This window comes from Phodopus roborovskii, unplaced genomic scaffold, assembly GCF_943737965.1.
Source record: "Phodopus roborovskii unplaced genomic scaffold, PHOROB, whole genome shotgun sequence".
Classification (NCBI taxonomy): Eukaryota; Metazoa; Chordata; class Mammalia; order Rodentia; family Cricetidae; genus Phodopus; species Phodopus roborovskii.
Genome location: NW_026126459.1, coordinates 22,365,635 through 22,509,159, shown reverse-complemented (window position 1 = coordinate 22,509,159; position 143,525 = coordinate 22,365,635). Strand labels below are relative to the sequence as shown.

Below are 143,525 nucleotides of genomic sequence, written 5' to 3'. Positions count from 1 at the left end.
GTTTATTTGGATTTGGATTATAGGTCCATCTTCAAGGGAAATCAGGGCAGGAGCTCAAAAGAAGAAACCTGGAGGCAGAAACTGAAACAGGAGCCATGGAAGGGTGCCGCTTACTGGCTTGCTCCCCATGGCTTGCTTAACCTGCTTTCTTATACAAGTCATGACCACCTGTGTAGGTATGGCACCATCCACAGTGGACTGGGTCCTCCTAAATCAATCGTCAATCAAGAAAATGCCTTACAGACTTGCTTATTGGCCAATCTGATGGGAAATGTTCTCAGTTGAGTTTCTTCTTCCCAAATGACTAGTGACACATCTCACTTTAATGGGGATAATATAATTCATTTTTTACTAAGTATAATTATGAACTTTGGACTGTGTGTGTAAATTTCTTTCTTGAGTTGTTTTGGTTTTGCTTTTGTTTCGAGACAGGATTTCATAACAGTCCTGGCTGTCCTGGAACTCACTCTGTAGACCAGGCTGGCCTCAAACTCACAGAAATGCACCTGCCTCTGCCTCCTGGGTGCTGGGATGAAAGGTACGTACCACCACATCCAGCTGAGTGTGGAAATTTAGTCATGTTGGAAAAAAAATTAACTATGGGGGCAGTGAGATGGCTCAGTGGGTAAAGGCTAAATTCAATCCCAAACCTATCTAGTGGAAGAAGGGAATTAATTCCCACAAGCTGTGTTCTGATATCCACATATTTGTCATGACACATGTACATCCATACACATCCACCCCCTCACAGAAAGAGGGGGGGAGGGAGAGAGAGAGAGAGGAAGAGAGAGAGAAACAAATCTTTAAAAAATAAAATCAAATGCCAGGTATGGTGGTGCTTTCCTTTAGTCCCGGCACTCAGGAGGCAGAGGCAGGTGGATCTCTGTGAATCTGAGGCCAACCTGGGCTACACAGCAAGCTCCGAGATAGCCTGGACTATATAGATAGGCCTTGTCTCAAATAAATAAATAAATAAATAAATAAACAAACAAATAAATAAATAAAGCAAGCAAGCCAACAGTTTGATTCCAGATCCTGAGTTCTAATTTCTCAGGAGCCTGGAGTCTTGAGCCAAGATCCAGAAGCACCAGTGTAAACCACATCAATTCCAGGGAAAGACTGACAGCCTATTCTCCATCCTAACTAAGCTGGATGGCTGATGTCACTGCTGGCTTTTCTCTCCATCTGTGCCCTCTGTATCTTTGTGAGCTCCACTCCTCTGCTTCATCTTGAACGTTGGAAGGTCCCTGCACTAGTCTCAGCCCTTCCTCATTCCCCACCTCGACTCTTCCAGGCATTCACGCCCCGCACCTCCTGATAATGACTCTTCTAGGCATTCACGCCCGCATCTCCTGATAATGACTTCCTGTGCGCATCTCTCAGGCCTCTTTCCCAACCAAACTCATTTGTCTGCCTGGTAAACTCAATATCGCCACCAAGACACCTTGCAGGTACCCAAAACTGAACCCATTTAACTCAGAGCTCCTTGTTTCTGCCTCCCACAGACTCTTCCTGTGTAGTAACTAAAGATAATTGCTCAACAAATATAAGACCCAAACAACTGCCCTCAGAGCCAAACAGCTGGGCAGGGTAAGGAGGACAGAGGATGGCGTTTAAATTCTTAGAAAGGTGTCTGAAAGCATAGGGGATTGTTCAGTGTTAAGAGCCAGGCTGTTGTAAGGCTTTCCCTGGTTCCTGCTGTATAGAGAAATATCCTTGTCAAAATCCAGGAACATACTTGCCAAAGCCAGGGCCTTGGGAGCTTTCCCCTAAGGTCCTAATGTATGGAAAAGGAACAGTAGTTCCTTGTCTAAAACTAGAAATACGCTTGGCAAAGCCAGTAACTGAAGAATGACCTACTAGTACAGGACCCCATTTGTATTCATCATGCATACACCCCCTGTTCCAGTAATGCATTTGGCAGCCAAGTTCCTTCACCTGCATGTATTGAGCACACGTGCCTCCCTCAAACAATGGACCCACCCACCTCAGAATTCCTTCAATCCTCTGTGTGCATCAGGTTATGAGTACTCTCATCTTTGAATAATAGTTTAAGGTTCCTGCCCCTTAAGCTTATGCATAATTGAGTGTGTATATGATTAAAATCAGATGCATTATGGGAGGGACATGTATTATAGGAAAACAATACATGATTTAATCTATCAATTAAGATGGAGAAACACTCTAACTACTCTTCTTAGTAACTACCCCTTCCTTTTAGATCCAATAGAAAGAGACCTCAGACTGTAGCTTAGGGCCCTTCAGTGCTGTCTCCTCATGTGGCCTGATGTCAATATTGACAGTATGTCCCCCATAATCTGTGCTATTGCTTTGCTCTGAATAAAGTTATTCTGCTCCTTTTGCAAATCTGCCTGAGCCCTTCCTTTCCATTCTTTGGACAAGAAGCCCAGAAGCCCAAGCACTGGAAACAGAAGGAGAGGGGATGAGGCCAGATAGGTGCAGCTCTCTTCCCAGAAGAGCGGGGGTTTCAAACAGTGGTCAGATCTAAGCAGAAGTCCATTGGGATAGGAGCGCCCTGGCTGTGAGTTAACGGGAGGAAGAGCAGTGGGGAGAGTGCTGGAAGGCAGGACAGGGAGGGTAGAACCTAGGGACTTGGAGCAAGAGATGGTTGGAAGGCTGGCAAGGTGGCTTTAGATGTGGGGTGTGTTCCGTTTCTTTTTTCTTAACAGGGTTTTGCTCTGCAGTGCAGGCTGGCCTCAAACATGTGATTCCCCTGCTTCAGTGTCGAAGTAGCTGCAATTTCAGGTAATTTCAGGTGTGGGTCATAGCCACCCAGTTTCTTAGTCTGTCTGTGTCTCATTTAATATTCCCCTTTCTTTCCTAGTGTTAATCCCAAAGGAAAAAACCAAGGTTTTTTTTTTTTTGTTTTGTTTTTTGTTTTTTGTTTTTTTTTTTTTTAGACAGGGTTTCTCTGTAACCCTGGCTGTCCTGGAACTCTGTAGACCAGGTTGGTCTCAAACTCAGAAATCCTCCTGCCTCTGCCTCCCAAATGCTGAACTAATGGCATGTGCTAACCACAGACAGCAAAGCAAGGTTTTTAAATCTGAGTACACAGGCTACTTCCCCCTAAGGTGGGGATCAAAAGGTCAGCCTTGGACATGGTGAAGATAAGGTTTTTATAGGGTAGGAGGTTTCCAAATGGAGGATTTGACAGGCAACTAGATATGTTAATCATAATAACCTTTTGAATCAGACATGACTGCAAGGCAGTCATAAGATAGTCATAACAGCAAGTGGTCATAATAACCTTTTGAAATAGTTGCCATTTCCTGGAGCAGGCAGTACAGAACCATTTGTAGCTTACAGGTGGGTTATAGCCCAATCCTTGAAAAACTGAAGTTTAGTCACACACAGGAAGAACCTGGTTTGTCTTTATTATAAGATGGCTTTCAGCCTAGGATAGAGGCAGGCTGGTTCATCACTAGCTGTATCACTCCCTTATGAGGTCCTGTGGTCCCATCTATAAAATATGTCAGTAAGTTTTCACTTTCCAGCCACACTAAGCCCCCTGAGCTCACCCCCTTAGCTCACCTCTCACCTGAACTGATGCCCATTGCTGAGCTGCTTCTTCTGGCCCTAAGGTGTGCTCTTCACAAGGCAGTAAAGATTGCTTTAAACATGGAATCACATGGTAGGATGTTCTTACTTGTAATCATTATGGGCTTAATATGTCAAGAATAAGAAGCAAAATCCACAGTCAGGCATGGTGGAATACACCGTTGGTTTCAATGCTATTAGGGAGGCACAGGCAGATGGATCTTTGTGGGTTTGAGGCCTGCCTGGTCTACAGAGTGAGTTCCAGAACAGCCAGAGCTACATAGTAAGGCCCGTCTCAGGGTGGGATTGGGGAAGAGAGCCAAAATGCACACTGTGAATTAGAAGGTGACTAGAGCTTCCCGGACAGACACTGCTCTGCTCCCATCTCCTTCGTTCTCATGACCACACTGCTCCGGCCACACTAGGATCCTTGCCCTTCAAATTCATCAGATGCCTTCCTGCTCCAGAGCCACACCATCCCTTCTGACTGGGAGTGATGGTCAACCCCCATCGCTAATCTGATGGGATTCCGAGTCACCTAGGAGACACAGGTCTGGTATTTCTATGAAGGCATTTCCAGGAAGGTTTGACTGAGGTGGGAAGGCCCACCCTGAATATGGGCAGCACTGTTCTACGAGCCAGAGCTCCAAAGTAAATAAAAAGAAGGAGCATGTCAGCTCTGTCTGCTTACTGACCAGCTGCCTCAAACTGCTGCAAAGATGGCTTCCCTACCATGTAAAATGCACCCCTTCCCTTAAACTGCTTTTGTGAGAACAACAATAAAAGAAATGAACACAGAAACACAAACACGGTGCTGAGGATGGGGTACCTCATGGTACGTAGGCCTCTGGAACCGATTTTGGGTTGGGGAGCAGAGGAGTTAGGCAAGAGGAGTCCTACAATGCTCTAAGCCACTAAGGTGTGAGTTTGGAAGAGCAGAACACTAAGGACAGGAAGGCAGTAAATGCTGTGCTCCTGGGTTCTTGCCAGGAGCTGGCAGCACCATTCTTGTTACATTATGCCAAACAACCTGGCTGCACTCTGCTCATGCCCTGAGAACTTGAGTGATGCTGATCTTAAAAAGTAACGGGCTAATTTGGGGGTGTAGGAAATACCATGACAACATAGTGTTCAGGCTATATTCATGGTTCCTGCTCAAATCATCTTATCCAACTTACCAGTAAGAGAGAGTAGGGCAATAGGGAAGGTGCCCTACAGGCAATACCCCATCCACTGAGACACCAACCTGTGAAGATTCAAATTTTAAAGAGTCTGAATTGAGAATAGTACTGAAAATATTCACTGTTTGAAAACAGCAACTAGTAAGACACTGTTTCCCCAGGTGTTCAGGTGTGGTAATAGTGTGCACAGAAGCTACTACATACAACTCTTACACAAAGGGGACAGACTTCATCTTGAAGCAACAGTAGAACTTGATGCACCCACATAGTATTAGTTTTATCAGTGTTACAGGACATTTGATCACACTGTGAACCCAAGATTGTGTTATTTATTGGAAAAACCTGTTTCTAGTTATGCTGTGGCTCAGCCCTAGAACACACACCTTTAATCCAAGAACTTTCTACTTATTGTAATCAGGATTTAAAAAGTCAACAATAGGTTAAGAGGTAGAGCAAGCAACCAGTTGACAGGAAAAAACCGTAGAGAGTAAGAGGGAGTCGGGATGAGGATAGAGAAATGCACAGGAAGTAGAAGGGAGGGACATTCAGCTTGAGAGTTTTGTTTGAGATACCCACAGGAGAAAGCTCTCTGGGATGTCAGTGAAGGAAGAGGGCCAGTTGGTGTTTTCTCTGCCTCTCTGAACTAGCAGGCTTTCACCTCAGCGTCTGCCTCCCAAGTATTTATGGGTAAAATTGAAAGATTGAGATTTAGTCAAAAACATTTGGCACTCCAACATGTTCCACAACCACACAGTGAAATCACAACAGCTGTAGACAGACAAAAAAGAGATCAGATTTGGTTAGACACCTGGGAAGTCCTCAAGGAGAGAGTTAAATATTATTAAAAGGAAAAACCTTTTCCAGGTTAAGGATGGGAATATCACAACACAGGGTGTTAGGACCCTGTACAATGCTACTTTAGATGACTTGAAAATAGAAGTAGAAAATAAAAAGATAAATGACAACTTAGATTGATATCAATTATAATTACTACCAGTCTGGTAACTCATATTTTATCCTTAATAATTTTTGTGCCAAATATGAAAAGTGGATAGATAAGATACAAGCCTTAAAAAGACTTATAAATGAAAATAAGAAAAATACTCAGAAACAGGAATTTAGACAAGAACCTACCATGCTGCATGCTGAAACTAAAGACAGGCGGTCCAAAGTTACTAGAAAATCAACCTTAGCTTATCTAGTTACTATGCAAGAATGACCAGGAGACGATAGACACAAAGGTTACATAGAAGTGGAATCCTATAGAAATATCAGAATTGAAGTGATTTAAGGAAGCGATCATTTCATATGGTATGCATCACCCTATGGGAAACAGATATTAAATTCATGGGCAACTCGGGACAGAATTATCCCCCAAGACTGAAAAGATTTGGCAGCAGTAGTTTTGGGAGCTGGTCCTCAGTTACAATGGCAAACATGATGGAAAGAGGAAGCTAGGGCCATAGAACAATGAAATAGGGCTAAAGGTATTGATATTCCCCAAGATCACTTTCTAGATGAAGGTCAATATGTTGAGATACAAGGGCAGCATGAATTTGATGATCACACCTTGGCACTATGACATTTTCAGCTTTAAATGCTTGGGGCAAAGTTGCATAATCAGGAAAGAGGTCTGAGTCATTTACTAAAATTATAAAGGCACAAAATAAACCACTGGTTTGTTTGTTTGTTTGTTTAGATTGACTTCAGCTGTAAATAGAATAGTAACAAATCCAGAAGTCAAACAAATATTAATAGACTATTTGACTTTTAGAAATGCTAATTCAGAATGCAAAAAGATGATTAAGCCTTTAAAGGCAAGATTAGCACCAACAGAAAAATGGATTAGAAATAAGACTGATAATTGGATCTCACAATTATGATGCTAATCTGATAGAAGAAATTTTAAAAGTTTTAAGAAAATCAAAATGTCAGATGTTTTAATTGTGGTAAAGGAAGGTAATTTGCAAAGGGACTGTAGGCAAGACATTCCTAGAAACAATGTTTTTCTAGAGATAATCCAAAAAGAAGGCCTCAGTGAGCATGGCATTGGTGGTGCATGCCTTTAATCCCAGCACTCAGGAAGCAGAGACAAGTAGATCCCTGTGAGTTTGAGGCCAGCCTGGTCTACAGAGCTAGTTCCAGGACAGGCTCCAAAACAATACAGAGAAACCCTGTCTCAAAGAAGAAGAAGGAAGGAAGGAAGGAAGGAAGGAAGGAAGGAAGGAAGGAAGGCCCCAGTTTTCTGGAGTGTGCAAAAGGTGTGACAATGGCTATCATTCAACTACTGAATGCAGATCAACAAGGAACAGGCAAGGTAACTCTTTATAGCAAACTGCTATAAATGGTCAGAGACCAAAGCTAAAAATACAAATAAATGGCACTGCAATTGAAGGTTTAGTAGCCACAGGGGGAGATGTAACATTTTTTTTTCCACCAAAATCTTGGCATCCAGATTGAACTCTTCAGGAGGCAAATATTCAGCTTCTAGGGATTGGAACTTTATCTCAGGTAAAACAAAGTACAAGATGGGACAAGTGTATAGGGCCAAAAGGACAAATAGGAAAATTAAAGCAATATGTGGTAATATAGCCATGAATTTATGGAGGTGTGGTTTATTGTATCAATGGAGAACAAAGGTTAATATTCTTTCAAAGCTATTCTCAAGAACAGTCATGGACTGTTCAGGTTGTACATAAGTAGGACACCACAACAGCTGTTTTTTTTTTTTTTTTTTTGAGACAGGGTTTCTCTGTGTAGCTTTGGAGCCTGTCCTGGAACTAGATCTATAGACCAGGCTGGCCTCGAACTCACAGATATCCACCTGCCTCTGCCTCCTAAGTGCTGGGACTAAAGGCATGCACCACCAACACCCCAGCCAGCTGTTGGTTTTTCAAAGATACCAACCTCCATACCTTTAAAATAGTTAAATGACAGGCTGGAGAGATAGCTCAGAGGTTAAGAGCACTGACTGGTCTTCCAGAAACCTGAGTTCAATTCCCAGCAACTACATGGTGGCTCACAACCATTTATAATTTGATCTGGTGCCCCTTTTGGACATGTAGGCAGAACACTGCATACACAGTAAATAAATAAATCTTTTAAAAAATAGTTCACTGACAAACCTATGTGGGTAGAACAATAGCTTTTGCCATCAGACGAATTACAGGCACTAGGGCAGCTGGTGCAGAGCAGCTAAGTGCTCAGCATGTGGGAGAGCTGACTAGCCCTTGCAATCTTCCTATACTTGTCATCAAAAAGCAATCTGGAAAATGGAGAATGTTAAAAGATTTAAGAGTCATAAATAGCCAGGTGGTGGTGGTGCATGCCTTTAATCCCAGCAATAGGGAGGCAGAGGCAGGAGGACCTCTGTGAGTTCCAAGCCAGCCTGGTCTTCAGAGCAAATTCCAGGACAGCTAGAGCTACACAGAGGAAAAAAACCAAAAAATAAAAATAAACAAGAGCATAAATAAGGTAAAGCAGCCAATGGGATCTTTACAGCTTGGAATTCCCGAAGGGATGGTCTATTATAGTGATTGATTTAAAAGACTGCTTTCTTACTATACCTTTTCAAGAACAGGATAAATAAAAATTTGCCTTCACGGGCCTACTTATAATTGAAAGATTTTAGTTTGCAGAGCAAGGATGTAGGAAAGGGGCAGGAGAATAATGCTTGCAAGCAGAATATAAAAAATCACAAAGAATGGATGTGGATATGGGTGGAAAAATCAGGAATTAAAAGAACAAGAAAGGTTACTATGGTGATGGGGCTAATGGTTATATGCTAGGCTGATATTGTTAAATAGGGCTAGTTACTGAATCATCAAACCTTTGTGGAATAACTGAAGGCTCTAAATGTACAGCCAAGAGAAAGCCAGAGTATGAAAGAAGTCTCTCACAGGTCTTGGCCCACAAGGAAATAGGCCCAACCCTGGGACAAATGGTCCCAGATGAACAGCCCTGTCAGGGTCATACCTGGCCAACAGAACAGTCTGGGGACTTTCCAAGTCATTCTATGGAAAATGTTAAAAGATTTAAGAGTCATAAATAGTCAGGCAGTGGTGGCACATGCCTTTAATCCCAGCAATAGGGAGGCAGAGGCAGGCAGATCTCTGAGAGTTTGAGGCCAGCCTGGCCTACAGAGTGAGTTTCAGGATAGGATCCAAAGCTACATAGAAACCCTGTCTCTAAAAAAAAAAAAAAAAAAAAAAAAAAAGATAGGTTTACAGAAAGTACAAATTGAGGGAGATTAATTACAAATTCTTAATGCTTTTTAAAAGTTGCTGGGAGATATTACTTGGCTATGGACCAAAATTGCATCAACTACTCAAGAGCTAAGTAATTTATTTCAAACCTTACACGGTGATAAGGGCTTAAATAGTCCAAGGAAATTATCATCTGAGGCTGAGAGAGACTTGGCTCTGGTGGAAAATACAGGATGATCATGTGGATAACTTAGATCCAAAGTTTGTTATTTTTGTTATTTTGTCTTCACCTCATTCTCCCACAGGAATTCTTATGCAGAGAGAAGATAATATCTTAGAATGGATATTTTTAGCATACAGAGTAAAAAATTAAAGATTGATGTAGAAAAGTTTTCTGAATTGATTCTGAAAGGAAAAAAAAATGAAACTTCATCAATTAGCAGGAATAGACCTAGCAAAAATTGTGGTACCTTTTACTAATGCTGAAATTGTCTATTATGGGCAGAAAATTAACACTGGCAAAGAGCTTGTAGTAATTTTTTTGGGAAAAAATAACTATAAATATGGCAAAAGCAAGAGAACAGTTTATTAAAAAGAATTCATTGGATTCTCCTTCATATAGTAAAAGAGACACCAGTTTCTGGAGCCTCTACATTCTATACTGATGCAAATAAATCAGGAAAGGCAGGTTAAAAGTCAGGAAAAATAAGTAAAGCAGCTCAAAGTCCTTATGATTCTGTTAAAAAAAAAATCAGAGCTATATGCCATTTTTATAGTATTATTAGATTTTCCAGAACTTCTTAATATAGCTACTGACTCTCACTATGCAGAAAGAGTTGTTTTACATATTGAAACTACTGAACTTATTCCAGTTAATTCAGAATTAACTTTGCTATTTATTCAACTACAACAAGTAATCAGAATAGAAATCACCCATTATATACATAATACATATCAGATCCCATATGTATCTACCCGGCCCCCTAGCACAATGTAATGATGAAATTGATCATCTTTTAATAGGAAATATGCTAGACGCCTCAGAATATCATAAGAAACACCATGTTAATAACAAAGCCTTGAAGAAAGAGTTTTCTATCACTTAGCCAAGGATATTATAAAATGTTCTACTTGTTCTTCATATAACCAAACTCCACTACCTACAGGAAATAACCCAAAAGGTACCCAAAGATAATGAAATTTGACAGATGGATGTGTTTCATTTTGTGGAGTTTGGAAAATCAAAATATGTGCACCATAAATACATATTCAGGATTTAAATGGGAAACTACTTTAAGTTTTAAAAAGGCTGATTCTGTAATTACACATCTATTAGATGTTATGGCCATTATGAGGATACCTGTAGAAATTAAGACTGATAATACTCCAGCATATGTCTGTAGTAAAATGGAACAGGTTTTTGCATATTACAACATAAAGCACAATGCAGGTATACCACAAAATCCTACAGGACAAGCAGTTATAGAAGGAGCTAACTGCACTTTAAAAGATATACTTAATAAACAGAAAGGGGTAATAAAAACCTCCAGAGATAGATTACATAATACTTTATTAACTTTAAAATTTTAAATGCTAATGATAGGAATAACAGCTACTAAGAGACATTGGATAGTAGAAAAAAACTGCTAAATTAAATCATCCTGTGTATTTTAAAGATGTGTTGACCTCAGAATGGAACCTGGGATATGTGTTACATTGGGAAAGAGGATTTGCCATTGTTTCCACAGGGAAAGAAAAGCTATAGATAGCATCAAGATTGAAAAAGATATGAACAGGAGAGACCTCCTGAATAAGGAGAGGTGATAATTCATCAGACAGGTTGGTTATTCAGTCCAAACTAACTTATAAAGACTAGCAACTGTGTTTCATTTGATCAGGCACGAAAAAATAAAAATAAATAATAATAATAATTTTGGATGATAACTTACCAAAGTCACACTTGCCTTACTGGCATGAAATGAAAAATAGGCTTTCTTAAACCACATTTCTTAATTCCATGCTAAAATGTTAGTCTATAGATTGCCATTTGGACATCAGCTTTTGAGTTTTCTTAAGTAAAAAGAATATTTTGTTGTTTGATATTAAAACCCAGTTAAGTGCATGGTAGTTGTGGTGCATGCCTTTAATCCCAGCACTCAGGAGGCAGAGTCAGGTGAATCTCTGTGAGTTCCAGACCAGCCTGGTCTACAGAGTGAGTTCCAGTAAGGCCAAGGCTACACAGAGAAACCCTAGGGGTAGGCAGGGGTGGGGGTGGGGGAATTAGGGGTGGGGAGGAGCCCATTTAAGAGATTTCAAATGTTTTAAGTAAATTCAAAGGGTTACTACAATTCAAACTTGTTTTCTAACTCTCTTAAGAGTTGGAGTGATTTGGAGCTTAGATAAAATATTTGATCAGGGCATTGGTAGCCCATGCCTTCAATCCCAACAGAGACAGGTGGGTCCCTGAAAATTAGCTGTTTTCTAAATTCTGAGTTACAGTGAACAAGGTAGCAGTGGCACAAGCCTTTAATCCCAGCACCCAGAGACAAAACTCAGATACAGCTCCTAACTGGTATTGAAAGACCCGCAGAGCGTGGACCTTCACTCTCTGACTCAGGAAAGGAGACACCCCAAATCACTCATGAGAAGTGGTCTTGATGCAAACTGCATGAGGAATTTTTATTCCAAGTGCACTGGGGTCCACAGTCATATGCCACACAGCTTTTATAGGGTTACAACAAAGCCTGCACATCGTAAACCAATCATCTCATAGCATCAAGAGCCCTCAAGGTGCAGGCCAATCAATTTAAATCATTTTATAGTTTTTAGACCAATCATTTAAAATCATCCAAGCCTGCTCTTTATAGACCAATCAGTTTTCTATAGCCCCAGAGGTCTGCATTTGTGCAGGCTCCTAGGTGGGGTGACAAATGGCAGTTAGGTTAGGTCACTGGGGCAGGGGTTTCACAAACAGTCTATGAAGTCAGATAAGCGGCAAAGAGCATGACCTTTCGCCTATTTACTGGCAGAAGACAAAGTCTGGAATTCGAGGTTTTTAGGGCTTTTTAGACAGTTTTTCTAAACTTTTAGCTTCCTGGGGTCATTGGAGAGTTAGGCTGTGTTTTCCATCCTTCAGTATGTTTGTACACTACAGAAATCATATGCCATATTCACAGGTTATTAAAAAAAAACCCTCTACAAGGTTACAAGAAAAGCAGCTAATCTCCAAAGGAACAGGAACAAAGAGCAGCCTTTGGGACTGCCTGTAAACTCTCTCCATGCATGCAACCCTAACCAATACTGAACCTGATTATGGCCTAATTATGGATATCATATTTATAGGTAAATTGAAAACTGGAGACTCTTGATAAAAGAAAAAGGAGTCCATCAACATCTGCCTATTGGCTTTTTTGTTTTGTTGTTTTGTTTTTTTGAGACAGGGTTTCTCTGTCCTGGAATTCATTCTACAGAACAAGCTAGCCTCAAACTCACAGAGATCTGCCTGCCTCTGCCTCCTAAGTGCTGGGATTAAAGGCATGCACTACCACCACCCAGCAATGCCTGTTGGCTTCTATTGAAAATGCTTTCTGTATATGGAGGATAAATATTTTATCTTTTGAGAAACAAATCTACACATTTTATGAAGCACAAGAACCTTATACTCAGTCATTGCTGTGGTCATAATGGTGCCCTTACAATGATGGACTAAATCCATTCAAAGGCAGAGTCCCTAGCAGGTTTATCCATGTAAGGAAAGGTATTACAGTGGAACTGGTACTTATCTGAATTCCTTCATGACCAGGATGTGGTAGCAAAGGGGTGTGTGCCTTCCCACACTGATGAAATAGCTCAGTTGTCTAAACTGCTCACCCCTCCTGCAAGAGAGGCACCTATTGAACTGTGGGGACCAAGGGAATGGTCACAACATTTGGCTAACACAAGGTTTACTGACACTTCATCAACCACTGATGGAGCCAAAGCTAATGGGAAGCAACAGCCCATACACTGGGGATGGAATGGCCGATACTGAGGAAGAAACCACAAAATCAGCACAGCTGTAAGACAAACAACTAGGAAAGCAAAAGGAAAATATCTTCTCTAATTCATGAAGCACATGCAACAGTATAGCTATATGGTCATCAAAATAGAAAACCACTAACTGGCAGATAAATGCAAAGATATCTGGTCATGGGAGGCATGAGAAATGGCAAAACTTAGCAAAGACATCAAATTTTATGACAGACAAGACTTCTGAGAATAATGAAATAGTATACAATACTGGACTAAAATATTAAAATTTGCCAGGGAACAACTTCAGAATAAAACCAGTAAGAATAATAGATTACACATTCAAAAAACTTGAAAGTTTATCCCTACCACTAAAAGAAAAGGGGGGGGGATGAGGAACCAAATTAAACCAGGACAACTATAACATCATTAACTCCAGCACATGGGGTGCAGAGGCAGGCACATAAGAATTACAATGATTTAAATTTAATAGGCACTTGCAAAATGCAGGCTGAAATTCCAAATGAATGTCCTTTGTGATCTAAAAATAAATACACTTAAACACTTAAACCTTGAATGTATATATAAAGGGAAAGGTGAATGTAGGCATATTTATCCACACACATAGTAAGGTATATATAGTTGTTTTGTTTTCAAGACAGGTTTTCTCTGTGCTTTGCAAACCAGGCTGTCCTCAAACTCACAAAGACCTGCCTACCTCCCAAGTGCTGGGATTAATGGCATATGCCACCACCACCCAGCTGAAAGATAATACTTTTTCTGTTGCCAAAAACATTTAGTCCTAGGGAATATATAACCTGCCAAAAAAGGACCCCTCTCCCCCAGAGTTAGGACTGGAGCAGGCTTTGCTTTTCCTCTTTCCAGGAGAATAAAAGCATCCAACTAAGGAATCCAGAGACCACTCGACAAGTGAAATGTCTGAAGAAAAAGAATGTATCATCAAGAACAAATGTCCCAAGAAAAAGGATAAATTGTCTGAGTGGTTTCTCCACCTCCAGGTGACTGGCCTGAAATCCTGCCTCAGAACCCCCAGACCAGCATGGCACCCATGGCACCATCTTGCCTGAGCAGCTGCCCCTTCCTGCCAGATAACCACCTGATATTCTACACAAACGGTGGGCACCTTTGGGTTGATTGCAATGTTCTACCTAGCCAGGATTAGCCACTAAGTTGACAAGCACCACCCAAAGATCAGCTTCAGACTATAAACTGTTCAGGGCATTGAAATTGCTGAGTTCATATAGGCACGAACACATCACAGAACCTTGAACTCAGAAATACTTAATCCTAAGACTACCAAATACAACCAAGCTGGACATTGTGGAAGGCTTGGCTGAAATAGCTTCACTATTTTAAATAGTTTTACTGTGTTAGAGCAAAACCCATCTCTTTTTATTTAGACAAAAAGGGGGGGAAGTTGCAGGATATTTGATCACACTGTGAACCTCGAACTGTTTCTAGTCATGGTGTGGTTCAGCCCTAGCACACACCTTTAATCCAAGAGTTCCTGCTTATTGTAAACAGGATTAAGTAAAGCCAACCATAGGTCAAGTTGGCAGGAAAAAACAAAAAACAAAAAAACATAGCAAGAGGGAGGGAGTCTGGAGGACAAACAGCAAATAGAGGGGAGGGGCATTCATTCTGAGAGTTTTGTTTGAAACTGCATAGGAGAGGGCTCTCTTTCTGGGACTTCGGTGGAAGAGGAAGGTCAGCTGGCTGCTTTCTCTGCCTCTCTAAACTACCAGCTCTTCACCTCGGCATCTGGCTCCCAAGTCTTTATTGGTAAAATTGAACGATTGAGATTTAGTAAAAAACAACATATAAGTATGCATAATGCGGGGCTGGAGAGATGGCTCAGAGAGAAAAGCACTGAGTCCTCTTCCAGAGGTCCTGAGTTCAATTCCCAGCAACCACATGGTGGTTCACAACCATCTGTAATGAGACCTGGTGCCCTCTTCTGGTGTGCAAGCATAGGCAGACTACTATATAAATAATAAATACACACACACACACACACACACACACACACACAAAAAGTATGCATAATGCAAGAGTTATGGAGCCACAGAAGCTTACAGCAAGGTTACAGGAAGTCTTTAAGGCCAGGCAAGGTATGGCAGGGTCAGGTTCCCTAGACATAGGTCTTGAGAATCCACTGCAGGATGATGTGAAAGGATTACCTTGCTGGGTTTCAGTCAGTCTGACACAGCAAGCACTTATCCAGCCATTGGCCACTGGCCTGATCTTCCTTACATCTCAAGCACTCTCTTATGGAATGGAAATATTTACTCTATGATGTTATATGTTGTTAAGTAACTTGTATTTTGTTTTACAGAGGCTCATAGTTAAAAGATTGCCTGAGTCTCATAAGAACTCTGAGGCATTTACATTTTGAATGATCTCAAAACTGTTAAGACTTTGGGGGTTTTTTTAAAGATGAACTGACTTCATTTTGCATCAAGAAATGAACATGATGGCTGGGAGGTGGTGAGTTCAATGTCAACCTTGTCTACCAAGTAAGTTATAGAACAGCCAGGGCTAGGTAGACTCTGTCTCCACAAACAAATAAGCAAACAGGAAGAAAGGAAAGAAGGAAGGAAGGAAAAGAAATGAATATGATTGCAGCCATTTGAGCTGACAGGTCCCTTCTTCATGAAGGCCTATGTGCAATGGCTGCAAACAGCAGCCTTCTTGATAGCACATTTAACCTGCTGCCTATATGAGTTGCTCCAGGACACAGTGGCCAGGGTTCACATTGGTCAGGTCATCTTGTCCATCTGCACTAAGTTTCAGAATAAGAAACATGTAATTAAGGCCCTGCATAGAGCCAAATTCAAGTTCCCTGAGCTCTAGAAGATGCACATCTCAATGATGTGGGGCTTTACCAAGTTTAATGAAAATAAATTTGAAGGCATGATAGTTGAGAACCAGCTCATCCCTGATGGCTATGGGGTCAAATACAGCATCCCCAGTCATGGTCTCCTGGACAAGTGGCAGACCTTGCAGTCCTGATGACTTCCACTTTACTCTTCTACACCCCACTAAATCATATTCAGTAATTAATCTCACATCCAGTCAAAAAAAATGAGCATTAGACTTTAGAGAATGTTACAATTTATTTATATTCATGTGTGAGGGGGTTCGAGACAGGGTTTCTCTATATAACAGATCAGGCTGTCCTAAAACTCGATCAGAACGAACTGAAACTCACAGAGATCGCCCGGCCTCTGCCTCCTGACTGTTGAGATTAAATGTGTGGGCCACTACCACCAACCTGGTCTACCTAGTGAATTCTAGAACAGCCAGGGCTACATAGAGAAAGTCTGCCTCAAGATAAATAAATAACAAAACAAAATAAAAACAAAAACATCCAGGCAGTGGTGGTGTATGCCTTTAATTTTAGCACTTGGGAGGCAGAGGCAGGTGGATCTCTGTGAGTTCGAGGCCAGCCTGGTCTACAGAGTTCCAGGACAAGCTCAAAGTCTACATAGAGAAACCCTGTCTCAAAAAAACACAAAACAAAACAAAAACAAAAACAAAAACCAGGGCTGGAGAGATGGCTCAGAGGTTATGAGCACCAGTGGCCTTCTAGTGGACCAGGACCTGAGTTCAATTCCCAGCAATCACATAGTGTAATGAGATCTGGTGCCCCCTTCTGGCCTGCAAGGATACATGCAGACAAAACACTGTATACAAAATAAATACATTAAAAAAAAAAACAAACAACAAACAAAACCAACGAGATAAGCTTAGGTGTCAGAAGTGGACTAGTGATAGCTAATTTTGTCATCTTAGCCTCAGTTAGAGTCACCTAGAAGATGACACTCTGGGTGTGTCTGTGAGGCAGTTTCTGGAGGTTTAACTGAGAGAGAAAGACCTTCCCTATATGCAGGTGACATCCTTCCCTGGGCACTTCCAAACTGTGGGACACAACACGAGCACTCACACTCCTGCCACCACACCTTCCCTGCCCCCACAAAACTGTAAGCTAAAATAACACCCCCTTCCATAAGTTGCTTTTCCCAGGGATTTTGTCACAATAAGGAGAAAAACAACTAACAAACACTGGACCTACCAATCTGGCTCTTCACCAGACTGATCTTTTGCTAGGAGTGGTGTAGTGGCTTGGTGGAACAGGGCTTGTGTGGTATGCACCAAGTGTTAGAGTCCTGGTTTAAAAAGAAAACAGCCCCTTTAGAGAAGAGTACCCAATTAATTCTCATCTAGTATAGGTACACTAAATTTACCACAGTCCACCAGGCTTCCTATTGCCAAGACTAAAACATTACTACTAAAAGCACCTTACGATTTTCATGTCACACTCCATTACCGAGGAAAACCAGGGCAGGGACCTCAAGGCAGGCACTGAAACAGAAGCCCGGGGCGAACGGGGTGGGGGTGGGGGGCTAACACGACAGACACTTTACTGGCAGGCTCTCCTTAGCTTGCTCACCCTGCTTTCATTTACAAAACAAGACCACCTGCCCACACTGGCTGAGCCCTCCCACATCTATCCAGTCAAGAAAATGTCCCACAGTCCTGCCTGCTGGAGACATTTTTCTCAATCGAGGTTCCCTCTCCTCTGAGGACTCTACCTAATTTCAAGTTGGCAAAACTCTAACTAGAACACTGTACCAGAAAACTTAATGGTTCTGGGAGATAAAACAGGTACATACTCATTCAATAAATCAGTCCCAATAAATTAAATGGGGACTTGAAGCTGAGAATTAACCATAAAACTGTCATGGGCAATGGGCAAGTCGTCCATCTGACACCTGAATTCAGGACGTCAGACGCGTTGCTTAAACGCTCTTCCAAGGAGCTTCGCCTGCCACAGCGTAAGCTTTCGTGACCCCTAGAGGGCACGAAACAAACGGAACCATCATATTCCGGTTTCCCTAGATTTCCCAGGCATCTCTCACAACCCTTAGTTCTTCCCAATAGTTCTCTCTCAGGAACACTGTCCTCAGATAGTGCTTCGGTTGGTTTCCTGGCTCCCACGACTGCCCTCAACTGTCTAGGTGGATGGAGTCCATCTGATGTAACCGACTGGCACAGCCCCTTCTCTCGGGGCGTTTCCTTGGAAACTCGGCCACCATCCTGCATATCCTCCTTAGACATGCATCTTCCTGATCTTCTTGTACGTCATATCTCCTCTGCTACAGCAAGTCTTGTGCTTACCAAAGGGCCTGACAGAATACTTTATCTAAAAACAATGGCCGATCAAACAATACCAAATTCGGTCCTGGGAGACTCTGCAAGCTTAGTGCTCATTACGGAGCTCAAATTCATACAGCGGTACCAAGGCTCTCAGCGTCCCCTGGACTAGGTCTCACTGCAAGCCCCGTCCTCCCCGATACTCTTTGAACTGGGAAACTTCTCAGGTTCCTACTATGCCTAATGCCTCCCTCCGTGCCTTTTCCAATCCGGAAAGTCTCACTTCCGGCTTCCGGCAAGATGGTTTCGACTAGGCCGCCCAGCCACGCCCCTTTCGCTCACGTTTCCAGGACGAACCGGAAAAGGTCGCGCAGGCCTCTCGTTAGCAACCCGGAAGTAGATGTACCTCACGGAAGCCGGCTTTGGCCCTGCGGCTCCTCCTGTCGCCGCGGAGAAATTGTTGGAGCTGGCAGCCTAGGAATGGTGAGACCTCGCGGTTCGTCTCCTTGTGTTCTGAGTAGAGATGGGGGTGAAATGGAGTTTCACAATGTGCCGCGGGGCACAACCCCCCTCCCCAACCAACGAGTCTCAGGGCCCCGCCCCGGTTTCGCCCCGAAAAGTCTGCGCATGCGTGAGTCGGACAGGGCTGGAATCTGGCCTGCGGCGTTACGCATGCGCAAAGATGGCATGCTTAAGGTGGGGTGAGCATTGCTGGGAGTTGGTCTTGGTTCACTGTCACCAGCCCCTGGGGCTCAGAGCCAGACTGCGAGCGCATCGTGGTTTATCGGTGCAATGCTAGGAGTTGCAGAGCTGACTAAATTACCACTCCTTCCCAGAGTCCCCGAAACAGACGTGGACTGATCCCTCGCCTTGGGTGGGCTGTGGCGGGAGGAGGGGTGTAAGGACAGGAAGGTAGGCAGAGACTCGGCTTCAGTTGCTTGTGGGACTGGGCACCTTCACCCTCTCCGGTGGTGCCCGCCTTTCCCAGCCGTAGCCTACGGAGCAAGGCGAGGAGCGGCCTCGGACGCAGAACCGGAACTTGGCCCTGGGAGACCCCCGAGTCCGAAGGGGCGGGGTCTGCAGACACAGTCCTCCAGGAAGTCTGTACACCTGTGTACAGTGGGTTACAAGCGGGTCTCCCAAGGTGGTGGGTATTCACACAGTTCCCAAACCACTGTTTTTGATCTTCAGAAGGTACCACCCACTTACGTAAAAACCGCAAATAGAAGGGGGAAAGGTGTAGTGAGACACTGGGTTTCTCTCTACTCTGCCTGGCTGCGGCCTGGGAGAAGGGTTAGTGCTGGTGATGTGAGTGGGCAGCTGAAAAAAGTAATGAGCCAAGAACCCCTTGGTTCTTCCTGCTTGACCGTCAAGATGCTTCGTGTGGGACTTGCTGGTAAAACTAGCGGGGTCTCTGAACCTAGTATGTCTTTTGTCTACACCATTTGTCATACTCTCCAAAGTCTCAGAGACTTCCACATAGCTACTTATACTTTTGTTTTCATTATTTGAAGCAGGGTCTCACTACATAGTCTTGGCTTGCTGGCTAGGCCAAAGTGGCCTCAAACTCGACAGGGATCCACCTGCCTCTGCCTCCCGGTACTGGGATTAAAGGTAGGAGCCATCACATCAGGTAGTAGCTACTGATTATTCAGTGTAACTGAGAGTGGCGCTTTATGCCTCTTTCCACTACGTATGTCCTCCCTACCTTAGGAGATGGGGGAAATGATCAGACTAAGGAGGTGGGAAGTAGGTTTGGCCTGTTAGATCTGAGCCTGAGGGAGCTCTGTTCTCCTTTTCAGACTCTCTTCTCGGCATTTAAGCTCACTTGGTCAGAAACCTTGGATGAGCCCGTGGGACCCTTCCTCCTAGCCCTGTGGTTTGGATCCAGTGGCTTTGGGACCGTGAGAGGATGGACAAAGGTAGTATGAGGCCAGGTCCGCTCCCGAGATGCACCAAGCATCTGCTGATTCTACCCCAGGCTTTGTACAAGTGTCTTTTCGGTCCTCCTGGCTGGGCATTGGCACGTCCCCCTGGGCCGGCACCATCCATGCACCTTTCGGCAGAAGCACAGTTGACTGACTTGCTATTGAGCTGTTGCTCTTGGCACACTGCATTTTGGTGACAGAGGGAGCAGTTATGCCCAGAGCCTGGTGTGTTGGCATCACCAGTCTGACCTGAGCACATGTGCTGCGTGGTATGACACGTGGCACCGGGAGAACTGCCCATTGTGGAAGGTCTGGGCCAGATCTGAGTCCAGATGAGATCTGGAAGGCCAAGGAACTCCCACCTTAAAAACCTCAAGCCTCAAGGAGGCAGAGAAAGGGCTGAAGGCACTGGCAAAGAGGAGGCTGGAAAGGGGGGTCCTGTGTGCAGAGGGCACTTGGGGAGCCTGAGTTCATCGTTTCTCTTTTTCTAGATTCTCAGGGGTTGCTAGATTCATCCCTGATGGCATCAGGCACTGCTAGCCGTTCAGAGGATGAAGAGTCACTGGCAGGACAAAAGCGAGCTTCGTCCCAGGCCCTGGGTACTATCCCTAAACGCAGAAGCTCATCCAGGTAATCTGGTTTCAGAGGGACTGGGAAGGGGTAGTCTCGTGGGATGAGGTACCACATGCCTTAACCTCTGTTGGAAATGACTGGGGTTCAAACAGCCTGAGTTTTTCCTTTCCTTTCCCTACTGATCCCTCCTCATGACAGTTTCAGTCTCTGGCCTGTCATCTCAGGACTAGCATTTGGTTATTTCCCGTCCACTGAGCCAGGCACTGGTGGAAAGTAAAGACAACTGGGCAGTTAGCTCCCACTGGGAGCCTGCTCTTTGAGGTTGGCTGGGGTACCAGTGACTAATAGTGAAGGACCTCCTACAGGTTCATCAAACGAAAAAAATTTGATGATGAGCTGGTAGAGAGCAGCCTGGCCAAATCCTCTACCCGGGTGAAGGGGGCCAGCGGAGTGGAATCAGGCCGCTGTTCAGGGAGCGAGCCCTCCTCTAGTGAGAAGAAGAAGGTAAGGAACTGGTACATCTTGGGGCCAGAGTGTGCTGGGCTGTGTGTTTCCCCGATGGATAGGCTGCCCTGCCCCCACTCTAGACCCCTCCCTCCTATCTTTTCCTCCTCCCTTTCTTGCTGCACTCCTCGCTCAGCAGTGCATCCTGTATCACATTCGGTGTGGGAGGCAGGGAGCATGTATCTATTCTGGGAGCAGACAGCTTGTTCCCAGCATTGCAGGGTGTAAAAATAACCCCCAGGTGGCATTGCTCTGGCCCCAGACAGTGCACAGCAAGAGTAGTTCCCTGGTATCCTCCCCACCCACCCTCCATTCTCAACTCGAGGGTACCACAAGCAGAGAGAAGACCCCATCTGGTCAAGAATTATGTAGAAGTAATTTGGTGGGGGTGGGTATTGGAAAGCTAAGCTCTCAGCTTGGCTCCCTGGTGTTGCCTGAGCTTGCAGCTGTCACGGTATGTGAGGCAGTAGGTTTGAAGCCTCAGCTTTTCTGATACCAGCTTTGAGTTCATGGTGATCCTGTCCTGTACCCAGGTGTCCAAGGCTCCTAGTACTCCTGTTCCACCCAGTCCTGCCCCAACCCCTGGACTCACTAAGCGTGTGAAGAAAAGCAAACAGCCACTTCAGGTGACAAAGGATCTGGGCCGATGGAAGCCTGCAGATGACCTCCTACTCATCAATGCTGTGTTGCAGGTAGTTCACCCACCATGGGACTGGGGCTTCCATCTCCCCTACCCTCCAAATCCCAACCCCCATACTAGCTTAGTAGAACTCTATGGCTTCCAAGGGAAGGATTCTTCCTATTGCTGAGGCTGCAGCAAACCAATCTGGGTCTTGCAGACCAATGACCTGACATCTGTCCACCTGGGTGTGAAGTTCAGCTGCCGCTTCACCCTTCGGGAGGTTCAAGAGCGTTGGTATGCCCTGCTCTACGACCCTGTCATCTCCAAGTGAGTGGGCTGGCTCCGGGGTGGGGGTGAGGGGTTGCTGAGGGCCACCCAAATTTGGAACTAGGTATAGGAGAGCCAAATTCTTCCAGAGCCCAAAGAAAGGGCTTGGGAGGCAGGGCTGGGTGTCTTGCGTCCTCTGGGATAATTGGGGACCTGCCAGGTTTTACAAAGAAGCTCTTTCCTCTAGTTCCTTCTAATCCCAGATAGAGGGAGGGAAGCAGCAGAGTCTGAAGGTAGAGAAGAAGGCAGCATAGGATACAAATGCCTACAAGTGCCAGGGACCCCAGGCCCACCACTGTCACCTCCCAGCTTTCCACACTAGCCTCTCAGAGGCAGGCAGATCTCTTGAGTTCAAGGCCAGCCTGGTCTACAGAGTAAGTGCCAGGACAGCCAGGGCTATACAGAGAAACCCTGCCTTGAGAAAAACAGAAAGAGAGAGAGAGAGAGAGAGAGAGAGAGAACTGAAACAAAAGAGCCCCAAGACTTGTTTAGTTTTAGCAGAGTTTGAAATAAGCTTATGTACATAGGCAGTATACTCCTCCTCAGTCACTTAATTCAGTGTCCTCAATGCTTGGTTTGATGCTGAACGCCACCTTCTACTCCTACACAGCCCTGCCATCCTCCCACTTGAGCTGTAGCCATAGCCCAAAGACACCAGAAAACAAGCTGGCCTCCTCCTGGGAAAAGGAGGCAATAGGCAGTGGTTAATGAGTGGCAGCTTTGGCTGGGTACTGAGGAAGGACTAGAAAGAGAGTCACAGCTGGTTCCGGGAGGTATCTCGGATCCAGGCCTCTCTCCAACCCCCCAACGCCTTTCTTGTTCTCTTGTTTTGAGCCCAGGTTTTACAATGTATACCTGGCTGATTTGGAGCTTACTGTATAGCCCAGACTGGCCTTGAACTTTGGGCCCTTGTGCCTCCATCTCCTGCAGGCTGGAGCTCCAGGCATGTGCCACCATACTTGGGTCTTCAGACTCCATCTAGTGAATTGCCTCTTCTTCATTCATTGGAACATGTCCTGGTGCTATGCTAAGCCTCAGGTTATTTCTACCAAGGACCTATAGGCTTGGGATCTCTAAGTTCCAAAGGCTTATAGTTTTAGGGGGAGTAGGAATCCCAGATTACTGGACTCCTTTCAGCTCTGCTCTTCATTCCTTTCCATGCTCAGGCTGGCTTGCCAGGCCATGAGGCAGTTGCACCCAGAAGCCATTGCAGCCATTCAGAGCAAGGCCCTTTTCAGCAAGGCTGAGGAGCAGCTGCTGAGCAAAGTAGGATCGGTAAGGTTGAGGACTGGGACAGGGCACAGGCTGGACTACTCAGAAAACCACCAGTGTGGGGAGTCCGCCTGCCCCGTCTATGGTCTGCACATTGATGTCTGGCCCCTTGGGTGACGTTTGCTTCTCCCAGGTCCTTAGGAGGGCTTGGGGACAGAGTCGGGTGGGAATGAGAAAGCCCTGGCATGAAGAGCATATTTCATGTTCCCAGACCAGCCAGCCCACCTTGGAAACCTTCCAGGACTTGCTGCACAGACACCCTGATGCCTTCTACCTGACCCGTACTGCCAAGGCTTTGCAGGCCCACTGGCAGCTCATGAGACAGTATTACCTACTCGAGGACCAGACAGGTAACACCCCAGGGGCTCCATGGTGAGCAGCCAGGTGTTGCGGTGTGAGAGCGTGTGTGAAGTGCTGCAAACACTGCTGCCTACCTGTGCCCTGTAATAGAGTCTTCAGCAGCCCTCAGTTTGCAAAGAAACAGCAGCAACAAAACTTGCTTCCTCGTAGAGCTGTCAGGGCCTTTGGCATTGTGGGAAGGGAAGCCAGCTTGCCCGGTATCCTGGGCCAAAGGTCCTAACAGCAGTTAATCCTACTTCTTGTTTCAGGGTCTTTTGTTTTATTTCTTGGCATAGTTTGCTGTCATATAAACAATACATTAGTATATTATTTATAGGTAGCATTAAAACTGGAGCAAACTGGACATGTCCATCTTTAGTCACTCTTCCCCATGTTTCTCACCCCAGAGATAATGGCTACCTTTAAAGTTGCCCTGTCACCATTCTTATCCTCCTCATTCGTGGACCAGGGAGTCTGTGTTGTCAGGTAGCTTAGGCCCAGGACGCCCCAGGAGACTTCATACCTAGGCCCCCATCTGTTTTCTTTCACGAGGGCTGGAATGCCTTCTGCCACCCCCTCATCGAGCTCCCCTTCTCTGGAGGACAAGTGCTGGGAAAGCCATCTGGTTAGGCTTCAGGAAACCTGTAGGAGGACTGGTGACCCAGGTTCTGGTGTCAGAGGTTTAGGCACACTCTTCATGCCTGAATCCACTGCCTGCTGCATGGTGCACCACACCACCGTATCTCTTCATACTCTGAAAGTAAGGTCCTTTGCTGCATTAGTGTGTCCCTGCAGCTCTCGTTCCAAAAGATCGCCTCCTGCAGGAGGATTGTAGGAAATCTGTCCTATAGATTAGTGGTCCAGGGGCTTGATGCCTTGCCTATCACTAAATCGCCCCAAAGAACATTTGCTAGGTGACATTTATTTTTACTGTTTTAAAGCCAGCTTGTCTTTTTTTGGTGGTGGTGGTGGTGGGGTCAAGAAAGGGTTTTTGTGTGTAGCCCTGGCTGTACTGGAACTCACTCTGTAGATCAGGTTGGCCTCAAACTCAGAGATCCATCTTCCCAGTGCTGGGATTAAAGGCGTACCCCACCACCTGGCTTTTGTGAGTCTTGGTTTTCTACAGCCCAGGCTGACCTCCTTCCTGCCTCCATCTCCCAAGAACTGGAATTCTGGGGTTGTACCACCAGATCCTGCTTCTTTGTCATTTTAGAAGTCGATCTGTTCACTGAAAGCCTTATCTTAAAGGTTATATAAATTTTTTCCTCCAAGAGTCTCTGTGTGGGAATTTGTTTCTCGTTGCTTAGAGCCGGGTATCCCAAGGATCAGCCGGTTTCCTTGGCTTAGTTTCCAGCAGGTTAGTCACATATTTAGAGTCATGGATTTCAAGCAGACCTGATGGAAGGCAGCTTGGTGGCAGTGACCAGAGAGCCCACTCCTCTGTCTCCACAGTCTCTTGCCTCCTGTGCAGCCCTCCCACCCCACAAGTTGCCCTGCTATAGAGCACCACTGGTCAGAAATCCCAAATTCTAACATCCTGGACACATTGGTTTCTTTCATTCTCAACAGAAATAGTTGAAACTTCAGAATATACTTGGTGGGTTCTAATATTAATTACCCTGCTCCATTTCATCTTTTAAAAGCATAAAGTTAGTCTCGTGTCCCATAAGGAGGTTCTTCCCCACAGACTGCGGTAAAGCCGCTCTTGGCCCGTGCTTTTCTGGCGCATGCCTCTCAGGGAGCCCAAAGGCTGGGGAGTGGCTTGGCTCCTGGCTGTGCCTAACGAGGGTCAGAGGTTCGTCTGCCCTCTGGTGTCTGTTCCCTCACATGTACAGGGAACTGAGCAGTCCCCCCTGCTTAGTTTGAGGCCTTAGGAATAAGCCTGCCGTATGCCAGCAGCCCATGCAGGGCACCTATAGTTCCCTGGTCCTGAACCAACTCTGTCCCAAGTTAAGTGGCAGGGTGCATTATGTCAAGTCAGAGTGCCACCGACTTGGGACTGTGCTGTCTGTGGCTCTGGCTCCAGAAGTTTCTGTCCTTGCAGCCTGGCCACTCAGCTCACCTGGCTGCTGGGCACTGGGACTGGGACGGAATCGGACATTGACACTTCCTCTGTTGTTTGTTCAGTGCAGCCACTGCCCAAGGGGGACCAAGTGCTAAACTTCTCTGATGCAGAGGACCTGATTGACGACAGTAAGCTCAAGTGAGTTCCCGGAGAGGGTCGACTCCTATTTGTTGGGCACCCCAGGCTGCCCAGCAGACACAGCTTCAGGTGTGGCTGCTGGGCCTAGCCACCCTGCTGCACCCTCTCCTATGGGGGCCACTTAAGCTCACTGCCTTCCCCTTCTCCCCACCCCAGTCCCAGGGCTAGGCCAGGGCTTAGACAACTTCCTGAGCCCCTTGGCTGAAGAGCCTGGGGCGCCCTAGTGGGCCAGGTAGCCGAGCCTGATAGTGGGCCTGATTCATCCTTTTCACCACTCAGGGACATGCGAGATGAAGTCCTGGAGCATGGTAAGTCTACCCTGCTGGGGAGAGTGGAAAAGGGAGCTCTTGCTGAAATGGAGGGGGCCAGTGGAAGGTGCTAGTGGCATCAAAGTGTCCCTTCTTACCACTTAACCTCGCCTCAGAGCTGACGGTGGCCGACCGGCGCCAGAAACGAGAGATCCGGCAGCTGGAACAGGAATTGCATAAATGGCAGGTGCTGGTGGACAGTATCACAGGTGAGGGGGCTCAGGGAGTGAACTCTGGCACCCATTGCCCCATTGGGCCTCTCCTTTGCCTATTTGGGTGTGCTGTTTGCTAGACCTCTCCCTGTCTCCCTGCCCCAGCTCAGTTGTACGTTGCTGACCCTCCTCCTCCTCTCAGGCATGAGCTCTCCAGACTTTGACAACCAGACCCTGGCAGTGTTGCGGGGCCGCATGGTGCGATACCTAATGCGTTCTCGTGAGGTAAGACAGGCAGGCACAGTTCCCACCCTGCCTAGGCACATTCCTCTATTGTCCCTTTCTCTGCCCCTTTCTTGTTTTCTCGTCTTTCCCTGGCCTGTATGAGGCTCTTTTCCCTCATTCCCTATCTGAGCCCTCGCATCCCCCATTTTCCCAGATCACCCTGGGCAGAGCAACCAAGGACAACCAGATTGATGTGGACCTGTCTCTAGAAGGTCCAGCCTGGAAGATCTCCCGAAAGCAAGGTATACCTTCCTGCCACTCTAGCAGGAAACAGTGTGGGACACCCTCCCAATCCTCTCACTAGCCCTTCCAGCCCGGGCTCTGTGCCTACGGACCCCTCGTGAATTAGTGAGGCAGGCCAAACGAGCTGGTACTTTGAGAGCTCCACCCAGGGGTTCTCAGGCACCTTCAAGCCTTTCATCCCCAGGAAGCAGAAAGTCACTTAGCTTTCTCTGGGTTGTCTCCATGTTGTCGTCCCTTTTCCTTTCTTCCTCTACAGGTGTCATCAAGCTGAAAAACAATGGTGACTTCTTCATTGCCAATGAGGGCCGGCGGCCCATCTATATCGATGGCCGGCCTGTGCTATGTGGCTCCAAATGGCGGCTTAGCAACAACTCTGTGGTGGAGGTGAGTTGGGGGTGGAGAATGCTAGGGCATGTAGTGTGAAGTTTTACTCTGTGGCCTTTTTGAGGGCCTGCCACCCAGCTCCCAAATAAATCATACTTGGGGGCTTATCTTAGTTATGAATGCCTGGCCTTAGCTTGGCTTATATCTAGCCAGCGTTTCTTAAATTAACCTGTCTATGTTTTCCCTCTGGGCTTTTATCTTCTGTCTGTATAACTTACTTTCCTTTTATTCTGTGGCTGCCTGTGTGTCTGGGCGGCTGGGCCCCGGCCCCCGATGTGCTTTCCTTGTTCTCTTGCTGCTCCTCCTCTTTCTCATTTCTCCTATTTATCCTCTCTGCCTGCCAGCCCCGCCTGTCCCTGGTCCTGCCTCACTATTGGCCATTTAGCTCTTTGTTAGGATCAACTGGTGTTTTAGACAGGCAAAGTAACACAGCTTCACAGAGTTAAACAAATGCAACATAAACAAAAGTCACACACCTTAAAATATTCTACCACAAGGGTGTGTGTCACCTAGTGCATGACAGACTAGTTCATGGATGTCCTGTCCTACCTGTTCACTGAGACATCTTTCTCTCCTGCTCAGATCGCCAGCCTGCGATTCGTCTTCCTCATCAACCAGGACCTCATTGCCCTCATCCGGGCTGAGGCTGCCAAGATCACACCACAGTGAGGCGGGTAGCAGAAACCAGGGCATTCTTTGGCCTCGGTTTCCCCTGTCATTCCAGCTCCCTTGAGCTGGGAACTCAGGCTCCTGGAAAACTCTTCTGCCCAGGGTGGGTAGTGGAGGCCCAACTGCTGGCCCATTGGTTTGAGCCTCTGAAGCAAGGTGGGATCACCACGGGGAAGCCAGGAGAGGCTGGGACCCCTGTGCCTCCCCAGAGCCAGAGCCCCACCATTGCCACATCACTCCTGTGTCTCCAGGGGATCAGCTTTAGTCTCCTCCCTTTTTGTTTTTCTTTTTGTAAATAAAAAGCACCGAGTTCCAAAGTAGTTTCCTTTATTTTTTATGTTTTTTAATATAAAAAACATGAGGACAGGTGGAGATGGGCACATGCAAGGAATGGCAGAACCCCTCCTTGTCCTCAGGCCTCTGCCCCCATCTGGTGGAGGGGAGACAAGCAGATCAGTGGAGCAGAACCTGTGGACCCCTAGTCTGGGGCCTGCCTGAGGCTCCAACCCACCCTCTGAAGCTAGGCTAAGCCTCTTCCTTTCCCAGGCTCCCTGGGCTGAGCCAGCGGGCAGTGCACAGCTGTGAGCCTAGGCAGAGCAGCAGGTGGTGGAAGTTTGCAGTACTGACCTCAAGCCAGCAGTCAGACCCCTGTGCCTTCTTCCTGGGTCCACTGAACTGTGCCAGGACCGTGGCAGCCAATGAGCACCATCTCTAGGCTGTGGGGATCCCATGGCAAGGCCCGGCTCCCTGACCCTGGAGGGGGCTCTCCAGTACTGGTAGCCTCAGCCTGGCTCACAGGTGCTGGGGTCCCAGTCCTAGCCCCTTCCTCACAAGGAGGGGGTGATGCTGGGGTGCTTGGCTCAGAGCAGAGGTCTCCAGAGCCAGGGGGCTCCGAATCTGAGGTGGAAGTCCATAAAGCTGTGGCTCGAGGCCAAGGGGAGCTCTGAGATGCTGGGGGACCCCAGGGCCAGGGTGCCATGAGGGGAGGGGGATGCCCTGGACGAGGGTGAGGCCAGGTCCCACTCAAAACAGAACTTGCTGGGGGCTGCAGGCAGAAGGAGGATGCCCCAGTGTCCACACGCAGCGGCTGTAGGAGCCCAGAGGCAGTCGCTGGGCATGGCCCCTCTCCTGATACCCGGGGACACTGGCCTTCCCCTTGGGGCACCAGGACGAGTTGCACAGCCTGGCGAAGTGACTGAAGTCCCTCTCGCATCTGCAGCACCTGTTCAGACAGCTCCATCACCTTTGGGGGTGGAGGGTGGGGGTCACAAGGTCAATGGGCCAGCCGGCCATCTCAGCAGGGCCTGCTTTTCCCTCCCTGCTCCCATCCACCCACCGCCTGCCGCAGCTTGTCCAGGGTGTCTGTGCTCCTGGCTTCACTGGGCCCCAAGGGGACGGTGAGCAGGCCACTCTCTGGAAAGGATGGAGTTATCAGCCAGAGCTGCTAAAAGAGATAGTTTAGGATCCAGGCCCAGCCTCTTAGAACACTGGCCGGGTTTGCCTAGCAACCCTTCTGGCCTTGGTCAAGTTGTTCAATTTTGCCTAAATTGTCAGCAGCCCTGAGTAACACTGTCCCATGCTCTCCTCCCTGGAGGAAGTTGTCCCTCCATGGGACAGATGATGAGACAGAGCCTCATAGCCCATGGTGCTCCCAAATCTACTGAATAGCCAAGGCTGTTCTTGACCTATTGCCTGCACCTCCTTAGTGCTGGCATTATAAGCATATGCCACCATGTCTGGCTGGAAGTTGTTCTTTGCATCTGTCCCTCATTCTGTCCTAGAGTGTGTGCTGTTACTTTTCACTCTCCAGGCTGCCTGTCTTTCCGATCCTCTCTCTTCCCAGTCAGGAAGACACTGCACAACAACCCATTTTATACACAGGAAGCTGGACCAAGACTCTGCAACTTACACTGTTAGAGCCAACAGGGCAGGCATCCAAGTCTGCATTCCAGTCATCACCAGCCTGAGAGGGCATCCAGGCTGGCTGCCCCTGCCAGTTCCTCTAGACACCACAGGGATTGAGGTCTGGGAGGAGAATGGGGTGCCCACCAACACTCTGCCCCCCAGCCCAGTACCTGGTCCTGGAGAAGGGCTGCTGCTGCACTCTGGGCCAGACTGACCCACTCGGAAAGAGAACTTGTGCTGGTCAGAGCCACAGCCATCCTCAATGCCATCTACAACCCTGTGTACCCAACAGATAAAACAAATCAGATGATGGGCAGCCACTGTGCCTGTTCCAGTGTTCACCTGTGTCAGCTGCAGAAGTTCAGGGCTACGTGGGGGACCTGGACATCCTAAGAAGCTATCACACAATCCCCTCTTCTAGAAACCTGGTTTTACCTGGAGTAACAAAACAGCAAGAGTTCAGGGTCAGCCTCCTACTAATTGGTAGTGAGACTTCAGAAATCAGGAAAGACTTCTTGGAGGAGGCAGGTTTGGACCATGAAGGCTGGATGGATTAAGATGGAAGTATGGGGGCTGGAGATGACTCTGAAGTTAAAAGCCTCTTTCATTCTTGTAGACAACTCACATAGAACAGGAGCTGCAGGACCCAATGCCCTCTTCTGGCCTCTATGGGTACCTGTGCCCAGTCCTCTGCCCCCTTCCATTAAAAATAAAGTCTTTTTTAAAAAGACACGAAGCCAGGCATGGTGCACACATACCATCTCAGCACTCAGGAGGCAGAGGCAGGAGGACCACGTGGAGGGCAACCTGGTTACACAGACTCAAAAAAGCCTGACACTCAAGATGGGGTATGTCTAGCTGTGCCTCTGTCCTATCACCACAGTCCTGCCACGAAGTCCAGGGCCTGCTCACCTGGGACTCAGGTCCGGGGGTACATTCCATGGCATTGGGGGCAGCCTCAGCCCGTCTAGGGTCCTTGGGTGAGCAGAGGTGCCAGCCTCAGGCTTCAAAACTCCTGCCCTACTTGGCCGCCCTCTGCCACCTAGACGTGGCCGGGGTGCAGTTCGATGTGGGGACAGTAGTTTGGCAGCTGAGGAGGAGGAGGTGCAACCGGGTGACAGCAGGGGACTGGAGGGCTCATCTGCTGGGGCTGGTGAGACTGTGTGTCCCTGCTCCCCGTCTGTCTCCTTCTCCTCCAGTGTGGACATGAGGGTGTTGTCACCACTCAAGGAGCTGGTATCCACCTGGGGACAGAGGGGAACGGATTCAGCATAGATGACCACTGCTGTGTATCACTCACCTCCTCTACCAAGGCACAGGAAAGACAACCCCGGAAGAGGAAAACGCCCTGGGGGGTGCGACCTGCTGCACCACTGCCAGATGAAATCACCCCCAAATTCCACTCAGATGTGGATATAACCACCCCTCTACGTGGTCCTTCAGACTAACAGGACTACACAGTGTGGGCTAGTGATAATCAGGGGGACCCCAAGATCTCTGTGGTGGTTCAAATGAATTGTGCCGCGTCCCCTCCCCTCACCACAGGCTCTGGCATTCGAACCGTTCGTTGGTCCCCAGTTGATGGATGGCACTTCTGGTGAGGTTTAGGAGGTGTGGCTTTGCTGGATGAAGGTAGGTAGGCTCTGACAGAAAAGTCTCTACCCATTCCACTTCACTCTCTCCACTTCCTGCCTGTGGTAGACTGAGCCCTCAGCTTCCGGCTCCTACCATCATGCCTGATGCCAACTCATCCCTCTGCAACCCTGAGTCTTCTTTCTGGAAGTTGCCCTGGTCATGTTCTAGCAACAGGAAAGTAACTAACAAACCCTCAGAACATGCTATTTAACGATGAAGAGGCAAGGCCCTCTAGTCTCTGACCAGCCCTCCATCTGCCGATCACCTGATCACCTTAGCCATTGCATGTGGCTCCCTTCACAGTAGATTTGGTTTTGGTCAGAGCCCAGGGTGTCAGGGAGGACTAAGCAGGACTGGCTTGGGTTTTTTTTTTTTTTTTTTTTTTTTTTTTTTATTTATTTAAGACAGGGCTTCTTTATTGTGTAGCTCTGGCTGTCCTGGAACTCACTATATAGACCTGGTTGGCCTTGATCCCACAAAGACTCGCCTGTCTCTGACTTCTGAGTACTGGAATTAAAGAAGTGTGCCACTATGCCCTCCTGGCTTGGACTGATATGATATGAAAGGGCTGAGTGTGGACTCCTGCTCTGAGGTGGTATGTGTGTGTGCTGTGCACTTGCTCTCGAGTGCAGCTTTCACACAACACCACACTTCCCTCTTTACTCCCCCAACGTTGTTCACTTCATCTGCTCCCCGCTACCCCAGCCCCTCCATGCACATATCCAGCACCCTCACCTCTGTAGAGACTCCCCCAGCCCCCAGGTTGTAGCTGAGCTCCCCTCGGAGGCCACGGCTAAACCGTGGGGCAAACTCGGGGTACAGGGCGAGGCTCTCATGCAGCCCAGCCAGCTGCAGACACTGTAGGACGCAGTATGTCAGCCCCTTCACGTCCGCATTGGCCTTCACTACTTGCTCACGTTGGGGCAGCTCACAGCCGATCAGATCACCCTTTCCTGAGGAGAGGAAGCCAAGGTTAGCAAGCCACTAGGGGAGGGGAGATGGGCTGTAGACTGAACAGATAGAGGGAAGCACAAGAGTCTGGCTGTGGCATCACACATGCACGCACACACACACACATGCGCACAATGAAGAACAGTGGGACCCAGGCTCTCAAGCATTCCAAGGGCTGAAACCTCTGCATCTAATGGGGTGTCATCAATTCCTGTGATTCCAAGACAGACTGTTAATTAGACTCCCCTGGGGAAATTAAACCAATCAGACTTTCAGGCCCTGGCCAAACCTTTATTTTCCAACCTGATTTTCTTAAAGGCCCACAGGTGATTTAGATGCGGCTTGTTCATGAACCAGAATTTGGCAGTAACCATTCAGTGCCCTGCGTGGCATGGTGAAAATGTCAGGTGGCTATGCTATCACTATCCCTGGTCTGAACTGCCTCCTTCACACAGAGGGGTGTGGAGGGGAGCACCTTGACCTCACCACAGGGGTCTAGGCTGAGACTACCACCTGGCTGACAATAACTATAAAAGGATGTCATGTCCGGCAGCCTCAGGGATGTTAGATGGGGGAGGGTCCGTGGCCCTGATGAGGCTCTTGATAGAGCCAACCATAACTTCATTGTTTTTCTCTCCCGTGTTTGTTTTACTCATCCTCAACCTGGGCATCGGCCACGGCAGCTCCTCCGCCCCTGTCAGAGCATCCAGGTGATTAGAAAGATTAGAAAGGGCAGTCAAGGCCTTAGGACCAGAGGCCTCTAATTGTCTTTGGAGCTTTGCTCAAAGCTGAGTGCAGGATGCACCTTATGTAAGTTTCTGTTCTTGCTTTGCGGCTACCTGGGTCCTTCAAGAGGTGTCTGAATTACAACGAGATATTTTAAGGAAGGAGCTGTCTTTTGCATCATCTGAAATAAGATAGGTGTCATTTTGTCCTCATCAAAGAAGAGATGCAAAAATGAGAAGCAGGAGGAAGGACAAAGTCAACAGCAACCAATGACCCGCCACTGGCATGCAGGCTACGGCCTCCAGGCTCAGCTCATCCATTTGCCACCCTTTATCACAAGTCTTGGAGCACTTGTCTGAATCAGTTCACAAACAAGTTGGGCCAGAACCACTACCATAGACTACAGGGCCAGACTCATCTTGCTAGGAGCCAGCTGGATGCACCTGAATGCCCAGCTGAAGAGGCAGGTGGAAGGCTGGGAAGAAAGCAAAGCAGAACCAGGTCACAGCTGGGCACATGTACTCCTAGCCCTCAGAAGCTAAAATAGCAGCAAGTTGAGGGCTAGACTGAACTACACAGAACAAAGCAGTCAGTTCTCCAAGAGGACCAGGGCCAGGTACTCATTTGGACATTCAGAACTATCAAGTGACCAACTCGACAGTCCTGCCCTGACCAGTCTGCGGCTGCCACACTTTGTCTTTCCACCGCCTAATTTCTCCAGTGGAGCTCCTCAAGTGTTCCCAGCCACACCTGTGTGGTATAAGTCTTATCTTTTTTCCTTATTTATTTACTTATTTTGTTTCCCTTCTGCTTTTTGAAACAGGGTTTCATTTATCCCAGACTATCCTCAAGCTCACTATGTCGTCTAGGGTGACCTTGACCTCCCAAGTGCTGGGATGACCAGCATGTACCTCCACACCTGGGTTTTTGTAACAATGGGTGTTGAATCCAGGGTCTTGTGCTTGCTAGGCTAACCCTGCGCTCACTAAGCCTGTCTGCCTGCCTTCCTCTCTTCCTCTTTCCTTCACTCCTCCCCTCCCTGCTTTTCCTTTCCCTCCCCACTCCATCTTTCTTTCAGATGGTCTTGTTATGTTGCCTAGACCGGCTACAACTCCTGGGCTCAACTGATTTTGCCCCAGTGCTCTGCCTGGCTTGGGCTCTAGGCATATGCCATGATATCTGGCCACAACTCCACTTTCTCAGTTCCAGTATAAACCACGTGTAAGCTCAGAAGCTGTGCTTGTGGAAGATGAGAAAAACAAGTTTGTTAACAGTCTGTCATGTTGGTTGGGCTCTGAGCCCCCTGGCAGCATTTCTTTTATCTAATGCCATTGGAGGGCCCTCCTCAAGGAATGAGAATGAACAGCCAGTAGCTGTGGGATGTCCAACATCACACCACCACCTTCTGGGCTCTGCTGTGCCCTAGTCTTCATTGTGGCCCACACCTCTGGGTTCTAGCTGTCCCCACAGCAAGGACTTGGCTGTCATTTGGCCATCACCTTCCTTCCATGTGACCCTGCCTGGATTATTCAGGCTGGTCTCAGTTCCTTGCCCTCCAATGTTATCACCAAGAGTCTCCCACAGCCGGCTGCACAGCGCAGCTCCTTAACTGGCTTTTCGTAAGTGCAGGCCTGTGCTTCCCAGAGCACCTGGACCTGTGTACACACCTGGCCCTCCTGAAATGCTTCCCTCATGTGGTCATCGCTCTCCCAAGGCACCTGGTAGACCATGTAACACTTGTGAGACTGAGTCAGACAGCTGGGTTCCAGCCTCACTGGCCAATCCCTCATTCTGTCACTTTTCTGTGCTCAGTTCCCTTCCGTGAGTTTTTCAAAGTCTTGGCATGGAAGAGCTGGGCAGACGTCCACTGCGAGGCACTGTGCTTAGCACTAGCCCTTCTATAGAGATGATCTCTTGTCCTCTTCCCCTCTCTCTTCTGCTCTTCATCTGAGTGAGTCCACCCTGTCATGCAGAGGCTGGGTCCCGCTGTCACACATCTGGGCTTTGGTGTCCAGCTTCCTTTCCACCGTACTAGAGAAATGTCCTCTGCACTTTCCTCTACTGCTTCTCCATCCTGTCATGCACTGGCTCCCCTTAAAAGCTAGGCTCCTCATTGGCCTCATCTTAGGAAGAACCTCAAGGTTGCCATCTCCTCCTGTGAGACCCTGTGGTCACCGGCTCATCTTTGCACTTTGTGTAGGGCTCTGGTTCCTGACCAATCTATCGATTTCTCCCCTCCATGGCTTTGTGTGTACCCCCGTCTCTGATTTCTTTCTGCAGAATGGTCATGAGTTCCCTAGACACATGAGCCCCACCCCCCACCCCCAAATCAAGCACCCTTTCTCCCCTCACACAAACCTAGAATGGCGAGCACGGTGCCACCTTTGAGGACCTCCATGGAACCTGAGCAGACAAAATAGAGGGCCTGGAGGGCATCGCCTTGGTGAATGAGGTACTCGCCAGGTGTGCAGAAGGCGGGCCTCAGTGCCAGCGACAGCGCCCGCAGGCAGCCACGGCTTGCGGCCTCAAACAATGGCAGCTGCAGGACCTCCTTGTGCAGGTGCATGGCGATGTCTGCTCGAAGCTCATCCGGGAGGCTCTGCAGCAGCTGGAAGCAGGCAGTAGGGGAGAGTTATGGTAGCAGGGGAGGAGGCCCCCTCCAACCAGCTCTTCTCCACCATTTCCAACCTCAGGAGAAAGAGGGGGGAAATGAAAGGAGGCCTGGGCCTCCTGAATAGCACTCAGGTGTGCAGGGAGCAGTCAATGGAAGAAAGCTCTTTGCAGCCCCCTCCCTGCCCCTTTCCTCCTCCTGGCTTCAGACTCTGACATCAGTGAGCACAGGACCCACAGACCCAGTGAGGGTTCTGCTCTGCCTCACGTGTGGGTGCTGTCCCTGCAAGAGAACCAGGAAAAACCAAACTTCTGCATTCCCCACCCACCCACACCTCCACTCCTGATTGTTGAGGCCAAGCACAAACCCCTTGAGGAAGCAAAAGTCTAGAAGGAGCAGCCCAGGAGGCCACCACACCTCAGTGGTGTCGATGCCATTGTTCACAGCCCAGGTGGCTTGAAAGTACTCAAGCATGCGCTGCTTGAGGGGCTTGGGGATTCGGTGGATTCGGATGTAGTCTCGCAGGTCACGGGTGCGGCTGTGGTACAGAAAGCGGCGAGCATACATGCGCTGGATAATGGCTGTCACATTTCCAAACACCACTGCATGCATCAAGGCTGGGGAAGAGTGGAGAGGAAGGGTCACCTGCAGGGCTGGCTACAGAACCTGTCCTCTGCTCTCTGCCTGTCCCCGTGTTCCTCGGCGGGCTTCGCGGGCATCCCTCCCAGCCCTGGTCTGGCGGACCACCAAAGGTAGAAGAATTCCTAGCTCTGGGGACCCTGAGAGAGGTAGGCATGAAGGGGCCCAGAAAGCCACGGCCCAGCCTCACCTCCAATCAGCATGGTGCAGATGGAGAAGATCTTCTCCGTGTCTGTGTTAGCCGACACATTGCCAAAGCCCACACTGGTGAGACTGCTGAGCGCGAAGTACAGGGACGTGATGTAGGCGCTGCGTAGGGATGGGCCACCCAGAAGCTCCAGCCCAGTCCCGTTGACTTCGCTGCTGCTCCTGCTGCAGTTTTCATTCTGGCCAGAGCTGTTCTGTCCATCTGAAGTCCGGCTCACCAGGTAATAGGGGGTCTCCAGCCTTCGTGCCAGCTCCTGCAGCCAGCCTGGGGGAAGGGAGGGGCGACTGAGAGAGCAGGGCACTTCTGCTACTCTGAAGACATAGCTGCCACCCTGAAAGTGGGGAGCATGGAAAAGCAGGCTCACCGCTGTGGCTTCTGGCACCTTATCTCTTCTCTGCTAACCCGGCACATCCTTATCTATCCCTTCAACTCTCAGCGGGACAGCATGGGTGAAAGGCTGCCGAGCTCCACAGCCAGATCCTGTCGGTGCCACTGACAGAGTAAGGAGAATCACACCCATTTCTCCAAGGCTGCTGTCAGTCTCACAGAATGCAGCCAATAGGAGGAGGGGGTGGCCAGGCAAAGAGGCTGGGGGTGGGGGGCATCTCACTGCATTTAGCCTCAGCCTAGTCCCCAAGTTTGGATGGCTGAGGCCACCTCCTCTGCCCTGTCCACTCACATGATTTTTTTCTTTGTCCAAGCCATCTGCTACTGAAAACCCTGCCCATCCAGCCATACCCTGCCCCTTAACCTCACAAACTACCCCATCTCACATATGCTGTCACCAACATGCCCACATGGATGTATGCACCCACATGCCCCACACAGGGAGAGAGGCAAGGACACACATGTAAAAACCCTGCAGATGCCCAGCCACAACAATGCCCACTTGCACTAAAAAGGCCTTTATATGCTAATGATCACACTCACACACAGGCAGGGGAGGGGACACACTTGCACACAGATGAGTCTATATATACTTGCACACTCACACAGACATGTGCGCTCACACGGCCAGGATGGACTATTGGGCAGAGACTGAACTTACCCAATCTCCCCTGGGCACTGAATTAGAGAGCAAGTTCACAAGGCCAACACACAGGCCCTGGGCCACACTCCCCCAGCTCTTTGTTTGTTTTGTTTTGTTTTTTGCACGGTATTGGAGGTCCTCAAACCGCTCCTCTCATCCACACCCATTCCCTCAGTAGCTGATTGTACAAGGTGGCAGGGCTTCTGCAGAGGGACAGAGGTTGTATTGGATCTATACCAGGGGGGCGGCTTAAACCTAAGGGTTACTGGGTAGGGGCTCAACAGCTCCCTGGGAGAAGAGATATGTGTACTTAACCTTAAAAGATAGGGAGGGTATTTTTTTTTTAAAGCCTGCCTGCTTTCTCCCTTTTCTTCCTTCCTTCCATCCTTCCTTCTGTCCTTCCTTCCGTGTGTGCACATGCCATGGTGTGCATGTGGAGACCAGAGGACAACTTGTGGAAGTCAGTTCTTTCCTTCTACCATGTTGGCCTGCCAGGCTTGGCAGCAAACACCTTCACTCACTGAGCCATCTTGTATGGGCTCAAGATCAAGGGTGTCTGGATCAGTTGCAAAGAATGGGGTTCACTGAGAATTTGGTATTTCAGGGCCACTTGGAGGTGACAGGGTTGGGGTGGTTGCTGACCCAGCCTGCCTGAACTATAGACTCCCCTGGGAAAGGCAAGTGCCAAGGAGCTGGAGTGTTCCTGTTTCCACATGCTCAGCAACTAGAGGACTCAGGGGAGCTGCCAAGTGGCTCCTCTGGGCATACACTGTCTCCATGCACCCAGCAAGGAGAAGGTTCGCAGGAACCTCGGCATCTCAGGGGAACCCATCAGAGCAAGTTCTAAGACTGACTGGTGACCCCACTGAGGTCACTGGACATGAGAGATTATCCAAGCAGCTGGAAACTCAACAAATTTCAGTTACCAAGAAGCTGACAGAGGGCTGGAGGCATGGAAGAAAGGCATGCTCAGTTTGGGATGCACCAGCTGTTACACTGGCTGGAATGGGATGGCTAAATGGGAAGAGTTGTGATGTCCTTATGGGTGACACCATGGGCTGTCACCCATAAGCAGGGAGGAGAGATGCAAATAAAATCTGTCCGGAAGCTGGGCAACGGTGGCTCATGTCTTTAATCAATCCTAGCACTCAGGAGGCAGAGGTAGTTGGAGGCCAGCCTGGTCTACAGAGTGAATTCCAGGACAGCCAGAGCTACACAGAAAACCCTGTCTTGAAAACAAACAAGCAAAACCTCTCTGGAGTCTGTGGGACTTGGAGGTGCTGGGAAGATGGACTCAGCCTGGGGCCACACCTCACACAGCAGGAGTGTGGCTGGCAGTAAGGGACTATAGCTTACTGGGGTTCAGGCCTAGAAAATCACAACCTTGTGGGAGACACGGAGAGTGAGGGTGGAAAGGCACAGCAGGAGTTAAAACTGAGTGGGTGTTTAGTGGAAGGGGGAGCAGAAGCGGTGGAGGTGAAATGAAGGAGGGCGGTGCTGGGATAAAAAGGCTGTTTTTTAGGCTTGGGGGGGGGCATGGAGTCAGGTGCATAGGAAAGACAGACAAGCTGGAGGTGGCAAAAGTCATGCGATGGCCTGGAGAACCTGTGGGGACAAGCTTCAAAGAAGGTGGCATTGAAGGGAAAGCACGAGGCCAGCAGGGCCTTACCTGGCCTTCTACAGCTGGGCAAGAGCTTGAGAAATGTGACCTAGGTCTGGTCATCAGGAGGATACTATGGGTTACTGAGACTCCCCAGGTAGTCACTGGGCTGTCCCCACATGGTGGTGGCCATCACATACATGCACACCGTTTCTCTGACATTCCCACATGCAGATGATCATATCCGGGCACCTGCCATCCTTCCTCTGGCATGCATGCAACCCTCCTCTCAGCCTGCTGTACCGATCTCAGGCAGCTCGGATTCGCTGCTCTCAATCTCCTGTTGGCCGATGTAGAACCAGATGCAGGCCACCCAGTGGGCGAGCAGAGCGAACACGGCCATGAGCAAGGTGAGCACAACGGCGCTGTACTGGGAGTACCGGTCCAGTCTTGGCAGCAGGCGCAGCAGGCGCAGCAGCCTCACAGTCTTCAGCAGGTGAGCCCCAACGTACTAAGATCGGGGAAGGGGAGTCATCCCAGGCAACTCTAGCCCTGCCAGTACCAGTCCAAAGCTCTCCACCCAGCCCAGCCAACTGACCACGTTGACCTTGAAGGCGTGTAGTAAGTCAAAGGGCAGCGCTGCTATGACATCCAACAGGAACCAGGTGGTGACGTAGTGGAGGCAAATAGACTTTGGGGCAAATACCACCTGGCCTGACTTGGACACAAATGTGGTACGAAAATTCAGCACAATATCTGTTTGGAAAGGGGCACACATCAGTAGGGTACAGCTCTTTATCACTGGGTACCTACATGTTCAATGCTTGGTCCTGCCCCAGGCCCTTCACATCGGTGACCTGACTAAGCTTGTGGAGCACTAAAAGCCAAGCAAGGAATGATCCCTACAAAAGCCTAAGGGGGCATGGGGCTGGCTCTGAGTGGAGCAGCAGGCACACGTTACACATACCAAGGATGAAGAGAACCTCTACGGCCAAGTCACAGACACTAGGTGGGCCACGTGCAGCACTGGGCTCCCGCGCTGTGCTCACACACACGCTGTATGGCACAGTGACAGCCACATAGAGTGTGGCAAGCAGGATGAAGCCATCCCAGGTGGCTCTCAGAGCACCGCAGTGCAGCAAGATGAAGGGTGACTTCCGGATGGCAGCAACTTTATACTCAGGCAAATTTGGTTTCTCTCCAAACACTCCCTGAGTGAGGAGGGGCAGGTCCAGGTACAGAAGAAAGGATAGGACAGGGGTTAACTCAGGAGCATGGCCAGGGGAGCATTCATCTCCTTTCTCTCTCTGCACTCTCAACATATCCCTGACATGGGCCAGAGAGCTGAGGACAGGGTTAGCCAACTTAGCCAAGGCCAAAAATTTGCTTAGGAGTAGAGCCAGGATTGAACCCAGGCCCATGTGACTCCAAAGCCAAGGAGTTCCTTAGAACCTCGGATGGGTCAGATAAGACCCATAAAGGGCTCGTGGGACCTGAGTAGCTTTGGAGACTTCACCCTGAGGCGGCTTAGTTACCCTCCCGGCTCTCCTGAGCTAGTCAGACCCTGCCCCCACACCACACACACACACACACACACACACACACACACACACACACACACACACAGGTGCTCGATCCACCTTATTGAGCTTGTGCTTGCCCTTAGGCTGCTTCTGTAGGTGGCCAGAGAGGTGGTAGAGAACAGCTCGGCTCCGCCGCCGATTGGCATTAAAGCCTTTGGATCCTGCCCGACCATATCGTCGCCGGCCACCACCTGCAGAGAAAGAGGGTCCTGTGATGGTAATAGAATCCTGCGTATAGGACAGTAGCTGTTAGTCTGTGGACTGATCTGTCTATTCAAGAGTGAGGGGTTGCACATTCCTCACATCACTGGGTCACGTGTCAATCAGAGCTGTGCAGTCCCAGGGGCATTCAAAAAGTACACTAGCTCCAGGATCAGCTGCTGCTCTGGATCCAGCAAGACAATAAAAGGAGTCAATGGAGAAAGGCCCTGGAGAGGAAGTTCCTAAGAAGGTCTCAAGATGCAGAGCCAGTGGGATGCTTCCAGCAGAGCCTAGGTGATTAAATCAACAGGGCAGGGCACCCACCTCTCTCCTTCCAGTTGTCAGGGCCTCCTCGGTTCTTGGTATCACTGATGTCTTTGTGAGAGACCAAGAAGAGGGCCACCTCCCCTTTCTCATTTTTTATAGGTATCACATCCAGGAGACACCAGAATGGAAGCCCTAGGAAAAGAGACTTGGCTACCTCCCATTCTCTGCCCCACCTAAGGTAACAACAGAAGCAAGCTGAAACGCTTCCTGGGGAGGGAGCAGCAGTGTGGGTTCATTTAGGACAGGGTGTAGGAGAGGGAGCAAAGGGGAGGAGACATGACTGCCAGACACACTGAGATGGGTGCTGTTCCCCCTTCTGAATAGGAGAAACTCAAGATTGGAAATAAGTGGTGGCTGAGACTAGAGCGAGGGTGTAGGGCAGGACAAGAGGTACAGGCAGAAAAAGGGATTGAAGAGTGGATGGGTTCATATGAAGATGGTAAAAGGAAGGAAGAAAGGCCGTGGGAGTGGATGCCCAGGTCACCAGGGTGACACTGAAGGCAAGGTGAATTGGTACCATGGTGCCTTACCGCTCTTCCGGTACAGGATCAGTTCTGCCTTGAATTCTTTGTGCTCATCCAGGGCCTTGCGGATCTGTTGACGGACCAGCTCACTGGTATCTGGCCCATAGAGGAAGGAACAGGCACAGCCCCGCTGCATGACCTCGGCCCTGGAGAAGCCCGTGAGGTCACAGAAGCCATCAGAGCAGTAGACTACAGGGAAGAGCCCTGCCACCTGGGCGTTGCCCAGCACGAAGTTACTGTCTGCAAGAGAACACCCCTCAGAGGAAAGCATGAACTGAAGGGCACCTTCACCTACCAGCCCTGCTTTCCACAATACCGGAAAAACCCACCCAGAGGGGCTGTGTGTGCTGGCCAGGACCAGTTCATGAATGAAGCATCAATATCTCCAAGGATCAACTCCTGGTTGAATGTGTATGGGTGTGTTTGAGGATCAGCACATGTCAATGTAGAGTCTTAAATGCAGTCTTGTGTGACATTGTGCCCTGGGGAGCAGTTTGAATTAGGGGTTTCCCAAAGACTGCACCTGCTCTAGGCCTGCCTGTGCTTCTGCCAGGCTCACCCACCAATTGGATAGCTAGGTTGGCTGTATGGTTCCTCCCACGGAGACCCACTTGGCCTGAGAAGCAACCCAGGCCACTGTCCATCCTGTGCTGTGTTTGCACCCTCGCTGCACGCCCTGGCTCAGGGACCAGTGAATGCTATCAAGAAGGGGGTGTATGGATAGTGACTGAACAGAGCCAGGAGCCAAGCATGTTTTGGGGGAATGAGGGGTGCTGAATCAGCAGGCTTCAAGCCCAAAGCAGATGGAGAAGTCTGGGGTGGGGGGAGGGAGAGCTCAGTGATGAGTTCTACGGGCTGTCTACACCAGGAGGGAGGGTGCTAGTTAGAACTGGGGAGCCCCGCTGGGAGTGAGAGGGGGAGGGTCCCTGTTTTTATGTTTCCCTATGTTCAGAGCCAGGAACCCAGAATCTGGGAGCTCAAGTTGCCTTTTCCAAACTTGCCCAGTCCCAATGGGAGTCCCCAAGCTCATCTTTGGGGCTGGGTAGGCATTCCAAGTGATGTGTTTAGGCTGTGCGATGGGCTTGCACACACAGTATCTGCTGAATCCCGCCTACTCTATCTTCCTTTGCAAATCTTATTTCTAAATCTGGGTTTTGAGCCCTCTGCGCTGTCCACCGGCCCCGATCCCGGGCTTCATCGGATGGATTCAGCCCTTGCAACAGCGCCTGGTCTGAGAAGGGTAATGGGTTCATCCCAGACCCCCGGCGCCTAGGGACATCTGCTAGCAGTGTTGACCCTGAAAACCTCTGGGAAACCTGAAGTGACTAGAAGGAGAGAATGGGCCCAGCTTCAAGAGGGGTGAGGAAGAGGGGAGACCGGTGGGCGCCAAGCAGCAGGTGGTAGTTCGGACAGCGAACTGCTCCCCTGAAGCTAGGGGGCTAAAGCCTGACTCACGCGTCCCGTCGAAGCGCGTGGCGATGGTGTCCAGGAAGGTGTTCTGCGGCGCTAGGAGCCCCCGCATGGCCGGCATCTTAGGCGGCGGTGGACGCCCGCCCCATCCCTCCGGGGCGCGGGGACTCAGCGCCCGGGGAGGGCGCCTGGCTCGGCTGCCCCCCGCCGGGCCCCGCGCCCCCTAGAGTAGCCGTCGGGGGGCAATGCCCGGCCCAGGCTCGCAGGCCCCACCAGCGGCCGGCGCGCAAGGGGGCGTCCGCGCCGTCGGGGCTGGGCGCATGGCGTGCGACCCCTCGCCGCCCACGGATTCCTGGCTGCAGGCCCCGCAGCCACCACGCACTCGGCACCTTCCGTCCACCCGCCCGCGGCTCCCGTTTCGGCTGGTGTGGTGGCTCCCGCTTAGGCTCGGCACAGCTCGGCTCGGCGCCGGGTCCCCGCAGCTCCCTCCGTCTGTCGGGGAGAAGCGGCAGCCTACCTCCCGCACCGCCGCCGCCTGCACCGGGGTAACCATGGAGACGGGGCACACCCAGTCAGGGCCGCCTCCTTAAAGGGACAGGCCTCCCGCGGAGGGATCCCCCTCCCCTAGGGACCTTGGTGGGGGGGCAGGGAAAGCTGTCGCCCCCTAGCGCTGTCACGCTCCCCGAGTGCAGAACTACTGCCGGGTGGGCTCAGACTGACAGTCTCGGGAGCAGCCCGGGGCGCTCCTTCTTCTCCAGAGGGACCAAGAGGAGGACTTGGGGACATGTGCGTGCGCGTGTATGTGTGTGTTGTAGATGTGCTTCGGAACGAGAAATTGTCGTGAGAAAGGGAACTGGCGACCAGGCAGCGGGGTAAGGTCCAGTAGTTGGAGATTTGGGCCCCTTGAAGCATTCTAACTGCGTAGAGTACTCCGAAAGGGGGAGCTTCTGAACCCGGTTTCGAGCAGCCAAGCTTCCCTGCGACTCTGCTTGACCCCTGAAAAGTACAGGCAGATGCCGAGGAAACCCAAGGGTGGGGTGCCCCAGGAGTGAAGTCCAGACACCTTAAGTGAGACCCCGGAGCGCAGAGAGCGCGCTGGACACGCGAACCCCAAGCCCTCCGTCTCGCCCCTCGCATCCTCTCAAGTTTCTAGACTGCACGAGGGTCGAAGACTGCTCGAGGCCGAAAACTAGCAAAAACTCCCCACCCCTGTGTGTGTGCTCGCCTTTGCCCCCAGCCCCGCTTCAGTCGCAGAGCTCGGTTCTCCCGGGAGTCCGCACCTCCAGCGAGGGGGCGGAGAGCAGGGGCGGACGGCCGTCTCCTGTCCCCGCGCGCCACGACCGTCCCCGCGGCCTCTCCTGCCAGCGCCGCTCCTCCTCCCTCCTACGGTTTGCCAGTGAGCGCGGCTGCCGCCCGCGCCAGAAGAGCCACCGGGGCCAAAACTGCAATTTGATCTCCAATGGGTGAAACCGGAGCTCAGCACTGCTCCCCTGGAGGAGACACACCCACTGCCACCAGCGTCGGAAAGAGGAGTGTACCCTGCTCCTACGACGACCCATCAGCTGTTAGCAAAGGCTAAGCTCAAGGCAGCTGTATTTAAACGAGCAGGCGCTTTGGGAAGAAAGGGAGGAATGGTCCCCTCCCCACCAGTCTGCTGCACCCTGGAATCCGACTCCCAAGAGTGGTGGCGAGCCTAACAAAGTCCGCAGAACATGTCCCCCACTCCTGTTGGGCCCAGGGCTAAAGAATAACCAGGGGCTAGTCAGCATCCCACTACGCAGGGAACATTTTTTAGTTCACTTTAATCCACAGTGAGGCTGTTGTTGAAACCACCCCCCTCCGCCCCCAAATCTGGGGAAATAGACAGCCAGCTTTAAGTACTCTCTGCCGCTTGCTGCCCAGAGATTTTTTAAAAAGGCAGATTTACTAACACTTCTGTGATTCAGTGCTCTTATCTGTGAAATGGGAATGACAATAACTACCTCTGGGGGTTCTGAGGAAGAAATAAGGGGACATATAAAAGATCCAAGGGCAGTGTGTGATGTCCCTTCATGCAAATGTTTATTGTCTGATTTGGGGTCTCAGAGGGACCCTGAGAACAGCCAGGGTAGTCATTTCACAAAGGGAGAAGGGGGAGGAAGGAAAGGAAGACAAGGCCAATTTCTATCCCTGACGCTGCCCGCCCCCCCCCCCAGGTCCAGATCCTGTCTCCAGAATAGCTGAGGCTATGTGTACATGAGAGCACCCCGGTCCACAGATCCAACTGGTCCAAGTCATTCCTGTGAGGTCAAAAGGTGTTCACTCTCAGACTCCCAGCTCACTGACCTGACTGGGTTGGCTTGGGGCGGCAGGTGAAGCCAGAGACATTGGATTAGAATGAGTGGGGTAGATGGGATAGGAATTACAGAGGGTCGCATTTATTCCCCCATTAATCCTAATACTCAGAAGCAGTCCTATTTGCAGCTGCCAGTGTGCAGATGGAAACCCTGCAGCAATTAGGTTACTGACTTTGTCTAAGGTGCACTGCCTACATTAGCACCATGCCTGGCCCCAATTCCAGGAGATATGTACTGGACATGTTACAACCACTTTTTGTTGTTTTGTTTTTGTTTTTCAAGTTACAGTTTCTCTGTGTAGCTTTGGAACCTGTCCTGGAACTAGCTCTTGTAGACTAGGTCGGTCTCAAACTCACATAGATCTGCCTGACTCTGCTTCCCGTTGGGACTAAAGGCGTGTACCACCACCACCTGGCTGACTGCTTGTTTGTTTTTTGTGGCAGTTTTTTTTTTTTTTTGTGTGTGTGTTTTTGGAGACAGTTTTTTGTTTTTGTTTGTTTTTGGAGACAGGGTTTCTCTGTGTAACAGCTCTAGCTGTTCTGGAATTCACTCTGTAGACCAGGCTGGCCTGGAACTCACAGAGATCTGCCAGTGCTGGGATTAAAGGTGTGTGCCACCACTGCCCTGTTGACCACTCTTATTCCAGAATGAAATTGCAGTCTGATGTGCCTTGCATTCCTTCAACCCACCACCTCTCAACATATCTCCATGGAAGAGGTGGACGGATCCTTCCCTCAGCCTGGCCTTTCTGTTTAAAGGATGCATTTAATAGATCTGACAGGGCTTCTTTCCACCTATCCAGCCTCTCAGATCTGCTCAGATCTAGCATTTGTTTGTTTACATAGGTTTCCTCGGCATTCCCGAACACTCCTTCCACCATCCCGAAGACACACTTACACTGAAGGAAGGGCCAGGGACCGCTGGTTAGGAGTCAGCAAGGGGGAGGCTGCAGTGTATAAAATGGATGAGAACATCAGGTCAAAGCACTGTTTTCCCCATCCTCTTCCCAAGCCTGGACTCATTCTGGGCCCTGCTTGGAAGGTTTGGGGAGGGGTGAGGCTGAGGGGGAGCCCTACTCAGAGACAGCTCAAAACCTTTGTCAACAAGAAGAAACTCAGGAGGCTGCATTTTGGAGCTGCTGTGGGAGGCCCGTGGGAGTATTATCTACAAAAAGGAACAAGAGAGAGCAAAGAAGAGCAGAGCAGGGGAAAAAACTGTTCAAGACACAAAAGATGGAGAAAGCCCTCCTCCCAACCCCAGAGAGCAGGCGGAGTCAGACACTATGTGCAGGGGGTGGGAACAGGTGGCTATCGAGGAACAGGGCCCCAGGGCTCCTCCCATCTTCCCACTCCCTTAGGGAGGTCCCCAGACCTGATGGATCCTGGCTACCTGCCAATGCATCCAGTACTGCTCCTGCTCCTGAGGTTGTACAATGGGAAGGTCTGGGTTCAAACTCGAGTTCTGGCATGAACCAGCAGGACCTGGGGTGGGGGAATTGAACCTGTGTGTGTGTGTGTCCTTGTAACATGATACTTATAAAGAATGTTGTAAGGGGGGGCTAAATAGGTAGAGGACTTGCTATGCACCCATGAAGGCCTGGATTCTATCCCCAGTACCACATATACTGGATATGGTGGCACATGCCTATAATCCTAGCACTTGGGGAGACAGGAAAATCAAGTTCCAGGTCACCCTCCCATACATAGAGTATTTGAGGACAACCTGAGCTACATGAGACCCTGTCTCAAAAAAAGTAAAGTCTAGTTATACAGGTTCTTTACATGTGGTGCTGAGACCATGGACGTGAACTCAGGCTAAGGCCTGGTAGGATCCTCACTGAAGCAGACACTGGAGTTCTTGGCCACCTTTTGGCTGTTTTTATAGAACAAGCATCCTTCTCTTAAATGGAGGATCTAGCTAGAGTAGTCAACAAGGAATCATAGAAAGTCCATGATTTAGTTAGAGAAACCTAATATAGATCATAGGCAGAGGAGCCAGATCAGATAAAGATTTGGCAGGCTGATAACAGTTTGCTCCTGCCATGCTCCCCGAGTGCCTTTCAGTAAACAACCTAGGAAAGGGAGGAAAGTTACTCATTTCGATGGGTAGTCTGACGGTAACCTATAGAATGCCCCAGGAAGACAGCCCTTGACTGCAGCTCCCCAGGGAGGAGGACCAGACCTCTGAGGAACCTCATTTCCCCAAACCCCGTTTCTGGAAGCATCTGTCACAAGGTCTCTTTAAAACCTGATTAAAGGGAAAGCCTAAGTCAGGTTAAGATGAAGAGACCTAGAAGGAGACCTGAAGTTCCCTTGAGGAGTAGGGAGTGGGAGGCATTTGTTCCTGCTGTTTTGACGGCAACGAAGGGATGGGTGGGCAGAGCCGGTGTGCTGATGATGGTGGGTGAGTTTCCCCATCCAGAAACATCTTTGGATAGGCTTTCCTCATTATTATAAAATTCCCTCATCACCCATATGGAAATAACATTCCTTGGGGAGTCCTTCTGACCTAAGAGTCATTCCTGCCAGCTGCGGTGACTGTCCCCTGAGCTCAGATCTGCACCCGCCTGTCCCACCCACACAACCCTGAAGATGGGCCAGAGCATGCTGTCCTGGCAAATAGGGCAGAGCCCACACTATTGGAGACAATGGACAGCACTGTTTTTGATGTCTTCCTTTTCACAGGTGTAGGGCAGGGGAACGAGAAGCTGAGGATCTTGTAAGTGGGTATTCTCCTCGTCACAGATGAGCTGAGACACCCAGGGTGCTGTTCTGTAGCACCTGGCTCATGCCTAAAGTACTCACACCTGTGTCCACACCACTACAGGAGAGCTTAGGAGTTGGTTTATTATGGTGTTCTATGGGCAGCTGCCATGCTAGGAAACAGAGTAAGAACCAAGTACATAATCTCTCTACTTAACCCCATTGGCTGCCAGGCAGGGTTTTGCTGATTGAGGGGAAGGGTGAAGCCATTTTCATTGCCTTAGAACTCAGTGGGATGCCTAGGACACAGTAGGTATCCAACATGCCACAAGTGGCTTCAGCCAGAACCTTGGTATTTCATAACCTGCTACCAGCATTGTTAGCTCCCTGAACTTACTGGCTCAATGGTGTAGGCCCTGCTTTAGAAACACATTCTTTTTAGGAAGCATGCTGCCACAAAGACACAGTAGTACTCACTGAGACTGACCTCTACAAACCAGACAAATCAAGCCTTCACTTTTGGTAGGCCAGGTGAATTCCCACAAATCACTGCTCTACCAACCCTTTCCAAGAATACACAGGTTGGCTGGCAGGTTGATGACCGTGCATCTCAGATATTCTAAGTCACATCTAAGTTCAAAATGGTTTTACCCTACCCCCTTACATTTTTACAAGACTGTCCTTACCTGAGAACATATACCAGTTTAACTGTAGCCCGGGGGGTAGGGGTGGGGGAGGGTACGACAACCCAGAGCTTCTGGCAGTATTTCCTCTCACCTTACACACAGCGATATCATGGCCTTCATCCATCACTTGCCCCGCATTGTATCTCAGCTGCCTCCCATCCTCCTCTCCGGCACTGAGCCTCAACTCCAGCCCCTTAGTCAGTTTACCAGTCAGTGATTAGAGAGACAAAACTGTTTCTTCTGGTTTTTTTTTTTTTTTTTTTTTTTTTTTTGTGTGTGTGTGTGTGTATATTTATGTTGATGTTTTGGAAATTGCACATATATGTGGAGGCCACAGGTTAGCCTCAGTCATCATTCCTCAGGTTCCTTGGTTTCTGAGACAAGGTCTCTCACTGGCCTGGAACTTGCCAAGTAGACGTGGTTGGCTGACCAGTGAGCCCCAGGAGTCTGCCTGTGTGTCTCTTACATAGGTTCTGGGGATTAAAATCAGGCAAGCACTTCACTGACTGAGCTATGGCCCTAGCCCTGCAAGCATTTGTTTTGTTTAAAGAAATGCCTGAATAATTCAGAAATGTGATGGAAAGTAAGCTACTTTGCACTGTTGGCTTCTTCGGAGGAGGCATCCTGAGGTTTCTAGTAAACTCCTCTACAGATCTTCTCTGTTAAAAACAAGGATATCGTAAGAATGCAAGCCTGGATACCTTACTCCATGCCAGTATTTATGAGCCCAACTAAACATCTTGTTCTTCCTATGGCTACACAATATTCCGCCATATGAATCTGATGTAATGTGGTGAACCAGTTCCTGGTAATGGTTTCCAGAGTTTGTACAGGTTGCTTGCTTTCTATTTATAATCATTGCTACATTGCAATGAACCCTCAATAACATAGGAATCATTTCTCACTTGTGAGGACACATCTGAAGGACAGAAGACTAGAAATAGAACTGCTGGAGCACATAGTTCTTGACAGGGTTCTCTCGAGACAACTTACTGTTCCATAGCCGATGCTGACATCAAACCTGCCATCCTCCTGCTTGAGCTTCCTGAGTGTTGGGACCATGGGTGTGTGCCACTGTGTCCAGGTGATTCCTCTACTAGTGATAGTGGTCTAGATACACACCCTCACCACTTATGTGTGAGTGCCTGCACAGCTAAGGATAGACAGGCTGTGTGGAGGCAGTTTTACTGCCAACACTCAGGAGGCAGAGGCAGGCAGAACTCTACAAATTCAAAGCCATTGGGTTTACATATGGAGCTCAGAGCTCAGTTACACTGAGAGACCTTGTCTCAAAAACTGAGGAACACCCAAGGCTGACCTCTGGCCTTTATGTGTATGTAAACATGAGTACACACACAAATTTAGCCCCCAAACACCTACACGTTTTAATTTTTCATTTTAAATGCTGTTTTTGAGACAGGTCTCATTACAAAGCCCAGGCTAGTCTTGAGGTGGTCTTTTGAGGGGGTGGGTGGAAGCTATATAGTCTTCTGTAGCCTTAGACCCAGTACCTCACTAAGTAGCGGAGGCCCTCCTTCCTGCACCTCCTACATACTGGCATTTTCAGTAATATGCTAGCAGACTCCATTTAAGGTTTTTCTCCTCCCCCTCTTCTTCCTCCCCACCCCTTAGTGAGACAAGGTCTCACTAAGTAGATCTGCCTGTCCTGGAACTCACAAGAGATCCACCTGCCTTGATTTCAAGTGATGGGATTAAAGGCATACATCAACATACCAAGCTTTTATGCTTTTCCTTAAAAACAAAATAGTTAAAAAGCAAAGATTATAAAAATGTATAAATGATGCATATTATAAGTAATATAAAAAATAGTTATTTCATGTTTGTTCTTTAAAAAGTTCTAGAATGGACAGGCAATGGTAGTGCCATGCCTTTAATCCCAGAACTCAGGAAGCAGAGAGGCAGGTGAATCTCTGGGAGTTCAAGGCCAGCCTGTCTACAAAGAGAGCTCCAGAACAGCCAGGGCTATATAGAGAAACCTTGTCTGAGGAAGGGGGTGGGGGATGGGGAGATAAAAGTTCTAGAATGGCTCAAGAGATAGCTTGGTCATTAAATACAAGGACTTGAGTTTGATCCCCTGAACTCAAGTGAAAAATAGAGACATGGTAGCTCACACTTGAAATACCAGTAATGTGAAGGTAAGAATCAGGTGGATCCCTGGGCCTCACTGGATGGCTCTCTTAGCCTAAATAGCTCCAGGCCAGTGAGAGACCCTCTTTCAAAACAATAAGCTGGGGGACTACAGAGATGGCTCAGAGGTTAAGAGTGCTTGCTGATCTTGCAGTGGACTAGAGTGGGGTTTCTAGCACTCACACTGGTTAACAACTGTAACTTGAGCTCCAGGTGAGGGTGAAGTATGATTCCCCCTGCTGGCTTTCTGGAACATACTCACTTTCTCTCTCTCTCCCCCCCCCCCTTAAAAAAATGTCTTAAAAAGTTTTTGGTCAGTGTATGAGAATCAACACCCGAGGTTGACCTCTGACCTCACACACAACATATGCACACACATACACATACATGCACACTAGTTTTCTAGACTATATAAAAAGCTCATCAATGATTTCTCTCTTCTGGGATTAGGATAAGATGGAAAGTAGACTTTTTTTTTTTTCCTTTTTACCATATATTCTTTTGGTTTGGTGTTAGGGTCTGAACCCAGGGCCTTCCTTGCTTATGACAGGCCAGCATTCTACCACTGAGCTAGACTTCTCATCATTAAAACATTGCCCATCTTTTAAAGGGTCTCACTATTTAGTCCTAGCTAGCGTAGGACTATGTAAAACAGGCTGGCCTTGACTCTGTGGTGACTGGCCTCCTGAGTGCAAGGCTTATGAGCATTTGCCACTCCATCCAGCTAGCACACATGTGAGTACAAACGTGCACACACACACACATGCACTCTGTGGAATATGCAGGTGCATATGCACAGAGGTCAAAAGTTGATGTCAGAAGTTGTCTTCTACCAGTTCACATCTTTTTTTTTTTTTCATCAAGTTAGATTTGTTTTGTTTTTCCTACATGTATGTATGAATGTATACCAAATGTGGAACTGGAATTAAAGATGGCTGTGAAACATGAACCCACATCCTCCGTCTGAGCAGAAAGTGCTCTTAACCTCTGAGCCAACTCTTGAGCCTCTCGATTTTCCTAAGATTTTATTTTTATTACTTTTACGTGTGTGAGCCTATGCGAGCCATGAGTGTGCTGGTGCCTGTGGAGTCAGAGAGGATGTTGGAGTTTCTGGAGCTGAAGTTGCAGGTGGTTGTGAACCCAACATGGTGCTGGGAATCAAACCCAGATCCTCTGAACAATAGCAAGTGGTCCTAACCACTACACTCTCTCTCCAGCCCTCCCACTCCCCCCCCCCCTTTGAGACAGAAGGCCAAGTTTAGTGAGAGACTGAACTTTGCTGACTGGCTGGAATCCCTGGGATCCATCTGTCATTGCCTCCCCAGCTCTGGGATTCTCACTATGCATTGTAGTGTCTGGCTGGGGAACTGAACTCAGGTCCACATGCTTGCAGAGCAATCACCTTACCACTGAGGAGCCATTTCTCCGGAGCCCCATATTTTTTTTCAAAAGTTAAAATTATTTCTAGGCATAGTGACACGTATCTATAGTCTCAGCTTGCTCCAAGGCAAGCACATCACAAACACAAGGCCTGCCAGTGCAACTCAGGAGACTATATCTCAAAATAAAAATTTCAAAGGGAGCTGAAGGTACATATTTCAGTGGTAGACACTTGCCTACATGTGAGGCCTTGGACTTAACCTCTAGGTTAAAAAAACAAACCAAGGGGGAGATGGCTGGAGAGAAAGCTGGAGTTTAATTCCCAACAATCATATGGTGGCTCATGGCCATCTATAATGAGATTTGGTGCCCTCTTCAGGCGACAGGCACACATGCAGGCAGAACACAGTATATGTAATAAATAAATCTTTAAAAAATTAAAAAAAAAAAAGCAAAAAATTGCAGGGCATTGGTGATGGCGCATGCCTTTAATCCTAGCACTCGGGAGGCAGAGACAGGTGGATCTCTGTGAGATCGAGGCCAGCCTGGCCTACAGAGCGAGTTCCAGGACAACCTCCAAAGCAATACAGAGAAACCCTGTCTCAAAAAACAAACAAACAAACAAAAAACACAAAAACAAACAAACAAAAAAACCAAAAAAAAAAACAAAAAACCTAAACTGCTCTTCCAGAGGTCCTGAGTTCAATTCCCAGCAACCACATGGTGGATCACAGCCATCTGTACTGAGATCTGGTGCCCTCTTCTGGGCTGCAGGGATATATATAGACAGAACACTGTATACATAATAAATAAATAAATAAATAAATAAATAAATAAATAAATACATAAATATTTAAAAAAAAAAAAAAACAAGCAAACAAACAAGCAAAAAAAAACCCAAAAAGGTAAAACTGCAATGTGGTTAACAAGGAGAGGCCCAAATAGACAATATGATCTCTTTTTATGAAAAAGAAAATAAAATTAGGCAGCTATGCTATCGTACACCTTAGGAGTCATTTTAGTCTCTGGATTCCTATAAAGTATAAAGCAATTACCAAGAAGGGAGGGCTTTCTCCTGAGGCCCGGGGGTACATGGTGGTCAGTCCCTGGGAATACAACTTCCACAGTGCTTGTGACTGCCATTTTTTTAAACTACAAGTCAATCTCATTCGCAGTAACTGTGTCTCCCTTCTCCCTCCCCTCCTCCTCTCCCTCTCCAGCCGTCCTGAGAGCCAGGGGAGGCCCTGAGGTAGCAGGGTTCCAGGCTTGGGAGAAAACATGCTGCAGGAACAGTCTGGCACCAGTGTCACTACTTACTACATGCGGCTACTCCTGTCAAGGAGTGGGGGACTGGAGACAGGGACACCAAAATAATCTCCAGAAGCCTGGGAGAGCAACAGGCAGTTGTGGTGTCTCCTCTCAAAGTCACCATTCCTTAGCCAGTGAGCCTTTCCTACAAGCTCATCCTGGCTTTCACATTTTAATTTGGTTCTAATACCAGGCAACAAAAGACAAATGACTTGGGAATCAGATCCTGTCATTTAAGCAAAGAACAAATTGTCCGTGGGACTTCTACCTGTGAGGACCAAAGAGAGAGATAATAAAGTCACTTGCTGCTGTGAAACATAGGAACATTGATGCAGTTGCTTTTATTTATTCGCCTATAAAGATGACCGCAACGATTGTGCTGAGTAACCCTCAGATTAACACTAATTATATTACTACAGACTGGTTCCGAACTGGATTCAGGGAAGGGGGAGAACAACGAAAATCTCCAAACACTGAAACAAAGGAAAAAACATTTCTTTTTCTTTTAAAAACTTAAAATGCTACTTTCCCACAGACTTCCTTAGACTGGGTTGCAGCCTGAGGTAAGACGAAACAAGGCTTTGGGCATTTTGAAGAAACTGCAGGTTAAAGTACAGTGCCACGCGTGGGCCTGAAACCCTGACTCGATGGAGCATCAAATCTCAGGCACATTCCAAATAGAGGCAGGTTCTCAAGTGTTTCCTAGTGTTCTCCCTCGTCACAAGTTCACGCCTATTTCCCTTTCCTGGCTGAGTCAGTATTGTATAAAGTCCCTTCATTGCTGCCCTGGTCAAACTGACTTTGGTGGAAACCTGGCAGCATCTGCAGCATCTACTCCGAATGGCAAGGTGGTGGACTACCGCTGGCATTCTTCCTCCTGAGACAGCCTCTGTGGTGGGGCTTGCTGAGTAAGGCCGCTTCGGGCAGTTGGAAGACAGGCGCACTGGGAGAAAGGCTGCTTACCCTTGGGAAAATTGACAATAGTTGCCCTGGTTCCTGGTGAAAATGACCAACTGAATCAGTCCATATCACTAGGAAAGGCCAAGGAAAAATAGCTTTCCCTCAAAAAATAATGAGAGAAGAAACCAAAAAATATTTAGGATGGCCCAAAGTGGTATGCATAAATCTCTTTTTTGTTATCATATCTAAGTATACATTTCCTAAAGTCCAGTTACTAGGTTGAACCAAATGGGATAGAAGAGAGAGGCCGACTGGAATTTCCCTCAAGAGTTCACAGCTGCGGCCTGAGAGGTCCTCGGTTTGCGCTGTGGGAGCCCCTTTTTGAATGAAGGCTTGGGTGGGCTAGATGCCATACTGGCTCCAGTTCCATTGGTCCCTGCAGAGTAAGCCTGGCTCCATTCACTATTGTTTTCTGGGGCCTGAGGTGGAGTACTCTGATACCTGGACCCGGATGAATACCACGAGCTGTTTCTGTAACGACCTGCACTGTCATGCCGCCCTTGGTTTGTGGGGTCAGTGGTCTTCTGGCTTTGTGGCCTGTAGCCTTGTCCTCCTCGCCTGTTGCCTGGAAATACCTACAGATAAAAAAGTACAATGTTCATGGTGCTCTGTCATGATGATGACTGGTTTGTGCCACTTTAGTTTATATTGTGTTTTGAATCAATCCCACCAGCCAATCCAACCTATTCACTCTGTCATAATTAATGCAGATCTCCCTGCCTCTCATGCTTAGGTCTTCCCTGAGGAGTCCTGTCTCTTTAGATGTGCATGGGAAGGAAGTGAACACAGAAGAGTCACAAACTCTGAGTCAGACAAATGTCTGAACACATAGATCCTAAGCTACCTGTAAAGACATGGGCACATGTGTGGGAGTTTGAACATAATTGTCCCTATAAGTGTAGAGGGAGTGGCTCTATTAGGAGGTGTGGTCTTTTGCTGAAGGAAGTGTGTCACTGTGGAGGTGGGTTCTGAGGTCTTATATGTGCTCAAGCAACACCCAGTGCCTCAGAATACTTCCTGTTGCTTTGGAATAAGATGTAAGACTCTCAGCTCCTTCTCCAGTACCATGCCTGTCTGCGGATCACTATTTTGTGTCATGATGATAATGGACTGAACTATAAGCCAGCCACCCCAGTTAAATGTTTTCCTTTATAAGAGTTGCAGATGGGGGCTGGGATGGAGGGTTGGAGGGGGCTATGGGAGGATGGGAGGGAGAGGGAACTGGGATGGATATGTAAAATAAGATTGTTTCTAATTTAAATAAAATTTACTAAAAAAAGTTGCCATGGTCATGGTGTCTCTTCACAGCAACAGAAACCCTAAGACAGAAAGAAGTTGGTTATCAGGGACTGGGGTATTGCTGACACCTGACTGTACTTCTGTTTGAAGGAATATGGACCTTGGGAAAGTGGATTAGGAAAGCAGTCGGATGCTTTAAGCACTGCTTAATGGGCCATCCTAGCAGGAGCACGGAAGACAGTGGTGCTGAGTGTGAGTTGATGAACTCCTGGGCCTGGCTCAAGCTACTTCAGAGGGGAAGAATGCTAGTATGTTACCTAGAGAGCGTTCTTAGGATATTTTGGTAAAGAATGTGGCTGCTTTTTGCCCTTGTCCAAAGAATAGCCTTTGGCTAAAGTGATGAGTTTTGAATTAATTCCGTTGCCAGAGAATACCCTAACCAAAAGTATGTAGGTGGCAATCTGCTTGTTATGGATTACAAGCTGCCAATAATACCACATTGCTGTGACAGCACAACTTTCACATTATAACCCAGGAAGCTTATAGGATTGGATTTTTTATCTTCTAAATCCAATGTTCTATCAGTTCTGAAGAATTACTGAGAGACTGCCTTTGTGTTTCTCCTTTAAACCAAGGAAACAAGACCATGGACTACTCTGCGGCTCTCTAGAGTTTGCTTCCACCCCTACCAGGCTTACTTTTCCCTCCCCTGATCTACTCATACTGAGCCCCTTGAGTCTTGCAGCTTTCAGATGCATGGGGGTGAACCTGACACTTGAACTGCTTGTCTATCCTGAGATGGGTGCACAACTCCCAGTGTGACTAATTACCAGACAATACAACCTACAACAAACTGCCAAGAAATGAAAAGTCAGCTGTCTCGGGCAACAGGAAGTCTCAATTGGCTGGTGGTTTGGAATATCATCTCAAATGCTTTCTCAGGAACTAATGGAGACTAGGTGGAATGGGACTAGAGAGGAAGGCAATCCAATGAGCGATCCGCACTGAAATGCAACAACTAGGTGTCCTTTGTCCCTCACATGCTCCATAAGAAAGAGCATTACCTCCTGATGAGCCTGGCAGGACTTGTCACTGGAGTCTGCCATGGCTGCTGAAGTCTCTTCTGGGGCACAGTTTCTCCTGTTAGCACCTGGAAGGCTGGGAGCAGAGGCACAGGGGGAAGAAGAAGCAGCAGACACCTCACCAGGGCCGCTCAAGGACACAGATACCACTGAGCTGCATCGAGATCTGGTTGAATAGCTGTTCTTTGGATGGGACACTGAAACAGAAACATAAGGACTGTGTTGTAGTCCAGTGAGCAATTTAAGGAACACTTTGGGTAAGCAACAGTTTGATGCCCAGAACACACACAGAGGTGGAAAGACTACCTCAAACTTCCCCTGACTTTCACACGGACTTTGTGGCATGCCACACCTCCCTACTAACAATAAGTACATTTTAAAATGGTTCATGTACCAGTCATAAGGAAAACCTATAAAGTGGCTAACAAGAGGGAAAGGAAGTCTTCTTCTCCCAAACCCACTACTCTGTGAAGAATTTAGAGCTTCAGACCAAACCAAGCCACCAACCCCCCTCTCCCCGAACTGATGGCTCTCAGCATTTCCTCCACCTAAACTCCTGGCTGCGGTTCCAGCAGACTAAACCCTGGGAATGACAGGCCAGATCACATGTTTCATTTGCCATTCAAGAAATGTCCTGCAGGACAGATTTTTACAAAGAAAGAGATAAACAATCAAATTTCTGCTAAAGTCTTTTTTAAAAAATTGAATGATGTAAGGGAAAGATAATCAAGATTAAATACAAATAGAACTTGTCTTTACAACAAACACTTATCTTGCCAAATTTCTTTCTGCAAAATAACCCCAAATTCAATATATCAATATAACTGAAAAATATTATTATTTTCAATTCAAATGGCCTCAGATATCATAGTTTGAAGCACTCCCCAGATGTCTTTTTGGCTATAAGCCTGGGTTACAGTGGGTTAATAGTCACTGCCCCAGGGCCAACATTTCCTATTTTGTTTTGTAGTGCTAGGGAGCAAACCCAAGGTCCCTGGTATAAGCTAGGCAAGAGCTCCCCACCCTCCACCTCCAGTCTCAACAACACTGATTTCATCCTGAGAGGAAGAAGAGCGGAGAAAGTTCAGAGCCTGGTCTATTATTAATATATGCCTATAAACTCCCACTTTGCTTGGACCCCTCCCACTTAAAAATGTTTTTATTTTGTGTGTGTAGTTTACCTTGAATGTATGTATGTCACTGTACATATGCCTGGTGTCCAACGAAGTCAGAAGAAAACACTGACTCCTTGGAACAGGAGTTAAGGATAGTTGTGTGAGTACCAGGAACCAAATCCAGGTCTTTTATAAGAGCAACAAGTGATCTTAACTACTGAGCATCTCTCCAGCCCCAGAGAGATTTATTTTTATTCATGTTTAAGTATACATATTTCTGTGTGTGCAAGTGCCCACAGAGGCTAGAAGAGGGATCACTGGGGCTAGAGTTATGAGTGGCTATGAGGCATCCAATGAGGGTTCTGGGAACTGAACTCTGGTCCTCTGGAGAACAGCCCTTTCAACCCGTAAGTTATGGATCTTTCCAGCCCCAGCTCTTTCCCACTTCTAATGCTATTACTTAAGGGCCTATCATGTGCCTCATCAAGGCAGAGATGATTATCTCTGTTTGAAGAGGAATAAAATGATGTCCAGGAAATCAATGCTGAAGCAAGAACTCAACTTGGCCTGATCCGAGACCCCCCAACCCCCACTAGTCACATTGTCGCATACCACTTCATCTTAGCAGAAACAATGAAAACAAGTACTCTGCTGGGTGCTGGGGACAGGTCTGTATTCCCAGAAGTCCCTGTCCTCCCCTGAAGGCACGAGAACCGGGAATAATTTAAGGCCAGCCTTGGAAACTCAGCAAGTTCATAGCCAGTCTGAGCTCCAAAAGAACAAAAAGTATTTCACACTTCAGGACTGTCAGTACCCATAGCCCCAGACCCATAAGTACCCCAGGGACTTTTCACGTGAATGAGACAAGAGGCATTGAGGAGCACACTGAGGAACACCAGTCAGCACACCTGCCCACCACCAGGGAAAAAGTCTCCTTAGCATTTTAGTGTCCAGAATCTCTCACCCTCTCACCTTGTCCAAATGAATCAATACTCTGTTTCAGGGTCTCCACATCACAGGTGAACCGGGCTACTCTTCCCAGATCTTCATCATATTTCCGTTCACTAACAAAGTGCTGGAGAAAAGACAGAAAAGTTTCCCGGTAAGAGACATTGTACACAGAACCTAAAACACACACAAGTGAATAGAATTATCTTCCATTTTTTCATTTTTACTGCTTTAAAGTTTACTAAATGACCATTACATTATGAATGCCAAGTAATCAGACAAAGTTACTCTTTTTTCAAGAGCCCAAAGATAAGCCTGATAGTTTAATGAAATGTTATAAATGGCTAACACCCAATGGTAGAACCCAAAGGAATAGTAAGGAAGGAAAAGGAAGAAGTTATAACAAAGGATCATCTTCTCCTTGTACTCGTCTCCACAGTTTCATTTTGCACAGAAGCAGAGGCAGTCAGAGTAATCATAAGCTACAACAATGATCCTGTCCAGGTTGGTTGTTCTTTGGTAGGATCCGCCTTAGAAAAGGCACTTTGTCTCCTTATAAAATAGGATTTCAGAGTCTTTGAAATAGGAGCAATTTCTTGAGATGGAAAATCATCCATGTGGAAAGGCAACTCTGCAAATGAGACCTTTATGCTGCAAGTGATTTAATCCTTTTAAAAGCAGACTGAGCTGAGAAGTAACCAGCCCCCTGAGTCAAAAGCTGACTATACTATGGAAACTGTGGGATGAGAAACATGTCAGGAATGAAGCACTTCTGGGGATCTATTAAATAAACAATGTCTAGGTGGCCAGGATACACACACACACACACACACACACACACACACACACACACACACACACACACACACACACGATGAGTAGATGAAAAAGAAAAGAGCTCAGAGAAGATTTGCAACTGAACTCCTCCTCAGAGCAGATCTCCTAACTGGGGGTAGTCTACTCCCACTTCAAACGCATCAGAATTCTTGGAGTACATCCAGAAATACCAATAGAGAAAGAGAAAATTACCCTTGAGACTTGACATCCTAAAAGTTCTGAGTACACTGCAGTTTAGGAAAGCATACAGACTTCTTGTAATGGCACTTTCAGATATAGAGGATCTGTCTGATATTAATTCTGAAACAAATTCTAGGGTTTGTTGAGCCAAAGACATAATAGGAATGACAGAGGTACAATGATCTGGAAATAAGACATTTAAATTGCACAGCACCCATTTCAGTACATTAAAAATGTGGAAAGAAACAGATCCTTAGTCAGCCTACAGAAATATTTCTAGAAACCATTCGTTTAGCCTCATAGGAAGAGGAACAGATGAAGCCTATGGGAGCCAGAATTCTCATCTAATTATGAAGGGATTTCTCCCAGACAGCTGAATGGGAATGACTGGCATCAATGTGAGGGAAATGTTCTTTAAAATTCTGTAATGTGCTATTAGTTAATAAGAAATAGTAATTTTAAACTCACACTTTTACCCCAATCAATTCTCGGAGGATGGAGTGAGGGACAAGAGATACTCAACAGGCTTCCATGAGCATTGGCTCAAACTGTACACCTGTGTCTGTGTTTTCAAGCCTCCACAGGAAGCATCCCTCCCATATATGTCAATAGAGTGCATATATTCACAGAGCAGAGGTAAAGCTTAGGAATAGAAAACGCCCTCCCCCACTTCTTGATCAAAAAGCTTCTGTTTATAAACAATGATTTAGAACACACTGCCCATGGGTACCTACAAATAATCCAACTTCTCTTGGGGTCACACAGTCTCAGAAATACAATAAAAAAAACCCAATTTATTTATTTTTATTTTATGTGCAATAGGTATTTGCTCGCACATATGAGTGTACTGCATGTGTGCCTGTTGCCCAAGGAGGCCAGAAGAAAGCATTGGAACCACTAGAACTGGAGTTACAGACAGTTATGAGCCACCATGTGAGTGCTGAGACTTGAACCCAGGTCCTCTGGGAAAGCAGTCAATGTTAAGGATTATATAGTTTATCCTAAATGCTGGAGATCTGAAGCAGGCTGGTGAAGTATGAGAATCAGACATGGGGTGGGAAGAACAGGAAAAGGGGAGAACAGGGAGACTCACCACACCACAAAAGGCTAAGCAACAGATGACAGTAGAAAAGGGCATGAAAAACAAGGTCAATCTGAGACTCAGCAGGTGGGCCCCCTGACAGATTAAATGGAGGACTGGAGAAGTTTCCTAAGATTTCCTACCCAGATAGCTGGAGAGATGATAGAACCATTTAAAGAAAGTCTGGAAAGGGCCACACTTGGAAGGAAGGCTCATGGTCTAGTGTGCTCTGGGCTGCTATGAATTCTGGAGATCTGCTGGGCTAGCCCTGAGAGTCAGCGAAAGGCAGAAAGGAGAAGAAAGTTTCACCTTGATATCAGCCCTTAGTTCAATCAACTGCTCCTCCGACATGCGCACAGCCACGTCTGTCATCTTCTTCAGAACTTCTGCTTTCTTCTGCCGGCTGAGCAGGATTTCCACTGTGGAAGAAAGGGGAGCACAACACTTAGGCTGTGGTTAAAGTGAGATACAAGTAAGAGCAGATGCCTTGAGTGTGCATCAAGACAACCAAGGCCTAGCTGCCCACTCATCCAGCAAACGAAAATACCAGAGGCCTAGTTGCACCTTAGGGGTCTCTGAAGGCAGTTCGAAGACAGGTGTTTATGAAAAACAAAGATTTACAAATCACTTGCCATTTCTCTCTCCTCTTCCTACCCCATTTTTTTCTCAAGAAGCATATAAATTAAGAGATTATATATAAAACGTTTGACACAAACTTCATCTAGAACAAACAGGTATAGAATGAAGTGAAAGCATTCCTCCTTCTGATTTTGTTGTTCTCTGCTCAGAGAGCCACTAATAGCTTCTTATGTGTATTCCAAATTCTGTCTATGATTGTATAACACAGACCTCTCCTTCCTTCATAGGAGTCTATAAAATACACAATCTTCTCTTCATCTTAGCCACTGCTATTCTGTTGTTTATGTCTTACTCAGTCCTCTACAGACATGCACCAACTATTCAGCACATCTACTATTGATGAATAGTCAAGTCTTTACATTCTTTTTAAAAAATATTTATTTATTATGTATATAGTGTTCTGTCTGCATGTTTACCTGCATGGCAGAAGAGGGCACTAGATCTCATTATAGATGGTTGTGAGCCACCATGTGTTTGCTGGGAATTGAACTCAGGAGCTCTGGGAGAGTAGTCAGTGTTCTTTATCTCTGAGCTGTCTCTCTAGCCCCCACCTTATGCTCTTTGCACCTGCTCCTATGGCTATGATGAATAACAGACCCCTACGCCCAAATCCTCCCATGGACAGTGGGCAAAAGAACCCTTAGGAAGCAGAGCTAAAGGGACTATCAGATGACCCAAAAAACATCACCACCAGGCTGAGAATTACTATTCCTCTCCAGCAAGGTTGTCTGGTGATGGCATCTCATTCAATAGCCCAAGCTTGTCTGGAACTCACTATGTAGCCCAGGATGTCATGGTAATCCTCTGCTTTAGCCTTCCAAGTACTGGAATTCACCACATAAGCCATTACAACCAGCTCTGTCCTGATCATTGTTTTTTTTTTTTTTAATTTATTTATCTTTATTTTATGTGCATTGGTGTTGTGTGTGCATGTGTCAGGTTCCCTGGAACTGGGGTTACAGACAGCTGTGAGCTGCCATGTGGGTGCTGGGAATTGGACCATGGTCCTCTGGAAGAGCAACAAGTGTTCTTAACCACTGAGCTGTCTCTCCAGCCCCGATAATTGAATTTCTAAGTGAGAAAATTTACTGTAATTATCATCTTCTTTTTCTATCAATGTAACATAGAGGAAGGGACATTTTCTCTTCTTTGAGTTTATGGACCCAAGCCATGATGTACCTGATCAGAGCTTTAGTTATTCAGAGGATATGGTCTTTCAGACAAAAGGACCACCCATTATGCTTCAGAGGCATTGCCACTGAGAAAAAGCTGGAGATGTATTTATTCCATTTATTTAACAAATAATCTTTAGCTTTTTACTTTACATACTGCAAAGTGTCTGTGTACTAATGTGATGTTCTTAGAGGCCAGAAGAGGGTGCTGGGTTCCTGGAACTGGTGTTAGAGACAGTTGCGAGCAATAATGTGGGTGCTGGAAATTGGAACCAGGTTCTCGGCAAGAGTATCCACTGCTCTTAACTGCTGAGCCATCTTTCCAGCCTCAGAAGGATGTGTTTATTTTAAAATAAAGAGGACCCTGGGCAGCTGAAGCAGAGAACTGCGGCAAAGTCTACTAATCAGATAAACATTCTTGCCCCTTCTCCTTTTCTTCCTCTCATAAGTCCAATGTTAAGCCAGGTCTGATGGTGCATGCCTGTAATCTGAACATTTGGGCAACTGAGGAAGGGTTATGATTTCAAGGCTAGCCTGGGCCACATACTGAGTTCTAGGCTGGCCTCAGCTACACTAGCAGATCCTGTCTTAAGAAATCAATCCAAATTAAACTAAAACAAAATAAAATGTTGAGTACCAATGTTCTTAATTAAAAACCAATTCTGGGAGAAGTGGGGAAAGCAGGAAGAGAGGAGGGAGGGGGAACTGGGATTGGAATGTAAAACATAAATTAATAAAAAAAAATTAAAAAACAAAACAATTCTGGCCTTACTCCAGGTGAGGTGGTTGTGTGCTATAGTCCAGCGTTCAGCCAGATACAGAGTTCCCAGGGTGGGGCATTCAGGAGGCTCTAATTGAAAGCAGTCTAATGCAAGGAATTATGTCATGTCACCCCTCCCTGACCAAATCCTTATGAGTAATCTTTTGAGGAGAGCACACTGTAAGGATGGCTAAGCGAAAGGACAGAGGAGCCTGGGTCCCCTGTACCATGTTAGCAATGCCCTGCTAACCATGACTGATTACCTCTGGACTTAACTTCCCAGGAGCATAGTAAATACATTTACTTAGGTCACTCTATTGTATGCAGTCATTCTGTACCTGACTGATCACACAGAACTTTACCCCAGGGCTAGGAGACAGCTCAGCCAATGAAGTGCTTGCCTTGGAAGCATGAAGATCTGAGGTAAATCCTGAGAACCTAAGAAAGCCAGGAGGCCAGAGGATAACCCTGGGCATCACTCCTCAGTCACCAACCACTTTTTTCTTTTCTTTTTTTCCCTTTCTGGGTTCTCTGTGTAGTCCTGGCTGTCCTGGGACTCTGTAGATTAGGCTGGCCTTGGATTTACAGAGATCCACCTGCCTTTGCTTCCCAAGTACTGGGGGATAAAGGAACCTGATAACTGCAGTCCCAACCAATTATGCTTGATTCCTAACAGTCAGACTGAGTGCAGGTGTGTAGCATAGGTGTGGAGGTCGTGAAGAAGATGCTCTAAGGGGTTGGTTCTTTCTCCCACCATGGGATTTAGGGGCTGGACTCAGTGAATGTTAAAGCCATACAGATTGCCCCAGTTAGACTTCATTCCTCCAGTCGAATAAGTATTCAAGGCATCCTGAATTCTCAGCTCAGTGCCCTTCCCCTACTTCCTGATTACAGACACTGAATAAAGATCATCCTAAAACAGAAAAATAAAAGAAATTCCATGACAGAAAATGACAAGAACAATTATTGTAAGAGGCATGGTGAAGTATCCTCTTATTATCCTAATGTTTTAGCTTTACCAAAAAACACAAAACCCAATGGAAGCTTTAATCACTAGAAAGAAAAGCAACCAGGAATCCACAGGGTGCTTTCTTTTCCTAAGGTCCATGCTATGGTAGCAACACCATGATACAATGTTTTGTAGATTAAATTCTACATTGAGAATGTTAAAAATCTGGGGGAAAATGTAAAAGACTCTTATGGAGAGTAACTATGTGAGCACAGTACAATTTCTCAAGGCTGACTAATTAAATTTATAACTTCCCCTTTTTTTACTTATAGTATTTAATACATAAACTGTCACTGTATGGGCTGGAGAGCTCGCTCAGCTGTTAGAAGCTAGGCTCACAACCAAAATAAACTATCACTGTAGATGTTCATACTAAACTCTGAGAGGCAACAACCTATTGTTTGTATTGGTAATAGTTTTTTCAAGTCACTATGTAAAATAGGCTGGCCTCAAAAAGATTGGCCTGTCTCTGCCATCCAAGTGCTAGGATTAAAGGTGTGTGCCACCACACCCTGGCTCAATAGTTTTAATTAAATATCAATCATCTTACTTGCTTCAGCTTTCACTTTGTCCATTTCAGCAAGCAATGCCACTTCTCGATCCATTAAACTAGGAAAGAAAATGACAGAAAAAAAGGGTTAGATGAGAAACTCAAATACTAAAATAGGATAATTAATAATGGAGAAAGACTAGCAAATTTGATCACTAAATACTGATAAGAAACAATGTATGAACTACAAGAAAGTGTAGTATTATATTCACAACAAATAATATTTAAAGATTCTAAAGTAAATAAATGGATTCCACTCCTCCCTATTGTCTTATGTAAAACAGCAGGCAAGCTGTTAGAAATCCAGGAGGTTAGATCCAGCAGATGGCAGTAGCAAGCCACAAAAAAATGTTTCTTAGTTATGTTAATGTGTTTATGGAAATAATTTCTTTCCACAATTTTTACATTTTGGTTTATTTTTTAACAAAAAAAAATTATGTTATCACTCTGTCCTGGAACTCTGTGTAGACCAGGCCAGCCTTGAAATTCACAGAGATCCACCTGCCTCAGTCTCTCAAATGCTGGGATTAATGTGTGCACTGAGCTTGGTTTATATAATTTCAAAATTCCTCTTCTAATTTTACCAGGCAATATCTCTCTCTGGAAGGGCCACAGAAAGTTGCTTAAGACTTGGATCTATGTATCCAACATGTGAACGTTGTGCTTTTGCAGTTTGGACACAGAATAGTCCAAGTTGATTTTTTATACAAAATCAGCATTAATCAGAAAAGATGGAAGAGTTTCTTACAGAGTTGTCCTTCCTCATGTAGGGGACAAGACCAAGGGCCTTGAATGAGAGGTGCAAGTGCTCTACTTACGATTCTTTTCTTGCAGAGCTGGATGTGGAACACAGGGCCTTGTGTGTGAGGGAGGCTAACATTCTACTACTGGAGTTTTACTCCCAGCTCTTGTTTTTGTAAGACAAAGCCTAGCTGTCATTTAGGCTGACCTTGAACTTGTCAGTCTTCTGCTTTAGCATCCCAAGTGCTGGGAATACAGTTGTGTGTTGCTAACCCTGGATTTAGTTATTTATATCTTTATTACATACTTATTTACTTATATATGTATGTAGGCTGTCAGAATCAAAGTGAAGAAGTTCACTCTCTTCTGTCACCATGTGAGTCCTAGCTAGAACTCAGGTTGTCAGGTGTGTAGCAGGCCCCTTCACTCTATGAGCCATTCCATCAATCTGAGATTTCTCCTTCTTAATAAAGTTTGGCACATGCCTTTGGCACATATGGTGGTGCACACCGTTAATTCCAGCACTCTGGAGGCAGAGACAGGTAGACCTCTGAGTTCAAGCCCAGCCTGGTCTATAGAGTGAGTTCTAGGACAGCCAAAGAAATCTTGTCTTTAAAAGAAGACAAAAACAAGAGGCTGGAGAGATGGGTCAGCAGCTAAAAGCACTGGCTATTCTTCCAGAGAACCCAGGTTCAATTCTCAGCACCCACGTAGCAGCTCACAATTGTCTGTAACTCCAGTGACCAGAAGTCCAACAACCTCATGCAGACATGCATCTAGGCAAGACATTAGTGTACATAAAATGAATAAATACATTTAAAAAAATGAAACAAAAAGGGTATAGTACTAATGTTAATAGAAATTCTACTCTTCTTTCTGATTATAAAGGCAATCACACATACACGTACACAACTATTTATCTATGTAATTGTGTCAGCACAAAGTAATTAATAGGGAGACTACACTATCATACAGGGCAGGGAACAAATACTTCCCAGAAAAGAGCCAGAGAATGCTACTCTGATGATTATGCACGTTAATAAACAAATTTGTGTGGCAAATTAATCTAACAGCACCAGACTGGAGAGAAAAAAAACTATCCTGAGTTGGCCACTAGGCTGTGAAACATTTCCACCTTGTTTGTTCAAGAACTCCAGCAGCCTCTAAAATACCCACAAGCCACATTTTAGGACAGGAACTGCCAAGCCTACTGCTTGCCACCCTCCTGCTGCCAGTTCATCTTAAGATATACACACTGTTAGTACCAGATGACAAATCCTTTGTCTTTGACTTCACAAAACAAGGGTTTCACATCTCACAGTCTTCACTACGAAAAGTACAGCTGTGCAGGATGTTTTTCATCAAATCCGGTTCTACAATGACACTACCAGACCTTTCTTGTGGAAATATGAGGGGGTAAATTGTGATGACATTCTTTCCACTGTAACGAAGAATGGTGTTCATTGGTTTCTACAGATTCATTGGTGAACACAAAAAATTCATAGTACATTGACTAGCAATGCAATATTATGAAAACCTCTTACATTCTAAGAGACTGGAACTTCTGCTAAACCTCACAGCCAGATAAATAATACACCTCTATTCACTTAAAACTTGAGACTGAGAGCCTGCTGTGTACCTAGCCTGTTTGTTTAACCTGCCTTTTGGAGAACACTGTGACACCCAACCTTACTAGCCTTGGGCTTCCAAGTACTCAGCTTTGCAACCTAAGCTAATGTATTACTATAATTTTTAAATTCTTAATTCCTTCATGCAGCTGAACTAGAGTAATGCATGTATATCATTTGCTGAGAGCAGCAAATGTAGAGATTGAAAGCAATCTTATAAATGTTGAACACATTTGGTTACTGCTTGATTACAAACAATGACGCTTGTAACACTGTTTGTCATCTGGGTGAATGGGAGTCAATGATTCCATCCCTTATAAAACCTCTAAAAAAAAAGATTTCTATAAAGTAGCCCTTATTTCTTCTGCTTGTGATACCTTCAGACCTGTTCAATAGAAGAGAGCAAAGTCCTTTCAGGGACAGACACACATATACACTCTTTTAAAAATATGAATGTTTTGTCTTGTATATATGTCTGTTTGCCACATGTGTGTTGATGACTGTGGAGGTCAGAAGAAGACATCAGATCCTGTGAACAGGAGTTACAGGCAGATGTGAGCCACTGTGAGGGTGCTGGCAATCAAACCTGGGTCCTCTGCAAGAACCACGGATTCATCTATCCAGCCCCCTTGGGCTTCACTCTTGATTAAGTGACACCAAGGACAAGTGCTTTAGTTTCTTTCCTTAGAGTGACATTATTAATCACTAATGTGTTTAACCCATGCAATTGACAACATGAGCCCTCTCTTAAAAAAAGTTACTTTACATTTTCATGTCAAAGATGAATAAAAACTTAGTAAAGACCTGTCTTGAAAGTCTGAGGACTTGCATTCAATCCACAGAACCCATGTAAAAATTCTGGGCATGGTGACACACACTTGTAACTCCAGGCTGGGGAGGAGAGCACTAGCAGATGCTTGGGGCTTGTTGGTTGGTCAATCTAGCTTAATTAATGAACTCTATGCCAGTGGGAGACCCTGCCTCAAAAAGAGGTGGATAAAGTTGGGTATTGTGGCATATACATCCTAGTACTTTGGAAGAAGAGGCAAGCCAGCTTCTATGAGTTCAAGGACATCATGGTCTACAGAGCAAGTGCCTGGCTAGACAAGGCTACATACTGAGACCCTGTCTAAAAAACAACAACAACAAAACCAAAACAACCCTCCCAATCAAAGCTACATACATACAAAAGGAGGTGGATGGAGGATAACTGGGTTCAATTCCCAGCACCCACATAATGGCTCATAACTGTTCCATGGGATCCAATGTCCTCTTCTGATCTCCATAGGTACCAGAGACACGTGCAGACACAACATTTAACACATAAAATAAAATCTAAATTTTTTAAAAAAGAGATAGATGGGATTCCTGAGGATGAATCTTGAGATTGGTCCCTGGCTTCCACATGCACTTCCCCGTACACAGACACATAAATGCATTTCAAAAACCAATGAAAATTAGCAATTACTTCTTTTTGTTTGTCATGTTGCCACAACATCTACTGAAATACCGTGGAGTTGGCTCAAAGTAAACAGGAATTGAAAACAGAGCTTGAAGGAGCTCTGATAGGGGATATCCTTCTGTATATATGTTTCTCTTATTGGTTGACATATAAAACACTGATTGGTCTGTAGCTAGGCAGGAAGTATATGTGGAGCTACTAAAAGTGAATTCTGGGGGGAAGAGACAGAGAGAGGCCACCAGGAGACACCATGCTGCTGAAGGAGTAACATGCTGGATTATGGGTAAGCCACAGCTTCGTGGCAATACATAGTTTAATAGAAATAGGTTAATAACTAAAAGAGTTAGCCAGTAAGAAGCCTAAGCCATTGGCCAAACAGTTTAATATAAGCCTCTGTGTGTATTTATGTGGGACTAAGGGGCTGCAGGACCAGGCAGAACAGAACCTCCATCCACAGAGCTCTATTAAAGATTTTACAACTCATTAAGATATATAACATTAAAGTTACTAACACCTCTCATTAAAAATTCCTGACACAATGGCTTTATGTAGTCTTCTTAGGTCATTTATTTTAAGCAAAGAACTAAGGGCAGAGTGTTATGGCTACCAACACATCCACATAGCCAATATATACCACTGTTTTATTCTTTTAAATTTTCTATTTTTTTTTGAAAGTTTTCATCATAGAAAGTTGGATAAATGTGTTTACTACAACATAAACAGAGAAGGGTAGAAAGTTAAAATAAGACTATCAGAAAGGTTAGATATTGGATAATAGAAAAGGTCTTTTTTTTTAAACAATAATTTATTGTAATTCAACTTTCCAAATCAGAAATTTCACTGGAGTTTCCTATCTGTTGTTAAGCTAAACAGTGGTCCCAGCATGTAATGGTGGCTGAAAGAGCCACTGCCCATGGTATGAAGTAATCGTTTTTACAATCATAAATGCATTAGAGACGAGAGTGAAATCTCAGGGCCTGATAGCAGGCTCATTCAGGCTGTCAGACTTCCTTGACCTTGCTCACTCCTCAGTGAGCAAGGTCAGGCACTAAGCTTCCCTTAAGGCTCTCTGCAATGGCAGTATGCCACAACAGCATTGGGTAGGCTGGGAAGTGGCTAATGTGATTTGTTCAACATTGCTGCTTGGAAAGACAATTGGGTCTTATTTTTAGACAGGGTTTCTTTCTGTAGCTCTGGCTGTCCTCGAACTTACTCTATAGACCTCGATCTTGGAGATCCACCTGCCTCTGCCTCTACCTTTGCCTCCAAGGTGCTGGGATTGAAGGCATGCACTACCACCCACCCAGCTTGGTGTAGGTAATTTCTGTATCTTTTTTTTTAATCATGAAATACACTTTGCACCACTGTCACTATTACTAGGGAACACTGAATGGTCTCTATCTCCTCTAGGAGTCCTCTAGGACTTCTTATAGCATTGCAATTGTTTAACTTATTTTAAAGCTTTTGCACAATTTATTGCTCAGAGTAGCTACTACTGCAGCATCACCACTGACATCTCTGAGATATACTATGTGCCTGTCATTTCAAGCAAGGTCTTTGATTGATAACCCTAACACAAAGCTATTCATTTTGAGTCTGGCTTTGCCTGCAGTAGTTCCTTGGCACTAGAAATAATCATCATTTCTTTATGATTATTGCATTAGGAAACACTATTTTAAATACAGCTGTGGTAATTCTACAGCCAATTATGTAACAAGATAACACTATTATAAAATAATAAATATTCCTAGGTAATATTTTTACTCGATCTTATTTGCTCAAAACTTAAACCACATTTACTCTAATACATTTGTAAATCAAAGCAGAAACTGAAGCAAAGCCAATGAAAACAATATTTTTTTCCTTTTAAGAATGTATTCTTCCCATTTAAAGCAAATGGGAATTAAAAGAGAATTATCAATAGTTTTTTGTTTGTTTGTTTTCTAAAACAGGATCTCTCCACATCTCCCTGGCTGTCCTGGAACATACTATGTAGAAGACCAGGTTGATTTCAGACTCACAAGATCCACCTGCATCTGCTGCCCAGGAGCTAGGATCAAAAATGTGTGCCACCATACTTGGCAAGTAAAGTGCATGGGTGTTTTGCCGGCATGTATGTCTGGTGTCCCTGGTGCCCTTAGAGTCCAAAAGAGGGCTTAAGATGCTCTGGGACTGGAATAACAGATGATTCACAGATGAATCCAGTATGCAATCATCTGTATAGGTGCTGTGAATCAACCCTGGATCCTCTGGGAAAGCAACAAATGCTCTTAGCTGCTGAGCCATCTTTCTAGTTTCCAACAGTCTCATTAGCAGAGAATGATGTTTCCTATGTTTTTTAACCCTCCACACCCCCAGCACTGACATTACTGGAGTACATTCATTCTCCCATGCTCTGAACAAAATGGACAACTTAGGGAGCCAATCTGCTGAGCAGAGTAACCACAGCAAAACCAAACTCCAGAACTAGCACACATTAAACTTCATCAAATTCAAGAACTAACACACATCACCTCATCAAACTCAAGAACTAGTACACATCACCTCATCAAACTCGAGAACTAACACACATCACTTCATCAAACTCAAGAACTAGCACACATTACCTCATCATACTCAAGAAATAGCACAAATTACCTCATCAAACTCAAGAACTAACACACATCACCTCATCAAACTCAAGAACTAGTATTCATCACTTCATCAAACTCAAGAACTAACACACATTACCTAATCAAACACAAGAACTAACACACAATAAACCTCAGTGTTGTGAAATTCTAAGGGCTCTTTTTGCATGGGGGCTTTTATAGAGCATGTGGACAGGACTTCCATGTTTATTTTCCTGCTTTTATTAACTAAATTTTCTTATATTAGTTTTTATTTATAGGTGTGTGTGTTTATGTGAATATACACATGTATGGTTGCTTATGGAGGCCAGAAGAGGGTGTTAGGTACCCTGGAGCTGGAGTTACAGGCAGTTGTGAGCACCTCACTGCAAGTGTTGGCATTGAACTTGGACCTTCTACAAGACCAGGAAATATTTTTAACCACTAAGCCATCCCTCTGCCCCTATTTTATTTTTCAGGTAAGAGTTTTGCTATATATCCCAAGTTGGTTTTGAATTCAAAGCAACCCTTCTGTTTCACCCTCCTAACTTCTGAGCTTACAAGCATGTGTCACTATGGCCAGCTGATTCTGGAATTTTCAATTTAAATTAAAAAAAATTTGACCTTTCCTTTCCACTCTTTTTTAATGGTTAAAAACATCTGGATTCAAACTCACCCAAAGCTGCCCACACCTATAATCAATTACAGTACTCAAGCTCTGAGGAGGACTAGTTTGAGGCCAGTCTGGGCTATGCAGCAAGATCACGAGTGAATGGTGGTTATTTTTTTTTTTTTTTAATATATATGAACTGCCAGGGAAAATAAACAGTTGTGACCTATACTACCAAGAAGTTTGTGGCTAGACTTCTAGGTAAGAAGAACAGCTGGAGTGTTAACATACATGGTGAGTGACTGACTGCCTGATCTTTATTTGAAAACACTATTTGTTTTGTGCAGCTTCTTTATAGAACAAGAACATCCACATCTCAGGCTCCAGAAACAGAGAAGAATTTGTGAACTAACAAGGTAAAGACTACAGAATAAAGCAAACAGGGATACTTGTTAAGACACAAAAATCAAAGCATTTTAGATATACTTTGTAGTGGTAAAGTATTAATACCAGGAATGACTTTTGGCTTTTACAAAAAAATAAAAATTATTTACCTGTTAAGGCAGAAAACTGTGACTTCTATTCTAAAAAAGCATAATAATTTACGGTCAATACAGAAAAAACAAAAAACAAAAACAAACAAACAAAAAAAAAAAAACCCAAGAGGGACCGATGTAATCTTTAAAATTATTTAGTTTGTGTATGTGGTCAAGGCATACACATGAAATCAGAAGTCAACTTATGGGCATTTGTTCTCTGCTTACACTATTTGGGTGCTACCAAGTCATTAGACTTGGCAACAAGTGCCTGCTGAGTCAGCCCACCAAGCCCATAAACGTAATTTTTTTAAAGACTTGCTTTTTTATTCTTTGTGTATGCTTGTTTTGACAGCAAGTATGTATGTGAACCATATGTATGTCTAGTGCCTGAAGAGGTCAGAAGAAGGAATCGGATCCCCTAGAACTAGAATTATAGATGGTTGTGAACCATCACAGATGTATTGAAAACTGCAGGAGCAACAAGAGCTCTTTTAACTGTCATCTATCCAGCTCCCCCACTTGAGGCAGGGTCTCATGTAACCCAGGCTCGTTTTCAAGTTGCTAGGTACCCAAAGATGATCCTCCTGCCTCCACCTGCCAGTGCCAGGATTACAGACTGCGCCACTAAGCCTGTTATATACACAAAGCAGTGTTGGGGACTAAACCCACAGTCTCTGCATGTTGTTAGCCAAGCACTTGTTTTCTTAAGAGAGACAAGACATATATTCCTTGGGCAAATGCTCTTAGTTCTGACTTTATTCTTCTCTTCTTTCAGCTACTGTCCCCTACCTCTAGCTCTGCCTTGCCCTTCTGTAGACCTTTGGGTCTTTCCTAAATGCAGTGCCTTATGTCTACCTTCTACCAACAGAAATTCTGTTGTGCCCCTGCCCCCCAGTTTTGATAATGATTCATTTCTTCAAGAAACATTTATTAATTAGCCCCACCTTGCTGTTACTAATTTAGTTTGAAATGGAGTCTTGCTATATATATTGCCCAGGCTGGTCTTAACTCCTGAACTCAAATGATCCTCCTATCTCAGCCTCTGAATTCTGGAATTACAGGTACATGCTACCAACCTCAGACCCTTAATCTTAATACTGTTTCCATTCCTGAGATATGACCCAAAGAAAACCTCAATCATGAGACTCTAAGCTGTGACTTAAGGACAGTGATTTCAGATGGGCATGGTGGCATATGTTTTTAATACCAGTACTTAGGAGGCAAAGGCATAAGGATCTCTATGAGTCTGAGTCCAATCTGGTCTACATTCCATGTCATGCATAGCTATATAGTTAGACCCTGTAATAAACCCTCCCCTCCACCCAATCGAAACCAAACCAAACCAAAACTTTAAGACTTTCTGACTTAGAAAAAAACAAAAGAACACTGGATATTTTGGTAGGACATTTCCCCTTGTACATTTATTTTTTGCACATTATGCATGTGTGTACATGAATGCATGAGTGTGCATGAGGCACGAGCACCACAGCATGCATGTGGGGAGGTCAGAGGACAACTTTCAAGTTTGTTCGCTTCTTCCACCATGTGGAACCCAGGGATAGAATTCAAATTATCAAGCTTGGTGGAAAAGTGCCTTTACTCACTGAACAATCTTGCTGGCCTTATAATTTTATTTTACTAAATTTAAAATCTTTAGCTGGGTGGTGGTGGTGCATGCCTTTAGTCCTAGCATTCTGGAGGCAGAGGCAGATGGGGTTCGAGACCAGCCTGGTCTACAAGAGCGAGTTCCAGGACAGCCTCCAAAGCCACAGAGAAACCCTGTCTCAAAAAAAACAACAAAACAAACAAAAATTTACAATCCTTCATTTTAACCCTTTTGTACAACGACAAAGTTCTAAACCCTATTTCACACTGGTTTATATGTTAGTCATTCAGCTGAGGAAAGAATAATATATGTGACATATATCAAATATGTCTAGCCTTCCAAAGATTAAGTATAGGAAATAAGTCATCAAGAAGGTATGAGATGAAGGTTACTGGGTCAGAATACATATAGATTCAAATATTGGACCTGTATCTTGTGGTATCACATTAAGCAAACTATATAACTAATACTCAAGTCCCCCTTTTACAATATAATAATAATAATAATAATAATAATAATAATAATAATAATAATAAAAAAAAACAACCCAACTACCTAGTAGAAAAGAACTCAGGATAAGTCATTCAGGTAATATATCCAACCACGTTTAGTAAGATATTTGTGCTAGTCAGTTTTTGTCAACTTGATACCTAGAAAGAGGGAAACTCAACTGAGGAATTGTCTCTATCAAAACTGGCCTGTAGATATGTATAAAGGCATTTTCTTGATTGCTAATTGATGGGGGAGGCCTAGCCCCCTGTGAGCTGTACTATCTCTGGGCAGCTGGTCCAGGTTTAGCAAGTCTATAATCAAGTGTTTCTTCATGGTGCCTACTTCAGTTCATGCACTGACTTCTCTCAAAGAAGGACCATGAATTAGGACAAATAAAGCAAATAAATTTTCTTTGACAACTTGGTTTTGGCCAGTGTTCGTCACAGCGACAGAAGGAGACAAGGACAGCATTCCTAAAAGTAATTTTCAGAAATGGTTAAGAGTCTTTTTTAATGTTGGTGTTTCATAAAACTAAAACTTCATTTTTATTCAGAAAGGAATCTTAGCATATCTTCTCTTAGCTTTTTGTAGCCAACACATTGACTGAAGATCTCCACCACACACCACACCTTCCAGGATGCACTTACTCTACATCCTGCTTCCTTAATTGTCTTAAACCTCAGCCAAGTAACTACTCTCACAATGTAAACTTTATTGATTAACAAGAAAAGTGAACCTGGGTCTAAAATGACTAGAATTCTGATTTTATGTTCCTTCAGGTATGGGTCACCTTTTATAATCTTACTGTTGAAAATCTGTTAGAATCCTTTGCTTTCTTTGATACTATAATAAACACAAACATGACTTTCTCTAACTGGCATTAATTGCAAGCTGTTTGGTGCCAAATGAAGTTAGCTTACCTGTCCATTACATCCTTAAGTAACAACTACAAGGTGCATGGAGGAAGGCAGCTTTTAAAGTCCCATCAGCCTGAGACTAGCAGGGACTAGCGGGAAAGAGCAGGGAATCTCTGTTCTTGAGCTCAACTGATCTGGCTGTTAGCCTGCCGATCAATATTAAACACACAGTTCCCAGGGAGGAAACCATTTCACCTGTCGTTTATTGAAGGAGGTCCCTCCTGGCTGGGTTCCAAGACAGCAGGAACTCACAAATCTCTCAGAAGTGTGTTTCCTGGCTTAGGCTTGCTGAATGGAATCAGGTCCTGTGGCTGAGTAAGCAGTAAACTGGATGATCTTAAGAGACTAGAGACCTATCAAAGCAAAGTTGTGATAAACTATTCTTAGCTGGTTTTCCAAATATGCCAATAAAATGGTAAAAAAAATCTATACAAAAAAACATGGCACCTCATCCTTGCAGATGATGGTCATAACAAAGGTATATCAGCTCCCTAGTAAGTTAATCAGAAGTCACAGCAAAAACAGTTTGGGGCATTGGCTACACCTAGCTACAGACTGTCTCAGACACAGAAGAACCCATCAAGTGGGGAGAGTGGCACTAATTCATATATGAAAGAGGAAATCTAAGTTAGGAGACCGAAAGTAATTTGGCAGAAGCAAAGATGTACATCAAGAAAGAGAACACAACATGATGTTCTAGCCACAAAACTGAAAGGCTAAAATTGGGGCTCCAAGGCAAGGTTAGATTAGGAGGTGAACCAGCTGTCTTAACAGTACTTTACTGGAGCTGGGCAAGTGGCACAGGCTTTAAAAGCTCTTTAGAAAAAGCATGAGGACCACAGGTTTGAAGTCAGCCTGCACTACATAGAAAAACCCTTTCTTAAACGCCCCACCCCCACACAAACACACAGTACTTTTTGGTTATAAGGACAATGTATTGAAATTGTTACTTCATTTTTATTACCTCACTCTTTTTTTTTTTCAACCCCAGAGACAACCCCAGAGACAAGGGAGACTGAGGGGACCCACAATCATAGTCCTCTCTGCCCAGCTTCTGCTATTGCTGTGGTACTCAGGGACCAAAGAGGTACGGTCAGGCATAACCTAAGGAAATAGTCCATGGACCAATAGTAAGAAAACAGATGACAATCTTGGGGTAGCAAAGGGCTCTTTTCACCACTCACTGTAAACATAAACAATTCTTACATAAGCAGAATGTGTAGTCCTAAATCCTTAAGTCACCCTAACCGCCTGTCTTCCTGACATTTTTCTCTTTAAAATTTTTATTTATTTGTGTCTGTACGGTAGGAGAGGTGGGAGGTGCATGCCATGGCATACGTGTAGAGTCAGAGAATCAGCTTTCGGTAAATAATTCTCTCCTTCTACCATGTGAGTCCTGGGTATTGGACTCAGGTAGTCAGGCTTGGAGGCAAGCACCTGTTGAGCCATCTTGCCAGCCTTTTATTGACATGTTTGAAAATTTGGTCTAAACCATTTTTAAAAAGCATCCCTTAGAAATACAATTCCTAGCTGGGCTGCCTTTAATCCCAACATGAGGGAAGCGGAGGCGAAAGAATATCTGAGTTCAAGGTCAGCCTGGTATACAGGACAGCCAAGGCTACACAGAGAAACCCTATCTCAAAAGACAAAAAAGAAACAAAAACAATACAAAAAAAAAAAAAAAAAAAAAAAAAACCAATTACTCAGAAAAGAGCAATGTTTAAACATATAACAGCTTAATATCTAATTAAAACAACTTTATTATACCAACATAAATTTCTCCCCAAAAAGGACTCAATGATCAAACACATTTAAGGGAGAAAAAAATAGTTTAGGTTCTTCTTTTAGTTCACAATGCAAATTGGACTTGAGAAAGCACTAAGGTTCAGGTTACACATTTTTTAAAAATTGTTTTCTGGGGTCTGAGGAGATGGCTCAACAGGTAAGAATGCTTTCTCTTCAATACTGGAACCTGGGTGTGAATCCCCAGCACCCAAACAAGAGACTGAGCATGGCTGCACATGTATGTAACCCCAGCATTGAGAGATAGCTCAGCCACCTAGTAGAAAAGGCAAACTTGTGGAACAATGAGAGACCTTGTCCTAAGACAATGTCTCAATGACACAGGGTGACACATAATGGCTTCCACTTGCACACGCCACACTCCCTCCACACACATGCATACACCACACTACACACACTCACATGTATACATCCACTCTCCCTCTATAACACACACAAATTGTGGCTCCCCTAGCTCCACAGGGACTACAAAGCCTGGAAGATGGCTCAGTGAGCAAAGCACTTACAAGGCAAATGTGAGCACCTATGTTTGAATCTCCAGAACCCAGACAAAGTCAGGCATGTGGTAGCAGTTATCTATAATCCCAGTGTTCCTATGGTAACATTGGAGGCAGACAAGACAATTCCTGGAAGCTCTTGAACCAGCTGCAGGTGTACTGCAGGGGCAAACAAGAGACCAGTTTCACCACGGTGGAAGAAGAGGACCGACACACCCTGAAGTTGTCCTCTGACCACACACACTCCGTGGTACTTGCACAGCTGCACTCAAAGTAAACACACATACACATTTTCAAATATCTTTACCATGTTTTGGTTTGTTAGATCTCAATTGTAGCCAGGCTGTCCTAGAAACTGTGGTGTTCTTCCTGCCTCAGCCTCCCAAATGCTATGATTACAGGGTGATCCAACACAACTGGTTTTCTACTTTATAGTTTTGATCTAGCTATATGTCATTTATTATACTGTTGGCTTGACAAATAAACCCTATTCTATAATTATTTGTCCTTTGTCAAAAATATTATCATTAAGCCCATTTCTAGAGCACCGTGAGTTCTACCACTCACTCCCATACTGTGGCCAAAAGAAACTGAACAAAGCAGAGTTAGATACACTTTAAGATTTCTAAATTTCTCCACACTTGTAGTTAGAAGGAGATTAAAGAGCTAGTGAACACTGTGCTATGACGTATCAAATGCAACTTCTCTTACCAGCTTTGCAATTCAGCAAAAGCTTGTTTCATTTTCTTAATGGACGCGTCCATCTCTTCTTTAACTACAACTCGGTATCGAGCAAGAGACACTGTGCAGCGTTGAAGGTCTTTTACAGACTTCTCAATATTAGAACCTTGGAGGGGGAAAAAAACATTATTTTAAAGGAAACCTGTAAATTAAAAGTTGGATCTGAATGTTTATAGTCAAATGTCATATATAGACTAAAACTGTAAACCAAATGACCACCTTCCCAACAAAGGAAACCATTTTTCAAATTTTCACGGTTTATAAAGTGTCAGTTACAAGTTGTGGGTGTATCCTTCCATACTAAACAACACATAACACAGATGAAATATATAAAACAACCCTAACAACAATGGGCAGTAGACAGTACTTCCCATGAAAAAGTGAGGCAGTTTCTAAACTGCAATAAAGAAGAAATCCCAAGCCTGGCAGTCTCCTGAACTAAATAAACAAGGAGGCTAAGGCTAGAATTCTCAAGACGGAGCTACAGAAATCTATATAAAGTTGAAGCAATAACAAGCCTTGGTACTAACCAGTGCATGGGCACACTGACACCACCAAATCAGCAAGGAGTGGATGGCGGACAGGCTTCGCCCAGGCCAGGGGCAGTCTGTCCATATTAGGAAGACAAAAACCTCACATACTACATACAGCAGACTGCTCACACCAATAAAGCAAGCAGGCTGCTCACACCACATACTGCCCCAACAGGGAAGAAGAGTGAGCTCTAATGTCAAGGTTGCTGTCATCTAATCTAACAAGGCTCAGAAGCTTCACAATATTTTCACATAATCGAGTCAGAGAACAGACTCAAAATATTGAAAGAAATTCAAATATCTAGTAATCAACAAAGAAAAATTTATGTTTGGATTCTATTAAAAAATCATCAGGCATATAAAAACAAAAAATATATTTAAAAATAAAATAAACTACAAAATAAAATAACTACAAAGAGAAAAATCACCAGAAACTGATGCAGAAATGACACACGCTAGAATCAAGTATGAAAGGACATCAAAAGCTGAGGATTTGGGCTAGAGAGATGGTTCAGCAGTTACGAGTACTGCCTGCTCTTCCAGAGGACCTGGGTTTGATTCCCAGCACCCACAAGGCAGCTTTTAACCATTAGTAACTCCATCTCAAGAGGATCCAATGCCCTCTTCTGGCCTCCATAGGTACTGAGCTTATAAATGGTGCACAGACATGCATGCAGGGGAATTAAAATAAACACATAAAATAAATTATAAACAATTTTAAGCTGGGGATTTCAGGTCAGTGGTAGTGCTTTGCTTGGCATGCCCTGGGCTTAATCCCTAGTACCACAGAAGAGTGTGTGGATTTTTTTTCGGGGGGGGGGGGGGATATCGAACAGTTACTATCAGACAAATAATAACACATGTTAAACAGAGATAGAGCAGACATTTCAAGACTCTTCAACTGAATTTCAGAAATGAAGATACTATCAGACTAAACTTTTTTAAAAAGAGCAGTGAATCTTAAGGCAGCAACTTTAGAAACTATTTGAAATAAATGAAACACAGACAAGAAATAAAACTATCTGAATAGGTAACATATTTTCAAAACTCCCCAAATGGCATGGTCTAATACAGAAATTCACCATGGGACTTTATAAAATTAAAAGGTTTTCATTTCATAGTGCAGTATGAAACATTATATGTGGAGAAGTTACCACCACAGAAAAAAGGAGGAGTACATTCACCTACCCAATACAGTTTAAGTTTCTAAGAGTCCTACTAATCTTTCTAACAAGATTCATGTTCTATAAATGGTGGTATGTTAGGATCATGACTACAGGAAGTTTGTAATTACACAAAAATGCACATTTTTGTTTTCTCTGTCATCTCCGATTTCTGAGATCAAGTCTCACTCTGTAACCATGGTTGGTTTTGGAACTCATGTGTGTATACCAGGTCAACCTTGAGCTTGACATGATCTTCCTGCTTCTTCCTCCCAAGAGCTGGGATTAGATACCAATTACTAGTGGTTGTGTACAATGTGTTAATAATATGGTCACACACACACTTTCAATTTTACATGTGTGTGCATGTAACAGTATGTGCCAGAGATCAACCATGAGTATCATTCTTCAGGAGCTACCCACCTTTTAATATTTTTTTAAGATTTACCTTTTTACTTCTGCCTGGATAGATATGTGTGTACATTGTGTGAGTTACCATGTGGGTTCTGGAAACTGAACCCCAGTCCTCTGTTAAAGCAACAAGTGGTCTTAACTGCTGAGTCATCTCTCCAGCCCCCAACCTTATTTTTTGAGGCAGGATCTCTCGATGGAACCTAGGACTCACCATAGGGAAGGCTGGCTGGCCCCAGAGGACCCTTCTGACCCCACAGCACAGGGCTTTCCAAGCACATGGCCACACCTGGTTTATCTGCCCTGGGCCCCACACTCAGGTTCCCATGCTGCACAGCAATCACTTTGCTAACAGAGTCATCTACCCAGCACCTACCTTTTCAATTGCATCAGTCTTTTGGTGGACTCTAGATAAACTGCCCAGGCCAAGCTTAAATTCCTCCACTTAAGTGACCTTCCTGTTTAAGCCTCTGGAGCAACTAGAACTAAAGCTTTTGCCAATGGAGCCAGTTAACTTTTAATATAGATTCTTTCTCCTTCCAGTTTGATTTCCTTTAGAATTTATCTAAAACCTTTTAACCCCCTTTATTTTTGCTCTACTGGATTTTCTCAGACTGGCCATTCAGCAGCAAGCTGAAGGCTACTACCAAGATGAAAAAGAAGTGCTAACCAAAATGTAGGTCATGGGCTGGCAAGATGGCTCAGAGGGCAAAGGCTTTTGGTACCAAACCTGACAACCTGAGTTTGATCCCCAGATGCCATGAAGGAGAAACAGAATTGTAGCCCTAAAAAGTTTTTATTGACGTATATGGTAGACAGACAGGAAAGCACAGACAAACAGACAGACAATGGACACACACACACATACACAAATAAATGCTGGCTAGGCAGTGGTGGTGCAAGCCTTTAATCCTAGCACTCAGGAAGCAGAGGCTTCCTGAGTTCCAAGGTCAGCCTGGTCTAAAGGACAGCCAGGGCTACACAGAGAAACCCTGTTTTGAAAACAAATAAATAAATAAACATGACAGTTTTAGAAGTAGCTTGTGTGGAAGAAACAATTTAATAAATAACTACAACTTATGATGGTCCTCTAAATTTCTATTTCATTGTTCACTCAAGTAGATCACCATGTTAGAAGTACAGATGTATGAAGTACAGATGAGCTAGTATCTCTGTTTAATAACTATTCATTCAGACGATTATTACAATATATAAGAAAACAAGAGTTCTTAGGTGTGGTAATGAATACCTTTGGTCCCAGCTCTCAGGAGGCAGAGGCAGAGGCCTCCGTAAACTTGAGGCCAGCTTGGTCTACAAAGAGAATTCCAGGCCAGACCCTGCCTCAAAACAAAACATATACAGACATGGAAACACACACAAGGTTATTACTAGTAGATGTTAAGTATTGTCCATTGTTGTTGTGAAAAGGTCAAATGCGTTAGCCCAGGCCAGTCTAGAAGCTGTGGTCTTCCTGGTTCAGGTTCCTGAGTGCTAGGATTACATGTATACTCTAAGCACTACAACCCCCTGACAAAATGATTATCATAGTCATATTTTAAAAGTAAAGAGCTACCACCAATCAATACCAAGTATTTCAAAGGACATGCTCCTGCTAGAGCTTTCCACCGTCTGCTGGACTTCAGGAAGAGCACAAGATGGAGAGAGCAGTGAAAACAGTACCAGACACAGAGATTTTCACCCATTGGTTCAACCAGAACAAAAAGAAAGAGAACACCACAAACAGGTGCAGTGAAGAGCAAGGGGAACATGTTAGTGTTAGCTAGGTCATCCTGCAGTAAACGCTGCAACTCACAGAAAGGTCCCTATTGCTGTGTCAAGACACAAACATGCAAAGATTACAGCACAGACTATCACCTGAGGCCTCTGGAACTTCAGCTACAGGATTAACAGTCAAGCTGTCTTTGGTCAAACAGCTGTTTTTTCTCTCCCAAGTAGGCCTTTGATTTACCTAGTCTTTTATTGGTGGAAGACAGTGGAACATTTTCCATTCCCAGATTTGAAACCTGGGCTCCTGTGGTGGCTCTTGAGAGAGATTTGGCAGCATTCCGGGACTGCTGGGCATTCGGAATAGAGTGTGTTGTCAAAGATTTGGGCTCGAAGTCAGACACACCATTCTCCAGCACAGAGCCTGTCCAAGAAAGAGGATAGTGGTTTGGAGCAGTGTGGGGTGAATTATCTAAGCAGTATTCATGACAGAAAGAAAGCAGAAAAAAAGTATGTTAGACATACTTTTTCCTGTTTATTTTCTGTTAGCCTCTATAAGCTACAATGAAGAAAAAAGTTTCATAATGTCCGGGATAATTTAAAAGCCTTACAGACTAAAGAAAGGGCAGAACTGGAAAAAGAGAGCTTGTACACAATGAATTAAAATCCACTGGTTATCTTTGGTTTGGTTTTTTTTTTTTTTTGAAGTCAGGTACAATATTTTTTTTTTCTCTGCATCTTTTTAAAAAGAATGTATGAATTAACCAATAAAAAAAAAAAAACAGCTAAAAAGCAGACTAAAATTCTTATACTCGCAACCAGGTGGTGGTGGTGCACACCTTTAATCCTAGCACTAGAGAAGCAGAGGAAGATGGATCTCTGTGAGTTGGAGGCCAGCCTGGTCTACAAAGATACACAGAGAAACCCCATACACTAGTTACACCATTATGAAACCAGGTATACTAAAGCAGAGGGGACAAGATTAATAACAGTAATTTTTAAAAATGCAAACAGTTGTGTTTAATCTTTTTATTATTTTGTATATATGGGTTTTTTGCCTACATGTATATCTACGTAGCACAAGCAAGCAGTGACCCCAGAGACCAGAAGAGGGTGTCAGATCCCCTGTTACTGGAGTTATAGATGGTCATGAGACACAATGTGATTGCTGAGGATCAAATCTGGGTCCTATGCAAGAGCAATCAGTGCTCTTAACCACTGGCCCATCATTCCAGCCCCTCCCCTCAAAAAAGTTTATTTTTTTCTTCTTTTTTTGTTGTTGGGAAGTAAGGCAGGAGCTTTGTAGCCCTGGCTGTCCTGGAACTCTCTATGTAAGACCAGGCTAGCCTCAAACTCACAGAGATCTGCCTGCCTCTGTCCCTCAAGGTCTGGCATTAAAGGCATGTGTCACTATGCCTTTATTTCTAAGTTATTTCTAAAAGAGAAACATTCTTAGTTTCTTCTCATTCCTTAACAAAATTGTTAACAGATAAATGTACCAAATACATGAACTTCTAACTATTAACTAATCTTAATTCTTTATTAGAAAACATGTGCAGGGAGGTTGGAGAGATGGCTCCACAGTTAAGAACACTGGTTGCTCTAGAAAACCTAGATTCCGTTCCCAGCACTTTATTATTTATATGGCAGCTCACAACCATAATTCCAATTCAGGGGATTCAGCACCCTCTTCTGGTCTCCACAGGCACCAGGTATACATGTGATGCATAGACATTCACCGCAGGCAAAATACTCATACATATAAGATAAATCAATCTAAAAAACATTTTAAAAAAGAAAACAAATAGTCGGGCATGGGTGGCCCACGCCTTTAATCCCAGCACTCAGGAGGCAGAGGCAGGCAGATCTCTGTGAGTTGAGGCCAGCCTGGTCTACAAGAGCTAGTTCCAGGACAGGCTCCAAAGCTACAGAGAAACCCCGCTCGAAAAAAGACCAATTATTCTTAATGTAAAAAGTATATCAACAAGGATAGTCCCCCTCCTTTTTTGAGTGAATTAACTTTCCAAAATCTGTTAAAAAGACAAAAAACTCACCAGTTCTATCCAGTGTATCTGGTGTAGCAAACTCAGGATCCTCCAGTTCTCTGGCATCTACTGAAAGTGTCTCCAAACCTTCACTGAGTGAGTCCACAGACTCAGCATCATTGATGGCACCATTAATGTGGTAACCATTAATGCAACCTTTTTCTGAAGATGCAGGCTGTTCTTCTTGAATGGGTATCGACTTACTGGACTCTGGGGCACTGCTATGTGCTTCTGATGCAGGTTTTGGTTTGCTTTTCTTCTTTTTGTTCTAAGGTTATCAACATTTGAAAACAGAAAAGTAAAAGCAGACCCTCCAACACAGTTCAAAGAGGTAACCAACTCCAGCTACAAAAAAAGTCAGTATTACAAATTTGGCACATATTCTTCTGCAAATTGAAGATAATTGTGCTTATATTGAACTAATGATAAAAATAATACTTTACTATGTAAAACTGCATTTTGAATGAACTCAAAATATCTTTCATAGCAAAACCTTTTTTTTTTTTTTATTTTATGTATACTGGTGTTTTGCTGCATGTATGTCTGTGTGAGGATGTGAGATCTTGGAGTTACAGACAGCTGTGAGCTGCCATGTGGGTGCTGGGAACTGAACCTAGGTCCTCTGGAAGAGCAGTCATGCTCTTAACCACTCACTTAACTATTTAGCCATCTCTCCAGCCCCAGAAAAACCTATCTTAAGCAAAATGAAAAGTTATAAAATGTAAAAAAAGTATAACATATTTTTAGAGTGAACTATAAACAGAGCTCTAAGTAACAACAATAACTCAATAGAGAAAAATATAATCTATAAATAATTCAATTAGGTCTAACCTCAGTCCAATAATTGATAAATAATAAAACCTGCCCTGAAGTACTGTTTTTCAACTACTAGATTAGCAAAGGTCAAAAAGTTTAATGACATAAAGTCACTGGTTCCACTCTACAGACAGCTTTGACTGCTGTGGAAACAGACAGGCATTTTCATAAACAATAGTGTAAGTGAAAATCTAGTAATGCTTTGGAGTTACACACACACCTTTCACCCAGCAATTCTAATGTTAGCAATTTATCCTGGCCAGGACTGACAAAGGTATACAAGATTATTCATCACAACACTGTTATGTTAATATTAATAAAGACTAAAAAGCCATAAAATGTAGGTCAGTAGGAAATGTATACATTACATGCTCTATTATATAGAATGTACGAAGAAAATATATATTTGTAATTTTTATGTGAATAAATTATCTTGGAAGCTACATAAGAAATAATAGCTTGAGGTTGTAGCTCAGTGGCAGAGCACTTGACTAGCATGCACAAGGCCCTAGGTTTGATCCCCAGTGTCAAAAACAAAACAAAACAAAGAAAATAAATAAACTGATAATACTGTCTGCTTGGGCAAGAAGTGGGTGCCAGATATCTGGGGGAAAGAGGTGAGAATAAAGCTGTTAGAGGGTATTAACATTCATACCTTGGAAATCTGGGCCATGCAACTAAAAAACCAAATTAGGTATAAAACTTTAGACTCACAAAGATACATATTAGAATATTTTCTCTAAATTTGCCAAACACAAATGGACTGGATACTATAACTGTTGTTATATATAATTTTCTTATGTTAAAGTTAAAACCTTCCTTTTTAATTAGACAAAAAGGGGGGGATGTGGAATACTCCTTTACACTGTGTGAATATATGTCGCTGTGATTGGTTTAATAAATAAGCCTTTGTCTTTGTTTTAACAACAGATAACTATGCTGGCAACATTTAGCTCCTAAGGCTAGATGGGTAAGTAAACCAGTCAGTTCTCATGGCAGGCCTTTTGGTGGCCCTGTCCAGCAGGTTAACTCCTGAATTTGGCATTCAGTTTTCTCCTCTATTTCACTTCCTCCCTGTTATTTCACACATTTAATTAGCAGCTCACAATCATGTCTTATTAGGCTAATCTAAGAGTTAGCTGTAACTGACTGGAGCACTGGAGAGTATCAGACTACATCTATTTTCTTTGTACAGATCATGTCACCCACACCTTTACAACTATGCCCATGTGTTGTTAACCATTTATATTCTGAGGTGGATAACTTCTGACACTGGTGTTTTCTTGAACACTCAAAGCCATGTAAGCTGGGTAAAATCAGTTAAACAGACATGAAGAGCAACAGGCATAGAAACCCTCATGAGAACCTAACAGTGTTTGGGCCTCTGGGAAATCCTCAAAGGTTAATAAAGCCAAACCTGGCCTGGTCAAGAAGTCATTTCGGGGCTGGCAAGACTTGTCAGTGGGTAAAAGCTCTTGTCACACACCTGAATTCAATCCCTGGAATCCAAGGTGGAAGGAGAGACCCAACTGCCCAAAGTTGTACTCTGCACCATGGCACTTACACACCTACACTACCACACACAACATGATAATGAAATTTAAGAGAAAGCATTTCAGAACACAGCACTAACTTAAAGGAAGAGTACTCCTAACAGTTGGTACTTAATGAAAATCCACACATCAGCACTCCTTATAGAAGCTACACTGGGTACGGAGCTGTGGGAAGAATACTGAACCCAGCTAGTGTCCTCCTATAAGGGAAGCAATTAGGTTTTAAATGGATGTAAGTAAAAGCTTAAGAACTAATATGTCACTGGGTGTTGGTGGTGCATGCCTTTAGTTCCAGCACTCGACAGGCAGAGGCAGAGAGATCTCTCTGAGTCTGAGGCCAGCCTGGTCTACAGAGCTAGTTCCAGGATAGGCTCCAAAGCAAAAAACAGAGAAAACCTGCCTCAAAAAAAAAAAAAAAAAAAAGAAAAAAAAAAAAGAAAAGAAAAGAAAGAAAAAGAAAAACAAAACCTAGTATGTTAGGCATTATAATAAGAATATGTATATAATATAGTATTTTTGTTGTTGTTGTTGTTGTCTTTTTTTTCATAGACGGGGTTGTGCTATGTAGACCACAATGGCCTTGAACTCCTGACCCTCCTGTCTCACCCTTCTAAGTGCTAGGATCACAAGTATGTGCCACCATATCTGTATTTTCCTACTTTATAGACAGAAAACTAAAACTAAATAATACCCACAGCTCACAAGACCATATGAAGCAAAACAGGACAGAAACCCAGTTCTGACTGGCTCTGAAGTCCAAATAAATGCCTTCTACTCTTTTAACACATAACATCAGATGTCTCCGGAAGGCACTTAGTCTGAAGGAACAAAATCCGGGCTAGTAAGATGGGCAGCAGGTAACTTGAATTCCACCCACAGGAAGCACATAAAGGTCAAAGGAAAGAACAAACCCCACAAAGCTGCCCTCTGACCTCTGTGAGCTCATGCATATGCAAACATGCAAACAATAAATTATAGACAGCAGGATAAAGTTTTTAAAAAAGCAGAAGCTGCCATGTGACTTTAAGTCAAAATTCACCATTACTAGGGACTAGAACATAGTTGTCTAACCTGAAAGTCTGCACTGTTTTAGCTAGTTTATGAAACAAATCCTGCTGAAAACCGGCCACCCTTCCAGGAGGCCCTGTGCTCTCTGACATGCTCTCTTCCTTCTACTCTTGTATCAAGCACCCCCAGCAACTGTGCCCACAAACTTAACCTTTTCTGCCTCCAATCACAGGGGGCAAACCATAATTCTCTGTGAGATACAGCAGGGTCTCAATGCCATAAGTGGCATTTTTGAGATGGTAAACAGGTAGTAAACATGCAAACTTTTTCTTTCAAATATGGGATGTATGGGTGAGCTCGCTGTGATTTCTCACTTCAGTCATCACCAGGGTAGATTTGGCTGATCTGGATGGCTAGGCAGATGTCTCCCTCTACCCTCAATGCTTCTGTGCTGGAACCCTCCAAAGAAGCTCTTAAATATTATCAAACATATTTTAAAGCCTTTTATTATACATTATGTGGAGTGTTTTGTCCATATATATATGTGTGTGTGTGTGTGTGTGTGCACCTAATGTCTGTGAAGGTGGAGTTACCAATGGGAAGCTGCTATGAGGAACCAGGAACTGCACCCAGGTCCTCTCTGCAAGAACACTGTGCTACTCTTACCTGCTGAGCCATCTTGCCAGCCTCTAAAGCCTGATTTAAAAAACAAACAACAATATAATTCATTTTTACCTTTTTCTTGCCTGTTACTATCCATTCTTTGAGTACTTCACTGGCACTGCCTGAAAAAGAGACCAAATAGAGATTTCCTCTTGTACCACACACAAACTGAAAGAGCTATCAGTGTATTTCATAATTGTTGGATACTGCAGTGAGGCAGTCATGTCACACTTCTGCTGTAAGAGCCTACAGAGGTCATTTGAGACTCTTTATCTACACATCTGGGTCTGAATACAGCAGTGACTAGTCTTCACCGTCTTTTCCCGCTATGTTGCACACCATCTTGACTGTGGTGTTTGGGAAGAGCTGCACCCTACACCAGACTCAAACCCTAATATAAAGAAAACACGATGACAGTGGGAAAACCTTGTAGATATTGATCTGTTACTCTTGTACTTGCAAATCCAGAAAAATGCAGCAGAGAGCCCTGGCCTGACAAAGGCAAAACAGTTTCAAGTAAAGTTATATGGAAAGAGTTTTAAAAACACTTATTAATCCTACAAATCTAAGGTGTTAAACAAGGCTATCATTTTCTATCTAACATATAGGAAACATAAGGAAATTCAACTCATACATTTGAGTCACCTACCAGAACCAAACTAATTTGGAAATTGGAAATAGTGGAATTTGGAAATAAATGTGGAGACCTTGAACTGGCAATCTGTTCCTGGGCCACTGAGTTACTCCTTTATAATAGTCACTTAAATCACTTTATCCGATTCCATTCAAATCCCATGTGTATGGGATCAGCTGCATAGTTTGTTTGGGGAGTGGAACATAACTTTTTCAGATGGAGTCTCACATTATAATAAGAGACTGGCCTATAACTCACTATATAACCAAGACTGGCCTCAAGTCATAGTCCTCTTGCCTTTACCACACTGGAATTTCAGCAATGTTCTACCACACTTGGTCTGACTTCTTAAATGCTCGTAGAGAACACTCTTAATAGTAAAGGGGTTTTCTTAGTTTGTCTCTTCCAGTTTTTCTACAGCTTGGTAATGAAAACAGTATCTCACATTAACAAAATATCACAGTGCGATATACTGTCAAGACTGTGTATTACAGCTCAGGTTCCAAAAGTTTAACTCGAGAGGATTACCTTCCATGAATGCTTGAACTGTTTTGTCCACACAATTATCAAAGTGCTGCAAAACCAGGATGATTTCATTGTTGCTCTTATTAGGAACTATTGCACGTACTGCGTTTATCTGCAAAATATGACAGGTCATGTAATTCTAACATGAGTAGGTCACTCACTGGTCAGCTGAAATGTGTCAGGGAAAATCACAGTGTCATTTTACTTTCAGCAATTATCACTCTTTAATGTCAGTAAAGACATACACAACCATCACACTGGGAATAATAAATAGAAAAATGATAATACCAAATCAAAACTTAACTTCAAAATTTAAAAAGGACATTTATAGAAATAAAAGGGCACCACGGAGGTGATCAGTGAATAAAGGCATTTACAGTGACCTGAGGACTCCCAAAAGTTGTTTTCTGACCTCCACACAGGCTGCCAGGTACTTACACATCTGCATGTACACACATACACACGTCCCCCCCCAACAACACACACACTAATAATAAGAATTTTTATTTTTAAAGTTAGAAGGCACTGGGTATGGTGGTCATGCCCTTAATCTCAGCAGGAGAATCTCTGTGTTCAAAGCCAGCCTGGATTACAGAGTGAGCCACGTCTCAAAAAAAAAAAAAAAAAAAAAGGTTAGATGGGGCTGGCTAAAAGGTTAGGAGTATTGATTGCTCCTGAGTTCAATTCCTGGCAACCACATGGTGGCTCATAACCATCTGTAATGAAGTGTGGTGCCCTCTTCTGGCCTGCAGGCACACATGCAGACAGAATACTGTATATAAATAAAATCTTAAAAAGAAAAAAGTCAGTTGGTATGTAAAAGATTATAGGTCAAGAAGGAGTAGGCAATTAAGATGTGGTGTCACATAACTGTAGTTTCAATTAGGTTCCAGCTATTAATTTACCATCAGTAGTTCTTCACTGTAAGCATAGTATAGGGAAAGTAGAAATTTTAATGAACCACTAACTCTAACAGTTTAGGATTCTTTTTTTTTTTTTTTTAATTTTAATGTCTACATGTTATGAATGTGTGCATGTGGTATATATGAACATATGTGTGTGGGTACAAGTGCCTATGTACATTGGAGAAGCCAGAGGAAACTGGCTGTGCTACTCTATAACTCCCCACTTCACTCCCTTGAGACAGGGTCTCTCATTGAACGTGGAGTGAGGCTGGCAGCCAGCAGGTTCCAATGACCTCCTGTCTCTGTCTCCCATGGTTCTGGGGTCACAGGTATATTCAGGTCTACATTTGGAGTCTGTGGCTCTAAATTCAAGTACTCATGCTTGTACAGCAAGTACTCTCACCACTGAGCCAAAATTTCTCCAGCCCAACAACTTAGATTTTTATATAGCACTATTCAGAACACTCTTACTTTGTGCCACGTAGCTGCATAAAAGCTCTACAGAAGTAACTTACAGAGATCATCTGAATTATTATAAGCTATTTGGGTGCACAAAACATAATGAACAAGCCCAAAGGTAGTGGTGCACACCTTTAGTCCCAACAATTGGGAGGCAGAGGCAGGCAGATCTCTGTGAGTTCAAGGCCAACCTGACTACAGAGCAAGTTCCAGGACAAGCTCCAAAGCAATACAGAGAAACCCTGTTTCAAAAAAACAAAAACAAACAAATAAAACCCATAATGAACAACTGATAAAAACCCTGCTTAATAAAACAAATGCAAATAAAACCCAATGGACATGTACTAAATCCTATTTCTTCAGAAATTCCTACTCCAGAATTTAATTTCAATATATTTGCATTTCATGATGTATGTATATCTCCATAGGCAATATATACTATTTTATATTATATAAATATTATTTCATCATGCATGATTTTTTCAATTTTTGTCACACAGCATTTTTTCCACATTGATAGGCACATTTGTTATTTATATAGTTTAGCATATATATGTATATATATATATATATACTAGCATATGTATGTGTCTATATATATATACATATACATACATACATATATATATGTACATATATATAGTACATAGCATTCCCATGGTATAATACACCTAATTTATTCATTCTGTTAATGGACAGTTAGATAATGTGTGGGAATTAAGATCCACTGGACTCAGTATAGGTTAAGTGAGATTTATTCGGAGAGAATTCACTTACACATGCAACAGATGACCACCCAGGTTCCCATCCCACAGATGCCACCCTGCCACCCAGATGCTCTCCACAACCTGACCAGGAAGCAAGAGAGCAAGCTGGGGTCCAGGACCCCAGACCTAGCCTTCCCCTTTCACATCCACATCTGTGACCAAGTCCACACCTGAGACCATGTCCATTTGGGTGTGGTCAGTACAACAGGTGTTGGCAGAGTGGATATCTCACCCTGTTTTTGCAGTACTAGAGGTTTCATTCCTGCTAAGCCCTCACTCACTGGAATGGCAATCTTAGACCACAGTTTTATGTTTGTCTGCTGTTGAGTCCTTAGTGTATAGAACAATATTTAGAACAATGAAAAGCCATGTCTTCTCCCAACAGAATTCTGATGGTATGGGATCTGTAATCAGTGCTTCTCTGATAATGCCAAATTGCTCTATAAAATGGATATTCCCAATTGTTTTATGTTGGTCTGTTTATTGAGAAAGGGGCTCACTATGTAGCATTGGCTAGAACTCACTCCTCAAACTCATAGATATTGCATGCCTCTGCCTCTGTGCCTGGCAGACATGGCAATTTTGTCACTTACTCCAGAAGCATTTTATTTTTTAAAATTAAAAATTGCTTATAATAACTGAATACTCATGTAAACATGTGTATGCAAGAACAAGTGTATGTATGACATATGTGCAAAGGACAGAGGACAAGATCAGGTGTCCACTGTTTTTCTTTGTTCTTTGTTTTTTTAAGACAGGGTTTCCCTGTGTTATGGCTCTAACTATCCTGGAACTCATTTTGGAGACCAGGCTGTCCTCAAAGTCACTGAGATCTGAGTTCTGCCTGCTTCTGCCTCCCAAGTGCTGGGATAAAAGATGTGCATCATCCTGGCCCTTTGTTTTTCTTTTGAGGCAGGCTCCTCACTGCCCTGGGCTGGGTTGGGTGGCTGGCCAGCAAACTCCAGGGGTTCACCTATCTCCTCCTCAGTGCTAGGATTACTGGTACTACTACACCAGCTTTCTTTTTATATAACGGTCTCTTCTGACCTCCTCAGGTATCAGGCACACACGATACACATGTATACATGCAGGCAAAACACACACATACATAAAATAAATAAACCTAAAAAATAATTTTAAAAAACTGAGCTATCTCTTTAGCCCCGACTATTTTAACACCATATATCTATTTTATTACATTATTTTATTACATTACATTATCATTATTACAATAAATTCTATGGTTTTGTTTGTTTTGCTGAATCAAGATCTTTTTGCTATGAAGCACAGGCTGTCCTCAAACTCAGCTTTACCCACCTCAGCCTTCCAAATGCTGAGATTACAGGCATGCAGTACCATGCTTGGCTTAACTGATAAACTCATTTGTCCTATTCATTTATTTTCAAGGACTTTTCTATGTAGATAACTGTATTTTTTACCCTTTCCATTTTATTTCTCTTACTATACAAAGTATAATTAATTATTTCTTAAGGAAGTACTAAGTGTGTTTTTGATAGAAAACAGTAGAAATAAATATCTAGGAGTTACATGAGCTTATTGCTACTAGGAAGTCACTGTACATACATCCTTTCAATGGGTACAACTAAGAGACAGTTTTCTATTAAATTACAAGTTCACACTAACATCTGATGAGAGATGTCATTCTGTAAATATGTTTCTTGTATTGGTTAATGAATAAAGCAGTGTTGAGGAGACAAGGAGGATTCAGGGAGAGGAAGGGGAAGAGCCAAAATGTAGGATCAAGAGAGCAGAAGTCTGGACCCTCTCTCCAGAAAGATATGACCTCGCGGAAATACTTAGATTGATAGAAATGGGTTAATATCTAAGACAGAGTTAGCCAATAAGAAACACTAGTAACAGGCCAACAGCTTTATATCTAATACAGCATCTCTGTGTGTCATTTGGGGCTGACGCAGCTGTGGGATCAGGCTGGGAGGAAACTGCTTGTAACAAACATCCTCAAATCAAATACAACACTGTCATCAAATTTTAGATATGAGTTTCTTTTTTCTTAACCTTTATACCCTAGTCAATTACCATGTATAATTAATATGTTAATTTTTTTAAAGTACTAAAAAATTTTGTCTCTGAGCCAGGTGTTGTGGCACAAACCTTTAATCCCAGCACTCAGAAGGCAGACACTGTCAGTAGTACTTATGAGTTTGATGCTAGCCTGGTCTACATAGAGAAATTATGTCTCAAAAAAATAAAAAGGAGATGCAATCTCAGTCATATAAATATTAAATTAAAAGAATTTAGAATAAATACAATTGGAGATGTCCAAACAAAATCATCTTTGAGTTGGGCAGTGGTGGTGTACACCTTTAATCCTAGCACTCAGGAGGCAGAGGCAGGTGGATCTCTAAATTTGAGGCCAGCCTGGTTTACAGACTGAGTTCCAGGACAGCCAGGGCTATAAAGAAACACCTACCTCAACCCCCCCAACCCCCACATAAAAACAAAAATAAAAAAATCATCTTTGTTCATTTTCATAAACTGGTTCCTCAGAACCACCTTGGTAGTTATCCTTGATTATATGGTGGTATTCTGTTTTGTTCCAGGATTTTATTTTATTTCTTTCTTTCTTTCTTTCTTTCATTTTTTTTTTTTTTTTTTTTTTTTTTTTTTTTTTTGAGACAGGTATCACTATGTAACCTTGGTTGGCCTGGAACTTACTATGTAGACCAGATTTCTAGCTTTACAGAAATCCACCTGCCTCTTCCTCCTGAGTGCTAGCATTAAAGGCATGTGCCACTATGCCAGGCAGATTCCACTTTCATTCAAATTTAATATCCATAGCAATTAATCTTACTTTTTCCTTCATGTTCTCAAAAGTTCCTCCCTGGGCCAGCACAGTATTGGACTGCAAATCAAAAATGAATCCTGATGAATCTGAAAGAATATAGAGAAAAATATATTCAACTTGATACAATGTATGTATTTTATTCATCTAAGACAAAAAGATCAAGGATATTTTTCCCCATATAATTACTAATAATTCAGTTACTACTTAGAAAATTCCATTACATAGATAGCTTATATATAACTATATTTTGAATTAGTCACAAAAATTTATTTATTGTTGCCAGGCATGGTGGCACACACCTTTAATCCCAGCACTTAGGAGGCAGAAGCAGGTGGATCTTGGTGAGTTCAAGGCCAGCCTGGTCTATATACTAAGTTCTAGGACAGCCAGAGGTACATAGTGAGACCTTGTCTCAAAATTGAAAAGAAAAAAGGAAGAAATTATTTTATGTGTATGAGTCTTTGCCTGCATGTGTATATGTGCACCACATATACACCTGGTCCCTGTAGAAGCCAGAATGGGCACTAGATCCCCTAGAAATGGAGTCTTGGACAGTTGGGAGCCACAATGTAGGTACTACAACCAAGCCTAGCCCTTTGCAAAAGCAGCAAGTGCTCTTAATTATTTTTTTAAAGTAGGTTTTGAGGAAACTAGCAATATGCCAATTATATTTAGCATATACTATAGTTCTTAATATCTTTCTTAATTATCCTACCTTAATTTATAAGCCACTCTAAAAATGTTATAAGCAAGAAGTTGCCTATGATATTGTAGGTGGAGATGGAACCATCTGTATTTAGTAGCAAACAAAAGTTATTTCTGTCTTCTAAACTGCCATGTGCATATTCTTAGACTATGAGCTTCATGAATACATTCACTGACTGATGACCCAGATTTGATATGTGATGAAGCAATGTATCCCAGTTTACATTACCAACACCATATCCAAGTTTGTATTCAGCAAGTGAAACTGTACTCAATAAGCAAGGTAAACAAAACTAAACCTGGAATGAGTTATTCAATGTGAATGATTAAAAATAAGGTCTAGATGTTGACTATGGATGAACCCAGAAGATGTGAGCAGGTGGATGCGGGCCTATGCGGGCGTTCGACCTTGTTCCAGCCTGAGTGGAGCAGTGAGGGAACATGAGGAGCTCAGTGCCCACAGGTTATGGGCTGCTGAAGCCCCTTTGCATGCCTAAGGGCCTCCTGTGTCCCCAAGTGCACAGGAAGTGCTCCTTCGTGCCTGGTCATCGCAGAATGAGGCTGAGTGTCCCGCAGCTTCAGTCTCCTTCCTCCCGACCTTTCAAAGCCCCACTCTTGCTTCACTTCGCAGCTTCTTGCCCTTTAACTTGTTTCTGCTGTGCTGCTTCCTAATAGCCTACATTTCCTCTTTTTCTCAATGTGTAGAAAAGTACTTTCCTATACATGAGAAGTTCTGTCACGCCAAAAACTAGAAAGGTTAAGGAGCAGTAAAAACTTATCCAGAGGCCCAGGTCCTTCTGCCCTAAGTAGTGGAGACCAGACAACTCTATACTAGAAGGTATAGAAGAAAACAGGCTGGTGTGCATAGTCAGATCTGTAAAAATGAGAAGGGGAGAAGAGGAAGAGGAGGGGAGAGGAGGACATGAAGGAGCCAGAAGACTGAGTAGGGGGAAGACTAGAGGAGAGCAAGAAAAGAGATAACATAATAGAGGGAGCCATTATAGGTTTAAAGAAAAATCTGGCATTAGGGAAATGTCCAGAGACCTACAAGGCTCAGATGTGGAATAAGTTCAGGGATGCTCAGGAAGCTACTAAATTTGTACCTTTACTTAGACTGCTTACACCATTTCCCATGAATACAGATAATGACAAATTATTGCCTTTGACAAAGTGAGGTGAAAATGGGATTATAATCTGAGAATCCCTCCCCGTACTTTGTGATGCTAGGCATCAAACTCAAGGCTTCCTGCATGTTAGGCAAAAGCTCTACCACTGAGATATACTCTCAGCCTGAGGCTTGCTTAATTTTTCACTGTCGAAAAAATGAAAAAGTCAGTTACAGTACATCTCCTGAGTCCTGCTGCAAAGTCAGGGAGTCAGGGTTTTATGTTAGACAACACTGCTGCTCTGACTCACTGGATACTCTCTCAAGGAAGGCTCCATTATTCTAACAGTACCTTGGTTTTCATAGCTTCTTGCTACTCACTGATATTCCTCACACAGATATACAGCAAGATGAGGAACAATATGATAAAGGCAAGAAAGAAAGAAAAGAAAGGCAAGAAAAGGTAAGATACAAGTAAACAGGTAATGTTAGGGACAAGGAAGTCTGGAAGCCCATATAACCTAGAAGTGCAGATACCATTAGTCATCTTTATTATTTTATTCAACTCCCTTTTGAAAACTATAGAGTAAATTCAAGAGCCCACAAGATGACTATGTAGGTAAAGGCCTCGCTGTCAATTGTGAAGACCTGAGTTAGATCTCTAGGACTCAAACAGTAGAGAAAGCAAATCAAATCCTGCCAAGTTATACTCTGGGCTCCACATGGAAGCTCTGTCATGCACATATCCCCACACATACACGCTCATACACAAAATAAATAAGAATGCAAACAAACAAATACAGATTTTTAAAAACTGAAAATATATAAGCTCATGTAGAAGAGGTCACTGCATGAACTGAACATACCTGCATGTGACAATCAGTGACCATTTCTCAGACATTGTCTCTCACTGGGCTTGCAAATTAGACTAGGCTGACTGGACAGTGAGAATCAGGAAGCTACTTGTCTCTAGATTACAAGATGAATAGAAGGGAAATAGAGAAAGGAAGAGACAGAAAGGGAGGGAGGAAAGAGGAAGAATAGGAAAGAAGGGAGGGAAGGAAGGGAAGACAGAGAAGAAGGAACAAAGGGGGAAAGGACAGATGGAAGGAAAGGGCAAGGAGAAGAGATGAAAGGGAGATGTAGAAAGGAAACAAGGGAGGGACATAAGGACATGTGTATGGATAAGGGGACAAAGCAGAGAGAAACTTACATGGCAGTTCATAAAAGATGGGTCAGGAAGTTGATAGAATAAATACAGTGGGGAGTGCAGTTATAACTTAGCTCTTTCCTTATCAATGAGCCTCAGACCTCCTTTTTCTCATGCCAGTTTGCAGAATAACTATAAAATTGTAAGTGGTGCTGTTTTTTCACATGAACTATTAGAAAATGTAGGAGCTAGAGTTCTATTATACAAATACAAGTGCCAAGTAAGAAAGCTCCTGTCACCAGGTGGTACAGTGCACTATTTTAGTCCCAGCACTGCGGAGGAAGAGGCAGGCAGATCTCTAAGTTCTAGGACACCCTGGGCTATAGAGACGCTGTCTCAAAAGGCAGGAAGGAAGAAAGAAAGGAAGGAAGGAAAGAAAGAAGGAAATCAAGCATGCAGGCCACTGTCACATATCTGCTAGCTAATGCCTAGAATATTTCCAAGCTTAACTCTAGTATGTGAGTGATAATCTTCTGCTAATACTACTTAATACTACTACAATGAAATCACAGCTTCCAAAACTACAAGTAGCTCTGACATGTATTATTTTCTTTTGAGATTTTTGAATTTTCAAATCAAAATTAAAAATATTTCCACCATATTTAATCTGTAAAGACCTCAATCTATGGGGTCACCCTTTAAATGAACACATGGCTATTCTAGCACACTAGGAAAGAGTTCTACTCAGCCTTTGTTTTGCTTTTCCTCATTATAACCTCTCTTGATACTGCATGTCTATATCTTCATTTGCCAGGGTAGCAAACCCGGAAAGAAAGCTAAAGAAGGAAACAAAACCTGGAAGCACTCATTCTTACTCCATTTCCTGTCCCTAGGACTATGAAGCATAGTGCAGGAAGCCAGCTCCTACTGCAACTCCCTTAACATATGCTCACTCTACAAAAATGCACTATCAGGTTACATCTACATCTCTAACACATTTATTACAATTGGATAAATCTGTCTGAGTAGAAAAACTATTTCTAATGAGATCAATTCCAAGACTTACTTATACATAAAAATAAAGCCTAATATACAATACTTGCAAAATCATTCTGAACACATTTCAAAACATACAGATGTTAAGTATAACTGTTTACAATTATGCTCTGGTTTTTAACTTTTTGCAGTTCTTGGGGACCAAATCCAGGTGGCCTCGTGCATACCAGCAAGCACTTGAGATTTGTTTTACCAAGTGAGCTTTATTCCCCATCCCTATGCTTTGGTTTTATTTTCACAATGCTAAGGATAAAACTCAGAGCCCTGTGCATGCAAGGCAAGTGCTCCATCACTAAGGTACACACATTCCCAGATGGCAACAATTATTATTCTAACAATTCATGCATATATGTGACCTTACCCTTCTGGCTTTGTTTCCTAGACATTGCAATTTTCTCAATGTCAAAAAAAAAAAAAAAAAAAATACAGAAGAAATTATCTTTGTCCTAGTTCTGGGAACCCTGCTAATTTAAAAAGTGGGCAACAGAAGTCTGTAGTTAGAAGCAACAAATGCAAAATCCTGGTTGTTTAAAATTCTGTTCACTAGCTGTTAATTTCTTTTCCTTTTCTGGCATCAACTTCTTGTCAGGATGTATCATTGCAGACAGTCATATCTTTTTTCCAGAGAGATTCTAGAAGGAAAAATACAACACATTTACTATTACAGTAATGAATATCAGTAAAAACTGTGTAAGTAACATTTGTGGGTTTTCAACTTCTTCTAAACTAGTTTTAGTTAATGAAAAGCACCATTTTCTGGAGAAGACTTAACCTTACAATCTGATCATCATAGCTGAAAAGTGTGCTTTCTCTCTTGGCCCCTTTTCCTCTCTGGGACTCATCAGATCTCTAACACTTTAGCCTGCCCACGTGGCATAGAGACATAAGCATAGCCCTAACCCCTCATGAAAGCTTCTTTTTGCATTGACCCAAATGCAGAGAACTACTTACCAGGGGTACCCAGCCCAAACAGATACAACTACAACACAACTACTATATTGAAGGCTTGGGGAACATTGTGGAAGATGAGCGGAAAGAGTGTAAGACACAGGAAATCTGCTGCAAGACTGTGTGTAGAGAAACAGGGAAGCTACACACATGATACTCAAATATATATATATATATATGCGCCTAAACAAGACCTGAACAATGACAACACCAGCTGTGAGGCCATGGATGAGGGAAATCTCTCCAGAACCCATTCTTAGATGAGAGCATACAGGCAGTTAATAACTGCTGAGAGAATTAGTCTTCCCCAGGGAAGATCCAATCCCAAGTGGTCACCCCTAAAAGCATAACACACAAAAGCAACACTAAATGTACTCAGCAGATTGCATTTACATATTTTTGCATACATACATGAAGAATAATAACTAAAAGGACCATGAATTCGAGATAGGAGGGAGACAGAACATGGGAGAGGTTGGAGGAGGAGGAGAGATAATCTTTTTTGATGGGTGGGAAGGGTTTGGAAACAGAGTTTCTCTGTGTAACCTTGGCTTTCCCAGAAATTGCTCTGTAGAGCAGGCTGACCTGGAGCTCACAGAGATCCACCTGCGTCTGCCTCCTGAGTCCTGGGATTAAAGGCATGCATCACCACTGCCTAGCTAGTATAATTATTTTAATTAAATACATTTTACAGTATACTCTCTTTATTTTGAGATATTTTTATTTCTTCAAATCTGTTACTGATCAGGAGTAACTATTAAAAAATACAATTGAATCCCATCATTACTGTCACCACGGAAATTGACTTGAAAATAAATATTTCACACATTAATATTTTGTTTCCCCATTTTCAATCAGCAAATCATTGATAAGTAAATAGTTCAAGGTCTGTTAAGAACACCCAAAATATACTGCTGCCCATGGTATAACCAAAGCCCACTGGAGTATCTGTGGTCTGGGATACTGCCTGAAATCATGTTAATGTTTGTGGTTTCGGGAGGCAGGTAAAACCACCACCATACATATAAAATTTTAATACCAACACTGGAGAAGCAGAGGTAAGTGGATCTCTGTGAGTTCAAGTTCAGTCTGGTTTACAGAGTGATTTCCAGGATAGACAGGGCTACACACAGCTGTCTCAAACTGTCCCCACCCCCAATTTTTTTAAAATTCTTAAATGTACAGATTGTAATTACATTTAAGCCTGACTTGTACAGAAAAACCAAAACAGCTTCTGATAAACTAACTAGCCCCAACAGAATGACTAAAGGTAAACTGGAAAGGACCAACAAGAATGAGAGCAGTAAATGACTCATAGAAAAAGAATTGCAGGGGCTGGAAAAATGTCTCAGAGTTTGTTAAGAGCATTGGCTGCTCTTCCAGAGATCCTGAGTTCAATTCCCAGCACCCACATGGTGGCTCATAACCATCTGTAATGAGATCTGTGCCCTCTTCTCACATGCAGGGACACATGCAGGCAGAACACTGTATACATAATAAATAAATCTTTAAAAAAGAAAAGGAAGGAATTGCTGTCTCCACCATGTACTTCCAACCAAACATTTTGAAAGGGGGTAGCTTTCATCTGCTAAGTCACTAAAACACCCTGAATTATTTAGCAGCAGTTTAATTAAGCTTTCTTCACTTTTTCCTAGACAGTCAAATGTTTGTTTTAGCAAATACCAAGAAAAATATAATCATAATTAATTTAGTAGGAATAAAATACAAATCCTGTTTTATGATGATTCTTTAAATAGTGAATAATACAGATATTTAAGGCTATTTCTTAGGATTTACTTTTATGTTATGTGTATGAGTGTTTTGCAGGCATGTAAGTGCACCACATGCATGCATGCAACGCATGCACAGACCAGAAGAGAGCACCAGACCCCCTGGAACTGGAGTTTTAGAGGGTTGTAAGGTGCCAGGTCCTCAAGAAGAGCAAATGCATAGAAAAAGGGAGGGTGGATGAGAGTGAGTCATCATTTGAACTTATCTCTTTTTCATTTTTTTAATTTATTTGTATGTGTGTATGTATGCAGTTACGACTGGGAGCAGAAGAGGGTATTGAATCCCTTGGAGCTGGAGATATAGGCAGTGTGTGAGCTGCCTGCTGTGGATCCTAGGAACTGAACATAGGTTCTCTGCAAAAGCAGCAAGTGCTCTCAACTGCTGGGCCATCTCTCCAAGCCCCAAGTCTCTTTTTGAAAAATGTATACAAATAAATAAATAAAGTAAAAAAGCCAGGCAATGGTGGCACACTCCTTTAATAATAGCACTGGAGAGGCAGAGGCAGGCGGATCTCTGTGAGCTTGAGGCCAGCCTGGTCTTCAGAGCAAGTGCAAGGACAGACTCTAAAGCTACACAGAGAAACCATCTCAAAAAAACAAGGAAAAAGAAAAAACATATATGTATGTGTGTATACACACACAAAAACACACAGTGTGAATAACAGAATGAATAGACTTTGAATTCAAACTTCTAGGCTTGAATTTTGATACTACTATTTAAAATTTTTTTAATATTAGGCATGTTATTAACAATTATGTAAAGGCTGGGGAGACAGCTCAGTTGGTAAAGTATTTGCTATCCAATCATGGAACCTGAACTAGAAATCTAGAACCCATGTGAAAAATCTAGGAATGGTGGTATATGCTGACAGTTCCAACACTGGGGAAGCAAAAACAAGTAGATAGATGGGGATCCCTGACTAACCAACCCAATGTAATCGACTCCCATTTAGAGACCTTGTCTCAGAAGGCATGACACAAGAGACTAATGGCCACACATGGATGCACACTTGTATACACACACACACACACACACACACACACACACAGAAAGAGATTATATATAAATTAGTATACATGTGTTAATGTGTAAAGAAAGCATCAAGCATGACAGACTGCTGGCAGCTAACTATAATCCTTACCTTAATACATACATACTATGAAACCATTATGATGAACTAGACTAGATACCAGCTAACTTTTCTATAAATAACAAGATGGTAATTATTTTAGCCTTCTAAGTCATGTAGTCATAACCACATGCTGTTGCATTATAAAAGAGGCCATAGAGTGTCAATACAAAAACAAAGACTAGTTTCATTCATTCATTCATTCATTCATTCATTTATGGCTTTTCAAGACAGGGTTTCTCTGTGTAGCTTTGGAACCTGTCCTGGAACTAGCTCTGTATACCAGGCTGGACTCAGCCTCACAGAGATCCTCCCGAGTGTCTCTGCCTCCCGAGTGCAGTAATTAAAGGCCTGTGCCACCACCGCCTGATGATGACTAGTTTCTTTAGTGCTAGAAAAAAATGGCTTGGTCAGAAGGTTTGCCATGCAAACATGAGGACTAAGTTTGACCTGTCAAAACCCTTGTGGGAAACAAAACAAAACAGGGCATGGAAGCTCACACCTGTAATCTTAGCACTGGGAAAGGAGACTAGAAAATCCCTGGGGCTTATTAGCCAGTCGGTCTAACCAAACTGGCAAGCACCAAGTCCACTGAGAAACCATGACTCAAAAAACTGAATAAAGGGAGAAGTTAAAGCACTTGTAATCCTTGGGGAGGACCAGCATTCAATCCCAGCACATACATGGCAGGTCACAACCATCTGTTAACCCCAGTTCTAGAGGATTTGACATCTTCTTCTGGACTCCATGGTCACTAGGCACCCATGTACAAAGACATATGCAGGCAAAACACCCATACACATAAAATAAGTTTTAAGTTTAAAAGAAAGTAAGATGAAGAGCAGCTGAGGAAGACACCCAACATGGACCTCTAACCTCCACATGCAAACATATGCACACACATCTACATAGGCACAAAAACACATATACATACACCCAAAAGCTTTACTTAGTGTTGCTGATATTTAAATTTAGTATAATTTTCATGTTGTCACAAAATACTTTTGACTGCTTGTGTGTAAGAGTTTTTGATCCCCTGGAACTGGGATTATAAACAGTTGTAAGCCACCATGTGGATGATCAGAATTGGTTATGAGCACTGGCTGCTCTTAACCACTGAAATATTTCTCCAGCCCTATTTATATGTATTTGTGTGTGGTATGCATGCCCATGGAGGCCAGAAGAGGGTATTCCTGGAATTCCCTGGAGCTGGAGTTGCAGGTGGTTGGGAGCTGACTGACTTCAGTGCTGAGAACCAAACTCATGCCTCTGAAGAGAACATAAGTGCTCTAACCTCTAAGCCATCTTTCCAGCCCCCCTTTTAATAGCTTAACATTTCTGAAAATCAGACACAGCTGACAATGTATGATTATCATGTATGTGTTCCAAGTTCCTGGGGCACTACTAATCTGAAAAAAGAAAAATTAAACAGAAAAAGGAATACACAAATTTTTTTACATTTTTTTACTGGCTGCTCTTCCAGAGGTCCTGGGTTCAATTCCCAGCAACCACATTGTAGCTCACAACCATCTGGTGCCCTCTTCTGGCATGCAATCATACATGCAAGCAGAACACTATACACATAATGGTGACACATGCCTTTAATCCCAGCATTTGAGGCATTTGAGGTGGATCTCTGAGTTCAATGCCAACCTGGTCTTCACAGTGAATTACAGAACAGCCAAAGCTACTTAGTTCACCCTGTTTCATTGCACCTTCTGGTGTACAAGCATACATGTGGGCAGAACACTGTATACATAATAAATAAATCTTTTTTAGAAAATAAAATAAAATTCATTCAATCCAGTTCACAGAAGGCACAGTTCACAGAAATAGGTAAGGAGGCCTGGTGAAAGGCAGGAGAGTCAGGACAAAGCTGGGTAACATGGGGAGAAAGAACATCAAAAGAGATAAAAAATAATCACTAATTACTGAATGTATATGATTCACATCACTTATTCTAAGAAAATAACCAGATTTAGATGTGGTAAGCTTCCTGTATACTCTGCTTAAAACAACTACTCCAGCTCAGATCATAGCACAATGAAATGAGCAATCTACCTATAACCCTGTCAGAAAAACGAGTCATCAGTTCAAGGTGGTACATTTCTGTGATAGCACAGTGATACACTTCATAATCCCAGCACTCAGCAGGTGAGGCTACAATAGACTAAATACATAGTGAGAACCTGTTGAACAATCAAACAATAGACCCTCCTTGCAAAGTAAAAATTCTAAGTTAATACTTCCTTTGACCCCCTTTCTTCTATCTCTGACCAGCTAATAAAGTCATGCTGTAACAGCATAAAGATGATAGTAATACAGGGCTGCACTAGGCAAAGTGATTGCCTACCATGCTCTCCAGCACCAAGCAGGGATGGGGAGAGTAATGCATCAATAACCAGTACCATTAAATATAAAAAGTGGGCTTCTCCAAACACTACCCAAAAATATTTTAATTGCGGCATTTATAAGCAAATGTCTCATAAAAGGGCAGAATGAAGGAAAAAATGTCTAAGTATCACTATAACTAGATGATGACTATATGATCTCCCTGAGACACTTGGGCAAGAGTTAAAACACTGTTAGAGCATTGTTAAATACTACAAGTTCAGGGTAATAATGTTGTCTTTACTGGAAGTACCCTTTTAGTGTTAAGGTATTGGGAGCCAGAGCCATTTGGCTCTGACTAACAGCTGTTAGACCCTTCCCTTACCCCCCCCCCAGACTTCAGTGGAGGACAACCAATGAAACAGCCATCAAGACTGCCCTCATACCAGCACTGGCTGCTTGCCTTAAGGAATCTGCAGAGCAATTACACAACAGCCACTGTTCCAGTCACAAGTGTTTCAAACAGCTGGTGCTAGACATTTGCTTACCACCACCAGCCTCAGTGGACTCTAAATGACCCTGCAGCTATTGTCACCCAGGCTCTAGGAGAAGCAACTCCCCTGAAGCAAGTCCCTTCAATATGAGGGACTGTTGTGTGATTGGTACAGAGTCCTTCATTTACATGAGGGTCTACCAGGATTGGTGCAAACACCCTTGCAACACATACCCTTTCTGGCTCTGTAACCTTTGCAGACAGCATAGAGACATTTTCCTGTGTTGTCCCCTACTGTTAGAACATTTGGCTCAATAAATGTCTTTTCTCACCAGGTGATGGTGGCAATGGTGGTGACACACACCTCTAGTCCCAGCAGAGGTAGGTGGTTCTCTGTGAATTCAAGGCCAGCATGGCCTACAGCGCTAGTTCCAAAACAGATTCCAAAGCTACATGGAGAAACCCTGTCTCCAAAAAAAAAAAAAACAAAAAAGGCTTTTCTCAGCTGGGTTGGCATACATCTGTACTCACAGTAATCTGTAATCCAGAGGCTGAGGCAGGAAGAATTACCCAAAAGAACTGGGAAATGGAAGACACCATCAACAGGATGAAGCTTGTGAGATTCTCAGGATGAAGTGGAGACATAACTTATGACCACTGAAGAACAGAACACAGGGCCATGGAATAATCACCAGAATATATGTCAGTCAGTTTGGACACATGCCTTAAAGCTTGGAAAGAAACTGCACAGTAAGAAACACCAAGTATTGGAGGAAATAGCACTTGATTAATCTAGTCTATTGACAGCTTACCAATGGAAGCTGTTGCAGGAGAGGTGGAGGAAGAGGTGAAGAGAAAGGATGTGGCTGCAGCAGAGGAAGAAGCAATCCTAACCAATGATGTCTCTCAAGATTACTATTTCAAAAAATTTTTACTGTTTTTTTATTAATTATTTACCTACTTTTGCTTTGTTTTTTTAGAGATAGGGTTTCTCTGTGTAACAATCCTGACAGTCCTAGAACTCACTTTATAGGCCAGGCTAGCTTTGAAATCACTGAGATCCACCTGCCTCTGCCTCCCTCCTAAGTGCTGGGATACCACCACTGACTATCTTTTATTTTTATATGTATGTATGTGTGACTGTGTGAGCTTCTGTCTGACATGCATGAAGGATTCTGTGGAACAGATCCCTTGGAACTGGAGCTTCTACAGACTGTGACACCATATGGGTGCTGGGATTCAAACTCAGGCCCTCTGAAAAAGCAATTAATGCTCTTAATCCCTGAGCTATCAATCCAGCCCATTTGAGATTTTAAAATTATTTTTCTTTTTTGTGTGTATGTGCCATGTGTGTGTGTATACCCACAAAGGCCAGAAGAAGGCATCAGACCTTCTGGAACTGGAGTTGCAGGCAACTGTGAGCCACTCTACATGGATGAGGGAACCAAACTGAGTCCTTTGGAAGAGCAAGTCTTAACTGCTGAGCCATCATTTCTCAACCCACAATTTGGTATATTTCTTATACAGGTTTGTTTGTCAGTTTTTAATAAACATAAACATGGAAAGAAAAAAAAAAGCCTCAAGTGATCTTTTACTGCCCCCTTTTTTGGTTGTTGTTGCTGGAGACAGATCTAGACCCTCACAGTGCAGGCAAGTGGTTTACCACCAAGCTACATCTACATTACCAAGCCTTCTTGTTTAAAAAAAAAGTGAGATAGCATCTCATATAGTTCAGATTAGCCACAAATTCACTATGTGGCCAAGGCTGGGCTTGAATGCCCTCTACCACTGAATTCTAGAATCAAAGGCATTTATTTGTCACAGTGCCCAGGCCTTTCTAGCCTACTTTTGTCCTTTATCATCAGTTGAGAAGGCTGAGCTGGGACCAAGAAAAGGACAGCAGAAGCAGCAGCAAGTAGGAACAGGCTGAAGACAGCAACAGTGACATAACCTTGGTAACATAGAGAGACCGGTTTCAAAATTAAACCATTTAATTTATTCAAAAAAAAATGGGCAATAGACTTCAATATACATTCCTCTAAAGAAAATACAAAGAAAGAAACATGAAAAGATACTCAACTACGGGCTGGAAAATCAGATATCTAGGTGGTAAAGAATACTTACTGCAGAGGACCCTGGTTCAGTTCCCAGCACCCATATGGCAACTCACAACTGTGGATAACTCCAGTTCCAGGACCAGTTCTAGCCGGGTCTGGTGCCCTCTTCTGTCATCCATAAACTGCTATACACATACAATGCACATAAATTCAGGCAGCCACATACACATTTTTTTTAAAAAAGATGCTCAACATCATTAGTCACTGAGGAAATGAAAAGCAGGACCACAACTAGGAGGGCTGGAGAGATGGCCCAGCACTGGCTCCCATCACCAAATAGTAGTTCACAACCTTTCATAATTTGAGTTCTATGGGATGCCATGCCCTCTTCTGGCCTCCGGGGGACATCATGAACATATATGGCACATATACAAACATGTAGGCAAAACACTCATATTCATAAAATAAGAATGGAAAAACTTTGAGGAAAAGAAAACTCAACTAAAGCAGGAGGTAGTTTTGTAGAATGCTTGTCTAACAAATATGAAGCTACATTAACCAGATGAAGCACACACCTGTAATCCCAGCACTTGGGTGGAGTCAGGAGGACCAGAAAGTCAGTCATCTCCAACTAGATCCAAAAATAAAGTAACAAGTTTGAACCTAAACAGAGCTACATGAGACTCTGTCTCAAAGAAAATAAAATAATAAAAAAGTTCCACTAAACCCACACAACTATATACCACTTCACACCTACTATTTCTATAATAACAAGTAAGAGGAGGGCTAGGAAGGATATGGAGAAATTAAAACTACCACACATACTAGTGCAACACAGAATGGTGCATCTGTGGAAAACTACATGGTAGCTCCTCAAAATCTTAATATAGAATTCCTACTCAAACCATCAATTCCACTCAGGTATAGACAGATCCAAAAGGACTGAAAGAAGGTACACAAATAACACAATTTAGGAATGTTCATGGCAGCATTTCCTTTGTTCTTTTGTTTGTTTAGTTTTTTGAGACAGGGTTTCTCTGTGTAGCCCTGGCTGTCCTCAAACTCACAGAGATCTACCTGCCTCTGCCTCCCAAATTGAAAGCATGTACCACCAGCACCTGGCCCTTTTTTTTTTTTTTTTTTTTTTCTTTTCCCTTTCAATAAAAGACCTTATCTCACTATATATCTATCCCTGGCAGGCCTAGAACCAGGCTGGTCTCAAGAATCACGGAGATCCGTCTGCCTCTGTTTCTTGAGTGTTGGTCCTAAAGGAATGAACCCCATGCCTGGCACAGCAACACTTCATTAATAGCCAAAGATAAAAATGACCAATTGTCAAAAGAGAGATAAACAAAATATTCCATCCATATAAAATAAATAGCATTTAGCCATAAAAATGAGTAATAACCTGACAGAAATACTGTGAACCATATTGTCAGGTTTGGCTTGATCATAACACCATTCAATAGATCTTCATTTTAGTTATCAAACTGCAGTCACCTTCATCTGAGGCAGGAGGGTCAGAAGTGTGAATGCAGCCCTGATTACATAAGTAGAAAGAAAAAAAAAGAAAAATATAATGACACTTATGTATGAAAATGCCATGATGAAACCCATTACACTATATACATACTTTAAAAATTAGTGAAGTTAATAATTTTTTAAAATTAGATATGATTGTAATTCTGGGGCTGGAGAAATGCCTCAGCAGTTAAGAGCACTGTCTGCTCTTACAGAAGACCCAGGTTTGGGTCTCATTACTTATATGGTAACTCACAGCCTTCTATAACTCCAGTCCCAGGAATTCCAATACCCTCTTCTGGCCTCCAAGGACACCAGACAAGCACACTGTGTACAAATTGCATACAGACAAAATACCCATACATATTAAATATTAAAAAAATTTAAGTCCAGGTATAGTGCCCTCACACCTGTAAGCCCAGTATTTGCTGGAGAAGGGAGAAAAAACTATTAGTTCAAGGTCAGTCTGGTATTACCAGTCCCGGTTATGGGGGGATCCTGTCTCAAAAAACAAAAACTTCAGTGATCAAGAAAATTAATAATATACTTTGGCTATTTCACAGTGGCCAGTAGACTATGTAATAATTCTGTTTTCAGTTTCATTGTCCAATCAAAAATGCAGAACTGGAGAGATGGCTCTGCAGCTAAGAACACTTGCTATTCTTACAGAGAACTCAGATTAAGTTCCCAGCACTCATGGTTGTGGAGGCTCACAACCATCTGTAACTCCAGTTCCAGAGATCTGACAGCCTCTTCTGCCCTTTAAAAACACCAGGCACTCTCATGGCACACAGAGACACATCAAATAAAAATAAAACTTTAAGGGGCTGGAGAGCTGGCTCTGCAGCTAAGAGCTCCTGTTGCACTTGTAATGAATGGACCTACATTAAGTTCCCAACACACACGGAGGGTCACAACCATTTCCAACTCCAGTTCTAGGGATCTAGATTTACCTGACCTGCATAGGCAGTACATATACGTAGTGCATACGCACATGCATGAATGCACGTGTGTGCACATGTGCGCGTGCATACACACACACACCACCCACAAACATCAAATAAAAATAAAACATTCCACTGAACCTTATTGTTAACACTGTCAACCTAACAGGCAAACCATTTAAAAAAAAAAAAAAAAGTTTGGACTTAAACCACCGTTAAGTCTGGATCTAAGTGAATGCTAACTTATTCCTATGGTGGTTCTGCATAACCAACTATTCAGAACATAAGTACATTATTAGCTTCTTGTCCTTAACAAATTTCATTATATTCATTAAGTACAACAGACTGGATGGGTGTAATGGTGTACACCTTTAATTCCAGCACTGTGGAAGCAGAAGCAGATGGATCTCTGTGAGTTCAAGGCCAATCTAATCTACAGAGCAAGTAAGTTCCAGGCCAAGTAGGACTGTTCAGTGAGATCCTGTCACAAAATTAAATTCATTAATTAAAATATAAACATAATAAGGCCCCTTGTGCTGAGACCCTTACATAAAGCATTTGTTCAGAATATGCAGGTGGGCTGACAGAGGCAATGTATTAGAAAGGTACAGCCAAACAAAATAAGCAGGGAAAAGCCACTTCTGCCACATATTAATGCACACTTAGAATCTGAGTAACAGTAGGCCAGCAAGAGCCAGCTGTATGCTAACCACATCAACAAACTATAATCACAGATCAAGTGGGTAATTCAAGGGAGAGTAGTGCTCTATGGTTAAGAATAGTTACAACAGTAGTAAGCCAATTACCACTGAACAAACCCCAGTATTCAACACAGAAGACACTGCAGGTTTTACAAACTGATGTTTTCACTGCTATCCAGACCAAAAGAAACTAATAACACAGTATTTTCAAGTTTAAACTGTTCTTTTGCTTATATATATCCTCACTCAAATACATTATACAATGGTCTAAACCTCCTCCTTGGTATCAACATTCTTAGCCTACCTAAAGAATGTGGGGGATGCACACCACACACACACACACACACACACACACACACACACACACACACACACCATTTCCAATAATCATGTCATTCTGCTGACTGAATAATTTCAAAAGACTCCATCTTACCAACAATCCAATGTTAACTCAGAGTCTGGGCCAGTAAAAAAAAAGCCTCATACAATGTGTGAAAACCCCCAAAACTTGTAATCAACTTGTACCTAACCACAAATTTGTCACAGGATACTGGCTACAGAAAATAACTTTAAGCTAGGCTACATCTTCACCCTACAGAATGTCTTAGAAGCATGGGACTTTCACAGAATGTGTACAGCCAATGAAGCACACTTTAGAACCCAATTCTACTAGTTGTCATGCTATGCTTGAACTCTGACAGTAAATGCTGGCCCGGTGAATCCTCACTAGTCAGCTACCTAGAAACAAAGGGTTTATGAATCTCAACTATGTAAAATAGCTCAGGACCAATTCCACTATCAAGCACTTGCCCTGAGCTTCAGACAGACCCCTCTACAGTGAGTGCAGCCTCACTAAGTTTTCACAAAGCTCCAGGCACATAGCATATGAACCTAAAACCACTTTGAGGCCAGATAATCATAGGCAAGATGTAGGGATAATTAACCTCCAAAGAACATTTAGAAAAAATAGAATGGGAAGTGAGACCATCCTTAGTGACATTTTGATATAGCTATTTCAACCTTTATATTTGGTATTATGTGACAACTCATACTCATGAGAAGAAAGAAAATGGAATCAAATTACTTCAGTTTAACTTCCTGTTCTCCTTGAGCATTCCAGCTAACTATGACAAATATTTGAAGTAGATGGGTGTAGCAGCATACATCTGTAATCTCAGGATAATGAGGCAGAAGGATTGTCTCAAATTTCCAGGCCAGCCTTGATATACCAGCCTAGACTACAAAGTAAGACTTTGTCTAAAAACAAAAACAAAACTGAACAAAAAAGTTCAAGCATATGCCAGGGAGTCAGATAATTTTCAATGAATTAACTAGATATAAAAGATAATAGCAGGCCAGGTGTTGGTGGAGCACACCTTGATCCCAGCACTGGGGAGGCAGAGGCAGGTGGATCTGTGAGTTGGAGACAAGACTGATCTAAAGAATGAATTTCAGGATAGCCATAGCTACAAAGAGAAACCCTGTCTCAAAGCAAACACACACATACACAAACAAAACATCAATAGTAACCAGCAACTGATATGTGTAGAACCTGTTTACATGAAGAAAAAAGTATACCCAAGCAAGTGTACTGGAAATTTTCTACACTATCCACACTTTTTTTTTTTAATATAGATGCAACACTCTGAAGATAGCATCATATTTGCATATGTGGATAAAAAGAACTGTATAACATAAAAGGTTTCTTCTACATTAGAAAGATGAAACCTGATCAGAACAATTCCTTTGAAATCATTTCTACAAGTGTTCTGCTAGTATAGACAAAGTCTTGAGCAAGCACCACCCTTATACAGAAGGGGTAGTGCCATCTTCAGTTGAGCAGGAATTGAAATTACCATTCTAAAGTAACTAAGCTTCCTCAAAACATTATATGCAGAGAGGAAGGCACATGGCACATGGCTGGAAGGGAAAGGTAAGAGGGCACAAGGCCAACCTGGAAGACTGCCATGGTGGTTCACACCTTTTAATCCCAGTGCTAATGAGGTTAGAGGTAGACAGACCTCTGTGAGTTCCAGGTCAGCATGATCTACATATTGAGCTCCTGGACAGCCAGGGTTCCACAAGGAGACCCTGTCTCAGAACAAATGAACACAAAGCCAACCTAGACACTGATTTCCATGCCAGTTTGGGCTACCGAAGGAGATCTTATCTCACAAAACAGACAAAAAAGCCAGGTAGAGTGGCACATGCTTATAACATGGATCGTACAGACAGGAGAATCAGGAACTCAAAGTCATTCTATGCTGCATATTAAAGTTGAAGTCCATCTGGGCTACATAGTATTTGTTGTTCTAGTTGTGTTTTGGGAGATGGTCCCGTACTATAGCCCAGGCTGACATTGAACTAGAAATAGAGAGGAAGTTCTCAAGACTCAAGTCTCCAGAATTTTGGATTGAGGATACAAGCACCTCACCTGGCTTGATCCAGCAATATCACTAAAAACTGAAAGAACTTGAGTAGATATTATTCAAAATAGCCCAAAGACATAAAGCAATGTAAATGTCCACTGAGGATGGATAAACAAAGCAGTATGGCAGGCTGCAGTAGTGAACACCTGGTCTCAGCTACTTAGGGAATGAGGCAAGAGGCTTATTTGAACCCAGGAATTTAATGGTATAGTGAATATGGCCCCAAATTCAATCCCCAGTGCACATGTGTATGTACACACACACACACAGAGAGAGAGAGAGAGAGAGAGAGATGCAGGGGGAAGAGGGGGTAATACAGAATTCCATTATCTATGAAATACAAACTAGTTAAACTCATGGAGGTAGACAATAGAATGGTTGTTGACAGAGGCTTAGGGAGGAATGAGGAGTTGCTATTTGATACCCAGTGATAGTTTCCCTTTCAGAAGAAAGAAGTTCACAGGAAAGCAGATAGTGTACAGCCATGTGAAAGTGCCTAGTACTGTGGTCTATACATTTAAAATGGTTAAAATGTCCTCTAATCTGATTCTAGTTTAATAAATAAAATAGTAAATTTGTGTGGTATGCTTCTTTGAAATGAGGTCTCACTGTATAGACCTGACTGACCTGGATGTATATTTTACCATAGTAATAAAAAAATAAAACAACTGAGAAAAAATAAACCCATTGTGGCGAAACATCAATAAAAGTGGTAAAGTGACCAGCATGCTTTGCTGTCTAGAGCCCAGATGATTTCCCTAATAAGCCAGGCCTTCAGTACAAAGTGGGTAGACACAGGCCATCCCCATGACACTGAGCACCCACACTAAGCAGCTAAGGCTGAGTCCTACTCTATGAGGTCTTTTGGTCACAGAAGTTAATAGACTCCTCCTTCGCTGAAACAGAACAAACACAAGCTTTGCCTTCCAGTCTCCAGAGAAAGCATCAAGATTGATATAAGCAGTTGTACTTCTAAAAGAGAAGTAAAGTGGTCCGAACGAGTGGTGTCTTTTTCATTCCCAGCATTAATATGGTGGTTCTACAATGGGAAACTACAAGCAGCAATTAAAAAATAGTCAATATAAATTTCTGTTGATACCAATAGAGTAACTATATAGTTTAACACCTGGAATACATAAAACCTCAACAAAAGATTACTTTCCCCTCTGTTCCCCTCCTCCTCCCTCCACTCCCCTTCCCTTCTCTCCTTTCCCCTCTTTCTACCCTCCCCTTCTGTTAGTAACCAGCCTCTGTAGCCTGGTCAGCCTCCCCATGGACTGTGAGGATGTTTTTGGCCTGCAGCCTACAGCTAGCTCCTCCCTCAGGCCCCAGCTGTTTCTCTGTTCTATTCATTCTTGGTTTCTAGCAATATCCTGCCTATATTTAGAAGCAATACCAGTATCAACTGCGGGATCAACAGGTGCTTGGAGAGCACTTGAGCCCTGAGCACTTTTCAATTGTTTTCCTGAGATAATTAGTTCTGGCTCTGCAACTGGCTGTCTTGACATCTAACTTGTGAGTGCCATGCACTGCACTGCACACTACTTCAACTAGACTAAACAGAAGAGATAAGTGTGATCACAAGACAAATCTTAGTGAGATGGTTTTAGCACTAAAACTTTAAAACCAAAGGAGCAATAAACTGTTCCAAAATTCTACAGATGGAATTACTCTACCATCATTTGCTGTAGTCAGAGATGGTGATACACGAAACATCTGGGAGGTTAAGGCAAAAAGATTTAGGAGAACCTGGGCTATATCACAAGACCATATCCAAAAAACAGGATTGAAGGAGTTGGAAAGCAAGAAGGAAAACAAATTACTATTGCCATATCAGACTCAAGTTTCAACCAGTTCACACTGTTTTACAACAGTCATGATAGGAGTAGAGGAGTTTGAGAGATGGCTCAACAGTTAGGAGCTCTTCCAAGAATTGGACTCCCACATCAGGAAGCTCATAGCTGCCTTTAACTCCAGCTTCAGAAGATCTGACACCCTCTTCTGGCCTCCAGCAAACATACTACATGCGCTTACACACACAGGTCTTTTTTTTTTTTTTTTTTTTAAGGATAAGGGTGGATACACCAGTTCATTCCTGCAATTCCAACAATTGGGAGACTAAGGTAAAAGGATCCACAAAGACCCAATCGAGTGAAACCCTATAAAAGTACCATGTAGCCAGGCATGATTGTGTCATTTGCCTGTAATCCCAGAACTTTGGAGCCTGAGACAGATTCAGTTATTATGAATTACAGACCAGCTTTCCATATAAACTGTTACCTCAAAAAGGAAAAAAAAAAAAAAAACAAAAACAAAAAAACAAAATTAACAATTTACAGACCTGTCAAATGCCTCTAGTGGCTAAGAACATGTATTGTTCTAGCAGAAGATCAGAGTTCAATTCCCAGTACCCACTTCAGGAGGCTCAAAACTGACTCTATCTCCAGTTCCAGGGTATCCAACCCCCTCTTCTGACCTCTGGAGGCACTGCACTCACATGCCACACACACTGACTCATAATTTAAAATAATAAAGAAGATTTTTTTTTTCAAGACAGGGTTTCTCTGTGTAACTGCCCTGGCTGTCCTGGAATTCACTCTGCAGACCAGGCTGGCCTTGAACTCACAGGGATCCACCTGCCCTGCTTCCAGAGTGCTGAGACTAAAGGCATGAACCACCACTGCCACATCAAAAGGATTCTTAAAAGTATAATTAGATGATGATTTGTGGGTATTTATAAGATATTCTAATGCTGCCTGCTACCAGAAATATTGATGAAAAATATAAACCGGTGAATGCCCAGAAATTTTAGTTTAGATGAGTCAGCAAAATGTTAGCACGTTACAAATGAAAAGTTTAAAACAGAGACATCTATGAATATGTAATGATAACAGCTTCAAAATCAATGTTCTTAGAGCCAGTGCTATATCAGATTCAGTCTGGAAATAAAGTATGAAGAAAATACAAATCTACCATAGTGGCTCACACCTGTAATCCCAGTACTTGGTTGAGTCTGAGGCAAAAGACTACCACTTCAAGAACCACTGGGTTACACAGTTGGTTCCAAGCCAGTCTGGGCCCCAAAGGGAGGGGGGGAATAGGAGGGGTACAAATTCCACAACCCAGAAATACTTTTTCACAGTATTCCCAAATCATCTTGACTCAAACTGGAAGGTACTGAGGCAGCTTGATCATTAGGAATTAGCATCACTGAACAATTTCTCAAAACAAAAACACAATTCTCTTCCCCAAACACAAAGCCATAATTAGATGGTCTGTGAACATTTCTCAGTGGGAAACTGAAATTCTAACAAAGGACAAACAATTTAATTTTTATCGAAGCTATTCACTACGTTCCAGTCCAAACACCTTGAACTCTGCAGTATTACTGATCTCACTCCTAGCAAGATATTTCTAGTAATGTGTCCTCTCCTGCTTCAGTAAATACAGAGAAATTATGTACAGTACAGCAGACTTGCTGAGCTGACTGAGAATAACTACTACAGCTTTTCCTTACAATAATAAAATGGACTACAATTAGTAATAAAATTTTTGAAAGACTGTCTTGCATATCTCAGCAAGGGGCCAAGTCTAATACTAACCCACTTTCTAAAAAAGAAAAAAAAAATCCAATCATCCTGGATGAATTAAGAGACGACTACCCCTCTAGTGCACCTATGCTGCGATGTACTTTAATTCAACACCAAACTCGTATTTTTTTGCCTTCTCTAGTCCGTTTTCCTCTCGAATTCTCAAATTGTCCTTCTGCCCTTAAGTCCCATGACCGCACTTGCGTCCTAAGGACCTCTGACACTCAAGCAGAAGAAAACAGAAGAAAGCAGAAGACTTCATACATGCCCCAACACTGTACTTCACGTTGAGAATGACCCATTAATTCATTCTTTTCCATCACGCACGTAGTTTCCTAAACCCACTACCCCACACACACTCACGCCAGGGTCCCCCTCACTCCATTGTTTCTCCGGCCTATCCTTTGGAAACTCCCCAAGTCGGACCCGTGTGCTTCGCTCGGCCCAAGAACCCCACAAACCCTGACTCTCTGAACACTGCAGGTCTCAAAGGGCCCCCGGGCCCCTCCTCTCGGTACCCCAACCCCCAACAACTGCCCCTTCCCTCTTTTCCCTACCTCGAGCCCCCCCCCCTCCACCTCTGGCCCCTCTCGCCCCCCTCCACTTCCCCCAACACCCTCAGCCTCACCTAGCCCGGGCTCCCTGCAGTCGCCGCGTCCCCCAGTTCCGGGCTCTGCGTCCCGGACGCTCCTGGGTCTGGGATGAGGAAAAGAAGAGCCTCCGCCTCCTCCTCGTCCTCGTCCTCGGGAGCCGCCGCCGTCGCTGCCGCGCTCCTCCCCGAGCTCGCCCAAGGCCCGCCGCCGCCCCGCCCCCACCGCCGCCGCCTTCCCCGCTTCCCTCAGTCCGCCGGGCGGCGGGCAGAGACTCGCAGGCGCGGCTGGGGCTGGAGTGCCCGCGGATCCACAGCGACCCTCACCCGCACTCGCGCCGCTCGCCCCGCTCGCCCCGCCTCGGAGCCCGCGCGTGCGCGTGTGCGCGCGCCCAGCCAGCCAGAGCGCAGGAGCGCGTGCTCGTGGCCTGCGCGACGCCGCTGCGCCGCGCGCGAAAAGGTGGTGGCCGAGGGGCGCGCAACGGGGCACCGTAGAGGGGACCCGAGCGGGGACCGGAGCTGAGGAGGCCCCGCTTCGCGCGAGGGCGCGCGGCCGGCCGTGGACGCTGGGCCGGTCGGGTTACCGCTCCTCCCAGGCGCTCCTCCTTCGCGCCGGGTTCGCGCGCCCGGATTTGCGGGAGACCCGGGATTACTGAGGAGGGGTTAAAGGAGCGGGTTAGGGGACGAACGTGAAAGAAACGGCGAGATGGGTGGGGCGCGTCCTCGCGTCCGCGTGTGGGACAGCCCAAAGGCTGGATGGATGAAGCGGCTGGGCTAGGATAGCGCGCCCAGAAGTGAAGAGCCGAGCGGGAACTGGCGGAAAGAGCCGAAACTCTCCGGAGGTGGCCGAAGGTGCCCAAAGGGGATCCTATCGCTTTTTTGCTCCTGGTCCCCAAGGGAGGTCGGTCCTCTCTGGCTGTGTACAATTAAACCGTTCGCGACCTCGCTTTTTAACTTTGACCCCTTCTGGACCCACCTGCTCCTGAAGGTCATTCCAGAGAGCCCCAAGGCCACCCAACCTGGTGGGACAGGGTCAGGAGAGAGGATGTTCCGGCGAACAATTCACATCCCTCTACGTGGCAGTGCTTAGTACTGCCTGCTGTCGAATCTTTCCGTTAAGTACCTGCCTCTCGATATCTCCCACCTCTCCGGGCCAGAATCTCTAGCATTGATGTATCTTTTGAATTAGCGTCTTACACGGTTGCCTGGTCAACAGAGAGAGGCTAGAAAGGGCTCACTCGACCCACTTGCAAACTGAGGAACTTACTTTAAACATGAGATCTGTTTTGACAATTGTTTTTTTAAAATCTGGATTGTGTCTTTGTAGAAGATATTATAAACGGTGATGACGCACGCCTATAATCCCAGCAGAGGCAAGTGGATCTCTTGTGAGTTCGAGGCCAGCCTGGCCTACAGAGCTAGTTCTAGGACAGGCTCCAAAGCTACAGAGAAACCCTGCCTCAGGGGGGAAAAAAAAAAAAAAAAAAAAAAAACACTCATCCCAGTATCAGAAGGTTGGATACTCCTGGTAGAAACTGAGATTCAGACTAAATCACCACTGAAAATATTAATCGCAATCTGCCCTCATCTTTTCCCACCGCTGGACAGGAACCAAGTACAGGGGCTTTGAACAGGCAGAACTATCTGAAATTTATGCCTGTGCTTTTAGATGGGCACCACGGGCAGAACACAGTTTTGGTTTCCATATATTTATCACTCCAGTTCTAGGTCATATAATTGAGTGTACTACACTATGTGTCTGCCAAGTCATACATTTTTATCTGATCATTGTTCTTTTTGCTTTGCATGGTTTTGTATTGTTGGGACAAGATCTGGCTATGAAGCTTCTGCTGACCTCCAACTCTGCATCCTCCAGCCTCAGGCTCCTGAGAACTAGGAGGTCTAAGGCCTATGACCATGCTGAATGGGCACTGGTGCCCTCCACCCCCTGGGCTTAAACATGCTAGGAACTGTTCTTTTTTAAGGTAATTTTGATATTTTAGACTGGTATGTTTTATATGTATGAGTGTCTTGCCTCCATGGATGTGTACCATATGCATTCCTGGTCCCAGCAGAAGTCAGAAGAGCATAGATCCTCAAGAATGGGGTTGTGAGCCACCATGTGGGTGCTAGAAATCAAGCTCAGGTCCTCTGCAAGAGCAACTGCTCCTAACTGTTCTGCCCTGGACACCCACTCTTATTTATATAAGAATATAAAAGGGGGAGCCAGGCATTGGTGACACATGCCTTTAATCCCAGCACTCAGGAGGCAGAGGCAGTTGGATCTCTGTGAGTTCAAGGCCAGCCTGATCTATAGAGCTAGTTCCAAAGCAATACAGAGAAACCCCATCTTGAAAAACAAAACAAAACAAAACAAAAAGAATATAAAGGGGGACTGGAGAGATGACTCAGTGGTTAAGAGCACTGGCTGCTCTTTTCAGAGGTCCTGAGTTCAATTCCCAGCACCACATGGTGGTTCACAGCTCTGTTTTCCAAAAAAAGGAATACAATGTACAGTGGCATACAGTATAACTCCAGCCCGCAGGAGGGCTGTGAGTTCTAACCTATCCAGGGATGCACACCAAGACACTGTTTAAAAAGAAACAAGTTGAGCCAGAAGTTGGTGGCATACACCTTTAGTCCCAGCACTCAGGAGGCACAGGCAGGTAGATTTCTGTGAGTCCAAGTCCAGCCTGGTCTACAGAGCTAGTTCCAGGACAGGCTCCAAAGCAATACAGAGAAACCCTGTCTCGAAAAACCAAAAACATAAAAAAATAAAAAGAAATAAGTTGCTGGGTGTAGTAACATGATCCTTTAATCTCAGCACTCAAGAGGCAAGTAGGTCTCTAAGAGTTCAAGTCCAGCCTGGTCTCCATAGTGAGTTCCAGGTGCCTAGTTTTATGCTCCTTAACTTTGTATGGGTAGGAGCTAAAAAGAAAAATCTAGAGCCACACCAGTTGTAATGAACATCTGTAATTCCAATACTCAAGGGGCTGAAGGTGGAAGAAGCTCAAGTTTCAGGCCAGCCTTTGACTATATAGTGGGTTCTAAACCAGCCTAAGATGAAGCACAGACTGAAGATATTGCTCAGTGGTTATATGCACACACTGTTCTTTCAGAACCTGAGTTCAGTTCCTAGCACCAGCACCAGATTACTCATAAACACCTGTAACTCCAGCTCTAGGGGTACCCTACACCCTGGCCTCTGTGGAGCACCTGCACTCCTGTGCATACGCACAGACACATAAACATAATTTTAAAAAATAATCAATTTAGCTGTGGTGGTGAATGCCTCTAGTCCCAGCACTTGAGGGGGTTGGGGGCAGTATGTGACTTCGAGACCAGCCTGATCTACAAAGGGAGTTCATGACAGCCAGTGCTACACCAAGAAACCCTGTCTCAAAAAAAAAATACATTAGTTAGTTAATTAATTAAAACAAAACAACAAAACTCTGAAGTACAATGAGCCCTGCTTAACACGTGCCCAATCTACTTCAAACATGTAATTTTCCAGATTTAAAAGGCAAATGGCAGGGCTCAGTTGGTAAAGTGCTTGCCATACAAGCATGCGGATCAGAACTGTCAATTCTTGGAACCCTTCTGAAGAAACACAACAAGAGCGGTGGCTTGGCCTTGTCATTTCAGCATTAGGAAAATACTGGGAATGGGGATGGGAGAATTCCTGAGGCCAACCTGCAAGCCAACCTAACCTCCTTGGCACATCCCAGGCCAGTTTTTGTCTCAACAAACAAAATATGAGCTAGGTTAGGTGCAGCAGCCCACACCTTTAATCCCAGCACTGAAGGAGCTGGTACATTTCTGTCATTTAAAGGCTGAGCTACATAGTGAGTGCCAGGCCTGCCAAGGCTACTCAGTGATACCCTGTCTATAATTTAAAAAAATATTGCCTACTTGGTATTTTTGCTTATAATGACAACTACCAATTTTTTCTTTAAGTTACATTGAAATGTCTTCATTTAATAGCAGCTGAAGGGCCATTTTCAATTAGAAAAAGTCATTTACATCTGTGCTAAACTTTATTTTGATGAGAAGTTGCACCAGATGAAGGGGAAAATTAGATGAGCATCGTTTTAAAATTAATGTATTTAAAATAAAGTACAGAGGAAAAGTATGTATATATGAGGCTTTGTTTTGAATGAAATCTTTCCCCCCAATCCTTAATGTGCTATAACTTTTAAAACCATACAAATAAGAGTGCTAAACTGGACTTAAAAGTAGGTGTGTAAATATTTTTAATCAGTGGTACTTAGAAAATAAAAGTATTAAAAAAAATTTTTTTGCCTATCCCCCTACTCCCTCCACATACACAGCAAAAGACTAGGTCCTGTGCCTACTTAAAAATCTAAGTCAGCTGGCCAGTGGTGGCACACACCTTTAATCAGAGGCAGGTGGATCTCCACTCAGGAGAGACAGATGGATCTCCAAATTCAGGATCAGCCTGGTCTACAGAGCAAGTTCCAGGACAGCTACAGCCACACAGAGAGAAACCCTGTCTCAAAAAAAAAAAAAAAAAAAAAAAAAAAGCTTGTGATGCACAGTAGCATGTGCAGGTAGGTACCCCAGCAATTTGGGACACTGTGTTTGAGGCCAGCCTAAGCTACTAGCAAGACCCTGTCCCAAAATAATAAATAAATCATGAGAATGATGTTTTGTCTTTCCTCTTTTTAAATTTTTTACTATTATTTTTTGGTTTTTCAAGACAGGATTTCTCTGTAGCTTTAGAGCCTGTCTTGGAACTCACTCTGCAGACCAGGCTGGCCTCAAATTTACAGAGATCCTCCTGCCTCTACCTCCCTAATGCTGGGAATAAAGGCATATACCACCACCAAATGGCTCTTATTTATTATTTTAAAAATACCATGCCCCTAGCCTAGTGGTGGTGGCAGACACTTTTAATTCCAACACTCAGGAGACAGAGACAGGCAGATCTCTTTGAATTCTAGGCCAGCCTGGTCTACAGAGTGAGTTCCAGAACAGACTCCAAAAGCTACAGAGAAACCCCGTCTTGAAAAATACAAAAAAAAAAAAAAAAAAAAAAAAAGGAAGGAAGGAAAAGAATACTTGAGAGACCAGTACAATTTACAATTCAGCGATTTAGACAAGAACACTGAAGGAATTCAAAGGAGAAAGATTAGTGAAGGTAGAATTAATCAGTGGAGGTATCATTTACAGATAAACCTTAAGCTAGGTCATAAAGGAAATGCAAAATTCAGACTATCAGGGAAGGGGAAGATATTATAAGAAATAGAATCAATATCAGCAAAGATAGGAACAGCGAAACAGTCAACACCCGAGGGAGACCTGGAGCTTGAAGGGTCTTACATGCCATGTGCTCCCCTCTGTTACAGAAGGTCACCTCTTCTAAGAGTTCCTACTCTCTGGGCCCAGATTAAGCAGTCACTGGCTTTCAAATTCCAATTATACAGAAATGTAGTAATTTTAAACTGCTGTGGGGTTCCAGGAAGGAAAGAGAGAGAGAGAAAAAAAAAAGATCAATCAACTCCAAAGTGGAGAAGTAACAGGAGCCTTAATGGGTCTGAAAACTTCTAAGAACACATTGATAGTCCCCTAAGCCCTTCACTTTCCTTTGTTTTTTGTTTTTCTAGACTGGTTTCTCTGTGTAGCCTTGGCTGTCCTGGAATTCGATTTGTAGACCAGGCTGGCCTCAAACTCACAGAGATCCACCTGCCTCTGCCTCCTGAGTGCTGGAACTAAAGATGTGTGTGCAGCAGGATTTAAACTCTTACACCTCCAGAGCCCAACTCCTTTTTTTTTTTTTTTTTTAATTGTTTTAAATGAGTGTGGGTGTTTTCCTGAGCGCATGTCTACGTCTACCACATGGGCCTGCAGAAGTCATAGGTCAGTTTTCTTCATTCCCTATCCCCCACGCATAAGCAATTTTATTTATTTATTTATTTATTGTATGTGTGTGTAAATTTAGTGTGTGTGTGTGTGTGTGTGTGTGTGTGTAAGAGCCAAGTTTAGAGCTGGAGAGCAGACAGGAGAGCCCATGCCTCTTGCAGAGAACCCAAATTTGGTTCTCAGTGTCTATGTCAGGTGACTCACAAACCACTTACAGCTCCATCCCTGGAGGATCTAGCACCCTCTCTAGGCCTCCTTGATCACTTATGCTCACATCATGCACAGGACAGGTCCCCACTATCACACATACACACACACACACACACACACACACACACACACACACACACACACACACTTTAAAAAGAAACAAATAAATAAAAGCCAAGTTTTCAAGCTGATTCACTGCCCAGTTTTTCTTAGCACTGAAATAAAGCTGAGGTCTGAAACATTATGAGTTAAAATTGTCATTTTCACTGGACAGTGGTGGTATACCTTTAGTCCCAGCACTTGGGAGGCAGAGGGAGGTGGATCTCTGAGTTTGAGGCCAGCCTGGTCTACAAGGTGAGTGCCAGTACAGCCAGGGCTACACAGAGAAACCCTGTCTTGAAACCCCCCCACACACACACACAAAATAAATAAATAAAAATTTAAAAATTGTTCCTTTTCAACTTCCCCATAAAGGACAGTGTTTTATTTTGTTGAAACATGTTAGAAATATTTAAACTGCCAAAGTCCAAAGCCCTTGCTTAGTGCTATAATCTCCTGCAAATGAATAGAGGGACAATAACAGTTTGAGTGAGCAGTGTAGTGGAACAATGGAAGAGAACTGGGATAGCAAAGGAGAAGGGAAGGGGAAAAATTGTTAAAATGGCACCTCATTTAGCCAGAATGCCACATACATTTTTATTTTATTTTTTACAACTCATTGTAGCAAAACTAAATCCAACCAGCAAAACAGCTGAGGAAGTTTCAATCCCTCATGGTGCCTTTAAAAAAAGGCTGTCCCTTCTCTTTCCACCTGCTGTGAAGAATGGAGGAGGGGCCGAGTTAACGGGGTTAGCTTGTTAAACAATAACGTTAAACAATAAAAGAAACCTTTGTTCTTGAAAGAAAGAAAGAAAGAAAGAAAGAAAGAAAGAAAGAAAGAAGAAAAATGCTGAAGACAGCAAGTGCAGGCTGGAGAGATGACTCAGCAGTAAGAGCACTGGCTGATCTTCTGAGGACTGGGGTTCAATTCCCAGCACCCATGAGCTCACAACTGCCTATAACTCCAGTTCCAGAGGCCCTGACACCCTCACAGAGACATACAAGTAGACAAAACACCAATGCACATAAAATAAATAAATCTTATTTAAAAAAAAAAAAAAAGGCTAACAGGTACTTGAAGCAAAAGCAAGGCCAGCTTCTCAGGGTACATAACTGGAGGTCAGAGGTCAGGGGACAGCTCTCAGGAGCTCAGGAGCTGGCTCTCTCCTGCCACACTGGGATCAAGGGTTTAAACTGAGATCATCAAGCTACACACAAGGGCCTTTGTCACTGAGCCCAAGCAATTGGGCTACTCTAGAAATTGACTACTCTAGATTTCCCAGGAAATTACATCTTAACTAAAAACAAAAAACAAATAAACAAAAAAGTACAAGGGGACATGAGACTGGAGAGATGGCTCACTGGCTGCCCTTCCAGACAACCCAAGTTCAATTCCCAACATCCACATGGCAGCTCATGACTGCCTATAACTCCAGTTCCAGGGGATCTGATGTCTTGACACAGACCAAACACCAATGCACATAAAATAATAAAGTAAATTAAAGTAAATAAATTTAAATATTTAAATATTTTAACTATGTAAAGACGTTACATTTGTTTAGCTGTAGAATATTACTTTAACTGTGTAAAGGTGTGTTGGTGTGTTATAATTGTTTATGCTACATTTGTTTAATTATGTAAGGATGTGTGTTTATAATTACATAAAGATGTGTTGCATCTGTCTCATCTTGCCTGCCTAAGACACCTGATAGGTCTATTAAAGAGCTGAGTGGGCAGGTTGGAGCACTGGCTGCTCTTCCAGAGGTCCTGAATTCAAATCCCAGCAACCACATGGTGGTGGCTCACAACCATCTGTAATGAGATCTGGTGCCCTCTTCTGGTGCACAGGCAGAACACTGTATACATAATGAATAAATCCTTTTTTTTTTTTTTTTTTTAAGATTTATTTATTATGCATACAGTGTTCTGCCTGCACGTGTGACTGCAGGCCAGAAGAGGGCACCAGATCTCATTACAGATGGTTGTGAGCCACTATGTGGTTGCTGGGAATTGAACTCAAACCTCTGTAAGAACAGTCAGTGCTCTTAACCTCTGAGCCATCTCTCCAGCCCCCCATAATGAATAAATCTTAAAAAAAAAAAAAAAAAGCTAAATGGCCAATAGCTAGGCTGGGGAGGGATAATAGGGGCTGTTGGGCAGAGAGAATAACTACGAGAAAAGAACTAGAGAAGAGAAAGAGAATAGAATGAGGGAGAAAGAAAGGGAGATGCCCAGGGCCAGAAGCCAGTCAGCCATCAGCCAGCCAGTCAACCAGACATGATAAGCAGTGAAAGTTAGATATACATAAGGAAAGAAAAGTAAAAAGCCCTGAAGCAAAAGGTAGAGAAAGAGAATTTTAAGTTAAATGAGCTAGCCAGAAACGAGTCTAAGCTAGGCTGAGCATTCAAAACTAATTATAAGTCTCCATGTCATGCTTTGGGAGCTGGTTGGTGGCCTAAAAGAAAAAGCCTGCTACCCCAAGACATGCTAAATTCAAGTACCAGATCTTCAAAAGTCCTCCCAGGTCTTAGAACAGCTGCAAACACAGCTCTAATACACAGTGTGGGGATGGGAAGTGGGGGCTTAGTTGGTGCCTGGGTTTCATCCCCAGCACCACATGAGCCAAGCTTGGTGGTTCATGTCTGTAATCTCAGCATTTGGGAGGTAGAGGCAGGGACAGCAATTTAAAGTTATCCCCAGCTATATAGTATAGTGGCATCTTGCCTTGTCAGTGAACTTGGGGGTGCTGGCCACACCCTTTGGGTGTGGTTTCAGGTGCAGGTGTGACCCATTATAGTAGAGGGACTGGCTCAAGCTCTCTTGGGTTGCAGAGAGCAGGAGAGCATCAGAAAGGCAGAGACTACATCTTCTGGAGCAGGAAGACTTCGGCAGTTATTTACTCTTATCTGTGGAAGTACTTCCCTAGTAAACACCTATTTATCATCTATCTTGGGTCTGGTGGACTCATTTAAACCCCGCCTTCAATCCTGTCTCAAAACAGAAAAATAATAAAGATACAATGCTGGGGAAACAAGCAAGGGCCTTGGTGAGCTAAAAGCCCAAAGAGTAACACAGACATACAAGCCAAAAACAAACAAAAAAGGGGGGGAGAGGAAAGGAAAAAAAACACTAATAAATTCTTGGGCTGCTTGATTTAAAGGATGATATATTGTCCAGACCTTGAGAACTTAATAGCCCCACAGCACCCTGTTCTGTCTGAACACACTGAGAATTGCATTAGTTCTAGGCACCACAATTTAAGAGCAATATTGACAAGAGCTGTAAAAATGTTCATGCCCTTTGACCTAATAATCTCACTCATGGGAATTTATTCTAAGGGAGTAATTCAAGAAAATAGATGAGTTAGAGCTTTGCAAGGTATCAATGCAACATTCTTTACTATATATACATATATGTGTGTGTGTGTAAAAATAAATGTTTCTTCAAAAGGGATGACTGAAAAGCTTTAAGATGTAAATTACTTAAATATAAAATAAATATGGTAATAATGCATGCAATAACATGGACAAACCTTGAAAAGCCAAGCTTCATGAAAGAAGTGTGACACACACAAAGAGTAACATAATGTCTGATTCCATTTATACAAAATATCTAGCATAGAGCTGAGTATGGTGGTTTATGACTACAATCCTGGCAATAGGAATGCTAAGGCAGATTACCAGGCATTTCAGGCCAGGCTATGCTACACAGTAAGTTCCACGTCACCTTGAGCTATTATAAGGGCAAGTCTTAAAAAACAAATAAGATAAATCTGCCATGGTAGTGCATGCTGGTGATACCAGCACTCAAGAAGACCAGAAGTTCAAGGCCATCGTCAGCCTGAGATACTTGAAATCCCAAGGGGGAGAAAAATAGGCCTAGAAGGTGGAAAAGAATGAGAATGGGGTCTAATGGCAGGGATAATGGAGGGGGAAAGGAGCTAGGAAAAAATAATTAATAATTAATAAAAGCAAACATCAGAATAAGCAAGTGACAGAAGCTAAATAGAGAGAATGCAGAGTGTGTTTGCCAGTGGCTACTGGGAGACAATAAGGAAAAGGGATGCCAGGGAGTGTGGGGCATTTTGGGGTGTGTGTGAGATTGTAGAATTAGAGAGTTACAAATAGGCATATCACCATAACACTGTAAATTTTTTTTTGAGACGGTGTCTGTTAGTACAGACCTGGATGTCTATAACTTTATGTAGACTAGGCTAGCCTTGAACTCACACAAAGATCAACCTACAGCTACCTCCCCAGTGCTGGGTTAACACTGTATACTGTAAAAGGATGAATTTAGCTAAGCAGTCCCATGTGCCTGTAGTCAGGACTCAGGAGGTGGAACCAGGAGGATGAGCAGTTTGGAATCACCCTCAGTCCTGAGAGCTTGAGACCAGCCAGGGTCACATGAGCCCCTGCCATAAAACAACACAAAACAAAACAATTAAGTTTACTAGGCATGGCTGGGCGTTGCTGGTGCCTGTCCTGGAATTCACGCTTTAGGCCAGGCTGGCCTTAAACTCAAAGAGATCCGCCTGCCTCTGCCTCCCAAGTGCTGGGATTAAAGGTGTGTGTCACCACCGCTCATAAATGTATGCCTGCTACTATGATGAACTATAATGTAAACATCTGTGTTTTCCAATGGTCTTAGATGACCCCTGTGAAAGGACTGTTCAACACCCTCAAATGGGTCATGACCATATAGGTTGAGAACCACTATTTTAGGGAGCTATGCTATCGATCAAATCAAGGCCTTGGACATTCTTGGCAAGTACTCTACCACTAAGATACATTCCCCAAACCGTTTCTCTCTCTTTTTTAATTTTCTTAGGGCCAGCATAATAGCTTAGTGAGCAAAATCACTGTCTGAGCAAGCCTAAAGGCCTGAGTTCAAAACCCAGATGGAAACATAAAAGGAGAAAACAGAATTGTGAAAGTTCTCCTCTATCCGTGCTCTGTGGCATACAAATAGGTGCACACACAAGGATAATAATAATGAGTTAAACTGGGCTTGAGTGATGGCTCAGAGGTTAAGAGCACTGACTGCTTTTCCAGAGGTCCTGAGTTCAATTCATATGGTGGCTCAAAATCATCTGTAATGAGATCTAGTGCCCTCTTCTGGTCTGTAGGCATACGTGCAGGTAGAACATTAAACACATAAATAAATACATCTTTAAGAAAAAAAAAGTCGTCTGCCTAGTGAGTTCTAGGCCATCTTGGTCTAAGTATGTCATTTGTAGGGAGAGAGCATTGCACCTCTTAGCCACACCCTAGGTTCCGTAAAAATCAGTAAATAACTTCCACCAAGCTTGCTAGCCCAAGCCTCTAACTGCACCTATTTCGGAATCTGAGATGCAGCCCTGGCCTACTGGCCTAGCATTCATGAGGCCTGGGTCCAGTTCAGTTTTTAAGCCACACACAAATGTCCCAAAGAGGGAAAGAGAACTCTTGACAGGTTTCTTTGTAGCTTTGGAGCCTGTTCTGGAACTCACTCTGTAGACCAAGCTGGCCTTGGACTCATGGAGATCTGACTGCCTCTGCCTCACAAGTGCTGGGAATAAAGGCATGCACCAGCCTGGCCTCTTTTTTTTTTTTTAATTAAGTATTTATTTTATGTGCATTGGTGTGAAGGTGTCAGACCCCCTGGAACTGGAGTTAGAGACAGTTGTGAGCTTCCATGTAGGTGCTCAGAATTGAACCCAGGTCCTCTGGAAGAGCAGCCAGTGCTCTTAAGCACCAAGCCATCTCTCCATCCCCAAGACAGGATTTCTAATTCAAGCAAAAGTGAAAAGATCATCTGTGATGTAATTTTCAAGACTCTGTGATACAGGGTACTTAAGCTGGGACTTTCTCAATTCCCTTCCAATACAAAGTCTATGAATTTTATAGAAATAGGAGAGAATATGAAAACATCAAATTTTATTAAATCAGCTAAGCAATATAATAAGGACAATTCATTTGTTCAGTTCTTAAGAACCTTTTTTATTGTTGGTCATTGTTTCTTGTTTTGGTTTTTTGTCTTTTTGTTGTTGTTGTTTTTGAGCCAGCATCTTACTCTTGCCCTGGCTGGTCTAGAACCCTTTATATAGACCAGGCTAGCCTTGAATTCACAGAGATCTGCTGAGTACAGAGATCAAAGTTGTGTGTTACCACCCCAAGCCCTTTTTTAGGGTTTTTAAATTTTGGGGAAAAAGGTATGAATAAAACACACTGGAAAAGCAAGAAAACAGCAAGTAAAAGTATATAATTGTAACACATCTCTGGTCTTCAGTCTTCCTCTACGAAGTGAAACATCCTGGCCTCTTTTCCACATCTAGCTAGAATTCAATAAGGGTCTCCTTGAAATCCACAAACTGCTCATTCCCTGGGGCTTTCCCAAGCTGCCTTAAAGACACACGAGATATAAAATCATGAATCTTTCCATCAGTCCTGTCTTAGTTTCTGCTCCTGTTGTGATAAAAGACCCTGACAAAAGCAACTTAAGAGAAAAGATTTGTTCCGGCTTACAGGCCAAGCACAGCCCATCATGTCTGGGAAGCCAAAGCAGGAGCTCGAGGGCTCTGGCCCCAGGAATTCCACAGTCAGGGACAGCTCCAAATGGGTGCATGGCAGTGCTCAGTTTGTCTTCCCCTTTAAGTCCCAGGCCCAGTTCACGAAAATGATACTGTCTGCATTCAAGCTGGGCTTTTCCACTCCCTACATAAGAAAATCCCCACAGACCTACCCAGAAGCCAACCTGATCTAGATAATGCCTCAATGACAAGTCTCTCTCTCTCTCTCTCTCTCTCTCTCTCTCTCTCTCTCTCTCTGGCAATTCAAGATAATGTCAAGTTGACAATTAAAACTGACCATCACTTTGGAAGCATTACGGCACAGGCCTTTATTCCCAGGACTAGGAGCAGAGGCAAGTATATCTCTGTGAGTTCCAGGGGGTCTACAGATCCCCATAAAACAGCATCATCTGTTCCTTTTCCAATAGCCCAATACATCATTTGTAGTCCTGTGACATCTAGTTGAAAGAACAGGGTAGACTCTGGTATTTCTATACCCATGTTCTGACCCTCTGTGGAAACAGATGCTCCTGACAGTAAAATGATACTTATAATCAGTGCTGAGAAGACCTGAGAATTCAGCCTGTTCCAAACCCACAGGGGCTCTACAACATTGTCCCAGTTAGAGGCACTCCCACCTGGACACGGGAACTTGTTCCTTTTGGGAAAAGTATAGAACTAGAAAGTACAAATGGAACTTTGACACTTAACCCCTGTCTTGCCTCTTGGAATCCCTTGTCATATGACAGTATATGAAATATTAGAATCTTCATATTTTTCAGTCTCCTACCCCAGTGCTTTACATGTTTATAAAATTTAAAATAACCTTCCTCCATCCATAATACACCAATGGACTGGGATAGGACATGGTGGTATATTCTTTGAAAGATATTTTATTAATTTCATAATATACTTTTCACTAAGTGATCTTACGAAAATACAGCAGCCAAGAATTTAGAAATTCAGAATGTAAATATATTTTCTACCACAAAATTTCTCATCCCTTCGAAGTCTTCCTCGTCTTTGCTGTAAGCAGCTACTTTAGCACTTTTGGGATGCATTTATGAATATGTTGCCCAGTGATGTTGAGATTGAATCCATCCTCGAGGTGTTGCTTTTCACCTCCAAGAAGCTCTGGGTTTCTTGTGCTGACTCAAGACTTCATATGCAGCCTGGATCTCCAGGAAGCGCCTCTGGGCCTCTTCTCTCTGGTGCTGGTTGTGGTCTGGGTGCCAGACCTTCACTAGGTCTCGGTAAGTATGGTGTATCTCTTCATTGGTTGCCCCTTCTGGAAGGCCCAAAACCTTGGTGAAACAGAACTCACAAATTAGCATCTCATAAGAGCTCTCAGAGCCCCAGGCTCTCTCTTCGGCTTGATAAACCAGGCTATTTAGTATCTACAATGGCCCAGGACCTCAGACAGAATATCAGCCCTTTCGGCCAGGACCTTCCTTGGATTAAGGTCCTGAGTTTGATCCACAGTAGTGAGAGAAAAACAAAACAACCCAAACAAACAAAAACACCCCCCAAAAACTGGAGATAATGGTGTAAGAGCTAGGGTTCCTTGGGGAAGGTGGGGATCTGGGCTGACAAGATGGCTCAGTAGATAGAGGCACTTATGAGAGCAGCCTGATGACTTGAGTGTGACCCTGTAATACTCCTGGTAGAAAAAGACTCCGGTCTTGCCAACTGCCCGCTGACCTCTATATTCATGTTGTGGCACATAGACACATACACAATCATACATTTTTAAACCTAATATATCACAATAGGACTCGGGATGAGACTCAGTATTATATACCCAGGGGTTCTGGATTTAATCTCCTATACCACAAGAATAAAATCCCTAAAACACAGTGATAGATGCCAGAAAGGAGGTAACCTCTAAAATAATATAAATGAGAAGGCATAGGCAGGAATCTTCTTGGAGCTGGTAGTGTTACATTCCTTAACATGAGGGGCTTGCACACTTTATCTATGTCAAACTTCAATAAAAAGTATTATTCAGCCGGGTGGTGGTGACACATGCTTTTAATGTCAGCACTCAGGATACAGAGGCTGGAGGATCTCTGATTTCCAGGACAGCCTTGTATACACGGAGAAACTCTGTCTCTAAAAAACAAAACCAGGCTGGGGAAGTGGCTCAGAGGTCCTGAGTTCAATTCCCAGCACCTACATAGTGGCTCACAACCAACTATATATTGAGATCTGGCACCCTTCTGGTAGAACACTATACAGGTAGAACACTATATATATAATAAAATTCATATGTGTTTCTCATCAGTAGTATAACTTCATGCAGTATAGACAGAAGCCCAAAGAAACCAGGATACCCTTTCAGAGCTTAGCTAGCAGGCCTCAGAACAGCGCTTCCCCTTGCAGGCTAACAGCTCTAGCAGGGCTTCTAACTCTGAGTCCAGATGGGCCCTGGGGAGACTTACCCAAAAAGAAAGGCTTACCTGGTAAGCCAGCTGGCGTTTCTCATCCTGAAAACTCTCAACAAATTCATAGAGCTTTTCCCACTCCTGGAATTGTCTACTGGTGAAGCCAGGATCCCCAACCAGTAGCCACCAGATTCGGCAAGGCAGAAGGAAGACAGACTCCAAGAGGCGGCCAAGAAGTGGGAAAAAGCTGAACCAACTCAAGAAGGAGCCAAGGGTTTCAGCCATGTAGCTCAGGGTGGCAGCTGTGTTGCACAGGACACTATATGCCAGTGGGCCTGTGAAGGCGAGGTAAGCCAAGGCCAGACGATAAAGCCGCACACTAATTGTCTCTGACTCCTCTGAAGCTTTGTATCTCCGATGCTTCTGGGCTGTAATGCTAGCAGCCAAACTGATGGGCAGGATGGCTATGGGGCGGCCATAGAACACAGGGGACATGAGGAAGGCTGCTCCTAATGTGCTCTTAAAGTCTGAGGTCTGGTTGCCAACAGCAGCTACCAGCAAGACCCCTAAGCCAACTGCCAGTGGGAGGCCCACGATGTAGAAGTTGGCCATGGAAGAGAGGCTGATTAGAGCCACAACACCAAAATAGATACCCACTGTCATCTGGGCAGTAAATCGAAGGAGACTCAGAGGTGGTGTCTCCTCTTCTAGCCTTTGTTTCCGACCCTGGGTTCTATTGGCTTGAGCAACAAAGCCTGGGAGCTTCCAGAACTCCCAGAGCCAGCCTAACCCACCACCTCCCAGAGTTAGCATCCAGAGCAGAGCATGGCTGTCCCTTCCCAGATACAAGTGGTGGAGTCCAACAGGACCCCCGAAAGCCCAAAGGGCATAGGTCACCAGGAGCCCTTTGGCCATCCTCTAGGGCAAGAGTCTCAAAATAAATCCAGGGACATTTGACATTGAATGCAGAATCTCAAGGTCCTCTGTGAGAATCACCACAGTTCTGAGAGTTATCCTTAGACCCTAAGAGATGGAGTGAGGAAAAAGCAGACTCATCAGACAACATCTAAACCCCAACACAGTAGGACAAGTCAAGTCTGGTCCTACCTCAGGGTCTCTTGGGTGTTGGATGTCTCCCAACCAACCAACCAAACAAATTAGAAGCTTGGGACTAGAAAGACGGCCCAGGGGTTCAGTTCCCAGTGCCCACATGGCAGTTCATAGATTTTTCTCTTGTGTTCTCTGAGGGAACCAGACACCATGCAGTGCACACATGTAGATACAAGCAAAACACTCATACACATAAAGTAAGTTTAAGAAAGAAAACCATCTTAAATTTCAGGCCTCCCCTCAGACTCGTGGAAAAATAATGGTTCTGGGGGGGTGAGATTGGGGGCGCTGGGGAGGGCTGAACAGTAAACTTTTTCAACGTTTCAAAGGCTTTTGAAAGTCTTTTGAAAGTTGGTGTCTTATCTAAAATCCCACCCCTTTAACTCCATGTATGTGGCTGCTATCAACAACGTGCCCCCAAGGTTTTTTTTTTTTTTTTTTTTTTTTTTTTTTTAAGACTTTCACCAGCCTTCCCATCTCCCCAGGCCATGAAAATTTCCCACAAGTCAAACTTGAAAGGGATCCTGAATTCCTTCCACTTAAACATTCTGGGAAACATTTTGACCTAGACCTTAGCACCCCACAGCTCAACTATCCTGTTCCCCCAAAGAGCTGCAAAAAGCTCTGAATATCAAATTCAGTGCCAAAGAGTGCCTGCCAGTATGTCCTATCTACTTCAAGCGAACTCACCCTCAGGCAGTCCCGGTAGAGCCTTAGTACCTGGCTGCCCAGGCCGCTTCAGACTAGTCATTTCCTTTGACCATAGAATCAAAATGGCCCCTCTCTCCCTCCCTCTCTGCTGGCACTTCCACACAAGTGGACTTTGTCTCTCAGTGCTGTTTCTGAGGTCAGGCCACCTCTGCCAGGCCCCTCCCCGAAGCTCTCGTCAGCCCCTTCAGAATCACCTTCCGGTCGGAAGGTGCCTTTTTGTACCTGCCCTCTCCGGCAAACTCTTAGGAAGCTTGCCCCAGGCTCACCCAGTTTTATATTCTAGGGCCTGGAACCGCGCCCCAATCCCGGCGGAGCGCACCTCTTGCAGAACGTCACCACAACCGCCAGGTGGCGCTGCCAATTGTGGGAGGAAGGCTCCCCAAAAAAGTCCCAGATCATTTTTTTCCGCAAGGTTGGGACACCCCAGGCCAAAGCTGTCCCGACTGTGCGGCTATCTAGGAGAAAAGAAATACGATCCTACCAATAAAACTAAAATTCTTGATTACCTGTTCTCCCCACCACAAATAGGAGGAGATCCCTCTCCCACTTCAGGCTGGGTGCTTCTCTCCACACTCCAAAGGGCCTCAAGATGGCCATCACAGTACCACTTCTAATTCCTTAAGGGAGAGACATCCACCCATAGGCAAAAGGGAGCGCCCGACAACAGCCCCTATGCTGCCTCGCTGTCTAGACTTTCTTCTAGTTTTAGAGAACTCTGCACTCAGACCTGAGCCGGACCCTGCATAGCCCCAAATCCAGAGAGCCTCGAAGTTGTTCTGGCCCTGCAGCCCGAAGCAAAGGAAAAACACACAAGCAAGAAATACAGGAGAATAAGATCACAATCAGGACTCAGGGAGAGAGGAATCCGCCTGCCTTCTTGTTTCGGTGCTGGAATGGCGTACAAAATGCCTTCATTATTCCAGGCTCCAATTCCAAGTGCAGCTCGATGATGACCTTGGCCAAGTCACACCCTCTCCTGAGCTTGTTTCATTCTTTATAAAGAAGCTTGGATCTACAAGATCTCCCGGTCCTGACTAGAGGTAGGGATGAAACCAAGGGGCCTCACTTAGGGTCACATGCCAACAGTAGGCAGAATGTTTCCGTTCGCTCCAACACCCCCTACCCCTATCTGGGGGTGAGAAGGCAGCTCGGGATATGGCCCCTTTAGGGCCAAGGAGGGTACAGAGAAACGACAACCGAACCACGGCTGGAGACTGGGGGTGGGGTGGGGGGCGGTGATGTGGCAACAGGGCCGCTGAATAATGAATGAGACTTAATTGGGCCCGCGCTGCGCGGCGGCGCGCTAAGCTTGGCAAACACGCGGGCGGCAGCAGCAGCCGCCGCTGGACAAACAAACTAGCTCTGGGTGCCGGGAACCCGGTGCGGACCGCCGGGGCGGGAGGGGAGGGGGACCAGCAAGCAGCCAGGAAGGGCTCCCGGGCGCAGCGGGAACCCAAAAGTGCCCGGGACGCCAGACTCCTAGAAATGCTGGCGGAATGGAGGTTCGGTACCCAGCCCTGCAAGGACGGTCTGGGGAGGGAACGAAGCAGATTTTGCGGTTGAGCCTGGAGCCCAAGGGCAATGTGAAAGCGAGGAAAAGATGGAGAAAAGAGTGGAGGGCGGAGGAGAGAGTGAGAAATGAGCAAGGAAAAGAACATCGAGGCCAGGGTTGGTGGAGGGTGAGGGGGTAAGAGAAGAGCTATTTCTCTAAGGAAAGGGCAGAGCGATGGAGAAACAAGAGGAGGGAGGCACAAGGAGCCCAGAGAAGAGGAATTGGAGAAGAGTCAAGGAGAGGGATGAGGTGACCGGAATGAGAACGAGGGGAGAAGGGATGGGCGAGAGGCCCCCCTGCCAGCGCCTCGCCCTGCCGCGCTCCCTCCCTAGCGCTCTCTCTCCAGCCGTCCTCACTCACTTTGTCACAATTACGGGGCCGTCACTCGGCCGGGATTGTTTTCCCCAAATTGTTGTTCTGTAAACTAGCGCAAGGTGGGAGGTGGGGGTGGGGAGGACCTGACAAGCTTGAAGCGGGAGGGGAGAGTGAGCAGCTGTCGAGGGCATGGTAACATATTTACCCGCTATGGCCCAGCCTTGGCCTTGGTTACTACAGAAACCCTTGCGAAAATTGATCACCGCCCCAACCTTCATTACGGATTCCGCTTTCCACCGTCCTGGCACACTCCGCCCCCAATCTCAGCGGCCTCGATTTCCCCAACCGAACGCGGCAAGTGCTAGAGGCAGAGGTGGTGATCAGGCTCCGCCAAGAGTTTCGTTAACCTTTCCCCGCTCCCTAGCCGGCGCCCTCGAGTGCCTGCTCACTCCCAGTTTGCACTCCCTCATTCCTAAGTGTGCCCAGGTCCTCTCACTCCCCGCGTCGCTCGCTGCCCTAGACCACCTCGCCGTCCCTCAGTTCTGCAAACATCTGTTGCGCCCACTGAGCGAGAACTGCGCTGGCTTCCTAGCTATCTCCCCCCTCCGCCCCCAACACCCGCCACCCGCCACCCGCCTCTTCCCCGCCAGCCCAGCCTGTCGGCTCCGTGACAGCCGCCGCCGAAGCCCGGGCCCCGCGGGAGCGGCCGGAGAGGAGACGCTGCATGGCTGGCTCCGACACCGGCCTCCCTCGCGGCTCCAGGGGCAACGGAGGATGGCGGCCGCTGAAGCGAGACCAGAGTCGGCAGGAGTTGGCAGGGCTAGACGAGGGAGGGGAGAGGCCCTGGGAGGACTCCTCTCCCTTTCCTTTAAATCCTGTCTTTCTCATTCGGTCGTCCTCCGTCCAGCCTGGACCCGGACCCTCCCCGCTGAGCGCGCCTGGGATTCAGTAGGTTCCCCGGTACCCCCACCCCCAACCCCCAAGTCCGGGTGATTTACACGCGGGCTCCGCTCAGCGGCTGCTTCCCAATCAGGAATATCGACCCCGGGCGGGGCCCTCGGGCCGCATCGATCCCTCTAAGGCTCGGGATTTAAAAATGTCAAATTTGCCTTTTCCAGGCGGGCGGAGGGGGCGGGGGCCAGGAGGAGGGCCCGTTTGCAAGGGGGGCGGACAGCAAGGCATCGACCAGACGCCTGTGCCCGGAATGAGAAGTGAAGGCAGCCGTGCCCTGGCATGGCCTGGTCATTCTTGTGTTCTCCATTGGGGCAACAAGGGAGCTCTACCCCGTCTGCTTTGATCCCCACAGCACTTCACTACTGTACCCGATTATTCCAGAAGCAGGAGACCCAAGAGGAACAAAGATCACCCCAAATCTGGGGAGACAAATTTGAAAGAGATCCCATAGCGGAAAGAGACAAAACTATAGAAGCCCGGAGAACAATATAGCCCTGTAAAGAGCAAGGCAAATGCAAGCTGCCTTCAAGGTGCCCTGTTAAAGCAATGTTCCAGAGACCCAGAATCCCTGGCTGTACAGGTCCAGGAGACTCAGCCCTGGAGAGGCCAGGTTCAGGTTCTTGATGGTTTGAGAATGGAGTGGAAGGGTGGAGACAAACCTAGGTGAAAATAGATGATTATAGTGTGATTAATATTATCTTCCCAAGGTGTGAACTAGTAACTAACTAGGCCCAAGAATCCAAAGACTGGAGTCTCCAGCAGCTAATGCTTCTCTGGGCCCTAAGAAATGGATTCCCTTAGAGATCAAAAGATCTGGTCTTTCTCACCCAGGTGGTCTTTCACCACACAGGTGTCTGCTCAGTAGCCACTTCTCTCAGGTCACTAGCAGCCAGGGGAGACCAGCTGGGTTGGAGATCTCATCTATTTTTATTATTTATTTTTGCCTGCATGTATGTCTGTGTGGTGGTGCCAGGTCCCCTGGAACTGGAGTTACAAACAGTTGTGAGCTGCCTTGCAGGCTCTGGGAATTGAATTTGGGTCCTCTGGAAGATCAACAGAAGAGCAGCTCTTAACCTCTGAGCCCCTGGAGGTCACATCTTATACTGGAGACTGTGTATGCTCTACACATAGGATGGGCTGTAGGTTAGGGAGAACTCTACCAGTGATCACTTCTCCAACACTCAGCAAACAAATCTAGACGTTGGGGAGGGGAGAGTGTCCACTGCCTTCAAAGCTTGGGGGAAGGGATGGTGAAGGTGCTAGGAGGGATCAGTTGTCACAGCACTCTCACAGTTAACATTTTACACACCCTCAGGAGCACACCCCACCTGTCACCCTGTGCACCGTCATTTCCCCCAGAAACGTAGACAGAACTGACAGCAAGTTGAAGAGGGACACACGGCAGGGAGGGGGTGTGGTGGCTAATCCGATGACTAGACTACTGGGCAGGAAACTCACACCTCTACTGATAAAATCAGGGGACACATCCTTGACATTGGCACGCATAGTCACTGGCGCTGATGCACCCTCTACTCTGTCCATCCCTGCTTGTCACCTTTGTCTGACTGAGCGATCAAGCACAATTCTCCTGTGGTCAGGCACCAAAAGCGCCTAGTTTTAAAGCCTATCTAACCTCCTTTCTTGGTGTCTGACCTTAAATCGTCTAATCCAAGGGCAGAGCTTGTCTCCATCTCGGATTTCCTAATTCTTTAGTCAAGGAGACGACCAACAAACGAGAGGCCAAGTTCAAGGTAGCCAAGGCCAGGGTCAAAATGAAAAGCCAGGAATAGCGGGAGCCATGGGACTGTTAAACGCTCCCTAGCTCCTGCTTCTGCTACTGGCCTCTTTGCAGGCACGTCCTCTCGCCGCCCACCCGGCCCCTGTCCGCCTGTCAGTGAAGTAATGAATGCGCGCTCGGGGCCCTGGCCCCCCCTGAGTCGTTCATCACTGCCAGCACCGCCCACCTCTGCCTCCAGCCCAGGGCTCCACGGCCCCAGCAGCAAGGGCCCTTCTCTCCCCCGCCCCCCAACCCCGGACCACTAATTGTCAGATTGAGATGTTGATTTGTCAGCTGGGAGCCAGCGCCAAAGAATCCGCAGTAAAACCTGGACTCCTTGAACTTCCTCTTGGCTCCACTTGGGTTCGCCCGGATTTGGAGCATTTCTCGATTTGATATGGATGGTTTGGATTTTATTTAACTCAGAAGAGCAGGGATAAGAAGCGCAGTTTCATCCTAGTCCAATAGGAGGCGCCATAGGTTAGAGGTCTGGCATTTCCCCGAAAGGGGTGGCCTTCGGTTTAGTTCCATTTGCGGGGAGTGGAGACCCTAAAGGTTTAGTCCTCTAGTCTCCCATCAGCGAACACCCTGAACTTTGATCTGCCTCTTTCTTTCTGGCAACTAGTTAGTCTCCGTTTCCACTCAGGAAGGCCTCAGGCCACGGGTACCAAGTGTCCCTTAGGGGATGCCCACATTTCTTCCTCTTCCTCTGTTAGTGCCTAGGAGAAGGCCGTTCCCTCTCCGACAGGACCGCACCTGCAGGAGTCTGTTCCGTCCCCGCCAGTGCGCCTAGGTTGCAGTCTCAGCCCCGCCCTCTCCCGGGCCCCGGAGCTCCCCGGCGGCTGGCTGAGTGACGGGCAGCGGGTGATTATGCGGAAGGGGGAGCCGGGTGCGCCGCGGGCGGCAGCGCTGACCCTTCACATTTCCGATCCGCCGGGACCCTCATCCATCCGAAGCTGCTCTTTGTCTGGCCGCCTAATTGCTGGCGGACAGGATGGATGGCGGGACCGACAGCCGCGGAATCCCTAATAAAGGCCGCGGCCGCGGGGGAGGGAGCGCAGGAAGGAGGGGGAGCGAGAGGGAAGGGATGGAAGGAGATGGCAGGAAGCACTGGGCTGCGGCCGCGGGCTCTGAGGCTTTGCTTGCTGAGTTCATTGAAGCCAGGGTTGGCCCAGGGTGAAGGCAAGAAGTATGAGATCGACTATTGTCCAAGGGAGGGTAGTGGGTGTCTGCTGGTGTCAAAGAATGAAAAAACCAGGGGCCCCTGACAGAAAGATCATCCCAGGGCCTAGGATGAGACTTCAGACTCAGCTGGGCCCTGGAGACTTCGAGCTTGGCGTTCCCTCTGGAGCTCTCAGCTCCCAACAGCCCGCATCCCTCTTTTCAGCTCTCTGCACTCCATCCACCTCCTTTCACCTGTCGGTCTCCCAGCGAGGGATTCAATATCCCTGCGGAGAAGTGAGGGGTATGACAGCTGTCTATGCAGCCAATTTCCACATTTCATTAGCCAGACACTGGAGAGGGCCAGAGGTGATGACAGGGGGGTTGGGGTGGTAAGGGCTTGGTAGGGGTACCAGCTCAAAGGGAGGTGGACAGGAAGACTAGAAGCCTCATCTGGATAAATGGGCAGGGCTGCAACAAGAAACCAGCACTCGGGCCTTATAAACATTTTGGAAGCACTCTCCTCAACTGGAAGGTGAGGGAAGCCTGGAGCCTGCTCTGCTCTCAGGCCAGCGGGGCTTTGAACAAGGCTATGTGTGGCCCAGGGCCAAGGGGACTGACTAGCTGGTGAGTAGAAACCATGGATGGCCTGGAGGTTGCAGGGACCCTCTGAACCTTTGATGCAGACACAATCTCCAAAAAAAAGCAAACTGGGTGAGTTCAGGTCAAGCCAACAGTTTTGGTCACAGAGGGGGTTTCAGTTTTTATTTTGGAGACAGGATTTCTCTGTGTAGCTTTGGAGCCTGTCCTGGCACTCGCTCTATAGACCAGGCTGGCCTTGAACTCACAGAGATCCACCTGCCTCTGCCTCCGAGTGCTGGGATTAAAGGTAAGGGCCACCCCTCCTTTTTCTGTGCCCTCTTCTATTTCTCTTGGTAACTAATTTTGGCCTTCTGTTGAGCAGTATTTGAACCTTGATGGGTGTTAGAATTGACAGAGGTTGGGAATGTGTGGAGTTAAGACTGCTCAGATGAAGTAATCACAGAGATTGTTAGGTCCCTATAGAACTCTTGCTACCTGGTCCTGTTCTCTCATCCTTGAATTGCCTCTGGTACCACTGCCTCTTTTCCAAGCACTGGGAAGAAAGCTGAAACATCAAAACTCCCATTCTAATAACACCCCCTCCCAGTCTAGGAATAATTTCCTTTCAGGGTGGTAACTGAATAAATCACCTCCCAGTTTCCTCATTTTTTATAGATAGGGATGATGTACCCATCTCAGAGATACAGAAAGGATGCAATGAAGAAAACTTGCATGTTAAAAAACCCTAAAGTTAAACAAGCACTTACCAATGTTATCTCCAGTCCTATACTCTAAGGTAGAAACAGTTCTTTCCTTTTTCCACAAGGGTCTGGAACCAGACAACCCAAGCTGCTTCTAGCTTGTGTGTCCTCTCCAAAGTGTAAAGGAAAGCCAGAGCATGGAAGGTTAGAGAGAATATCACTTCTACAGGCCCTGAAGAGGAAAGAGGGGGTTCTTCGACTTTTGACAGAACACCAGTCAGGTGGTTTCTCTCTCTCTCCCTCCCTCTCCCTCTCACTATAGATGAGGAAACTGAGGACTGTAAAGTGATGGAAGCTGCATTGCCAATCTTCCCACCCTCTCTATTGCTGACCTCCTCACCCCTTTTCTTCCCTAGAGGGCTTCTGGGTCAGTGACAATAAGTATAAGATACAGAACAAAAAGCAAGAACCTAAATAAATGGATGGATAGATGGAAAAAAAAAAAAAAGCAAGAACCTTCAAGGAGCCAGGACCTTTCCGTTAGACTTCATAAAAATTTAACATGAAAACTTCTGCAGAGTAGAAAGCACATAACACATGCAAATCATATGCTAATCACATGCTAATCTAAAGTCTGGCTCTGGCACTCACCTGGCTATAGCCTTGGGGAAAATTCTGGGGAAACCCCTGGGTTCTAGGAAAGCAAGGATTCCCTTTGGGGTCTTGCCATGGAATTTAGGTTTGCTTCAGGATTGGAGAGAAGTGAAGTGTGTAACTTGGGGTTAGGGAGAGTGGAAGGGCAGAGTCATTGATAGAAGTTAATGAGGGATTCATCCTCACCTTCTCTGCACCAACCCCACATCTCACCAAGATTTTGTTATCTTGCTGCACCCCTGGCTGCCCACCTCCCATTCTTAGGCTCATCACTTCCCTGGGACCTCCTAGTTCAATCACTAGAGAGGCACTGGCTAAAATGTCCTTGACCTCTCCCCACTCCTCTGCATTCTCTCATAGATTTTTTGCCCCATGAAGACCTACTGGTCTTAGCCTCAACTAGGTCCCTCCTTAGATGAATGTGACAGCTGCAGGGGAAGCTATGAGGACCCGGTGAGTTGGCAGCTTCATTCCAGAGCATGGGGAAAGAGCAACAGAACATGAATAAATTCATAGAGCTGGCCCCTTGGCTCCCTGTGAGCCAAGCCTGCTATCCCCCACCCCCTACACACACACACACACACACACACACACACACACACACACACCAAACACATCCTTCCGATGCCTCCTGCAACCTGGCTGGCCACTGCTGCTCACAGCTTGGGCTGGGGATAGGAACAGAAGGGAGATGCTCCAAAGAAGAAACCTGGCACCTGAAAGGGGCTGAGGTGAGGGGATCAAAAAGGAGTGATGGGAACTAGGATTAGTCTGGTAGATGTAGAGCTGGCCAGAGCTGCTGAACGGAGGGAGAATTCAGGGAGGAAGATGAGGGGTGTAGGAACTTGGGGGTGGATGAGGCCCGAGGCTCTCTCTTGGTGGGGGTGTGAACAGAGACCTGCTTTCTTTTGATCGGCGAAGCTGGTATGAATGGAGACCTGCTCTCCCTGATCCATCCATCATGCGGCCTGGGGGAGCAGATCTGGAATTAGACATGCACAGGGACGACACTCAGCCCCCCCCCCCCAGGAAGACAAATGGTGACAAAGACCTTGAATAAAATTTGTATTTATGGTTGGAGGAGGAGCCCTTCCCCCACTGGCTGCCAATCCTTTCTCTAGCAATCCTTTAGGGCAGGTTGGGACCTCACCCCACTCCCAGCAAAGACCCAGCCCAGCTCTAGCCCCAAATACTTCTTTCTGCTGACAGAGAAAGGTGTGGCAGGTGGTCTAGGGAAGGAGTA

At 44.8% G+C, this 143,525-nt stretch overlaps 4 protein-coding genes and 1 non-coding gene across 10 annotated transcripts; 2 read left to right on the top strand and 3 right to left on the bottom strand.

Annotated features, from left to right (window-relative positions):
• The first annotated feature begins 15,592 nt into the window (after positions 1-15,592).
• Positions 15,593-15,722, top strand: LOC127226251 (small nucleolar RNA SNORA70). Its single transcript, XR_007834862.1, has one exon. It is a non-coding gene; the product is annotated as a small nucleolar RNA SNORA70 (small nucleolar RNA).
• Positions 15,723-18,490: 2,768 nt separating this feature from the next.
• Positions 18,491-28,259, top strand: Mcrs1 (microspherule protein 1). 4 transcript variants are annotated; one of them, XM_051189855.1, is made up of 15 exons: positions 18,491-18,613; positions 19,933-20,052; positions 20,550-20,688; positions 20,997-21,135; positions 21,669-21,827; positions 21,975-22,084; positions 23,251-23,359; positions 23,568-23,706; positions 25,823-25,898; positions 26,178-26,206; positions 26,323-26,415; positions 26,561-26,643; positions 26,798-26,885; positions 27,143-27,270; positions 27,853-28,259. In XM_051189855.1, exons 2-15 carry the CDS (start codon positions 20,043-20,045, stop codon positions 27,937-27,939), a joined length of 1,389 nt encoding a protein of 462 aa, XP_051045812.1. In that variant the 5' UTR covers positions 18,491-18,613; positions 19,933-20,042; the 3' UTR covers positions 27,940-28,259. The 4 variants fall into 4 exon arrangements, with proteins under 4 accessions (XP_051045812.1, XP_051045814.1, XP_051045813.1 ...); XM_051189856.1 differs by lacking the exon at positions 18,491-18,613 and adding an exon at positions 19,254-19,277; XM_051189854.1 differs by lacking the exon at positions 18,491-18,613 and adding an exon at positions 19,349-19,744.
• A 257-nt stretch (positions 28,260-28,516) lies between these two features.
• Positions 28,517-43,738, bottom strand: Kcnh3 (potassium voltage-gated channel subfamily H member 3). Its single transcript, XM_051189853.1, has 15 exons — positions 43,335-43,738; positions 41,886-42,119; positions 41,353-41,487; positions 40,885-41,018; positions 40,212-40,455; positions 39,843-40,000; positions 39,548-39,755; positions 36,597-36,878; positions 36,185-36,384; positions 35,515-35,764; positions 32,215-32,432; positions 30,757-31,088; positions 30,015-30,121; positions 29,276-29,352; positions 28,517-29,182 (listed from the first exon to the last, which is right to left on the bottom strand). Exons 1-15 carry the CDS (start codon positions 43,408-43,410, stop codon positions 28,580-28,582), a joined length of 3,258 nt encoding a protein of 1,085 aa, XP_051045810.1. The 5' UTR covers positions 43,411-43,738; the 3' UTR covers positions 28,517-28,579.
• A 10,426-nt stretch (positions 43,739-54,164) lies between these two features.
• Spats2 (spermatogenesis associated serine rich 2) lies at positions 54,165-118,005 on the bottom strand. 3 transcript variants are annotated; one of them, XM_051189843.1, is made up of 13 exons: positions 117,679-118,005; positions 99,478-99,748; positions 95,107-95,186; positions 90,146-90,254; positions 89,056-89,105; positions 84,953-85,211; positions 83,143-83,370; positions 79,037-79,172; positions 65,422-65,480; positions 61,601-61,710; positions 59,218-59,320; positions 57,113-57,327; positions 54,165-55,384 (listed from the first exon to the last, which is right to left on the bottom strand). In XM_051189843.1, the coding sequence occupies exons 2-13, from the start codon at positions 99,500-99,502 to the stop codon at positions 55,073-55,075; spliced, it is 1,686 nt and encodes a 561-aa protein (XP_051045800.1). In that variant the 5' UTR covers positions 99,503-99,748; positions 117,679-118,005; the 3' UTR covers positions 54,165-55,072. The 3 variants fall into 3 exon arrangements, with proteins under 3 accessions (XP_051045800.1, XP_051045801.1, XP_051045802.1); XM_051189844.1 differs by having other exon boundaries at positions 83,143-83,322; positions 117,679-118,003; XM_051189845.1 differs by lacking the exons at positions 89,056-89,105; positions 117,679-118,005 and having other exon boundaries at positions 99,478-99,541.
• Positions 118,006-131,297: 13,292 nt separating this feature from the next.
• Positions 131,298-134,773, bottom strand: Dnajc22 (DnaJ heat shock protein family (Hsp40) member C22). Its single transcript, XM_051189849.1, has 3 exons — positions 134,566-134,773; positions 132,841-133,788; positions 131,298-131,685 (listed from the first exon to the last, which is right to left on the bottom strand). Exons 2-3 carry the CDS (start codon positions 133,678-133,680, stop codon positions 131,500-131,502), a joined length of 1,026 nt encoding a protein of 341 aa, XP_051045806.1. The 5' UTR covers positions 133,681-133,788; positions 134,566-134,773; the 3' UTR covers positions 131,298-131,499.
• Positions 134,774-143,525: the final 8,752 nt, after the last annotated feature.

Bases quoted from the DNA above. Each gene is read 5' to 3' on its own strand.
- Mcrs1 (XM_051189855.1), top strand. The intron at 26,416-26,560 runs GTGAGGGGGCTC...TCCTCCTCTCAG, and splicing joins GCTGGTGGACAGTATCACAG to GCATGAGCTCTCCAGACTTT. The intron at 26,644-26,797 runs GTAAGACAGGCA...CCATTTTCCCAG, and splicing joins ACCTAATGCGTTCTCGTGAG to ATCACCCTGGGCAGAGCAAC.
- Kcnh3 (XM_051189853.1), bottom strand. From the start codon at position 43,410: ATGCCGGCCATGCGGGGGCTCCTAGCGCCGCAGAACACCTTCCTGGAC. The intron at 36,385-36,596 runs GTGAGGCTGGGC...ACTCTTCCCCAG, and splicing joins CTGCACCATGCTGATTGGAG to CCTTGATGCATGCAGTGGTG. The intron at 35,765-36,184 runs GTGTGGTGGCCT...GCCTGCTTCCAG, and splicing joins ATGGCATCGACACCACTGAG to CTGCTGCAGAGCCTCCCGGA.
- Spats2 (XM_051189843.1), bottom strand. From the start codon at position 99,502: ATGTCTAGGAAACAAAGCCAGAAGG. The intron at 85,212-89,055 runs GTAAAAATGAAT...TGATAACCTTAG, and splicing joins TAGTAACAGGCAAGAAAAAG to AACAAAAAGAAGAAAAGCAA. The intron at 61,711-65,421 runs GTAAGATGATTG...TTTCTTCCACAG, and splicing joins CAAAGTGAAAGCTGAAGCAA to TGGAAATCCTGCTCAGCCGG.
- Dnajc22 (XM_051189849.1), bottom strand. From the start codon at position 133,680: ATGGCCAAAGGGCTCCTGGTGACCTATGCCCTTTGGGCTTTCGGGGGT. The intron at 131,686-132,840 runs GTAAGCCTTTCT...TGTTTCACCAAG, and splicing joins AACGCCAGCTGGCTTACCAG to GTTTTGGGCCTTCCAGAAGG.